Source organism: Protopterus annectens, chromosome 5.part0, assembly GCF_019279795.1.
Source record: "Protopterus annectens isolate FY-2018-M chromosome 5.part0, PAN1.0, whole genome shotgun sequence".
NCBI lineage: Eukaryota > Metazoa > Chordata > Ceratodontiformes > Protopteridae > Protopterus > Protopterus annectens.
Genome location: NC_056735.1, coordinates 943,269,062 through 943,413,240, shown reverse-complemented (window position 1 = coordinate 943,413,240; position 144,179 = coordinate 943,269,062).

Here is a 144,179-nt window from a genome sequence, read left to right as displayed (position 1 = left end):
TGGAGAGACATTTATACTCTCCAGTGTCTTCAGGAAGGCTGTGTGGGTTTCCTGAGTTTGAGAAGGTGGTCTGTAGCATGTTACAAACTGTAGGGCAGTTTTACCCATGGTTAATTGCACCTGGATGGTCTCCGATGCTTAGATGCGTTGCCACTAACCTGGAAGTGTGGGTATCCTTTATGAATATGGATACTCCCCTCCTTTTGTAGTTCGGTCCGGATTTTGGGGCGGACGCATGATATGAGGTATAACCTGATAGTGCTGGGGTGCTCTCAGGAGCCTTGAACCAGGTTTCAGTCACAGCACAAACATCGATGTTCTCCATACTGAGGAGGGCTTCAGGGCATGCATCTTGAGGTTTAGACTTCTGGCATTGAGCAGTATTACCCTTAGTTTTCTCCATTTTTGTTTTCTAGGGTAGGTTTATCATTTGAACCTTGCCTAAAAAGGCACTATGGGGTGGCAAGAGCCTTTGCCAATATCCGGAAGCCCAGGGTGACAGGTGCAAGCCGTCCCTTGCGAAGCAGCGTGGCTTGTCAAGCATGTCATCCCAGGCAGACAGACATTGGATCCCTTAGAATGACACCAGTAATTAAGCCAATTATTAAAGCTGATCATTTTGTCTCTGTATTGTGGCATAATTCTTGGTGAGGGTAGGATACTGCTCAGGGTCAGGGTCATACCGGCCTGGGCTACATAATCTGAGAGCTCCTCTATGTCTCTTTTCATGTAGTCCAGGGAGGTACGTCTCAGGTCGTTCACACCGGCATGGACAATGACTGAGTCATACTTGTACTTGCTGTGGAGTGACCTGAGTGCTTGTGTTATGTGGCGGATTCTAGCGCCTGACAGGCAGCTAACTGTGATCTTTTCCTTGTTCAGTGTGGTGAGTGGGACGTCAGTGTGTCTGACTATGGAGTCACCTATAACAAGTGTGTCTGGCATTGTGTTTGGCCTTAAGGGCTGTGACTGTTTAGCACACTGACTTTGAGAACTATGTGTTGCATGTCTTATGTGTTGAGGTGGCAGTTGCTTGGGTATCTGCTTTGGAGGCCTCTGTAGTTTTGGTAGATTTTTGATCAGTGCCTCCGAGTATGTCTTTGTGTGTTTATGTGTTTGTTTTGCAGTTGTGATAGTTCTATGTGAAACTGGGTTTGTGGTGTGCGTGGTTTCCTTCTCCTCCTGTCTGTTCTTGCCAGTCCTGAGTTGAGAGAGCTCAGCCTCCAGTTTGGCTATATAGTTGCATCTCTCACATGTATTTGTGTTTTGTGGGAGAAGGAGTGGGTTGTCTGTGTACATGAGGCAATTGTAACATTGCCTCAAGATGCCCAGATTCACCAGCTGAACAGGAGAGGACGCTAGCAACTGACCCTTCGACATGCTAGAAAAAGTGAAAAAGTTTGCTGTGTAACTGAGTCAGAAGGGACCTATAGGGAAATGGGTACTCAAGGGGATTCTAGGCTAATGTAGTACTTTGTTTAGTATACAAGTACTTTACCTATATAAAAATGCTTTAGGAGCAAGTGCTGAGCTATTGAGATGACTACTGATCCTTCCTGTTTTCTAGCATGCAGTTCAGTTTGTTACAACAATATTGATGAGATTTTCCAACCAGGAAATGTAAAAGAAACCTGTATTAAGCAAACTGTTGTGAGAAGTAAATGAAAAACTGAATGCAGAAGTTGTCAATGACAATGGTTTTCATCTTTCTCTTGGTTAATCTATTGCCAGTCCAAAGGATATGTATATTGTTATTACTGCCGTGGTGGAGTGACAAGAAAACTCCTTACATCTTCTCATTGTGGGGAGTCTACAATCTGTTTGAGTGGATTCAGTAACTGGAAGAAAACAATCAAAATATTTAACAAACATCAACTGACCTCATTCCATCATGAAGCTGTTGAAAAGTACAGTGCTTTCAAAAACAGTAGAATGAACATTGCTGCTCAAGTTAACCGCTAACATTCCCAGGCAGAACTGAAGAACCATACACTCTTCCAAAAGCAGGTGACATCAGTAAAATTTTTAGTAAGACAAGGACTAGCTATTCATGAAAAAGAAGGACAGGAAAGCAATTTGAGACATTTTATGCTGACAAGAGTAGAAGATGTACCAGAGCAGATGAAGTGGGTGCAGGAGGGACAATATCAGAGTTCTGATGTTGTGAATGAAATACTGGAGATCATGGCTCATCAGCTTCTTTGGAATTTATTGCATGGAATAAAGTGCAAATCTAAGTTTTATTCCATAATAGCAGATGAATCTTGGGACATAAGTCAGCATGAACAGATGACTGTATGTGTTCGATGGGTGACACTTCCAGAGTTCACTATACAGGAAGATTTTACTGGAATGTATAAAATGGAAAAGACAGATGCAGAATCCATAACAAATTCCACTGAAAAATGTTTTATTAAGATGTAATTTGCCACAGCAAAACTTAAGAGGACAATCATATGATGGCGCAGCCAACATGAGTGGATGCATTTCTGGAACTGCTATCAGAATTAGAAAAGAGAATCTTCTTCTTCTTCTTTCGGCTTTTTCCCAGTTAGGGGTCACCACAGCGGATCACCTGTCCGCTCATGATAGGCAGTGGAGTTTCACAGTGTCGAGTTGCCAGCCCAGCACCCAACCTTCCAGAGAAGGCACACACATGCATGCACTCACACTACTTGCTCAAAATGTCCACTGTGCCAATCATTGCTTAGACTTGGTGTTGCAAAACTGTGCAAAAACTAGCATTGCTATTCAGGATGCCCTCTATTTTGTTCAAGATTCATGCATCGCCTCGGAGAATAGCTCATTTTGAAAGCATAGTATCAGGAGATGTTGATCCACATAGTATGATAGGACTGCATTTACTTTGTCAAACAAGATGGACATCTAGAGCAAAGAGCATTAAGGGTATTTCAGCCAACTATAAGACTGTATGACACTTTACAAGACATTCAGCATAACAGGAATTATGATGTACGAAGCAAAGACAGAGGGTTGTTAACGATAATACCAAGTATATAACAGACTTTGGACTTATTGTTTCCTATAACATATTTAGTGTACTGGAACAAGTAGAAAGTATGTTACATGCAAAAACACTGACAGCTCAAACTACAATTCTTTCTTCTTTCGGCTGCTCCTGTTAGGGGTCGCCACAGCGGATCATCTGTTTCCATTTCTTCCTGTCCTCTGCATCTTGCTCTGTCACACCAACCACCTGCATGTCCTCTCTCACCGCATCCATAAACTTTATCTTAGGTCTTCCTCTTTTCCTGTTACCTGGCAGCTTCATCCTTAACATCTTTTTCCCAATATACTCTGCATCACTCCCCAGCACATGTCCAAACCAACGTAATTTTGCCTCTCTGGCTTTGTCTACAAACCTTCCAACCTGGGCTAACCCTCTAATATACTTATTCCTAATCCTATCCACCCTCATCACACACAGTGCAAATCTTAACATCTTTAACTCTGCCATGTCCAGCTCTGACTCCTGCCTTTTTGTCAATGCCATTGTCTCCAACCCATATAACATATCTGGTCTCAATACCCTCTTGTAGACCTTCCATTTCACTCTTACTGGTACTCATCTGTCACAAATCAATCCTGACACTCTTCTCCACCCACTCCATCCTGCCTGTACTCTCTACTTCACCTCTCCTCCACACTCACCATTACTCTGAACTGTTGATCCCAAGTATTTAAACTCATCCACCTTCGCCACCTCTACTCCCTGCATCCTCACCATTCCTCTAGCCTCCCTCCCATTCACATACATATATTCTGTCTTAGTCCTCCTGACTTTCATTCCTCTTCTGTCTAGAGCATATCTCCACCTCTCCAGGGTCTCCTCCACCTGTTCCCTACTCTCACTACAGATCACAATGTTATCTGAAAACATCATAGTCCACAGGGACTCCTGTCTGATCTCATCTGTCAACCTGTCCATCACCATTGCAAATAAGAAAAGGCTCAGAGCTTATCCTTGATGTAATCCCACCTCCACTTTAAATGCATCTGTCACTCCCACTGCAGACCTTACCGCTGTCACACTACCCTCGTACATATCCTGTACCACTCTTACATACTTCTCTGACACTCCCGACTTCCTTATACAATACCACAGCTCCTATCTAGGCACCCTGTTAGTATAAATAACCTCAAGTTAAACTTGCAAAAACAACGTAATAACTTTGATCAAGTGTTTGACACCATCAAGGACAGAGCTCAACAAATACAGATTGTTAAAGAGCCAAAGCTTCCTAGAAAGCACACAGTCCCAGCAAGGTTACAGGATGGCACTGCAGCTCATCACCACCATGATTCTGGTAAAGACTGGTACTGTCAAATGTACTGTGAGTTCCTCGATAGATACCTTTCTGAAGTCAACCATCATTTTGGTCAGGAAACATACACCTTACTGTCTTTCATGCAGGATATGCTACTTCAAGCGGCCAATAGCACTTAGTTTGCTATTCCACCTCAAGTTGAGAGAATGTGTAGAGGTGAAGACATAAACATTAATAGTTTGACTGCACAGCTGCAGCTGTTCCCAGGTTTTATACAGTAGGTGTTCCCAGAGCTGACAACTGTGCACTCTATTGACACTACAATTGATGCTTTGGTGGACAAGGACTGCCAACAGCAAATGCTGTACACTGAAGTAATAAAGCTACTGCAAATTTATCTCCTTGTACCAATGAGTACAACAACTAATGAAAGGACATTTTCTACCCAATGCAGAATAAAATCATATTTAAGATCTACTATGACAGAGAAAAGATACAATCATCTAATGCTTCTGCACATCCACAAAGAAAGGACTGACAAGCCAAACTTTACGGAAATTCTGAAGGAGTTTTTGCAGAGAAATGAAAGGAGACTTCACTTTTTTTGGGAAACTGTAAAGTAACCTGTTTTAGTTCAATGCTAACACATTTCATCTTCCTGGAACAATTGAATGAGCACATTGTGCAACACGTTATACAAATTAACATATAGTGCTATTTTCACTGATTTCCTGATTACTGTAGACACATGATGGTCAAAGCCTACATTACTGTGTATGATTGTCTCTAAGTTCCTGAGTACTGGCTCAACTCTAAGGGGTGTGTCAATATGATAGTTAGCAGGGGTGGATGATTTCCCAAAGGATACTGTTATGCATTTTTTGACATTTAGTGTTCATCCATGCCTCTGACACTAGTTGTTTGTCTGTGTCAGCCTTTCCTGGAGTACATTTATGTTGGTGTGGGATTCAATAAAAGCTCCTAATTTGCAAACATCTGCAAATTGAGTCATCCAGAGACCATTGACATTGGCCTTGACTTCAGGGAAAGTTGAGCGGGAGAGGAGGGTAAAGCAGCAGTTTCATTTGTTGGCCAGCAGGCTTGCTATATCTTCTGTCTCAGTATAGGTAGCTCCATTTACAATGAGCTCTTCGCACAACTGTGTGCTACCTTTGAGGGTAACTTTAGCTTTAGATGTCTCAGTGGAGAGCCACTAATTTTAAAAGAGCAAGATACAGTACTGTTTGACTTGCTGCAAATTGTATTTAAATAATTTCACTTGGGTGTAATGTTTTAAACAGTTTCACATGGGTACAATGCTTGACTCACTGTAAATTGTAAATAGCCTGTATACAACCGTTGCTGTCTTTCAATATGCCAAATCATCCTTGATACATTAATTTAATTTACACCATACTACAGTCCCTGTTTTGTAGCCTACATTGTCATACAGTTTTGTAGTGTTTAGTCTTTTATGCCTTTTATTCTCTTAGTTTGTTATGATATTTCATTGTCGACCATTCTATTACACTGTGTGACCTCAGCTCATGGTTAAAATTAGTTGTTTAAACCACTCCCCTTACCTACTTAAGAAAGAATAAATAAGTATACCCTAAAGTGTTTTCTGTGTAGCTTGTTACTGCCATGGTTTAATTGTGCTGTAGTAAAATTTGGTCAGGATGTACGGCATGGAAAATGTGGGTGCAGTTTCAGAAACACATTCTTGAAAAGTATTTCAATAAGATGTCACTTTGCATTGAAAATGCTGCTACATTTACTATATAGAATTTGACTGCCCTGAATGTCTATTATGCTAATCACTGCTTTCATTTAGTGCTGTGAAATCTGTGTGAAAGCATCAGTGTTGAACTTCTGAGGTGATACAATACTATGTTGTGAAGTCCATTACTGCCAGCTGTATCATCCAACCTGATGTAATAAGTGGAGTACTTGTTTTGCAGTTCTTCCGGTAAGTGATATGCAGATGTAATCCTCCTATTTGCATTTCTAGTTTGTATGACATAATATTATCCTACTAACAGTTTTGCAGTTCTGCTGAGACACTTTACCTCAATATATGATGGCTGCCTTGTATACAAGCTTGCGCTGTGTTTTATTATATTATTGCTTCTTAGACTCCAAACTCAGAAACACAGTATTTTCCCCCACTTTTGTTACTGCATGTCAAGTAGATTCAGAGTTGCCAGATTTCCAGACCCCAGGTAGGGACAAAAAAAAAAAAAACAGAAGGTCTCTCACGGCAAGTAAAAAAAAAAAAAAAAGGTCTTTAATGCGGAACACAGTTCCACATTAAAGAACAGTAGCTCTGCACTACTAAACACGGAGCTTCTCGTGTTTAAAGCATTGCAGTTCCGCATTCAACACAAGTAGCTCCATGTTTAGCGATTTTTGATTGGCCCGTATACCAGCCTATGGGCCAATCAAAATCATTTCTGAAACTTCTGTTTAATGCGGAACACAAGAAGCTCCATGTTTAGCAATTTTTGATTGGCCCATATTCCAGGTTTACGGGCCAATCAAAAAAAAAAAAAAACAAACAAAGCGGAGGCTGGCCGGGATTTAAACCGGCAGGGCAGGACTTGGGATCAGGCTGCTGATCTCGGGACAGTCCCGCCCAAATAGGGACGTCTGGCAACCCTGAGTAGATTACAAGATGGGACTTTGTGTTTGTCTGTTTCTGACCCCAGTCCTGGCAGCCCACTGTAAACTTTATTACGAAGTAGGAAACACACAAGCTTTAGCAGTACTACAGCTTACATATTTACAACTGCACAATATACAGTGTAAGGTATGTTGTCAGTACTATGGTCAGAAATAGATTTGTTGCATCCCTGCTTACAAAGCTATTGCAGTTCTCTCTCTGCAGCTTATTAAGTATATTTTTCTGGCACTTCAGAGTTGTGTACTGGTAATTGTTGTTTGACTAATTTTATATCATTGCTGGCTGACTTCAGGGTTGTGCACTGTTATTTTTGCTTCACTGTATAGTTTTTCAGATCTCTGTTGAAAGTGTTGGTTTTCCCATACCCACCCTCTCTATTCTTGTGCTGTTTAAATTTGGAGGTTTTTGCAGTTACTGTAGATTTGATCTGGGACACTCCCCCCAGTCCCATCTCTTTACCTCATTCTACCTAATAGACTCCTTCTGCATTGTTTTTAGTCATTTTTAATTTAATTGCATTTTTTAAACTGTTTGGTCTAACATTGCTACATACTCAAGTGTGCTAGCTTGCACTGCATTTGAATTGTTTTGACTGCTGTTTCAAAACAATTCAAATGCAGTGCAAGCTAGCACACTTCAGTATGTAGCCATTTTAGACCAAACAGTTTATCTACTTTTCTGTATATAAAAAAAAAAAATACCTTTCCTGTAACTAGTGTAGTCCAGATTCAGATTTGCTGTATCAAGGACTGTATGTAAGCTTCTGAGCCCCCCCCCCTCCCCCCAAGCTTTCTGTGTTGGAGGGAAGCCTTTTAGCTTATCAGTGGGAGTGGTAAGCACTAAGTAACATATCTACCACATAAGGAGTGGTTCTGGCCCAGAAATTGTAGTTATTGGCTGTTTGGGCAGTTTTTCTATCTCTTTCAACTTTCTGATTTAAAAGCCCACATTTGCACTGTTTCCCCCCTTTCCTGTAACTAGTTTAGTCCAGATACAGATTCTTACTTTTAGCACTTGAATTTGCTTATTCGTGATCAGCACTTGTTCAGAACTTGTAAGCACTAAATAACCTACGAATTACTACAGCACTCAACCTTCCTCATTACCTAGAGGAAAACAGTTTTGGTACTTACTTTCCTCACTTGCTTAGAGAAAAACAGCTCTTGTACTCACTTTCCTCACTTATCTAGAGGAAAATAGTTTTTTATTCAGGCATGTCCAAGGGTCAGCTCCCAGTGTTCTCTCCTGTCTATCTGATGAATCTGGGCATCTTGGGGCAATGTAAAAATTGCCTCATGTACACAGACAAGCCTCTCCTCCTACCACCCAACACTACAACCTGTGAGAGATGCACTTATCTAGCCAAACTGGAGGTAAAGCTCTCTCCAATCAAGACTGAACTTGACAGTCAAGAAGAGAAGGTAAACACTTGCACCACACCACACTCATCACATAGTCTCACTAAATCCACACCACCAAAATCCACACACAGAAACACAAAAACATGCGCAGAGGCTCTCAATAATAATCTGCTCAAGCAACAGAGGCTTCCAAAGCAAAAATGCAAGCAACCTCCACCCGCCAACACAACCCAAATGACACATAGCCTGCAAACTCAGTGTGCCACTCAACCACAGGCAATAAGGCAAAACAACGTACCCAACACACTAGTCATAGGCGACTCTATAGTCAGGCACACTGATGTTCCACTCACCAGGCTAAACAAGGAGAAGGTTACTGTCAGCTGCCTGTCGGGTGCCAGGATCCACCACATAACCCACGCACTCAGGTCACTCCACAACAAGTATAAATATGACTCTGTCATTGTCCATGTTGGTGTGAACGACCTGACATACCTCCCTAAACTGCATGAAAAGAGACATGGAAGAGCTCTCCAATCTTGTAGCCCAGGCAGGTATGACCCTAGCCCTGAGTAGCATTCTGCCATCACCCAGAATGATGCTGCAGTACAAGGACAAAATGATTGACTTCAACAATTGGCTAAGCTTCTGGTGCCATTCTAAAGGGATCCAGTATCTGTCTGCCTGGGATGACATGGTCGACAAACCATGATGCTTTGCCAGAGATGGCCTGCACCTGTCACCCTTGGGATTCTGGATACTGGCTAAGGTTCTTGCCGCCCCTATAGTGCCTTTTTTAGGCAAGGTTCAAATGACAAATTCACGACCGTAACAGGAACAAGCAAGCAAAAACTGAGGGTGTTGCTACTCAATGCTAGAAGTCTAAATCTCAAAATGCACTCACTCAAGGCACTCCTTAAAATGGAAAACATTGATACCTGTGCAGTGACTGAGACCTGGTTCAAGGCTCCAGAGAGCACCCCTGCACTACCAGGATATAACTCATACCACACTTTTCGGCCATGTAACCTGGACCGGAACACCAACGGTGGAGGTGTGTCCATATTCATTAAGGATATCCACACCTCCAGGCTAGTTGCTCAGCATAATGCAGCCGAGGTTATCCAAGTGCAACTAACTCTGGGCAAAACTGAAATCCAAATTGTAGCTTGCTACAGATCACCCACCATGCCCCAGAATTCCCACTCCTCTTTTCTTGATGTACTGGAAAATATTAGGGTTCAACCAAACACCATAATAATGGGTGATTTCAACTATCCCACCATTAACTGGGAAAACTACTCATGTACCAACTCCTTCGCTCAACGCTTTCTGGAATTCATAAACTCCAATGCCCTGGATCAACTTATCCACACCCCCACCAGGGGCAACAATATCCTAGATCTAGTCATTACCAATATGAGTGGCCGGAGTTCCACACCTGAAGTCAACGCCTCATTGGTCCAATCCGACCATAAGCTAATTACCCTAGATATCCACATCCTGCCTCCACACCCCATTAAGGAAACCATGGTAAAAAATTTCTCCAAAGCCAACTTCATGCTTCTTAAGACAGAAGTGGTGAACTTCATGACACCCACGCAGATGGACAATACAGTTACAACTACTGAATCCAACACAATTGCACTTTATAAGCACTTACATTAGTGCATGGATCGTGCTATCCCAAATAGAACCAAGACGCTATCCTCCAAAACAAGGAAGCCAATCTGGTGGTCCCCTGCAATAAACAAACTGTACAACAGAAGGAAGAAACTCTTGCAAAACAGAGTAAAATCCCACGAGTGGAGGAGCTCTGTGGTCAGCCTCAGTAAGAAGCTGCGAATCCTGATAAAATCCTCCAAAGCTACTTACAAAAACAAAATCGCCACTGATTCTAAAGACAACCACAAAGAATTCTATAGCTATGTCAAGAATCTCAATGGCAACACTCAGATCTGCTCTGAGTTACAGCACAATGGCACTAAATATTCAGACCCAACTGATATTGCCAACATCCTGGCAGATAGGTTCAGTGCTAACTTTACCCCCCTCTCACCCCCTAAAGAGTCCATCTCTATACCGGAAGAATGCAAAGTTCCTGTAATCACGGCTGCACAGGTAAAAAACACACTCTCCAAAGCCAAGAACACAGCATCCATAGGACCAGGCTGCGTTCTACATGAACTACAGAATGAACTGGCACCCCACCTAAGTACCATGTTCTATCATAGCCTGACCTGAGGCTTTGTGCCTGCTGAATGACGCACAGCAATGGTTATCCCACTCTACAAGGGGGGAGCCACCATGGAACGAGGGAACTACTGCCCCATTAGCCTGACGAGCCTGGTCTGCAAGGCCATGCAATGTATCATCATGGAACTTATAAACAAAGACATTGGTAATCTCCAAACTCTGGATCCCACCCAGTTCGGGTTTGTAAAAGGCAGATCATGTCTCCTAAACCTGATAGACTTCTTTGAAGCAGTCACCAAAGCTGTAGACAAGGGTAAGGTGGTTCACACAGCCTATCTAGACCTTGCCAAGGCTTTCAACACCATCCCCCACTCTGGAATTATAGATAAACTCACTAAACTAGGTATAAATCCCTATGTCACAAGATGGGTTGCAAACTGGCTCACTGACAGAACCCACACTGTGAAAGTAGCAGACTCCAAATCCGACTTCAGACCAGTGACAAGTGGAGTACCACAGGGATCAGTCCTGGTTCCTCTCCTGTTTGGTATCTACTTCTCTGAAGTACAGGCTAACACAGAAGGTCTTTGGCTAATGAAGCTCGCAGATGACTGCAAACGAGGAGCCATAATCGAAACTCCTAACGATGTGAACATCCTACAAAAGGGCCTCACTGAGACAGATGCCTGGTGTCAAAGCCATGGCCTCAAGCTCAATGCCAAAAAGTGCATTGTCATCCCCTTTGGTAAAAACTCTGTACCCATGAACTATAACATAGGTGGTAGAGTACTTAACACGGAAAGTGTGATAAGAGACCTTGGGACACAGGTGGACAGTAGTCTCTACTTTGATAATCACATCGCCACAGTAGTCAGGAAATCCTTCTACATGGCACACCTCATCACAAAAGGTTTCTCATCCAGAAAAAAAGAGGTCATTGTTCCCCTCTACTCATCACTCATTAGACCCATTATAGAGTATAACGCCCCTTTTGGTATGTACCTCACAAGACATCTACAACAACTGGAAAGGCCACAGAAATACCTCACAAAGAGGATTACCGGCCTCAAACAGATGCCCTACGCAGACCGTCTCAAAAAACTCCAGCTTTACTCCGTCGCATATCGCCTACTCAGAGGTGATCTCTGCCTAACATACAAAGATATGTCAAACCCAGAGCTGTTGGACATGCTCCACTTAAAGAAATCCCAATCCCTCCAAGCTACATGCTCTAGGGACCTAAACCTTGTCACCACAATAAACAGAACATGCCAGAGGGATAGATTCCTGTCCCAGAGACTTCCCATTCTCTGGAATAAACTACCTATCTACATCAAACAAAGCTCCTCATTAGCACTCTTCAAGAAAAATCTTGATGATTGGATGGGAAATAGGAAATTCACTCCGGGGATTACCTCTGTGCCTCTGCTCGACAGTGGCACAGGAAAATAATTTTCTTGGGTGGCAAAAGCCAGGGTACCTTTTTGGTTGAGCTTGTATAGGCCCCAGGGCCGATAGCCTAGTACCTACCTATGAACCTATAAGGCTAACCTACTCCATAAAACACATACTAGAACTTCCTCACTGTTTAAAAGACTATTAAAAGACTGATATGGGACTGATTAATGCTGATATTACATGCTAATATTGTTAAAAACAAATACCAAACATTGTACGTACTTTACAATGAAAATAACTGACACTGGTGCTGATTTCTGATACTCTTAAGAGCACTTTTACTCATTCAAACTAAATGCTTTCTTAGTTAGATGTCACACTTGAACAGATCCCCAGGGCCTTACTGCTTAACATTTTTCACTGTATTTCCACCTTAGTAATTATAACTATGGTTTTCAACCTACTTAGGTGTTCACTTGTAGATTTATACATGTGCTCATTAATATTGTGATGAAGTATTTATTTGGTAGGAAAGCGACCTTTGTTAAAAGTGTTTGTTTATATGTATTAGTATTTAATATTTATTCTGATAGATGGTACATCTTTTTGATAGTTAATTAGTCATTTATTTTGTTAGTGAGTTAGTTTCTTAAAGGAAAATTCCACCTTAGACCTAAAAAAACATTATTTCATTGTATCTCTGTTTTTGAACTATTTTAATGCTTCAAAATCACTCCAAGTGCTTCTTTTACAATTTTAACGAGTTTCTCCCAAAATGGCGTATGATGCTGCCTGCCTTGGTAACGTGATCTTATTTTCATGCTTTCCTTCTTTCTTCCCAGAATACATTTCAAGTCCTCTTTATATGACTCATGTCAGATATAAGGAAGCAGTGCTGTTTTCTCATGCCATTAAAATATAATGGCAAGACTGTGAAGCACTGTCATCTAAACACACCTTCTGTAAAAGAGCTGCTTCTCTGTTTACCTGACTTGAGCCTCATTTATCTGTCTGCCAGAGCTTGTTCTATGCTATAAATAGCTGTCAGCTACTTGCAGCAGAAGAAAGCAGATAAAAACAGTTTTTTGTAAGAGGAGTCTTTTGTAGTCCTAACAAACTTGATAAATCCTCACCCATACTCTCATGCTGAGGTGTGAAAACTCTCACTGCAGTAAATAATCCTTGCTGTACATTTACAAGGGACAAGTAGTAGGACTCTAAACTGTGATTACACCTGCTGCTGCTTACACCTACAGGCTCGTGTTTTATTATTACCTTCTGCCCCTTTGGGTGCCTGTTGTGGTTTTACTGGTTCTTGGTTCTGTGGCACCCTTTCCTTGGAGTTTTTGGAGTACTCTAAACTAGTTTGTCTGCTACTTCCCAATGCCTTCAGTGGGAAGATTGTTCTCTCTCATTAATGATGCAGACTTAAAATGTGCTTTACTAGTTCCTCAATTATTTCTGTCATGTCCCCCCTCCTTTTTTCTATTTCATATTTATTTATACTTTGGTAACCAGGAAATTGAAATGGTCCCAGGACCCTTTTCAGCCACAACATAAGCTACACTGGCAAAGATAAAAACAATTATTAAATGCACTTATCAATACAAAGAAAAAAATACTGACAGAAAGACATTTACCAAGATTGCATGTGGAACACATAGCCAATGTGTGACAGTGACCAAGTAAATAATTGAGCAACATTTTGTATGCATTAATAATGCTTAACAATACTATGTTGTTTATTATAAAGCACTTAATTGTATGCATAGATATTGCACGTGCACACACACACACACACACACACACACACACACACACACACACACACACACACACACACACATATAGTGTGTGTGTGTGCGCATTTAAACACAGTTAAGTACTTCTGATTTCCTTTTCTTAGTCAAAGCCGTGGTGGTGCAGCGGTAGCGTTGTCGCCTCACAGCAAGAGGTTCTCCCATTCGATTCTCGGCTGGAGCGCCTTCTGTGTGGAGTCTGCATGTCCTCCCCACGGTCGAGTGGTGTTCGAAAGACATGCGTGAATGGGCGTGCCTTCATTGAAGGTTGGGTGTCGGGCTGGCACCTTGGCACCATAAAAATCTACTGCCAATCATTAGCAGACCAGAGTTCTGCTGTGGTGACCCCTAACTGGGAAAAGCCGAAAGAAGAACAAACAAAGTGTTCTTAATGCAAGGTCATATAGTAAATGTATGCTAAAGTAAATCCAGATGTATATTATGGTTGCTCTCTGACAATGCAAGGACTGACAAAGTCAGTGGGGAATCTCTTACACTGGATCTGCATGCAACAGATATGCACCCCCCTCTGGGATGATGTCACACAAAGCATAAAAGATATTTTTATGAACAGTATCTCAGTGCACCTAGTTGATAGGGTTGCCACCTGACTCTCTTTCTGCAGTTCTGGCCGGTGGGGGGGCTTGAAAATGGTAAATGCATTTATACTTTACAAGAAAAAATATTTACTGACTTTTCTCTAAATGTCACAGAAATGTTTGCTACTACTCAAGTTATCTTAACACAAACTATTATAAATAACATTTAAAGCTTAGAATTGCAATACTGTGTTGCTGCTTATGTAAATCTGACTGATCTAATTGCTTTGTTTTGCTATGAAAGGGGAGTGTTAAGTTCTTCTCCCCTCTGTAATAAAAACAGTGGAAACAATTCCACAGCTTTCTGTCTTTTTTTATATCAGCTGCTGTGTTCCTGACATTAGCAGGATTAATTACCCATCTAAGATTGACAGCAGTACCTGACAAGGTAAACTACAGATTTAACCGTGTCTATGATATGTCATTTGTGGAGACAAATTTCTTTGCAAAGTATGGCAGAAGTTGAGTTTTAAAAAAAAAGTAGGTGGGCTTTCCCTTCCTTTGACTCCAATGCAAGGAAATAAAAGTTTTAAAAACTACAAGCAGGTTTCTGGTACATACACAATGCTGGAACCATATTGTAAGGAGAAAAGAAACTTGCCAATTGAGTTAAACTGTATGAAAGGGTGGAATTCTCCTTTAATTAATAAAGTTTGGATTAGTAGGTTATCCTTAATAAGCTGTTCTTGTATTATGCATTTTAATTTGTTCCTAGCTTTTTAGCTTCAGTTCTAAGGTAACACAGTCTCAGTTTACACTATGGTGTTAAGGGGGACTCGGTCCTTTTATTGCTCTTAACAGAACCATCCTCTGTAACCACTCCCTGGCTCCAAATAACCTGATTATATATATAAATAAGGAATGTTTTTGATGCTTTTCATTTTACTCAACTAGGATCACTTGTTTGTGTGTTTCAATTAAGGAGATTCCATTTTTAACTCAACTGTGGACTACCTACTATTTCCTATTTTATTATTTTGTAGTACATATTTTAATGGTTTGATTTTTATTAGTGAACTAGATGCATAACATAATTCAAGGAGTGAACTTCACACCCTCCACACTGCAAAGTTTCTTCTTGGTTTAAACATATTCATATTAGACTAGAAACACACATAGTATCTGCATAGTAGTGAGACTGGTGACAAAACAACTCATATGGTGTAGTGGTATGTTATTCTGACCCAAGTGCACAGGGTCCTGGGTTCGAGGCTTGCTGATAAACAGTAGTAAGTACAGCTGATTATCAAATTCCCCTTATAAATAGTAAGCATGCATAGCTTTGAAGATGAGCTAAAAGAGGTAAGAATATATGAGTGAGTGGGAGGGAAGGAGTATGGGACAGTTTGGCAGGATGGAAGGGTTGTACAAGGTAGGGAGAGAGAAAGAGTTAATTTTTATGTGGAGTTGAGGGAGTTGTTAGCTTTGTGTAAGGTGGAGACTAGCGTGATACATAAGATATATTTTTGTTCCTCTCTTTACAACACTTTAGAACACAAAATATAACAAAAGAAAACTATAGTATGGTCCCATGTTGCATAAGGCTAAAACCCTGACCAGGATCCCCATGATCAGAATTTGATTACCAGATAAGGTGATGGGGTAACCAGGTAGTAGAGGGTTAGAGTGAGTAGCTGACACCTGCTCACCTACCCTAGGAGGGGGCTGTCAGACTCACTGCAGTGCAAACACCTGTCATAGGAAAATTACTTTCATGCTAGCTTTCACATGGTATGTATAAGAATGTACACGCCCTCAGAGGACGACACTCCATAATCATGCATCTCTGAGTGCACATTTAGCTGTCCAGAGGAGAAGATAAGCACATATATGCAGAAAAATCCTACTGGCTACCCGGATGACAAAATGCTACGACAAGCAAATGTCACATAAGGGAAGCTGATCCTGACTGATTTCAGTAAGAGGAATGGTTGGCAGACAGAGAGAGAAAAAAATAAAAAATATGGAAAAATAAAACAGTAATTGATTGCAGCAGACATCTTTTAGCCTGCGTATTCTGTGAGACTACTATTCCTTGGATTAAGAGTAGGAATGGAACTATACTTTGCTTTTGGATCTTCTTGAGAAAGCACATGATCAGTTAGTATAAATATAGTAAATATATATATATATATATATATATGTATATATATATATATATATATATATATATATATGTGTCTGTGTGTATATATTTATATATATATATATATATATATATATATATATATATATATATGTATATATATATATATATATATATATATATATATCTATATATATATATATATATATATATATATTGTGACATAGTCCATGATGGCTGGGCTATAGGTGGAATGTACTTTTCTAAGTCTTGGCTTGATTTTGCATAGCCCCAAATTCCTGAATAACTGCTAGAATGGAAAGTGATATTTTCCACAAGAAACTATGTCAGGGTGGATCTACTATTAAAGGAAATTCAGGCAGAATTGGGATGTAGTAAGAGTGACTTTGGGGAATCAATCATTTCCTTTAGTAGAAAAGAAAAAAGTATTAATGTGTTTTCAATAGAATTAGGGAGTACTAGATGTTACTGTAGAATTGAAGAGTGCTAGTTTCTGGGAAAATTTCTAAAAGTAACACTGGCAAGAATATGCCTCTTGGGGAATTAGTAATGGCAATATTCTGCTACTTATAGGCCTGATAAGGAAAAGGGCATTTTCTAATTTCAGAAAACCTACCTATTGTCTTGACAGTTTATGTCTAAACCTGCTTCATAATGGGGTAAATTATGATCACTTTTGCCATCTGGAGAATCTCTAGGGAACATGTCACCACTGTCCTCTCAAAGGCAAAAAACACAGCCTCCATGGGACCTGATAACATCCCAGGCTGCATCCTACATGAACTCAGGCATGACCTTGTAGCACCATTAGGCATTCTAGTCAACCAAAGCCTGAGTACTGGCTTTGTCCCAGCTGAGTGGAGAACAGCCACTATCATCCCTTTACACAAAGTTGGAGTGTCCACCGATCTGGGACATTATAGACTCATCAGCCTAACTAGCCTCATCTGCAAAGCCATGGAATGGACTATCAGGGGCCTCATTAACAGGGACTTTGACAACCTCCAAACACTCAATCCCACACAGTCTGGCTTTGTCAAGGGGAGGTCATGTCTGTTAAATCTAGCCAAATTCTTTGAGACAGTCACCAAAGCCATGGACAAGGGGCAGATGGTGCACACCACCTACCTTGACCTGGCTAAAGCCTTCGACACTATTCCCCACTCAGGCATAAAAGATAAACTCTCTCAACTAGGCATCAATCCATATGTTACCAGATGGGTAGCAAACTGGCTGACTGATAGAACCCACCTAATCAAAATAGGGGAAGCCACCTCAAACAGTAAACCTGTAACGTGCAGTGAACCAAAGTGATCAGCCTTGGGGTCTCTGTTATTCAGGATATACTTCTCTGAGGTACAGATCAAAAAACAGTGGACTATTGTTGACCAAATTTGCCGATGACTGCAAGCTGAGTGCAGTCATCAATTCCCCAAGTGATGTGGATGTCCTCCAAGAGGGTCTCACCCACACAAATGACTGGTGCCAGAAACATAGTCTCAAGTTGAATGCCAAAAAATGCATCATCATCCCCTTTGGGGAGAGTGACATTCACACATACTATCACACTAATAAAAATGTCCCAAGCACGCAATCAGTCATGAGGGATTTGGGGGTTGATAGCAACCTGACCTTTGACCACCATGTTGCTTCCGTTGTACAGAAAGCTTTCTAAATGGCCCACCTCAAAAGTAAGGATATCTCATCCAGGGACAAGGAGGTCAAAACATCCCTGTATTCTTCCCTTATAAGGCCAGTTATTGAGTACAACACTTCCTTCAGCATGTACTTCACAAAGCACATGCAGCAGCTGAAGAGACCACAGAGGTTCCTCATCAGGAGAATCCAGGGCCTCAAACATCTACCCTACACAGATAGGCTAAAATCCGTGTCCCTCTACACAATTTCATACATACTCCTCAGAGATGACCTCTGTCTGGCATCGAAAGCAATCTCAGACCTCGCCTTGATGGGACTGCTGCATATCTGCAAGTCAAGCTCCACTCGAGTAACCTGCATGCACAACCTCACTCTGGTCTGTGACATGAATAGGACTTGTTGACTTCCTCTCCACATCAAGCATGGTACCTCATTACCTTTTTTTAAGTGCAACCTGGATAATTGGATTGGAAGCAGAAAATACACCCCTAGAATTCCAACTGTGTCCCTGCTGGACAGGGGCTTTGGGTGCTGACTTGTCTAAACATGGGATAAACTCTTGGTTAGGCTTATAAGGGTCTCAGGGACAATCGCCTAGAAACTTCCTGTGACAACCATGCCCTGGCTCAGCAATCAAGGAGCCTCAATCCTCACCACTAACACCAGGAAGGGTGTCTCATATAAGAGGAAAGGATAACAAATACACAGAGTAAAGTACAGTTTCCCTTAAGTGCACACAGAGATCACAGTCAGTCTGGGGATGGTTGCTCCCTTGCTCACCAGGTCCCCAATAAGACTCCCCACTGGCACAGCTATATGATCCAGATCTCAGCCTAGCTGGCAAGCTAACCTCCAGTACCCTCTCTGTCCCACCAGTGCTTTGTGTCCTTGCTCAGGTAGCTGACACAGCACATACACTTTGAGATAAGTATTTATACAACTTCACAGATACTCCTGGGAAAGGCTGACACAGATTCTCCAGCTGTGCCCCTTTCCCCAGACTATACAGTAGTAATTTCTGCCACCACCAGCTAATACTTATCAGCTACACCAAGGCCCTTAAAAGGGTGTCCAATTATTACTGTGCAATAATATTATCCAATTGGTAATGTGACTATTCAGTCTAAGGCTTATTAGAGTGGCTTATTACAATAAACTCTATAAATATATAATGTACTTTAGAGCTTACTTATCTCTATGCAAACCAGCCTCAGGTAAAAGGTTTTAAAATATATTTAATAATAAATAATTAAAAACACAGGATAATACTACTACACCACAGTGATATCTAAGAGTTCAGAGATCACACAGAAAGTTAAAACAATACAATAGGAAAGTTCTGATATAACAGAAAAAAACTTGTCTAACTTTCTTCTAAGTTCCTAGCTATTACTACAAGAAAACATACTTCTAAGACACTCCTTACATAAGACAACAGGCAGAGTGTTGATAAGTGGGATATCAAGATCAAAATGCTTACAGTCTCTCTCAACAATAGTTTTTAAACTCACTAACAAACATCTTTACTAATCCCTCCCACATTACATCATTATGACACTTAGGTTTTCCCAGTATACACATTACATCATTTTGACACTTAGTCTGGAGTTCCCAGACCAACAAACTGCATTATTTAGCAATCTAACACCTTCTCAGGAAACTACAACAATAAGACATTTCATATGTACACTCTAGCAATTATTCCTTAAGTTAAGACAATAGAAAGAATGTGTTCAGCCAGCCGCTTCGGCACCACTATTTAGATAATTTTAACTTCAAAGAACATTTGAAATGCTTGGCTTAGTTTTCCTTACAGCAGATGGCAATGTTGCAACAATCTTGAAGTTCACATTTTACAGTGTTGTTTTTCATTTAAGAACACAAGCCTGTATTTTACATTTATTTTTTTACAAATGATAGAATTACATATCAAATTCTATTTGACTAGGCTGGCAGCCTTTGACCATCTTCTCCCAATCTTCACATCTCTTCCCCCCAGAGAACTCAAGCTAGTTTTTCAAGTGACTCTTGATAAACGCCGCTTGAGAGGGTTAGGTCTATCTGAGGGTACATCACCCCATTCCCTGTCTTGAGAGCCCATCTGCATTGGCATTGCTACTCCCACTTTGGTGCTGCACTGACATATCATATGCTTGCAACCGCAGGCTCCATCTTAGCAACTTGGCATTTTGCTGACTGGCTCTGTTTAACCATGTTAGAGAGTTGTGATCTGTCATTACAGTGAATTTTCTTCCATAAAGATAAGGCTGAAGTTTTTGCAGTGCCCACACTATGGCAAGACATTCCTTTTCTACAGCTGTATAGCATTCCTCCCTGGGTTGGAGCCTACGACTGAGATAAACCACTGGCTAAGTACAGCCCCCACCCCATGGTTTGAAGCATCCACCTGCACAACAAATCCTTTGCTGTAATCTGGACTGGCTTACTCAGGGGGTCCTCCCAAAGCTTCTTTAAGCTTCTGAAATGCCTGCTCACATGCTGGGGTCCACACTATCTTATCTGGCCTGTTCTTCTATGTCAGGTCCGTGAGGGGAGCAGCTATGGTACTATAACTGAGGACGAACTTTCTGTAGTACCCTGCTGTCCCTAAGAATGCCATCACCTGCTTTTTGGTAACAGGTGCATGCCATGCCTGAATAGCTTTCACTTTGGCAAGTTCTGGCCTTATCTTACCACTCCCCATCTATATCCTAGGTAGGAGACCTCTACCATATCCACCTGACATTTGCTCGGCTTAATGGTCAACCCTGCTCTCTGTAGTCTGCCCAGCACCTCCCTGACATACTGAAGGTGCTCTGGCCAAGAATGGCTGTAGATGTCCATATCAACTAGGTAAGCAAGGGCAAACCCTCCTGCGAGGATATTATCCACCAGCCTCTGGAAAGTTGCTGGGGCATTCTTATTCCCAAAGGGCATCTTTGTGAACTTGTTCAAGCCAAAAGGAGTCACAAAAGTTGACTTCTCTCTAGCACTGGGAGTCAAGGGCACCTGCCAGTAATCCTTGGTAAGATCAATGGTTGTAAGATACTTAGCCCCACCCAGCTGCTCTAGGGCCTCAACTGTCCTAAGCAAGGGGTAAGCATCCAACTCTGTGTGACTATTTAATTTCCTGTAATCCACACAGAACCTGGTGCTACCATCCTTCTTTGGCACCAGCACCACTGGGGAGGCCCAGGGACTGTCAGACTCTTGAATCACACCTAGCTCTAACATCTCCTGTACCTCTTCCCTCAGAGTCTGTCTAACTCTCTCAGGCACCCTATAAGGGGCCCGTCTAATAGGCCTTTGGGGTCCTGTATCCACCTGATGCTGCCCCAGGTGGTTGCACCCTGGTTTCCCAGTGAACATGTCCCCAAATTCCTGCAACACTGCTTGGATTTCTCGAACCTTGGTAGGAGATAGCTGCTGGGAAATTGCTACCCCTTCCACTGAGGTGTCAGCCTGAGCCTCAATGAGGAGATCAGTCCCCAGATCTCCCTCAGACTCCTCCTGCAATCTACTGCAAATACTCAGCACAAGGGCCTCCCTATCATGGTAAGGTTTCATCATGTTAACATGGTACAATTTGTGCCCCTGCCATCTGCTTAGCACTTCCACCATGTAGTTAACATCACTTACCTTTCTTGCCACATTGTAGGGTCCCTCCCAAGCTGCATGCAGCTTATTGTTTCTGACTGGAATGAGAACCATTACCTGCTGTCCCACAGCATACTCTCTAGCTCGAGCATTCCTGTCATACCATACCTTTTTCTGTTGTTGGGCTTCTGCCAGGTTCTCCTGGGCCAAGCCCATGAGTTCCCTGAGCCTTGTCCTGAGGTTTAGGACATATGCCACAACAGACTCCTTGTGAGACTCACGCTCACCTTCCCATTCATCTTGAATTAAATCTAGAGGGCCCCTCACCCTATGCCCATACAGCAACTCAAAGGGTGTAAAACCTATGGATTCCTGGGGAACCTCTCTGTAAGCAAACAACAGATGGGGCAAATATTTGTCCCACTCCCTCTTAAACAGATCTGCAAATGCTCATAGTGTGGACTTCATTGTAGAGTTTAACCTCTCAACAAGACCATTAGTCTGGGGATGGTAGAGGGTGGTCTTCATGTGCTTCACCCCACAGGACTTCAACTGACAAGCCAGCAGGTCTGACATGAAATTGGCACCTCGGTCAGTCAGTATTTCTTTTGGGAAACCTACCCTGCTGAAAATCTCTAACAAAGCATTTGCCACATTCTCTGCCTCAATGGAGGACAAAGCCACTGCCTCAGGGTATTGTGTAGCATAATCCACTACCACTAGGATATACTTTTTCCTTGTGGAACTTGGAGTACACAGACGACCCACAATATCCATAGCTATCCTCTGAAATGTCTCCTCAATCACAGGCAAAGGCATCAAAGGAGCTCTCATCTTGTCTCCTGCCTTGCCTACCTTTTGGCACTGCTCACAGGTCCTGCAATACCCTGTTACATCTCTGGAAATTCCAGGCCAATAGAAGTTTTGCATAATACTCCTCTTTGTACGTTTTATGCCCATATGACATGCAAAGGGAATATCATGGGCTACAGCTAGAAGTGCTAGATGGTAGGGTCTAAGCACTACCAACTGCTGTACTCTCTCACCTTCTAGCCCTCCCTCAGAGGTCCACTCTCTGTATAATAACCCTTTGTCCCAGTATACAGATTCCCCCTTCCCTTGAGAATCAGGTGCCTCAGGCCTTGCAATGTCGGGTCTGAGAGTTGAGCCTGTCTCAACTCTCTCCTTGTAACCCTTCCCAGCTCCCCTTCCACAGGATATCTGGCATCCTCTGACAGTGGTGCCTCACTGTCAGCCTGGGCACTACTACTCCCCAGTTACCCTGTCCAAGGGAACATCATTACCCACAAGCAGCTGTGGCTCACCTTCAATCTCACTGCTACAGAGTAGCTCACTCCCTGAAGTAACCACCTCACCAGTCCTGGCTGCAAGTATGCAGTCTGTCTGGGTCTCCCCCTGGCTACCAGTCCCACATGCTTGTCTCCTAGCCTGACCTTGTATAACTGCATAAGTACATGGAACTGCCTCATCCAAATCCTTCCCTCTTAGGGCATCTGCAGGATGGTAGTTCCATACCACTGTTGTCTCAAGACAACCTACTATTGGCATTTTGTCTTTCACACTTACTGGCTCCCTCACCTTTGGTTCCCCACCTTGCTTCGGTGGACACCTGTATGCCACATGGCCCCACTGGTTGCATTCAAAACATTTAACCCTAGCTCCTGGATGTGTACCTGGACTAGTGGCTTCCCCTGCTACTGGTGGATTTTGTTAGGGCAGTCTGTCCTGCCCACCATGGGTTCCTTTAGAACCATGAGCAGAACTGGGGGTCCCCTTCCTGTGTAGGGCTGCCCTGCTGGCCAGGTATAGGTCTCCCTTCTTCCCCAACTCATCTAAAGTCGCACATTGTCTATTAGCTAACCAGACCCTAATGTCCTCAGGCAAAGTGCTAAGGGCTTGTTCCCTCACCAAAAGCTCTGCCAGCCCTTCAAAAGTGATGACCTGACATCCACTCACCCAGCTATGAAAATACGTGCTCAGTTCAGCAACATATTCACCTACATTTTCATCTGCCTTGCGTCTATGCTCACAAAACATTTTCCTATACATTTCAGGTGTTAGCTTAAAACATTCTAACAGACATTTTTTACAGCAGTATAATCAAAACAGACAGAGTCAGGCATTTGAGATATAAAAGTTACAGCTTTCCTGTGGAGTAAGGGGGTCAGGAACCGTACCCAGAGCCTTTGGTCAACACTATACTGTTTGCATACCCTTTCAAACATGTGAATGAAACTATCAAAATTATCCCCCTCTTTAAATTGCAGAAGAAATTTACTGACCTGTTTTGCTTTTGAGGTCCAGTTACTCCCTTCCGCATTACCTCCATGACTCTGGTGAAGAGTCAGCATTTTCCTCTCATTCTTCCTCTGTCGCTCCTTTTCTTCAGCTTCTAACTCCAAATGCCTGATCTCCAACTCAAGTCTATTTAGCTCCAGCTGGATTTTTAAGTCCACTGCAGAAAGATTGAGCTGTCCATTCTCTGAGGATATGTATCTCCACTGCCAGTCTCATAGTCCTCCTGGATGCTGTTTTCTGATGCAGCTGTAACCAAGGCTGCAATCAGGTCTGCCTTAGTCAGGTTTCCATGCAACATTCCCCTAGCCTGGCACATCTAAACCCAAATTTACCCCATCATCCCTAACTAAAGCATGCTTTTCTGCCCAGTGAATGAACGAATGCCCCAAGATGATAATGTGCTTCCCTAAAAGAAAAGAAGAAAAATTAATAATTGGCCCACAACTTATCTAATATAAGACAAAAATGCATTTGAAGAAAACCTCCCCACTCTTTTAATCAATTCAATAGAACTACCCTCTCTAGCTAAATCTGAAGCCCTACCTATCCAGAACGAATGAGCTGCAAACCTCTCCACCAGAAATCCCATACAACGTAAAACCTTCCTCACCAAAAGTATGAATCTACTACTCAACACCACCTTCCCATCCACTGTACAAAAAATTAACTGATCCACACTCCCCTTTTGCCTCCTCAAAAATTCTTTTGCCCACATTACTGGACAAATGCAATGGTTCCTGTCAGTTTTAAGCACCACCACACATCCCCTACCCAACTGATCTGTCTTACTCTTCCTTAATGCAATAGTAACCTCACCCTCCCCTATAATGACATCCTTCCAATATAATGAGCCTAACAACCTCGAAATATGAAAAGCGCCAAAATATAACCATGTACATAACGTACCCCACATAAAATAATCCATAGACCCCTTTTGCAACAAACCTAACCCTTTCAACAAAACTTTCAATATAACCCTCTTAAATGGCCATCTAATATCCTTACGTTCCACGACCATTCTACCACAACCCCTTAACATATGCCCTAATGTCCAAGACTTAGTGAAATCCTGCAACCTCGCTACCTTAGTGAAAATGCTAATCGCAGCCAAATCCACCTTTACCGTCTGCAAAGCCCTGCCTAACCCCCAAGCATGAGCTACATATCACAGTAGTAATTCCTCTGACCATACCCCTTCCTCCTCTGGCAGCTGCAAAATAAACTGATTAAAATCAGAAAGAGCCCTACCATATGCCTTCCTTGAAGAAGGGGCCCAGGAATGCCATACCAACCACCTGGCTACATCGACCCAAGATTCCACACCTCCTCTGGTAGGATTTCTGGCACCTCCTCCTCCGCCCATGGAACCAACCCTCAAAACCTGCGAAACTGAAATCGGGACAAGCTATCAGCAATCTCATTCCTTACACCAGGCACATGCACTCCTGTAAAAGAAAAATTTATTAGAAGGCTCTGCAAAATCAATTTACGTAATACCAACAATAACAAGCCTGACTTAGCTGTCTTCTTTTGCAATACCCTCACTACAGCCATATTGTCTGAGTGAAAAACTAGTCATTTGCCCCTCAATTGCTCCTTCCACACCACCAAATCTGCCCATATAGGCATCAATTCCAGAAAGACTATGTCCTGCTTCCATACCTACTCCCAATCCTGAGGCCATTCAGCCACAAACCACCGACCCCTAAAATAGGCCCCCATGGCAGCACCCCCAGGTGCGTCCATAAACAACTGAAGTTCCTCCTGCCCCACCCAGTCTGACTGCCAAATAAATATGCCATTAAATTGTTGCAAAAACCTGTTCCACAACCCCAAGTCCTCCTGCACCAGTTGGGTTGCCCTAACCCAGTGGTGTTTGCTCTTACCCCCTTTCAGCATGTACGCCAGTGACCTACAAAAAGCTCACCCTGGGTGTACCGCTCGACAGGCAAATTCAAAAGCCCCAGCAACTCCATAACTGAACGAATCTGAATCTTATCCTTACCCAACACCGAACTTATCACCGACCTAAGCCTCTCTATTTTATTCTCTGGTAAACAAAACAATCCCTGCTCTGCATCAACTGTTAATCCAAGAAATTCTAATGTCCTTGCCGGACCCTCCATCTTATGCTGAGCCAATGGTACCCCTAACTCCTCAGACATAATCGTAAACTCCCGAAAACCCTCCTGTGCTCCTTCCCTTCCTTCACCCACCAACAGAAAATCATCTAAATGATGCACTGCCTTTTGAGTCCCCACTTTCCGCTGCCAAATCCAATGCAATACTGTACTGAACTTCACAAGAGTTGCTCATGCCACTGAACAACCCATGGGCATAGCTTTATCAAAATAGTACTTATCTCCTACCCACATCCCCAATAGTGTTCAATCCTCCCTCCTAATAGGCAACAATCGAAAAGCCGACTCAATGTCAACCTTGACCAACCATGGCTCCCTAAATTCCCTAATCACTTTTACTGCATCATCTAAGGAAGCGTAATGCACCCTAACCTCCTCTTCTGCAATAAAATCATTTACCGAATTCCCTTCCGGATAAGACAAGTGATGTATCACTCTGAATTGCCCTTCTGGCTTCTTCGGCACCAACCTCAAAGGCAACACCCTGTAAGTACTAAAAGGCGGACTATCAAAAGGACCCAATAACTACCCCGCCCTACTCTCTTTCTATAATAAAGCCTCCAAGATGTCCTCTTTACCTTGAACAGATCATAAATTCTTGCAACCCCCCCCCCCACCCTTTCCCACTGTGGACTTAATAGGAAACTCCTTTTAAAAATCCTGTATTATCTCCTCTTTGACGGTCAAGCCAGGAAACAGATGAAGCTTATTCCAGAGAGCCTCCACCTTAATAGGGAATGGCACCCCTCCCTCTATTGCCTCTAAAGAACCCGAGTCCAAATCCCCAGGACCCATGAAAAATACCCCTCCCCTGAGCCAGCTGAAAGCCTTGCCCACCAAAACCACCTTCACGACTCATCACATTGGAGTTCAGGGACAAATCCTGCCGACCACAGTTAGTGGCCGAATAACCCCCTCCACATCTTGAACAAACATGGGCAAATTTGCACCCCACCCATGAACAGGAGCCACTATTAAATGACCAACACACACCCACTGTTTCCGGTCCACTCAGCCTTCTGTTAAAGCCCCCATAACTGTCCATCATCGCATCCAACCATAGATCTGGGTGACACACCTCCCAATGAAGTGACTGGTCCACAGCCTTTCGTTTGCAGAAACGCTGATCATACCAGAGCCACGCATTACCCGGCCTTAACTGCTGTGCCTCACAAATGGTAAGGAAATAGCCTAGCAGCGGCAGAGCCAAGGACCCATCCTTCTCCAGCTGCACTGCCATAAAATAAATAAAGCCAACCACCCAATTATCTCATGTCCTAGGGCGAAGCTTACCTACCCTCTGCCTTCCCAATGCTGCTAAGGCCGCTAACAAGTCCTTACTGTTAGAGGACTCTGCTTCCACTAACCATTGGACCCTTTCCAAATCGATCAGCTGAAACAAATCCACATACTCCCCTTTCCATATTTTTTCCTTAACCGGACCCGAAATGTGCGGAGTCAGAATAACTATTCCTGTCCCCTGCCCCAAAGACTGGGTAGCCAATCAACCCCAGGCCGCAGCCCAAAACTAGAGCCTACATCAGAGCCCAAGCCCAAACTGTCCCCGGAACCCGCCACCCCCCCGTCGCATCTCTAACTGGGTACCTGGCACCCTGTGCTAGCTGCCTCTGCGCTTCCTCTATCTGTTGCACACCACCACCGAGATCCCCAACTGCCAAGTTGTCATCCCTCCCCACCCCACAATCCTCAACCCCTAGCTCCCCCAACAATGCTGCTGTAATAAAACCATTACCTGCACCTTCATCTTGCAATGTGCTGGGAACCGGTGTTTCCACTGCTATCACCTGCTGCGATGCCTGCTGCTTTTTCCCCCCAGCTGGGGTTCTCACCGCTGTGCATCGCCTCTTCCGACCTGGGGTCTGCTCAGGTTCCTGTACCACCTCTGATGTTGCCGCCTCCTGGAACAGCTCCTCTGCCTGGGCCACAATTGCTTGCCACCTCTGCCTCAGCTCTGGTAATTTGACCATCTGTAAAAGAGAAACAAAATATTAGCACTATTCTATAAGCCCGACTGCCCTACTCCCCCCAACCCCTGGTATTGCCTTGCCCCGCACCTTAACTTATCCCTGCCTGCCCACTGTCACCTTTCACCCATCCTGTCAGCCACATCTCCTACCATTAGTACCCCTTCCTACCCTAGCATATCCCCTATCAATATCCCTCCCCCTATGTATCTATGAGGGGAAAAAAAAAACAAAATTAATTAATTACTTAATTAAGTCCCTCTAACAATCTCCCTATCAATCAGCTACCCAGTCTCCTCACCATTCACACAAACAAGGCTAAACACACTTGCCTTCCCTCCCAGCATGATCCTCTAGCTAGGTAACAGTTATTCCACGCAGTGCACACGTGCGAACCGGCGCTAGGACCTAACAGCCGAAAGACCGGCAACAGCAACCCACTACACCACCAGGGAGGACGGAGAAGCCATATCACCACCACCACCACCGAAACCTGGGACAGAGGGAAACCTGACTGGCCATGATGCCATCCTAAAGGACAAGAAGACTGACCAACACCCATGAACCCACCAGGGAGCACAGACTGCCACTAAAACACAGACAAAGTAGATGACGGACCCCTGAACTCAAGCCGCAAACACCGGGGAAGCAACACAGACACATCGGCCCATGAACCCACTGGGATAAGATAATCTGACACCGAGGGACACCAGGATGACCACGACGCCATCCTGAAGGGGAACCGGAGAGGCAAATGGGCACCCATGAACCCCCCAGTGAGTGCAAACTGCAAACATTGCCACTACCACCAACGAAATGGAGCCAGGAGCACGCTGGACCGCCGAGGAGCTGATCCGCCACTATACCCCAATGCTACCTCCAACCATGACCACCAGGAGAACATCTACCCCAGGAATGAACACAACCAGCCCATGAACCCACCAGGGAGCACAAAGGGATGATCTACTACTACCCCCAACCTAAATGGGACCGATTATACCAATAGACCCCCCTTTGCCTACCTGACCACTGGGAGAATGTCTTCCTTTTTTTTTTTTTTTTTAAATTGTACCCCGACCACATGGCACCGACAGCCTGCTACCCAATGGAGTTAAGGACAGGGCCAGCCTCCCCCCATGGATGTCACTCAACCGCATGGCCCCACCGAAACAAAGCCCAACAAATCCCCAGGAGACCGGCGGATGACAGGGAGCAAGGAAAACTTCAACCACCCAGGTAAGCCTAGCACTATTCCCATCCACTTTATTATCTATATCTACATTATTCTATTTTTTTTTGTCCACCCCCCCAACCATTCACCCACACCCACACACACACACACACACACACACACACACACACACACACACACACACACACGCAGTACTCTATCACCCTTTCCTATCAGTAAGTTAAAACTATATTCCCAGACTCCGGCCCCCCCTTAGCCTAATACCTAGAAAACACCAAAGGGGGGACTGACCCAGACCACCTAACCCCTTCTCTCCCCACCATCCAAGGCCTACCTTCATCCACAATGCCTACAGGTCGTCTAGACGTAAGCTTGTTATCAATCCACCATCTCACGCCAAATGTGCCTACTTCCTCTAATCCCAAACCCTTAGTACTGTCAGAAGTCCCACCTACTCCTACCTCACTTCCTTTTACATCTCCCTCTCTCCTTAATCCTTTCACTACCACAAACCCACTATCCTAAAAAAACTGCAATCCTTACCTTCCTTTCTACCACTTTACCCTCCCCACACCCCTTTACTACCTTACTCGAGGGACCGGGACAACTTAGTCTGTCCCAAACTGCATTTATTCCTTAAGTTAAGACAATAGAAGGAATATGTTCAGCCAGCTGCTTTGGCACCACTATTTAGATAATTTTAACTTTAAAGAATATTTGAAATGCTCGACTTAGTTTTCCTTACAGCAGATGGCAATGTTGCAAAAATCTTGAAGTTCACATTTTACAGTGTTGTCTTTCATTTAAGAACACAAGCCTGTATCTTACATTTATTTTTTACAAATGATAGAATTATGTATCAAATTATATTTGACTAGGCTGGCAGCCTTCGCCCATCTTCCCCCAATCTTCACACTTCCTATGATCCTAATAACCATGCTTATTATCAGGCTCAGATACAGGAAATTATTTATTTTCTGTTATGAATAAATTATGTTGTATCAGAAATGAACCGCAGACTGTGCAGGAGTTAAAAGAACATTGAAGAATTTGCATTCTGGCTATAGTCTTATTTAAACAATTCAATGTTATCATGCTTATTTCACTTGCAATTGGTGGGAAGAAATTCTATTGTGGTTATCTGCCATCAGTAAAAGTTAATGTTTCATTTAAAAACTTCAAAAGACTATTTACCTTATTCACATAACCCTGACCACGAGAACTCAAGATCATATATATAGGACTTCTGAGATAGCTGGACTCCAGTTAACAGCAGTTCTGTTAGTTCTCCGGGTGAATGATAACATGAACAGATAAAACCAGAGTGGGAGAGATGTAATCTAAGAGAGTTGTTGTGTCTTTCGGCTTTTCCCGGTTAGGGGTCGCCACAGCGGAACTCCGGTCCGCTAATGATTGGCAGTTGATTTTTACGTGCTGAGTTGCCAGCCCTAATGCACAACCTTCAAAGAAGGTGCACCCATTCACGCATGTATCCACGCAGAAGACGCTCTAGCTGAGAGTCGAACCGGTCAGCGTCTTACTGTGAGGCGACAACGCCACTGCAGCACCACAAGAACAAAATGAATGTCCAGAAAAAAGGACATAAAAAAGCAGATTGAGATGGAGAGAACAGTAGAAAGGGAGAGGACATGGTGGCATGGGAATAAGAACCAGAAATGTCCATAATGCCAGTAAAAATCTGACAGGTGATTAAGGAAATGAAGTAAACCCTGACATAAAATTTGAGAACACAGGAAAAGAAGATTGAAGAGGTACAACAGGATTTGATTGAGCAGTCAACAGTGACTCAGGTTTAATAACAAGAAATGAGAAACTGATGGCCAACATGGATGCAGCAAAGGAGGGCATTAACATTACATTAATATTAGGGCGGCCAAGGTAGTGCAGTGGTTAGCATTGTCACCACAGCAAGAGGTTTTCTTATTTGATTCTTGGCTGGAGTGCCTTCTGTGTGGAGTCTGCATGCCTTACCTGTGGTTACATGGGTTTCCTCCAGGTGCTCTGCTTTCCTCCCACATTCCAAAGATATGCAGTAGGTCGATTGGACACTCAAAGTTGGCCATAGGTGTGTATGTGTGTTTGTGTGTGTGTGTGTGTGTGTGTGTGTGTGTGTGTGTGTGTGTGTGTGTGTGTGTGTGTGTGTGTGTGAGTGAGTGGTATGGATCAGCTACCAGTGGTGTAAACCTTGGCTTGAGGTGATTGTCACTGTTGAAGTGACACCCTGACCCCATGTACAAAAATGGGAAAAAGAGGTTGAGGATGGATGGAGCAAAGGCTTGCTTGTACTGCATGGAATGAAAGTATGTAGACTGGAAGGGCAAATCTGAAAGGAAAAATAGAAAATTAACAGATGACCCTGAAAGCTTTGAGGGTCAGACTGTAAAAAGGTAATTGCAGGGCTTTTAGCACAATGGACTAGCCTTTTGGAGACAGAAATTAAGAATGAAGGAGCACACAGAATGGCTTGGCAGTTGGAGCTGGAAGGAAACAAAAGAGTGAGACCAGTAATTATAAGTTTCAGACATTTGAACTGAGAGAGAAAGAGTTATTTTACCTATGAGAACCAAGAAAGAAATTGAGTGCAAGTGGCGAGAGTGTATGTACATGTATTTATGTATGTATATATGTGCATGCAGATAATGAGTTTTCTTTCAAAACAAGTAGGATTTACACAAATGATAAAGATATGCAAGGACAGAGTAATTTGATGGCAAAAGATTTATCCATCTACACTATGAATCTTTAAGCAGGGAGATGTCAGATTATCTATAGTCAGAAGAAGGCAATCAACGATTTACAAAGACCAGTGAACCTAAGAACAGAACAGGCAGAATAGCAGACCTTGGCAGGGCAACATGAGAGCACCACAATAGAAGATAGAGAGAGAGATGTGAGAGGGGTTGTTCAGAACAAGAACTTTTTCTCATTGTTTCATAAACAGCAAAGGCTGTGGGAGAAGGTGGAATTAATAAAATAAGCAAAATGCAGTCAAGAGATCTGTGAGAAAGGCCAATAAAAAGACTAAAGCAGCTAGTAATAGCAAACATTTGCTGTTGAAGGCGTTTTTTTTATATAATCTAAAGCTACGAGCTGTGTTCTTTTTTTTATAAATGTTTCTATGCTGATGTGCATTTTAATGTAATGATCATTGTAACAGCGACAGTCTTAAGCCCTGATGTTAATTAAATTATCCCCATCAGTGATACATACAGCAATAATGCAGTGAGACAGGTAGCCTAGGTGCCAATTAAGCTGACAGGGAGATGAAAGACATAATGATGTGTCTTGTTCCCATCACAAGGGAGAGGCAGAGGTGTATGACCAATGAAAGAGAATGTAAACTTTTATTAGATGGTTAAAAAAGGAAAAATGTGTTAAGGTACCTTCTGCAAACTTCTGAAGGGTCAGGCTGCAGAATGCTGAAAAGAGAAAAACAAAAGGATCGACTGAAAAGTCAAGTAGAAATTCAACTATTTAAGCACAGTAATTTCTCTATTTGCTACTCTCTGTTTGCTAAATAAGTGCAGGAATAAAGGGAGTAAGCAAGAGGAAGAAAGGAGTTGCTGTACTAGAAATGAAAATGAAGACAAACGATTAAAAAAACTATAATGTTTGCAGAGGATAGAGGAGGAAAGGAAGAGAGGATGAGACAGCCATAATGGAAACTTGTTCACAGTGATAATATGAATAGTTGTATAAAGAATGAGATAAGCAAACCTCTGGTAGCAAAGACAGTACTGAGAACGGGAAAGCAAAAGGCTGGTGCAGCAGGCAGGAACCGTAATGGGATTTAGTACACTGTGACACTTGTGACAGATTAGGGGGTGGGGAGTCGAAGGGAAGACCATGCAAAGCACAGAAGATGAAACTCTGAAGATGAAGGCAAAAGTTATATATTTGTACATGGTTTCCAAGGAGAAATAAATGGGAGGGGAGTGGGGCATGCAAAATTATAGGAGTTGCTGGAAAGCAAGAAAGTGAACGTAGGGGAAACAAAAAGTAAAAAGAAAAAAGAAGGGAGTTGCGAAACAGAACAACAGGTTTAGAAGGAAAATGAAAGTTATGAAGCACAGTGATTAGATGGGAAAAGTAAAAGTAGATATTAGACCTCAGAATGTGAATGGACTAGTTAATAAAGCCAAAAGGGAGTGATAAGATACGCAACGAAAACAAAGACAATGATCCTAGTCCTGCAAGAGACACCTTTCCGCACAGAGGTAAATGAAAAGCTCAGTGGGACAGGATATAATTTGGCAGCTAGTGCCTCCTGGGAAGGTAGAAAGCAAAGGGACATGTCTATATTAGTGAAAAAGTGTTATGGTCACTTGAAGTGGAAGATAAGTTAGAGGACTGGAAAAAAAGGTTTGCAGGAATTAAAGACACCCTGGAAGGGGTTAAATGTTTGATAACAGTGATCTACATTACCCCTAGAACCACAGTAAAAGGCCTAACATGGAACAATTAAGGGAGAAGAAATTCCTGAAAAATAATTAAAAATAATAGGCTGGACAGATATTTGGGTGATAAGAAGTAAGCAAAGTGGTGGAGAAGTTCATGCACTACTCAGGAAGACATACATTTTGGTCAAAGATTGACAGTGCTATATATCATTCTGGATCACCAAAAAATGGTATCATAAGTCAGTGCAGAACTTGCTAACATCATGATAGGAATAGTGATAAGGGAGGAAACAAGAAGGAAACGTAGGAAAACCACTGGAGGCTTTCAACCTATCTGTTGAAAATGTAGAAGAAAAGTGATGGGTGACTGAGTTGTTGGAGAAAGAGCAAGAAGAGGGGATGTAAATAAGAGGGGGCCAGTGGGATGAAAAAAAGAAAAAGTGATTAAGACAGGCAATACAGGGATGTGTAAAGATAAAGAAGAAATTTAGAAAGAACAATTATGGAATGTTGAAAATGGAATTAGGCTGAATGCTGAGTAAAAAAGGCAAGGGGATTAGAGTAGGAAGTCTAGGTAAAGGGAGATAAACAGTTGCTCCAAGGGTGGGAAGATGAAAGGATATGAAATAAAAAAGCGATGGTAGAAAGTTTATACTTTCATGCAAACCTAAAAGCAACAAAAGACTTTGCGGTAAGATTAAGGCAGCAAAGGAGAAAAGAGGAAACTATTGGATCAAATGGATAATGGATGTAAAGGAGGGCAGACATTACAAGAGATATTGGAAGAATTTAAGAACTTTTACCAGGGCCTCTTTTCAGAAGAGAATGTCTAGGAAACAGGAATGGGGAAACCAGCAAAAGGCAAGCAGCAAGCAGATGTAATACACATGGAGAAATCAGATAAAAAGGCCCTAGCAAGACTCGAAACCAGAAAGTGTTAGTATCCTGGGGGAAGAAGGTGAAGAGAAAATCTCCAGGAAGTAGTTGATTCCCTTTTAAGATATGACATTTATGGCAAAAGGGAATAACAGGGAGAAGGATCTGGATGTTCAATAACATAGGAACAAAAGATCATGGGAGATTACTAGACTAACGACCCTAGGGCCCTAGTAAACTAGCCAAGTTTAACCTTATTTCCACAATCAGCACCTATCACCCTTGTCCAAGAGGTGACATCACTGGGGGGCCATTACAACCATGGACAGAGGTTGTAATTTCAATGATAAACAAAGGGGAAGGACCCACTGCATCTGATGTCTTATAGGCCGATCTCATTTTTAAATCATTATTAGTGCTTGTGTTTTATGTTAATTCAAGTGAATAGGGTGGGAAAGATCTAGCTAAAGTGATTCATAAGAACCAGGCAGGTGTAGCATGATGAAGGACAGACGAAAATTTAATTAGGATGTTACTACTAATACAAGGTGCTTATGTTACTGGGAAGAAGTTACCATTGGTGTTATTAGATGACAAGAAAGCATTTGATAGGGTGGGATGGAAGTATCTTTTAGAGACAGAGGAGAACTAGGCTTCCAGGGGAATGGATTGAAGTAGTACAGAGCTTATGTAAGGGACAATAGCAAAAGTGAAAATAAGGGCTAGATTATGAGGTAGAATCACAAGTGAAAGAGGGATACAGCAGGGTAGCTCATTGTCTCCACTGTTTATCATCATATATTAAAAGTCATTAACAGAGGCAGTCAGGAATTTGGATATTTGTGGATATAGATGAGGAGTGCAAGAAAAAATCACCCTATCTGCAGGTGGTATCCTGCTAACCCTTACTCATTATGAAGGCAATAGAGAAAAATTTGGGCCAAGGTCAGGATATAGGATAAATCAGAAGAGAATACAAGCAGTGGGCATAAACAATAGAAAGGATGAATAGATAAATGAGGAAGAGAAGAAATTTGGACGAATGAAATTAAAAATCTGGGTATTTGGCAATTAGATATGATGGAGAAATTGGTGAAAAGTTAGATGTAGATCAAAGAGTAGAGGGATTACAGATCTTTGTATTATCTCAGTTTAGAGATATGGGTCAAACCTTCTGGGGTGGCCAAGGTTAGACATACTGAAAAAGGTAAAGCAGCTGAGGAAAGACTTTATTTTGCACAGTCTTAATAGCAAAAGAAGGCCCAGGAGTGGCAACTTTAAGGTGATACTTCAAGCACATGTGATTACAAATGGTTGGTAGATATAGACTATTTGGTGCCCAGGAAAGAGATGACCAAAGAACAGTAGAGGAAGTGGGGAAGGGTCAGAGAATTAGTGGAGATGTTACAGTAAACTTTGTAGTAAACTCTGCAAGGGGACATTTGCCAACTCTGGACTAAAGAAGCCCAGAAGCTATTTAAGATACAATGGCAAAATACCAGGCTAAAAAGAACAGAAGGAGAAGATATTACCAGTAGGAGGATTAATTCATGAGCAGGAAAGAATTTCAGCAGCATGGTGATGCAGGAGAAAAATAAGGATGAGTGAAATACTGACCTCAATTACAACTGCAAGAAAGAATAAAGACATGGGAGGAAATAAAAGCAGAATTTGAGAGAAATTAGCTTGGAATGGGAATATCGAGGAGTCAGGTCACATGGAGGAAAATAGTTAACAGATGGGATACCAGAAGGAGTATCCTGGAGTTAGTAAGAGAAGTAGAACTTAGGCAAATAAATGGTAAACCACTTAAAGTGCTCTAGAGGATAGGAAAAGTAGTTAATAAAGGGGAGAATAAAGGGAAATAAGGAAAGGAGAAGAAAATGGGAAAGGGCAGCAAGAAGCAACAAAGGAAGAAGAATGGGATAGTATAATAAACATTCCAGTATATGTGACTTGAGACAAGAAGGTTTAGAAGATGTGCCTAGAAGTGAACCCCAAGCACTTGTATACACCAGGTATACTGGTGAAGATATATCGGAGGGTTGGGGGGTAAAAGATCATTGTTAGGGATGCCAGGAAGGCAGACTTACTTAGACATACATCTTCTTGTCCTGTGGGAAGCTGAGAGATGCTAAATAGCAGCTAGAACAGATGATGAAGTTAATGTTCCCAGTCTGGAGAAATAGCAAGAACACTATTCTTGCTAGGATATGATGATAGGGTAACAACAGAAAACAAGGAACTGATTAGTTTAATACTGACAATAGGAAAGATAGCAATTACCAGAACATGAAAAAAGGGAAAATGCCCAACACTGAGGAAGTGAAAGGAATATTAGAACAAATGGAACTGGAACAGGAAAAAGTAAGGAGAAAATAGGAGTAAAGAAAAATAGTCGAGGTGGGAGCAAATTATAGCTAGCAGTAACAAAGGAAAAACTGAGGAAATGGGAAAGGATGGACACCCACACTACACCTCAAGCAACACATAGCCCTTCTAAACCCACACCACCAACACCCACATATAGCAACACTAAATCCACATATGCAGAGGCCCTTAACTGTAACCTGCCCAAGCAACAAAGACCTCTGAAGCTGAAACGCAAACAAACACCAATCACAACCAATGTGTCACATAGTTCACAACACCAGTGTGCCACCCAGCAACAGCCCCTAAGGCAAGACAATGTACCTAACACTTTAGTCATAGGTGACTCTATAGTCCGGCACACTGATGTCCCTCTCACCAGGTTGAATAAGGAGAAAATTACAGTCAGCTGCCTGTCGGGTGCCAGGATCCGCCACATAACGCATGCACTCAAGTCACTCCACAACAAGTACAAATATGACTCTGTCATTGTCCATGTTGGAGTGAATGACTTGAGACGCACCTCCCTGGACTACATGAAAAGAGACATGGAAGAGCTCTCGGATCATGTGGCCCAGGCAGGTATAACCCTAGCCCTGAGTAGCATCCTGCCTTCGCCCAGAATGATACCACAATATAAGGATAAAATGATTGACTTCAACAATTGGCTGCTTATGGTGTCATTCAAAGGGGATCCAGTATCTGTCTGCCTGGGATGACATGATTGACAGACCACGATGCTTTGCCAGAGATGGTCTGCACCTGTCGCCCCTGGGATTCAGGTTACTGGCTAAGGCTCTTGCCACCCCTATAGTGCCTTTTTTAGGCAAACTTCAAAGGACAAAACCACCACCGTAACAGGTACAAGCATGCAAAATCTGAAGGTAATGCTACTCAATGCTAGAAGTCTAAACCTCAAAATGCACTCTTCGAGGCACTCCTAAAATGGAGAATATCGATATCTGTGCAGTAACTGAGACCTGGTTCAAGGCTCCAGAGAGCACACCTGCAATACCAGGCTACAACTCTTACCACACTTTTCGCCACCAAACCAGGACGAAACACTAAAGGTGGAGGAGTGTCAATATTCACCAAGGATATTCACACCACCAGGCTAGTTGGCCAACACAATGTGTCTGAAATTCTCCAAGTGCAACTAACACTAGGTAAGACTGCAATCCAAATTGTAGCTTGCTACAGATCCCCACCATACCCCAAGATTCTCACTACACCTTTCTAAACATACTGGAAAATATTAAGATAGAACCAAACACCCTAATACTGGGTGATTTTAACTACCCTGCCATTAACTGGGAAAACTACTCATGTCCCAACACCTTTGCAACGGTTCTTGGAATACATAAATTCCAACGCCCTGGATCAACTAATCCATAGTCCTACCAGGGGCTCCAATATCCTAGACCTGGTCATTACCAACATGGAAATCAATGCTCCATACCTATGGTCACCCCCTCGTTAGTCAGGTCTGACCATAAGCTAATCACCCTTAACATCCACATCCCACCCCACCCCCAGTAAAGAAACCACCATAAAAAACTTCTCCAAAGCCAACTTCATGCTACTCAAGTCAGAAGTGACAAACTTCATGACACCCATGCAGACGGGAACTGAAACTGCTGAATCCTACACTAAGGCACTGTACGAGCACATCCACTCATGCATGAATCGTGCCATCCCAAATAGAACCAAAATGCTCTTATCCAAAACAAGGAAGCCAATCTGGTGGTCCCCTGCCATAAACAAACTTTACAACAAAAGGAAGAAACTTTTGCAGAAAAGAGGAAAATCCCAGAATGCAAAAAACTCCCTTACTAGCCTCAGTAAGAAACTGAGATGCCTCATAAAATCCTCCAAAGCTAGTTATGAAAATAAAATTGCCAAAGATTCCAAAGACAACCACAAAGCATTCTATAACTATGTCAAAAATCTAAATGGCAATGCTCAGATCTGCTCTGAGCTAAAACAGAATGGCATTAAATATACTGATCCAAAGGATATTGCCAATATCCTGGCAGATCGATTCAGTGCCAACTTCACCCCCTCTCACCCCTAAATGGCCCATCTCAGTACCGAAGATTGCCAAATTCCAGTAATAACGGCCACACAGGTACAAAACGCACTCTCTAAAGCCAAGAATACAGCATCCATGGGACCAGATGACATCCCGGGCTGTGTAATACATGAACTACAATATGAACTGGCACCTCACCTAAGTGTCATGTTTAATCATAGCCTCACCTCAGGTTTCGTGCCCACTGAGTGGCGTAGAGCTACAGTTATCCCAATCCACAAGGGGGTATCCACCTTGGATCCCGGAAACTACCGTCCCATCAGTCTGACAAGCCTTATCTGCAAGGCCATGGAGCGTATTATCATGGAACTTATAAACAAAGACATTGGCAACCTTCAAACACTGGACCCCACCCAGTTTGGGTTTGTGAAGGGCCGATCTTGTCTCCTGAACCTGATTAACTTCTTTGAATCAGTCTCCAGAGCCATGGACAAGGTTAAGGTGGTCCACACAGCCTATCTAGACCTTGCCAAGGCCTTTGACACCATCCCCACTCTGGAATCATAGATAAACTTACTAAGTTGGGCATTAATCCCTATGTCACCCAATGGGTTGCTAAATGGCTTACTGATAGAACCCACACTATAAAAGTAGCTGACTCCAAATCCAGCTCCAGACAAGTGACAAGTGGAGTACCTCAGGGTTCAGTCCTGGGGCCGCTCTTGTTTGGCATCTACTTCTCTGAAGTACAGGTCAACACTAAGGGACTCTGGCTAACAAAGTTTGCAGATGACTGCAAACTGGGAGCCATTATTGAATCCCCAAATGATGTGGATACTCTACAAAAGGGCCTTACAGAAACAGATGCTTGGTGCCAGAGCCATGGGCTCAAGCTCAATGCCAAGAAATGTATTGTTATCCCTTTGGGAAAAAACATGTATCCATGAATTACATATAGGTGGCAGTACACTAAACACAGAAAGTGTGATAAGAGACTTAGGGACACAGGTGGACAGTGGTCTCACCTTCGATAACCACATCGCCACAACAGTCAGGAAATCCTTCTATGTGGCACACCTCATCACGAAGGGCTTTTCATCCAGAAAAAGGAGGTCATTGTCCCACTGTACTCATCCCTCATTAGACCCATTATAGAATACAACGCCCCATTTGGTATGTACCTCTCAAGACATCTGCAACAACTAGAAAGGCCTCAGAAATACCTCACTAAAAGAATCACAGGCCTAAAGCAGATGCCCTACGCTGACCGCCTTAAAAAACTCCAGCTATACTCTGTCGCATATCGTCTACTCAGAGGCGATCTCTGCTTAACATACAAGGCCATGTCAAACCCAGAGCTGTTGGACATGCTACACTTAAAGAAATCCCAATCCGTCAGAGCTACACGCCCAGGGATCTAAACCTTGTCATCACAATAAACAAAACATGCTGGAGGGATAGGTTCCTGACCCAGAGACTCCCCAGACTCTGGAATAGATTGCCCATACATATCAAGCAGAGTGCCTCTTTGGACCTCTTCAAAAGGAACCTTGACGACTGGATGGGAGAAAGGAAATTCACCCCAGGGATCACGTCAGTCGCCCTGCTAGACAGGGGTCCAGGAAAGTAAATAATGTGGGAAGAAATAGCCAGGGAATTGTTATGGCTAGGCTTGTATAGGCCCTAGGGCTGATAGCCTAGTACCAACCTATGAACCTATGAACCTATGAACCTATAAATGAGTGCATGGAAAATACAATAAAAGAAACAAAAATAAGAAATAAGCAAGTGAATTCCAAGAGCTCATTACTAGTTAGAATTAGAAGGGGAAAAATGAAGGATATACTCGTTTAAGGGAGAAGGAAAAATTATGGGGAAGTGTTATGGCCTTGCTTATGTTCTAATGTTCTTTCATTTATGTGTATATGTATAGATGATTTTTGTTCTGTTTTATGTGATTTTTCTAATTTATAAGAAGTTGTAGTTGTTCATAAATTGTTAAGGGATCCCACCTTTCAAAAGGATGATGCTCAAATATGTCAACTGTTTAATGACAGTGTATCATATTATGTGAGTTTGTGGCAAACTTATGAGTGTTTTTAACTGTTTTGACAATAGTGCATGTTCTAATACATGAATTTTCAAGATATCAGTTATTGGTACGTATTAATGTAATACTGCAATACTGCTGATGTTAAGATGTATATAAATAAATGTATAGAAATAAATTTTGTTTAAAAAAGGTCATATATGGTAAAAAAATACAGTGGGCAAAATTTAATTCTAAACCCAAACACAGGCCAAAAATTACACCTGCCACACCCTTAACTGAATACCTGATGTGAGCTGTCAGCTGGGTGTGGAGACTGGGAATAGTGATAGAAATAATGAGTTTTAGCTTTTCAAAAATATTTATGGATGGGGGCAGGGGCAGTGAGTCACCATAAAAGATGGCTGTCTAGCTCAGCACACCTGTGTCCAGTAGATATTAAAAGTTTTTGTTTTCATCAGTTTGGTTGTTTCAATAACTGACAACTAGATAAATTTGTGCTTAAAGTGGTTTAGAAGGCAAGACTACCTTTGTGGAGCTTCTAAATCACCAGAATGGAAGGAAGACACTACAAGATCCTGCAGTATTTTGAGTAAATGACTAAAGAGCTTGTGGCTCTGCAATTGGGGGTAGGGGAAGTTAGGGAAACAATAATGGCTCTAAATACATCCCAAAAAAACAGTAGCGATAAGGAGCTACCCTGCTGTGTTTTTGTGTATCACTGAAATCACAGCATCTCTCTCTCTCTCTCTCTCCCCAGGATTCCAGTGCCACTCCCTTTCCATGATTTTATTGATCTTCCAGAGCCATCTATCTATTATTCTCTTTTGCAAATGTTTCACTGTATCAGGCAAAAGGCAGACTGTGTGGAAAATGCAGGAAAATTGTATGAAAATGTGGCACTTTACTGGAGAAGTATCAGGATTTAGAATGCAGAGCACGCAGAAAAACTCAAGAGCCAACAGGCTGAGGGGAACAAAGTAATATGATGTGCTTAACTGTGGATATATCAAGAAACTGAAATAATTGACTGTTTATAGGATCATAGAGTCATAGAAGAATACTAGACTGATCACCCTTTGGGGACTTTTTAAGCCTAGTAATGCTTCTCAAAAATATTAGAAAGGTATTTATCCCATAAGTTATGTGGGGTGTATATAAACTTGGACATGAATGGTCTAGCATTTAGACGCTTCCCCTCTCTCTATCTCTCTCTCTAATATAGAGAGATGTGCTGACTAAGGGTAAATTTGTGATTCCTCACTCACTGATCCAAGTTTCATTTGAATAGGTATAAGGAAGAACTTTGCTTCACATGGATGGGAAGCCTGCTCCAGAGAAGTGGAAGCCTTTGAGACAAGTAGCTGTCCCTCCAGCATGTTATATTTATGTTGCAGGCTAGCTTTATGTCCCTGGATGGCATGTTTCTGCTGCTATTTTTAATAGACGTGTAACAGGTCCATTAAGGCTAGATCAGAGGATGCTTTGTAGGCCAGTCATAAGTTTCCTCTTAGCAGCCTGTAGGAGACTGAGTATAAGGACATTACTTTGAGGCAGTCCACATAAGACTTGTTTTGCATACCATGTATTGTGAGGAACTTCTGTGGTCACCCAGATAGCTTGTTTTCTGAGTTTGACATTAATATATTTTGGGTTGGTACAGCAGCATCTATACAGCTGTATACATGATTAGAAAGGGCTCTTGTGAATGACTCAGTGTAGGCAGTGCTGTTTCCTGGGTTTGGGGGTGGGGGCTTTAAGTGTTGTCATGCTTTCACATGGAAGAAAGAAGTTTCCCTTGGAATAATTTACCTGGTGGCTCAAATTTTATTTTTATTTTTATATCAAATGAGACAACTTTACAGTCTGACCTGACTAATGAGGACAATACACTTGGGAGGGTGCTCCCCCACATTGGTGAGGATTAAGTCTAGGATGCTATTGCCCCTAGTGAGTGTACAGATTATATGGTCAGATGATTTTATTTTTATGAAGTTCAGGATCTCTGCACCTGCATGATAGGGGTCATGTATGATTCCCAGTTTATAGTGAGTTAGTTAAAATATCCGGGTCTATATTAGATCATCGAAACAGCAGAATGTCGAATGATCTAATATCGAATTCAATATTGCGAATGTTGAAGCTGCACAAAACCGAATTCTTTCCTAGGGAAAGAATTCGGTTGGCCGTTGTTGTGGCTTCATTATTTTCAGCGATGCGGTGGAAAGTTACGGGTTGGGTTAAGAAAAGTGTGTGATTGTGCAGACGTTCAGATTAGGGTGTGGGTTGGGTGAGTTAGGGTTAGGTTACGGGTCAGGTAAGTGTGTGATTGTGACAGAATTTGGGGTTAGGGGCGGGTTAAGTGAGTTAGGGTTATGGTGTGGGTGAGGTGAGTGTGCGATAGTGAGAATTTGGGGTTAGGGGTGGGTTAAGTGGGTTAGGGTGTGGGTGAGGTAAGTGTTCGATAGTGACAGACCTTAGGGTTAGGGTCTGGGTTAAGGTAAGTAGATAGATAGTAGTGTATGTGCAGTGTAGTGTAGGGTTAGATGTAAAGAAACAAAACAGAAAAAGGGCATTCACTGGACTAGAACTAATTCAATTTATTGTGAGCGCTTTCGAATGTAAAAATCCACAAACTTCCTCAGACAAACATAGTTGTTAACTGACTTAGTTTAAATAACCCTCCACATCAATGACATCATATCCTGTAAAACATTTAAAAATATTTTGTCCATTAAATCACAATGTAATCACAAGAACATATTTCATGCTACATAAAATTCATTTCACCTTTAACAAAACTTAATTAATTACATTAACTTATAAAAGCATATAAATATATACAAGTATATTAAAACATATAACAATATTAAAACTAGTACACAATTGGTCTTTTAACATCTATTTAAGGCCTTAAGCTTCAAAATACATTTAATGGAACTGTATTAATTTAAACCGGGATAGATGTAAGCGTTAGTTAATACTTGCCACCATAATTCTCTAAGTTCTAACTCCACAGATACTGGCCCATCTCTAATATTAGCGTGTATTTGTTCAATAACAAGAAACAAAAATGAATGCTCAGGACATTCAATAATATGTTTCGCTAAAGCGTTGTTTACATCTTTCCTATTAATGCTATATAAATGTCCATATATTCTCTTTCTAAAGTGCCTATCACCATTCTTGGTAGAATTGAAGTCATTAACGGTGTTAATACTAATGACTGTGGTTTTGGGGGTCCGAATTTGAATTCCTCTAATATGAATACTATATCTAATGAAGATAACACATCTAATGTCTCATTGTATTTTATTACATCTTTTTGTATTGAGGCTGAAATTGTGCGGGGTATTCTATACAAGAATTGGGTGGTGTTGAAAGAGGACACCTTTATCAGAAATAATATAGCAGATATGCCTCCACTTGTTTATAAAAGGCGATGGAACCTTAAAAATTTGGTTGAGACTGTATTGTCCCCTTTACAAAAGGATGGAGGCATGTACAAATGTGGTTCTTGTAGAATGTGTAAACATATTAAAGTGACTAATAGTTTTTCCATAGGTAGAAATAAATATAGAATTAAGGGTAAATATAATTATAATGCCACTGGTCTGGTATATTTAGCCCAGTGTCAAAATTGCCCCCAGTTCTGTATTGGTAAAACTGACAGACACTTTAGAAAGAGAATATATGAACATTTATTAAGCATTAATAGGAAAGATGTAAACAACGCTTTAGCGAAACATATTATTCAATGTCCTGAGCATTCATTTTTGTTTCTTGTTATTGAACAAATACACGCTAATATTAGAGGTGGGCCAGTATCTTTGGAGTTAGAACTTAGAGAATTAAGGTGGCAAGTATTAACTAACGCTTACACCTATCCCGGTTTAAATGAATACAGTTCCATTAAATGTATTTTAAAGCTTAAGGCCTTAAATAGACGTTAAATGACCAATTGTGTACTAGTTTTAATATTATTATATGTTTTAATATACTTGTATATATTTATATGCTTTTATATGTTAATTAATGTAACTATAAATAACATCCCACAGAGATTTTATTATGTTTATGCAGGGGGGCAAGCCCCACTGCACTCCCCATGTGGGGGGCTCTGCCCCCACACCCCCCATAAATTAAATATACCAACTCCAAGGTCGCATTATAGTGGGGGGAAAAGTTAATTTCCTAACCCCACTGTAGTGCGACCTTGGAGTTGGTATATTTAATTTACGGGGGGGTGGGGGTGGAGCCCCCCCACTTGGGGGGGTGGCCCCCCTGCATAAACGTTGCAAACAGTGTGTGGGATGTTATTTATAGTTGCTTTGTAGTTTTCAATGTTTTGAGATTCGATGTTATGAGTTTTAGATGTTTTGAAGTTTAGATGTTATGGTCTTGATGTTTTGAGTTTAGATGTTATAAAGAGTAGATGTTTTGATAGGTAACCGTTTCTTTTTAGACTCCAGGTACTGAACAGTAACACTTTTAGAATTTTTTTTTATGTTAAAAGATTTATCACGTTGGTTATGCCTGAAAAAGGCAATACAAGTGTGGATAAGGTTTAGTCAATATTCGAAAGCCTAGAGGTGACAGATGAAGACAATCCCTGGCAAAACAGCATTGACTCAAGGCACTCCTTAAAATGGAGAAGATCAACATCTGTGCAGTGACAGAGACCTGGTTCAAGGCTCCAGAGAGCACCCCTGCATTACCAGGCTATAATTCATGCCACACCTTTCGGCCCCTTAACCTGGACCGAAACACTAAAGGCGGAGGCGTGTCCATATTCATTAAGGATATCCACACCTCCAGGCTAGTTGCTCAGCATAATCCATCCAAGATTATCCAAGTGCAACTAACTCTGGGCAAGACTGCAATCCAAATTTTAGCTTCCTACAGATCCCCCACCATGCCCCAGGATTCCAACTCCTCATTTCTTGATACACTGGAAAATATTAGGGTACAACCCAACAACCTAATAATGGGCAATTTCAACTATACCACCATTAACTGTGGAAAGTACTCATGTACCAACTCTTCTGCTCATCACTTTCTGGAATTCATAAATTCCAATGCCTTGGATCAACTTATCCACACCCCCACCAGGGCAGCAATATCCTAGACCTGGTCATTACCAACATGGGTGACCGGTGTTCCACAACAGAGGTCAATTCCTCGTTGGTCAGATCCGACCACAAGCTAATCACCCTAGACATCCACATCCTGCCCCCACCCCCACCCCCCCATTAGGGAAACCACCGTAAAAAAATTTCTTCAAATCCAACTTTACGCTTCTTAAGACAGAAGTGGCAAACTTCACGACACCCATGCAGACGGACAATAGAGGTACAACTGTTGAATCCTACAAAAAAGCACTTTATAAACACTTACACGAGTGCATGGATCATGCTATCCTAACAAAACAAAGATGCTATCCTCCAAAAAAGGAAGCCAATCTGGTGGTCCCCTGCCATAAACAAACTCTACAACAGAAGGAAGAAAGAAACTGTTGCAAAAACGAGTAAAATCCCATGATTGGAGGAACTCCTGGTCAGCCTCAGTAAGAAGCTGAGATCCCTCATAAAATCCTCCAAAGCTAGTTATGAAAACAGAATCGCCACTGATTCTAAAGACAACCACAATGCATTCTATAGCTATGTCAATAATCTCAATGGCAACACTCAGATCTGCTCTGAATTACAGCACAATGGTACCAAATACACAGAACCAACTGATATTGCTAACATCCTGGCAGATAGGTTCAGTGCTAATTTTACCCCCCTTTCACCCCTAAAGGTCCCATCTCTATACTGGAAGAATGCAAAATTCCTGTAATCATGGCTGCACAGGTAAAAACCGCACTCTCCAAAGCCAAGGGGCCCTGACAGCATCCCAGGCTGTGTTCTACATGAACTACAGAACGAACTGGCACCCCACCTAAGTACCAAGTTCAGTCATAGTCTCACCTCAGGCTTTATGCCCACTGAAGGCGCACAGAGATGGTTATCCCACTTTACAAAGAGGGAGCCCAGGAACTACTGCCCCATTAGCCTGATGAGCCTGGTGTACAAGGCCACGGAATGTACCATCATGGAACTTATAAACAAAGACATTGGTAATCTGCAAACTCTGGACCCTACCCAGTTCGGGCTTGTAAAATACAGATCATGTCTCCTAAACCTGATAGACTTCTTTGAAGCAGTCACCAAAGTCGTAGACGAGGGTAAGGTGGTTCACACAACCTATCTAGATCTCGCCAAGGCTTTCAACACCATCCCCCACTCTGGAATTATAGAAAACTCACTAAACTAGGTATAAATCCCTATATCGCAAGATTGGTTGCCAACTCGCTCACTGACAGAACCCACACTGTGAAAGTAGCAGACTCCAAATCCGACTTCAGACCAGTGACAAGTGGAGTACCACAAGGTTCAGTCCTGGGTCCTCTCCTGTTTGGTATCTACTTCTCTGAAGTACAGGCTCACACAGGAGGTCTTTGGCTAATGAAGTTCGCAGATGACTGCAAACTAGGAGCCATAATTGAAACTCCTAACAATGTGGACAACCTGCAAAAGGGCCTCACTGAGACAGATGCCTGCTGTCAAAGCCATGGCCTCAAGCTCAATGCCAAAAAGTGCATTGTCATCCCCTTTGGTAAAAACTCTGCACCCATGAACTACAACATAGGTGGTAGTATACTTAACACAGAAAGTGTGATAAGAGACCTTTGGGCACAGGTGGACAGAAGTCTCTCCTTTGATAACCACATTGCCACAGTAGTCAGGAAATCCTTCTATGTGGCACACCTCATCACAAAAGGTCACTCATCCAGAAAAAAAGAGGTCAGTGTTCCCCTCTACTCATCACTCATTAGACCCATTATAGAGTATAACTCCCCTTTTGGTATGTACCTCACAAGATATCTACAACAACTGCAAAGGCCGCAGAAATACCTCACAAAGAGGATTACCAGCCTCAAACAGACGCCCTATGCAGACAGTCTCAAAAAACTCCAGCTTTACTCCATCGCATATCACCTACTCAGAGGTGGTCTCTGCCTAACATATAAAGCTATGTCAAACCCAGAGCTGTTGTACATGCTCCACTTAAAGAAATCCCAATCCCTCCGAGCTACATGCTCTAGGGACCTAAACCTTGTCACCACAATAAACAGAACATGCCAGAGAGATAGATTTCTGTCCCATAGACTTCCCATACTCTGGAATAAACTACCTATCTATATCAAACAAAGCTCCTCATTAGCACTCTTCAAGAAAAATCTTGATGATTGGATGGGAAGTAGGAAATTCACCCCGGGAATCACCTCTGTGGCTCTGGTCGACAGTGGCACAGGAAAATAATTTTCTTGAGTAGCAAAAGCCAGGGTACCTTTTTGGCTGGGCTTGTATAGGCCCCAGGGCTGATAGCCTAGTACCTACCTATGAACCTATGAATATTCGGATCTGGATGATCTGGATTCACCATAACAATCACATACAGTAGTAAAAACAATAATCCTTAAATTCAGTTTTAAAATACAAACACTTTGTAAAAATGTACAAATATAACAGCAGCTGTAGTGTTAATCAAGATAAAGTGCAAACCAGCACTTTAATGTATTTATCTAGCAGCAGATTGATCAGGATTTAGTAAAAAATATCTACAACCAATGGCATGGTTGCCAATTACATAAACAAATGCATAGAGTACACAGGATGGATAGATTTTCTGGAAATGTTGAGAGATTGGCACTTCATTGTAAAATGGCATAGTTCATTCATGAAAGAGTCAGTGATAGGTGGTTGGAGAATTAAAATAATAGATGCTTTGCACTACAGATTTATTTGAAATATAAAAAGTCTGCAAACAGCAGCCTGGCATTTAAGACAAGCGGGAAATGCAGAATTTCTAATACATTCTGCAATGTTCAAAGTTATTTGGAAAGGAAGCATATTGTGGACTAAGACTGAAGCAGAAGCATTGCACATATACAAGGATGCAGCAGCAGGGAAAATCTCTGCAAGTCGGAGGGAAGAGAGGCTTCCTTTGCAAAGGCTACAAATGCCTTAAATGTATCAACTGAAGCAGCAGAAGAAATGCCTGTTGATCATATGGACCCTGAGCAAACAGAAAGGAGGGAACCAGTCATAATCTCACAAGAAGAAAGAATAAGAAGGACAGCAAATGGTAACAGTTGTTAACAAGAGAAAGCATAGACATTTGCCTGACATGTAGGAGTTCAGTGGTAGATGAGTTTATTATGGAGAGATCTCCTTTGAAGGACAGACACCAGCAGATGGAAGCCTGAGGAGAGTCTGGTAATCTGTGGATTCTGAGACAGGAGGAGAAGGATGGCAGACTGGAGACCAGATGGAAATATTATGAAGAGATACAGCAATGGGAGGGAGAAGATTACCATTTTTATAGATGGTCCCAGGGCAGGGGTCTCATGGATGTGTGAGTGAAGAGAACATTAACTTGGGTTGGTAGAAATGATGGCAGTAAGGGATGACATATAAATGGCTAAGAAAGCATTTGTAATGGATTGCATGTCAATAATGTGTAAAGAAATGCTGCATTTAAATGTCTCTTTTTCTTTTTTTCCTTTGTGCTCTCCAAAATGATGAGTACCCATATGCTACAGGATGCTCATGCTGCAATCTTCAAGGGTGAGATACACAAATGTGTACAGAACAACAGTGAGATGGTGATTTCCAGTTCATCTGCAAGTAAAGCGAGTTGCATATCAGACATTATCGGTAGCTGCAAACTTTTAGTGTGCAATGTCAGTAATCAGAATATATTCAACTCAGAAGAGGCAAATGTGTGTAGGACTATGCTTGAGAATAATGATTTTTCCAGCTCTACATGTGAGACAATATTCTTGTCTATTCTGATGCTTTCTATTTGCTAGTCTATTAATAAGTATGTTTGTGTCACCTGCAAAAATAATGAAGCTGTGAAAGTAACCCAACATGGGTCCTGGCAGTTTAATGCTTGTTTGCTTAAAATGGTGCAAGAAAATCTGGAATGTAAATGTTGATTGTTGTACTGACTTTATCAGTATTTGACAATGTTCATGTTACATGATGTTGAAATATAATGGTAAATGCACTTTTATGTAAACTGTTTTGTTAAAACTACACAGTATTTGCTTCACCACTATCAGATGTAGGAATTTGCTGGATTGTACCGTAAGTGGGCACATACAGTGCTGAGTCATTTCACACAGACTAATTTCTGGAGACTGGGGAGGAGATCACTGAGGCATTTGTCAGCTAGTAAGAGGATATAAACATAAAGGTGTTGGCATGTTTTTGGTTAAGCTCAAGAAGAAAGCTCCTGAATCACCAGGTGGAGCAGTTTTTATGGTCATTAACCATGTTGATAGCAATGGCCAGTGATTTAACCAGCTGGGTTGGAGCCTTGGTCAGAACTTTGCTGTTCCAAAGGCCCTTGGGGTCCAGTTCTACTGGAGGGGCAAGAAAGAAGCATGCTTTAGGGAGAGTGGGAGTAAAGATGGTAAAAAATGGGAAATGTGGGTAGCAACATGAATATTTCAAGGATTAACAATCCAAAAAGATAGAGAGATTGATAATGAAGGTGAAGAGGGGTGCTAGGTTTAATCTTTCTACAAGAGATTAAGATAAAACCTTGACATTTTTAAAAGTTAAAAAAAGAAAGTTGGGCTTCAAGTTGGGCAAAAGGAGACAGCATAAGTAGATTTAAGGAGTTCTGCTGACCAGTGGAAATGAAGGTAGCCAAAGATGAGGAAAGCAGATGGGTGGCAGTCAGGCAAATGGCTGGAGGGAACATATGACTGATCTTGAGTTCTTTTTATGGGTCCAGTGCATACATACCCAAAGTTCTTTAAAAGTGAATGAAGAATTTCCCAGCACTACAGAATGAGGAGACAGAGTAGTCACAAGAGGAAACTTCAATGTGAAGCAGTTGAATTTCACAGATATAATCTAAAAGCCCTAGCTGAAGGAATGAGAAAGGAAGTTTGAAACAGAAGTTGGATGTATGGCAAGAAATAAGACCAGGAGCGGCAGGGTTTACATTTTCAATGTGTAAAGAAAACAAGCTAGTATGTTGAGGTATTGGTGAAAGGGAAAACATTTGAGGAACTCACTGTATTATGCTGTGGGGAACTTATTATATCATGCTATTATTAAGAAGAGTTGGGAATTAAGAAACCAGATAGTAGGTAGATGGAGATGGAATCCAGGGCATGGATGAGCACAGATAATATTAACTGGAAACAGGATATGGTTAGGGAGACAGTACTCCACACTAAAACTCCAGGGGCACACTAGCAATCTGTGTGTGGGATAGGTGAAAGCTGCCTGAAGGGGTAACATTAGGTCTAGAAGAAGGAGGAGGAGAAGGAGAAGAAAAGACGGGGAGCAGAAGGTGAAAGCTCCTGACAATAGGCTTAGGAAGTTGTAAAATGAAGAAGGAGAGGGAGATGCTTAAGATTTTAATGGGGCAGAACAAGCAGCCATAAGGGACACATTGAAATAATACAAGTAGTCAAAGATAAATGCCAAGTTATTGAGAAGGGTGCAGAAAGGTGGGTGAGGGGTGGGTGAGGGGAGACACTGATATCAAAATGAAAACTTGGATCTGTTTAGTTGGACCTGTTTAGTTGAAGATGAAAGCTGCTTGAGCAAATGAGGATGTGAGGGTGTGATTTTTATGTTATTATACTGAGATTTATAAGGAATGTGGGCTTCCTCCAAATTGCATTATTTTGTAAATGGAAAGGATATGTTTTGCCTGAGGAGGAGCAACAAGTAATATATTTGCAAGTAAGAAAGAGGGGGGTTACTGGGGCCATGAGGCATCTGAAACAGGATAAAGCAAGTCATTTATATCAGCACCTCACTGATTTCTATAAATGATCGAGCTTTCAGGTGAGCAGCACAATGGCAGAACTGGTCAATGATATTAGAGAAAAACAGAGATTAATCATGTCTATGGAACAGACAACATAAATAGTATTGTACAAACAAAAAAGGAAGGCACAGATGTCAAAAAGTATTTTTCTATATCTCTGTAATATGGCAGCATCCAAGGTGATGAGTAATCTCCCACTGGGTCTCAGCTGGCAGTGACAGCGACTGCAAACTTCCAGTTCTATCCCCCAATCTGGTGTTTCCATCCCTTTTGTGTCCATGCCCACCTGCCTTGGTTTTACACTCCGCCCATCACCATTGTTTTCCCTCTGTTTGCTGATGTTTCCTGCACCATGTGTTCCTCCTCTAAATCACTTTTCTTTTGTGTGGTTGCACTGGGCAAGATGGCTTATGAAGAGCACTATCAATGCCCATGTATAACCAATGAGAGATGGCACTGCATGTTGCATAGAAACAATGAAATCCAGTAAATAGCATGTCTTACATAAACTTGCCCTGGCTGCCATCAGTCATGCTAATGAGATGAGTGCCATTGCACAGCAGAGTATGTATATGAAAGAGGGTAAAGCATATGCTGTTGGCCTGACTGTTTTCCTGCCTCAGTCTATTAATGATGTGAGTTGTAGAGTGTTAAGAGTACAGAATAGAAGTTTCAGATCCTCTCAGCCTTGTTTGGATTTTTTGACTTTTCTGCTTCCATTTTGTAAAAGTGTAACATTCAGCTATGTGCTTCTTTAACACCTTTAGTGCTACTGGTTCTCTGTTAACGAAGAGCTTGCTAGAATACCACTGATTAGAGTAATGGGTTCAAATCCCTTGCAATGAGCTTTTTTTCTGCTTCCAGTCTACAAAAGTGTCTCATTCCCTGTCTATCATTCCAAATGAATAACATCTTCCAAAGGCAAAACATATGAAAAGAGGCAGATCAAGAACAGAACCTTGTGGTACCCCACAATCAACTGGATAGGAGGAAGATGAAGTTACCCATAATACCACCCAGGAAGGTAGGTGACAAGCCATTCAAGGATAATACTGGGAGTGCTGTAGTATTTCTCCAAACAGTAGATAAGATAGAATGATTCACCTTATCAAATGGTAATAAGAGATCAAGGTGGACCAGGACAAGATAACAACATCAATCCTCTGCAACAAAGAAATCCTTAAAGAATTTACTGAGAACTGTCTCCATATCCATCTTACTCTAAAGCCATTGTAAAAGAGGTTAATTCATGTTATTATCTCTCATATACATTTCCTGTTGAATATACGTTGCTTTCCTAAGAATCCTACCAGCAAGGGAAGATTAAAATTTGGATAGTTATCCAAAGTATTTGAGACTGAGTCAGCTTTTTTGAAAATTGTGATATATATTGACACTGACAGAACCCACACTGTAAAAGTTGACTTGAAATCTGACTTCAAACCAGTGACAAGTGTAGTACCACAGGGTTCAGTCCTGAGACCTCTCCTGTTTGCTATCTACTTCTCTGAAGTACAGGCTAGCACAAAAGGCCTCTGGCTAAAGAAGTTCACAGATGACTGTAAACTAGGAGCTATACTAGAGTCCCCAAATGATGTGGACATCCTACAGAAGGGCCTCTATGAGACAGATGCCTGGTGTCAGAGCCATGGCCTTAAGCTCAATGCCAAAAAATGCATTGTTATCCCCTTTGGTAAAAACTCTGTACCCATGAACTACCACATAGGCGGCAGTCTTCTTAATGCCGAATATGTGATAAGAGACCTTAGGACCCAGGTGGACAGTAGTCTCTCCTTTGATAATTACATTGCCACAGTAGTCAGGAAATCTTTCTATATGACACGCCTCATCACAAAAGGGTTCTCATCCAGGAAAAAAGAGGTCACTGTTCACTTCTATTCGACACTCTTTAGATCCATTAGAGAGTACAACGCCCCTTTTGGAATGTACCTAACAAGACATCTGCAGCAGCTGGAAAGGCCACAGAAGTACCTCACAAAGAGGATTACTGGCCTCAAACAGATGCCCTACACTGATCGTCTCAAAAAACTCCAGCTTTACTCTGTAGCATATCGCCTACTCCGAGCTGATCTCTGCCTAACATATAAAGCTATGTTAAACCCAAAGCTGTTGGTCATGCTACACCTAAAGAAATCCCAATCCCTCTGAGTTACACACTCTAGGGATCTAAACCTTGTCACCACAATAAACAGGACATGCTGGAGGGATAGATTCCTGTCCCAGAGACTTCCCATACTCTGGAACAGGCTACCCATCTATGTCAAGCAAAGCTCCTCATTAACACTCTTCAAGAAAAATATTGATGAGTGGATGGGAAATAGGAAATACATCCCGGGGATCACTTCTGTGGCTCTGCTCGACAGGGGCACAAGAAATTAACTTTCTTGAGTTGGCGTAAGCCAGGGAACTTTGTTGGCTAGTCTTACTTTGGCCCTTGGGCTGATAGCTTAGTACCTACCTATGAACCTATGAATCTATGAAACAGATAGAATATCTATACTGTGTGCATATTACAGTGTTTTCATACATGACCAATATATGACACTGCCGCCAGTGCTATAACATGTACATGTTAGTCAGGCATTGTAATGCCTTAGTAGTGCTGATCTGTATCAGATATAGGAAGGGTGTTTCATATCATATAATCATAATTTGTGGTGAACATTGGTAGTATTGTCACCACAACTAGCATAGTTCATATCCTAAGCATGCAATCAGCAGGTCTGGATTACAAGTTACACTAACTTTTGTTTGCATATTACCCACAATCCTTATCCACACTTATGTACCTTAATCTCTGCATATGTATGTATATATCTATATATATATATATATATATATATATATATATATCTATATATATATATATATATATATATATATATATATATATATATATATATATATATATATATATACATCTAGCTATATAGCTATATCTATTTATATGTATATATGTATGTATATATATATATATATATATATATATATATATATACACACATATATTTTATATAAAAGCACATACATTTTATATTTGTAAATATTAGGTCATTTCATCCGCGGACTCATGAACATTGTCCCATACATGTTTACATGTTATTTGATGTGAAATACCATGCTTGTTATCACATATGCAATAACTGTTGTTCTTCCATGCTGTACTAAATGTCTATCGCTTTTAGCATTTGCTATGTTTGTTGTGTCTCTTTCTCCCACTCTGAAGTTATTATCTTGGGTTTTATTATGCTCTTGTTGTGACCGTTTTACAAATACACAGTGTAAGCATAAAGATAATCTACTGGTTTAGTGATTTAATGATTAGAGATAGTCTATTTTTGTGGTCATCTGATACTATGATGTTATCAATGCTGTGAGAGTATTCTTTATTGTAGGAGTCGGTGAGGCATTGTACTGTGTATGCATCGATTATTTGTGGACTGCAACCCTTGCTATGCAATGACCACTGATTATACTGTTGTCATCCTAATAACTTTTATAGGTTGTGTGTTAAACAGTACTGTTTATGTTACAGGTCATAATGCTGACCGACACAGATCTGCAAAGTATGTAGGTATAAACTGTTACTGACGTATTAACCATGACCCTTAAGAACACATATGGCAGTTTCATAACTTATGTTATTTGGCCACATAACTGCCACATGGCTTGGCATCCTGTATTGCCCTACTGTGTTGTGTATATGCTGTACCACACACATCCTATAGTATGCACTTACATGGGTTTCCACATACAAAAGGGATGTTGTGACAAAGGATTCATCCATTTCCCTTTGGAGGCTGCTAGTAGGTAGATGTGTTTTTATGGTCATAGTGTGTTTTCGGGTTGCCTCTAATTTTTTTGTTGCTGGGATTTGCTGATTTTTTTATTTTATTATTTGTGTCAACTATCTGCCTGTTGTGGTCAGTGTGTTGTTGAATTATAATGCACAGTAGTGCATTAAAATGGTCCACTTTTCAGACTTTGTGTTTTTTGAGCTAAGTGCCCCTACTGTAAATTTGATTTTGGACAGTCCTCACAAATCTCCTGTCATCTGCCCATTCAGTGAAGGATCAAATGGAAAGGCCATCTCCTTAGACTACTAAAGCATGGGTTAACTTATGCTTCGTATTCTCCCACTCATTTAGCACACCCTGCAATACTAACAGTATTAAGCTCTAGATCTTTAAATAAGAAAAATAAAGTTAAGTTTCTGTTTCACTGTTTACAGGTCACAGATACTAATAATAGACATGAAGACTGTGGCACAAATTATTAAATCAATATTCATCCGTACATTCGCAACCCCTTTTTCCATTTTTACACATGGTGTTAGGTTGTGACTTCAACAGTAAAAATCATCTAGAGCCAAAGTTCACACCACTGGGTAGAATTATTTAAACACCATTCAATCAGGTAAGATGACAGATCAGAAACTACTTAAAGAAACTACAAATAAATTAATACCAAGATGGATTGCTTAGCCTTTCTTATTTTATAAACATGAGAATACATGGAAAATCCCGATATATAGGCTAAAACTATTTACGTTGCTAAAAACTATTTTTGTAAATACTCAAAATAGTATTATTTTTGTATTTGTGTACCCTTTTGGTAACTTGGTAAGGGCACTGGAAGAAGGGTTTTTTAATCAATGGCTAGGGAGCGAGCAAAGTAATTGCACATAGCACAAGAACCATGTCAACAGAAATAGTAATGCAGTAACATGACTAGTATTTTTCAACAAACATTAAGGATACTCCTGCAGTATTTTATAGCCTTAATTCCATACATATAACAGATTAAAATTTAAATTAGTCCAGGCTACTCCAATAGCAAACATATAACAGATTAAAATTTAAATTAGTCCAGGCTACTCCAATAGCAAAAGAATAAACAGAATATACTCATACTTTTCAAACTCTTAGTGCAAAAAATCTGAACAAAGCCTAAAGTAATGGGGGGAAAATGGCCCAAAAATAGGGACATATTTTGAATATTGCTCTTATAAACTTGGAAAGTTGCCAGAATAAGGTGTTTTGTATTAGCAAGTATTTTCTGAACAATATAAAGTCTGAAACTCAAATATGTGTCATTACTTATTAACTTCAGTCCTCAATAATTTGCCAGAAAACATACATTTTATGTGGAACTGACCAAAAATATGAAGCAAAAATCTAGTCATTCTGCAAAAATCTGGAGAGTAGAGAGGTGTGAATATACTACATGGGTCATGATGCAGGTATAAAATTATACTGAGCATATGACTGAGCAGAATTGCCAAATAGTGCATTTGCTATCTTTGGCTGTATAAGTGATTTCACAGTCACATTTATAGGAATGTGTGCCCATTTCCTGCTTATATACTGAAATCAGTTACTTCCTTCCAAACACATGCACACACATATGTATATGTATAAATATATATATTTTATATATATATATATATATATATATATATATATATATATATATATATATATATATATATCTATAGCTATAGATATGTGTAAGTAAAAATGTAAATATGCCACTGTGCTATCTAGTTACTGTGCAGGACTAACTATAAACAATCACTTGTATTATTTCTTTATACTCTTCATCAGGTGGAGGGAACATTTAATGCTAACGCAGTAAAAATAGCATTCAAACAGTTTAAAATCTGTGTTATCTCTCTCCTTTATATCTCATATTTAAAGTGTCATAATAGCCAATCTGAGTGGGTGTTACTGTACAATTACGGACCTTCCTTGTGCCCTCTGACATTGGGCCTTATCATGACCATTACCTGTCAGATATTTATCACTGCTGCCCACCCTGCCAAGTATTATTGCTTCTGTGCATCTATTGCACACAATGTTAGAAGTGTTAGGAGGGAATGTTTTGTACACAATAAACAATAGACTATTGGGTGATATCAGAATTGTGCCCTCATATAATGACATTGGAACTTCATTGTTGTTTGTCATTTAATGCACAGCAATTAGTGCAAAATATCCATATACAGATATATATACAAATCAGCATATTACTGCACAGAGGTACAACAATCATATATTTTTCTATGGATGTAACCAGACACTATGGATACTATAAATTAATTTGTGATTGGTTCTTTTCTTTTCTGACCAGCAAAAGGCTTGCAAGTGTTCCACATTTTCATATATAAATTAAACATAAAACCATAAAATATGCCAACAAGAAAATACTTACACCATTATGGATACTTGTTACAACACTTCCTACACAAATTCACTGACTTTATATAATTATTTTAAAAATGTACTATATTTTTAATTATATAATGAGGCATATACCGCTGGCCAAATAATGGTTGTGTTATACAAGGGAATTGGTATTTTAGGGGTTTGAGGCGCAGATATGAAAAATATGTTAACAACTCATATACATTACTCGTTCTATTATATTAAGTAGTCCTTTTAATGATTTGTTGCAGAAGACCCTCAGTTTGTCACCCCTAACTTCCAGTGAAATCATTCCACCAATGTTGCATTACTTTTTAGACCATGGAATTCTCAATATCTAGAGAAATGGATCGCAGATCTCTTCCTGAGCTTCCTTGTCAGAGCAAAACAGCTTTTTATGGCCAAGTAATTGCACTGACTGTTGCTTACACAGAGCAATGAACCAATGGGTTTCAATAAATATGTATTTTAATGAATACAAGGTGTTATTTTATTCTATCGTAAATGTTTTGGCACTCAAAGGATATGCATGCTCCAGGTAGTTCAGCTAATGTAATTTGTTAATTGCACATTTAGTTTAATTTATTAGGTTGAATATCATTGTATTTTAATGCATATACAATGCTGTCTATGCTATATTGTGCATTTAAAATGCATCAGACCTCTTTATACTATAGGACTGCAGCTTTAATAAACTTTGGTTATTCATACTTAATATCACATCTCTTTTTTCGTATCATTACTAAAAGCACATCTCCACCAAAGTATTATACCTTTTTTCTCAAAATAAGTGCTTTTATTCCCTTCAAAAGTAGCCCTAAAATAGTTTAATACTAAGAGACTCAATTTAGGTATCATTTCCTTGAATCTAGATTTTGTACATATATTTTGAAATATGATAAATGTCATAGCATTTCTTAATGTTTCGTCCGTCTCGTTTCATTTTATTTTATGGTTTTGCCTTTTGGCATTATTACCATCTGCTAATCTGCTAGTTCCTAATTTCCTATGAGTGGGAAGAAGTAAGGTAACAGAAATATAAGCTATGCATTGCCATAAAATAAGTCCTACGTTATCTGTTTCCAAATGCAGTAAGGGTCAAGACAGTCTGTCTTGCAGCCTGGGAATTAGAGGGTTTTACATCTGGATTGTGTAAATCGTAAGATTAATAAAAGGAATAAAGACTGATAGAACAATTGACATCTCAGCATGAAACAAGAATTTTACAAAGCCAAAAGTCATATAGCAGATCAGTCTGGGAGAACTTTAACAACTAATGTAACCATCTGCTTAGTAGTTTACTGCTAATAATACCGTGTGGAAATCATGGAAAACAAATAAAGTGACACACTTTCCATAGCTTTCAAAGAAATCAAACATTTTTGGGGGCATTTAATCTAAGCTACAGTCCTATGTGGGTACAGCAAAAAAAAAAAAAGACATGATTAGCTGTCACAGATTTGTTTTTGTTAAATGTCAGTATATTTCATTATAGTTTTGTAAATCATGAGATGATCACTGCCACATTTACTGTGCTGTTGTTAGACTACATCATCTTCTGGTAGGTGACATGTTTTAGAATGCTTTCTCAACTTAAAGCATTTTGCACACTGCAACACTTAGCACAGTGTCCTTTTGTTTATTGTAGTAGTTTTTGGAATCTACTCTAAGGACTGCATACCACAGTTTCAGTGTCAGATAGGAATTATTTTTAACATAGCAATGGGCCAGACAGAACACAACCTCTGCTATCCTGTTCTGTCTACTCCAAATGGTAAAATCCAGCCTAGGGATGGGTTCTCCCCATTTCAATACCTTGCAATGACAAGGTATTGAATTGAATAGGAGGGTCTGCTTCACCGAGACAAGTTAATATGATACACTAGCATTCACTGTCAATAAATTTCACTGCCTACTCTGTGTGTAGTGCTCACACTGCCTGAGAACTCTGTGCAGGGGCCAAGAATGACTAACGTCTTTGGTAACAGGCCATCCAGTGCAATGGCTTCATCTGTTGGGCAGACTGTTGGAATGCAAGCATGATGGCCAGCACAACCCTTATGTCTGCTTTAACCTGGTTCAAGATAAAGGACATGGATGTGTGGCCACTAGCTTATCATGGTTTACAATCTACTTTTGACATTACACTAAAACAAGAAGTCTCAAGCCTCACAAACTCCAAATGCCTTTGGTACAGCTCAACCTGTATGTGAAACTATGAGCTGCAGGCAGTCTCTCTGACATCAAAGAGGTACATAACAAGTTTTGTTATGCACAGCTTGTGCTGCTATGGTATAGACTCACACAAGAAAACACACAGTATCTAGCACAGTACAGGGGCAAAATGTTGTACAACACTTCTCTCCACTTTTCTACTGAGTGTTTAACACATTTTTGGACAGAGAAGTGGTGCAGCGTAGCGTTGTCACCTCACAGCAAGAGGTGCTCTGGTTTGATTCTCGGCTGGAATGCCTTCTGTGCAGTCTGCATGCCCTCCCTGCATTTGTGTGGGTTTCCTCCAGGTTCTCTAGTTTCCTCCCACATCTCAAAGACATGCATCTGAAGAGTTACTCCCCGGGCCTCTGCTGAAAATTGGCTTTGGTCCAAGTTGGACTTTCCCAGTAAACAAATGTAAAATAAATTTTAAAGTTGTGAGTTCATCACAAGGCCTCTTAATATCTGGGTGCTGCCTGCATTACAGTACTAAGTGTTTACAGCTTTCAGAGTTGTAAAACACTTTATGATCGAAAACTTTTTTTGCACCTAGTACTAGATGGGAACAGCAGAAGTTTTGGGTATTGCAAATAACTACAAGTGGATCTCTCTTATCATAATGATGCACTTAATTAGTTCTCAACATGGACATCATAATTCATCTCTTGGCTCTTAAGTCTGAACCATGCAGGGGGTGGGTCTGGCATAACAGTTATGGTCTTCACCTCACAGACACAAAGTAGTGTTTGATTCTGACATCTGGTTATTGGCTTGACTTAAAATGACCCTTCAGGGCAGTTAGCCTAATATTCACAGATGAATCTATAATGTATAGGCTACTGAATTTCCAAGCTAGAAAGACAAGCTGTCAACTAAGTTTGGCAGTGGAACAACTTACATCGAAGATTAGCACATGGTGATATAGTGAAGTCACAATGTAAATAAAAAAATGCTTTTCTGAAGAGCAATTGTTTTTGCTTACCCATAATGCTTTATAGTCTTATGTTAATCATTGTCCAGTATTTACCATTACATCAGTCCTGGATGTGGTGCTCTACTAAAGAAGTAAGTTATTGTGATCGTGATGAATGCTTTGCAGTTGCATATTAATCATTTTACAATACTTACCATGACATGTTGTTAGCAGCGTTTTTGAAAACAATGAGTAACAGTGAAACTAAAAAAGAAAATCAAGCCACACAACATTCATTTTTTGTAAAACTGTTTGCAAATTTTCCATGAGGAATATACCCAGAACTGAAATTAACTGTAAAACAATTATGCTTCAAAACAAGACCAAAACACTTTAAGCATTCAGACTTCATGCACTTATATGAACTATGTAATGGAACAACAACTATAGTTATCTGGCTTCTGTTACAACTTTGGCCTATTATTGCAACAATCCAATAAAAACATATTTGTTTAAGATTGTGTTTGAGGCCTGTAGCCGATACAGTGGTAGTACTAGCCAAATTACTAGTTGTTAGTAGGAAACAATGTACTCAACATAATCACATGGATGGTGCTAACTGATAATGAAGTTCTCAAGCTGAATGAGTTCATTTTCTTTTTCTTAAAATGTTCTTTACAGTTCCAGTGTCACAGAGAAAGAAGTAGTCCAGTCCCATTGCATGTACAGGCATGCAGTAAGCATGAAACTGCTTTTTCAGCTAGTAGGGCAATTGATTTTGTGTTTAGCATGTACAAAGGCTGCTCAGTTACAGACAGATGAATGAGAGAATGAGATTGTAGGTTTAGCTTCTAATACATGACCACACTAATCCAGCTTCTGTCTAGGCTTCTTTGTAACACACACACACACACACACACACACACACACACACACACACACACACACACACACACACCTAATCCAGCTTCTGTCTAGGCTCCTTTGTAACACACACACACACACACACACACACACACACACACACACACACACACACACACACACACACACACACACACACTCCACAAAAATCCAGTAAAATCTTATTTTCCAACTGGTAGCATTTAAGCCACATCTCTGAGTTAGACAGGTTATCAAGCAATATTTGGAGGACTGTTTCTGTAACTTTTAGTACGACATTTTAGGCTGTGTATAATTGGGGAGGGGTTTAAATCCATGTTCTTTACATATAATACCATTGGGGCAGAATAAAGCATGTTGCTACTTGGATATAGTAATGCACAGAAGGACTGGTCTTACACAGCTTCAAAAAAATGCAACAAAAGATGAGTGAGATCAGGAGGAAAGCAATATCTGCAAAGAGGATCAACTTTCAGAAATAATTAAACTGCATTGTTCACTTTCAGATGCAACTGTAGGCAGCAAATCCTTGGAGATGAATCTCCGTACCATATATAGTATCAAGTTATATAGTTTGTAATCCAAAAAGTGTGCTATTTTTCCATTTTATATTATTGATAAGGTTGGAACACTGAAATTTCCTTGCATCTGAAACTCTCTGCAATTACATCATGAAAGATTAACCTCAGAATTATCCACTACCTTAACTAATGTACATACTATGGTATTTCCAACCAAAATACAGCAGGCATGCATTGCTTCCTAAGGAGAGACTTCGTTAACTAAATCTTGCAAGTGGAACACTTTACATTGAAAACTAAAATGTGACCATAAAGTAGTTAAACCACAATGTAAGTAAGAAGCAGCGTTTCTAAAAATGCAATTGGTTTTGCTTACCAGTAATGCTTTGCAGTCATATGTTAATCATTGGCCATTATCTACCATTACATAATTTCTGTAATCAGTGAAACTTAAAAAATGCATTGCAATCTTCACTTTTTGCAATATCATTTACAACTTTAACACAAGAGATATAACTGGAAGTTAAATTTATTGCAAAACAAAGGTGCTTCAAAAACTGATCAATACAAAATCAATAAACTTTGCATGCCAGCTCCAATATGAGTTTTCTGCACTACAAAGCAAAATATTGTATGCTGTTTATGCAAATTATTTTATACGAGAAATGGAATATAATACATTGGTTTGTATTAAGTAAGCAACATTTTATGGCTAGTTGTATCTTATTTAATGTAAAAATGCAAATATTGCAACAAACATACTAAAGGAATAATCTAAGCAAAAATGATTTTCCAGGGTGGATAGATCTTCCACTAAATAGTTCTAGTACTTATACTCAAAACATTTGGATATTTCCAGTAATAAGATTAACTGCAAACATGTCAGAAATGCAGCACTACCACCATCTCAATTCTCAGGGGCAGCCGTGTATCCAATATTAGTGAATTCATGATCTCTAGTAATCCAATCAACACTAAGTACTTGAGGGGTGCATAGAAACCACAAAGTAATTTGTGGAAGTCAGCTTTAAGAAGACCAAACATCATGATAAGGATTACATGTAACAAAGCAGATTGATGCTCATTATACATCTCCTGCGGGGCTGGTGTTAGCATTTTGGGAGCCCCCAGCAAATGTCAAGTTGGGGGCCCCCTACGCACTTCCAGTATAAGTATCATTCTGTCAGTGCCACCCCTGCTAAGAAACCTTTTAGTTTGTGCTGCAAACTTTTAGGAGTAGTACGTACAGACAGACCTGTAGCTACAAGCTCTTACATTACAACAGGCCTATTATACCACACTATGTTGGCCCATCTCACAAAGGGACATTTACAGTTACTGGCATTTAGTTGCAACAATGATACATTGCAATAACTCTATGTCCAGGTCTGGAATTAAATGAACTGATGACTAGGCTTACCGTTTCAACACCCTCCGCACACCCCCAGTCCTCACCTCTGTCACCCCCCCCCCTTTTGGGCTCCCCATACCATGCACATTACTTTTTTCTTCCTTTTCTCACATTTTGCCTTACTCTTAGCTTTTTCAAAAAGCCATAATTTTCTATATGCTCTGAAGTGCATTTAAAGGTTTTTTTTTTTCTTTTTACTCAACCTTTTCATCCAATAATGGCTTGAACAGAAATTATGATTAAGGAAAGAAATTCACTGTTGCTGTTCAACATTAGTTTTTCTTGCATCCTTCCAACACTCCTTTCCTGAACAAGACAGCACAGTAATAATCATTTAGGAAATAACTCAAATAAGAAAGGGCCCAAGAAGCTGTAGGGTTACAGATGGTCTGGGATGCATTTTAGAGCATATTCTCAGCATTTTACTCCAATGGTGGCCTAAAGAAAAATCACAAAAAAGAAAAGAATTTCAGTCTTATTCTTTTCTTTAAATTGCTTTTGTCATATATTTCAATTGACTGCTGATATACATGTATATAGCATGCTTCCTCACCCCTAACCCTCAAAGTCAGCCCCATGTATATGTGCCTGATGTGTGACTGTGAGAATGATTTCAGTAATATATTCTAATTTGTTGGTCCTAGGCAGTACACCACCCCTACACAAGCTATAGTAACCTTCATTTTACACTTCTCAGGTCTGAGAGAAAAGTAAATAAAGACCACACTGTCCTCAGCTCAAACACAAGCTGTAATGACTTCATGTGCATACCTCTAGGGTTTAACTGTGATGAAAATTAAAGTTGTAATAACCACACAATCCCCAGCCCCCCATTGTCTACAGCAGCTTTCTGTACACACACATTTTGACCAGGGCTGGATTTAGAATGGGTGTGGTTGGTCCTGATGGTTTGACGGTAGAATTTTATAAAGTTTTTGATGATATTTTTGGTAAAACACTCTCGCGTGTATTTAACTATATAATTAAGAATAAAATCAATGATCCTCATTTTAATGCCTCAAAAACTATTCTTATACCTAAAGTTAATTCTGACCCCCAAAAACCTGACAATTATAGACCAATATCATTAATAAATGTAGATATGAAAATTTTGACCTCTAGTCTAGCCAGTAGATTAAAAAAAAAAATAAATGAATAATAATAGCCAGTAAGGAACAAACTTTTTAACTACTACTACTACACTTTGATACACTGATAGCTCACACTAATACAAAAAAATAAAAATATAAAATATTTATATTTATGCATGGCTTTTGCACAGAGCTTTTTTTAAGTTTTTTGTTTTTTTTTTTTACCATTCTATACTATACTTAAGAATATATCCCAAGAATTTGGTCGAAATAAAATCCTTATTATACTTTATACATTAATAAAATAAAAAGAATAATAAAAAAATAAAAGAATACAAAAGAAAACAAATGGGTTGTCCGTTGTTTGTATATATTTTCCCCTTATATATATATATATATAATTCTATTATATATTAAATATATAGTATACCATAATGCCCCAATAAATTAAAAAAAAAATGGTGGCGGATGATCTCAATATATATTTATATACTCCAATTTCAGACATTAAAAATTATTAAAAAAATAAAAGCAGTGGAGCACTTTGCAGAGAAATATCTAATTATAAAAAAAAAAAAAATTTAAAAAGAATATTAAGAACTCCCAAACCTTTCTCGCTTTTGCCTGGTGGGGACAGGTAATGTCAAAGATAACATTAAATACTTGGGTATATTTTTTTCTTAATTTATTACTAGTATTGGCGTATTCTCAATTGTTAAAATGAATATATTAATAATTATATTATTATTATATATTTTAGATCTGCTCAAGTAGCACTTCGAGAAATTTTTAAACAAATTCATAAAGAATTGGCTAAATTTATTTGGGAGCCAAGGAAAACAAGGATATCGTATGATAAATTAATGACATCAAAAAATAGAGGGGGATTGGATTTACCAAATTTTGAAATTTACTATTTAATAATAAACTCTAATAGACTCCTAAGAATTGCTAATTATGATGTCTGTAGCACTAAGTGGGCACCGACATGGGTAATCTTGAATTATAAACATACATTAAATTTGAGTATTAATCCTAAAGCATTACCCTTTATAGGAAAAGATAAGTTGAAATTATATGGGATAATGGACCACATTAAAGTATATATAACATCTATACAAAATTTATTTCAATCATTAGATCTTGCTCAACATATGATGGTCTTTCAACCCTTTCATAGGAACCCTAACTTGAGATTAAATAATCAATTAATAGATCTTAAAAATTTCCCATTAATAGTTAATTTAACTTTAATTGACATTTACATATATCTCAAATTTTCAGCTAATCAAATAAGACAAGAATTAAACTTACCTAAAAATTATCTAGCCATATTGAGACAAATTAGGGAACTCTCTATAAGCTACTTTAAGAATTTTAAACCCAGAGATGAGGATTTAACCAAATGCTCAAATTTGTGGCAAGCTCTTCAACAAGATGTTAAATTTATAACCGTATCAAATAAATTAATAAAATAGTTTAAATTCCAGGATAAGGTTCTTTTATCGAAATATTGGAAAGAAAAAATCCCATTGATAGTAGAAAGTCAAATAATAAAAGCAACAGACTTGACAACAAAATCTATCTCTCTTCAAAAGTTGATGTATACTCAGCTTATGATATGGAATAATGCGTATTATACATGCCTTAGCCTGCATACATTAAATTCTAAAAACTCCCCAACCTGCTGATCTTCTTCATATGTTCTGGACCTGCAAATGCATTTATAAACTTTGGAACTCTTTAAAAATACAACTTCAAAAGATGGGTTATCAAAGTACAACACTTTCATGGAAATTTATGATTTTGCATATCCCTCCAAAATAACTTTCTAGATCACAAAGTATCATAATTATTAATATCTACTTATTAATGAAACTATATATAGCTACTAATTGGTTTAAACCCATCCCAAACTTCATGGGATAACTTTAAAATTCTAGCTATGAGACATATATTAGCCCACAAATTACTTCTACATCAACACAATAAAAATATCAATAACCCGAAAATATGGGAACAAGTGTTTAATATCATATTAGCGTAATATTTTAAACCTAAATCTATTATGAGTTATTTATACACTGTAAGAGAACTTTGTAACAACAAATTGTGTAATACTTGAACTAATCTCAATTATTTTTATATCTTTTTGTATAAACTTGTGTTGTAGGTGGAAGCATTCATGTAAATATTGTATATATGTTATGGTGTTATTGTTAGATACATTGGTTGGTTTTTATTTTTAATCTTGTATTTGTTTGAAATTTGTATTGAAAATGATAAAACAATAAAGGTTTATTATTGAAAAAAAAAAAGAATGGGTGTGGTTGAAACCAAAGGCTATTATCAGCTTTATCCTAAAATGGTCATATCTCAGCACTCAAGTTAAACAGCTCAATCAGAAAATTGATACATTTTTTCTCATGATTTTTCTTCAACCAACAACAGCTTTTGTGGTGGTCCCTACAGAGTCAAAGATGATTAAGGGAGCCCGCAGTATCCATTTATACAGCTGGTGAGTGGGGCGCCACCAGACTCCAAGAGGATCTAAGTGTCTGAATGTTCTGTGATATATTTTATGTCTTACTTTTGAAATATAATTACTTGTTATGTACATTTTTTACTGATACCCAGAAGAATAATGTCTGTGTCTTAGCATTATTGGGTACTTGCACATATAAAAATCAGTGATATTTTTTACATACACACAAGCATAAGCCATAGAAGTACTAGTTTTGTAGTTATTTTGTAGTTATTTCAGGAAATAGCAATACATTGTGCAACACTGATTCTGCCACACCAGATCAGTGACTGCTGTTTAGCAGTCGTCAAACAGCAGGAGGGGTAAGTTACTTATTTCCCTCATTGAGGAGTAATGCATAACTGTCACTGTCCCTGATTTCACAGACCTTCCCTGATATTCATACTTTTGTTTTCTCTTTTGTAAAAAGTTTGATTTGCTGGTAAATCATTCAGGATTACAAACAGTCAATCAATCCAGACATCTGAGTTTTATACTTATTGTCCAAAAATACATGTTGATGCAAAAGGTGTTATTCTATGAACATTTTAAGCAAATTAGAGTAATATTTAAAATGTAGTCCTGATTCTGAGCCTTTATTCTATTATTTTTGGGATTGCACTGAATTCTTAAGCACAGAAATTGAGAGTTATAGTATATGGTGTTCTACTTGTATTTATAAAACTCCCTGAAAGAGAAAATCATTCTTGATGATCGGACGTATCAGCTGTTCTTAAAATCCAAAATTTGCAATGAGATAAGTCACTCTGGGCTGCTGATCTCCCTAGAGCTTACCCTGCTCATGTTCATTATCATCTTCATCCTAACAGGGTCATATCACAGCCATGTTCAGGAAGAAGAGCCTAAGTAGTAAATAAAACAATTTCCTCATTTTTCCCCAACCAGCAGCAGCTTTTGTGGGGCCCCCACACAGCCAAGGATGATTAAGGGGGTGCCCTGCAGCCATGAGTATAGCAGGGACCTAAAGCTGGCTATATAGTTAGTTTTAGTGGATGAAATGTCCAATAGCAGGGGTTAACTAAGCCAGGGGCATTATGTCAGTGGTAAAATATTTAATGCAATTCTGATGCCTGTTATTTGACAAAACACTGTTAATGCAACCAGAAATATCTTTGAATTTTAAAGAGGATATAAATAAGAAGTATTACCCATGTGGCTTATTACGTATACAAGAATCCTGTACTAGCTTTTGTTGGTTTGACAGACATGTTACAAAACATCAAGATAAGAAAACTTGCTGTGGTTGGGGGCCCCCAGGAAACAGGGGGTCCCCAGCGACTGCAGGGTTCGCTGGTGCCTAAAGTCGCCTATGATTTCCTGAATACATACTTAACTTTTATATTTCTGGCAAGTAGTAAGACAGTGGAGGATAGAAGATAATACATATAAGAAAGAAAAACTTTCAACAGCATCTACTGAAGATTTTCTATGACATCTCAAGCAGATGATGACAGCAGTAAATTGCATATAAAGGCACACATGGATGATACCAATGTTATTAATAAGATTTTCAGTAAAATCATTCTAACATATTGATTTAGCTGCAACATTGACTTCCCAGGTTTCTGATAAAATAATTGTTGTCATTTACTTTCTCAGAGAATAAAACCACTGGATAAACTTCATATCTATTATTCAAAAGTCTTTTTAAAAATCTAAGAACATGTGCCGAGATTAAAATAATGCACTCATTAGGTGTATTCCATAATTCAGAGTATGATACAATCAGTGGAAGGTATTTATCAAATATAAATGAAAATGACTTCCAGTCTGGACAATTGCTTTTGTATATATTATGTTACAGGACTTGAAGATCAGAAAACATAATATAAACCTTATTACCACACTGTTCTACATCCCAGCTACCTTGATGATCTAAGTTGTACAAGTACACTCAGAGAATGATTGGTTAGGATTAATTTTCTAGCAGTAAGGAGAGGGGGAAAGGCTTTAGTATGGCATTGTTTTATAACAAAAACTTCCAAGAAAAGTATATACTACTAATATATTTAATTATAGTTCTACTTAGCCATGTTGGAAAAAATAATTCAGGTATGCTGCCATTAAGTACCACAGCTTCAGATCGTTGAAAAGGATCAGTTGTACTTTTAAGAAATCAGAGCAACACACACACACACACACACACACACACACACACACACACACACACACACACACACACACACACACTGCCAAGTGAGTAGTAAGGGAGTACTCTGGAATAACTCTACTATTATCCATTAAAGGAAATGCGTTTCCCCATTGTATTTTTGAGTCCAAATAGTACCAATCTGAAACTTAGAAGAATTAAATGCAATCAACGTAAAATATGTACTAACTCTAAAATTGCTTTATCTTGTAAAATTTCCCTTTCAGTAAGGTTCAACAATGTCAGAGTTGACCTATTAAGTCGTACGGGTGTGGAGGGTGCATTACCCATACTAGGGAGTGTGAAGGGGGGCTTTATTCTCTCTAAAAAAAAATATTTTAATATATAACAGTAAATTCTGTTTTCCCTGTTTTTTCCTACAGGTTTATGCTTAACCTTTTGAAGTTTCAGAATAAATATTCTAAAGTCATCCATAAGTAAAGCATTCTTTAAAGACTCTGTTGCTTAGTCAAAACTGCTTATACTCGAATACTAAAACTGTTGACAGGGCAAGACTCTACAAACAAATCAGCACTGTAGACTGCAAAAAACAAAATGATCTACTTTTAGCAAAGGGAGAAGCTTAAGGATATGTACTTACAGGTACTTCATTAAAATGCCCAAGCATTTGATTTATTCCTCCAGAGTTGAGTGGTAGGTAAAAACTGGTTAAAGAGGGTTTCTGTTTTTATTGAATTAAAACTGAAAGCTTAAACAATCTGCTACCACAAGGTAGAAACTGAGTCCCGTGGTAAAAAAAAATGTAAAAGATGATCTTATAAAGATGGATCTTACATTCCTTCCAGTCCGGAGGGATATAAGTGAAAAGATCAGCCTGATTTGTTGACCAGTTATCTCAATGGAAGGTTCATAGAAACATGAGGATAACTGAAATCGTTACTGGTACCATGCTACACAGATATACAATGAGAAGGTGCCCAGTCCTCACAAGTATAGGATGCAGATTCACAATATAAAGGCCAAATGATGCACTGGAAAGTATAAGAAATTTCAAATGCCTAACGCATCTCTGAGAGAAACTACCAAAAATAACATCAAATCCATATATAACTTAGAAAAGATGCCCAATGAGTATCGATATGTGTACATGCGTTGATGTGTGTGATATAGGTGAGGATAGAGAAAGAGCAGAAACATTCTCTGCATTGTTCTTGACTTAAATCTTCCTTTATAACAAAACTAGATTAAGAAGAATGCATCAAGTGCATATAATGTTCTTGAGACAAGAATGAAAACTTATTATGAATAATTTGCTATCTACATTTGGTTATAACTACAGAATAGCAGGAATCATTCATTTTATGGTTTGTCTCAAGATCTAAAATGACACTGAAAAGAGAATATGCTTCAAGGAGTATGGTCAGAGAAAAACTCACAATTTCAACTTTTACTAATCAGGAAAATACAATCCATAAAAGAGTTATTAAAGTTTAAAAGAACATTTTAACAGTTTCATTTCATAGAGGAAGAAATAAAGATGTGTTTTCATTTCTTGATCTGTTGTGTGCATCAGTCTCTTTCAGGACTAGTCTTTGCACTGGGGCAGTTCAAGGCCTGTTGGCTCGGGGATAGGCATATGGGAATTCCAAAGCTGCTGTCTGCTCTGGTCATTTATATTGCTGTTGCATTGTAATAGCCTCATTATATAGATAAAGCCAGACAAGTGTTTTCATTCTTTGCACTGTTTTTAAATTAAATTTGGCAGTCTGTATCTGCTTTAGCTCAGGTCTTTAAGACTATGTTAGTAATTCCAGTTCATAATTGCATTGTATTTTGCATTTAAGTGGTCTAACCAATGATACTAAATCCTATTTTCATTATTATGAAATGAGTGTGTGCTGGGCTAGTTCAAGACTGGTCTTTTCATTGGGGCAGTTCCAGGTTGGTCACATATCAGGGCAGACTGACAGAACAGAATAGGAAGTCTGTCTAAGTCCACATGGGTGAGGCAACAGGAATAAAGAAGAGGCCATTATAGACTTCTTTCTGGCAAATGGCTTGATAGGAGTCAACACATGGTTCAGAAAGGGACACAGTTTCAAGATCACATACAAGAGTGGCCAACATGCAATCAGGTAGACTTCCTCCTAGTAGAATCAGCAATTGCAAAGTCAGCTGCAGTGAAACAGTCAGCCCACAGCATAAACCATTGGTTTCCACAATCAGTTGCAAGCAGTGGTCAGAGAAGGCTGTAAGGTCAATAGAGACCAGACTGAAGACCTGGAAGTTGACTGGATAGAAACCACAACAGTTTAAGCAATTACTCAGTGCTCTAGTACCTCAGGAAAAAGAGGAAGTAGGTGAAGATGAAGAAGAATGGCAGCACCTCAAAACAGCATGTGTGAGGACTACAGAACAGATATGTGGCCAAGCCTGATATGGAAATAAGGTACATAAGGAAAGCTGGTTAGGGAATGTAGAAGTCCAGGAAGTCATTGAAAGAAAGGAGTACAGGAAAAGTGGGAGATAGAAAAGACGGATGAGGCTAGGAAGAAATACTGGTTTGCTAACAAAGAGGCTAAGAAAGGATTTGCAATAGCAAAGAAAAAGGCATCAGAGGCACTTTGCCATCTTCAGGAAAGTGACTCAGTAGATGGCACAAAGAAACTATATGCAGTTGCAAGGCAAAGACCGAAAGATAAAGAAAATAGTCAGACACCTTTCATAATGGATGCCAGCAACAACCTGCTCACAAGTCCACAGGACATCATAGGCAGACAGAAGGAGCACTTTCAACAGCTTCTAAATGAAGAAAACTCACAGAAGCTTTACTACGCCAGATGCAGCTTACAATGAGAGAAAAGGAGGATCCCACCATAGAAGAAGTAAGAAAAGCACTAAGGAAAATAAAGTCAAAGAAAGCAGTAGGCTCAGATGAGATCACAGCAGATATAAAGATGCTGGGTGAAATAGGGGAGAAATGGCTGTTAAGGGTACTCATAGCAGTGAGGAGAAAAAGGCATATTGCAGATGACTGGATAATAAGCATACCAGTGCCAGTATTCAAGAACAAAGGGGACATCCACAACTGTGGGCAGTATAGAGGTATCAAACTCCTCTCACATGGCTTGAAATTTCTGGAGATGGTAATTGTTAAATGAATACACAGAGCAGTAGAAAGCAAGATGGAAGATGAGAACATCAGATCAAGATGCAGCACAACTGACCCAATATTTGCATTGAGGTGGATAGGTGATCAGAAGTTAGAGATGAAGGAAGAGTCCAACTGGGTATTCCTAGACGTAAAGAAAACATATGACAAGGTCCCATGAAAGCTGATTTAGGCAATCCTGCAGTGGTTCACAGTCCCCAAAACATTGGTGTAATTAATCTAATCTATGTACAAGGACCCAGTGACTCAAGTACAGACAATGTTTGGTCTCACAGAGGGGTTCCCACTGGAAGTCAGTGTGGAACAGTGTTCAGCTCTGAGCCTACTGGTGTTCATACTAGTGATGGACTACATTAGCAAGCTGATCAGAGGGGACAGATCAACAAAGTCACTGTATGGAGACGATGTGGTATAACAAGCAGACATCTGACTTCAGCAAAGGATAGGGGATTGAAATGCAAATCTGAAGGCACATGGGATGAAACTGTGTACATATAAGGCAATTGTAATGGCAGCAAATGGGGGAAATCAGAAGAAGCTGAAAACTGAGATAGAAGGGAAAACAGTGGAATGGGTTAACAGCTTCAAGTATCTGGGAGTATTGGCTGAGGAGAAGGGAAGTCTGAATGACAGAGTCAAAGCCAGGGGCTGCAACCAACTGGCACAGAGTGTCAGGTATAGTATATGACAGAAGAATACCAAACAAACTGAAAAGTAAGATGTACAAAAAGGTGGTGTGCCCAGTACTACTGTATGATACAGAAACTTGGTAGTAAAGACAAAGCAATTGAGGAAACTAGAGGTGATGGAGATGAAATGCCTGAGACATGTAGTAGGATGCACACTGATGGACAAATGAAGAAATTATGACATCAAAGCAGAAGCTAAAGTACCTCCAATTGCGTAAAAAGGCCAGAAAAAAAAACAGATTAGGGTGTCTTGGGCACTTTGTAGAAAAGCAAAGTGCAATCTGGTGAAGAAGATTTGGGACAGAAAGGAAGAAGGCAAGAGGAAACAAGGGCATCCAGCAAAGAGGTGGATGCATTGTGTGTGAGAGAAGACCTGTAAAAGTCAGGCATGAGTGTTGAAGAAGGCAGGAGTGTGATACTGAATATATGGAGATGGCTACAGTTGACATAGCACCCCAACCCCATGTAGAAAATGGGAAAAAGGGGGGTGATGATGATGAGTTTCAAGCTGGTCAGCTCAGAGCTGGGGTCCTGGTAACTCCAAAGCTTCTCATTACTGTGATCTTTTAAATTGCCATTGAACTGTAATAGTTCCATTACACAGAGAAAGAAAGATAAGTGTTTTAATTTCTGTTTAGCAGTCTGTATCTGCTTTAGCTTAATCTATATTAGTAAATCCAGTGCATAGTTGCATTGTACCCTCGTTTCATTTTTATGTACTGAGTGTATGCATACCTCTCAACCTTTTACTGCAAGAAATCTGAACAAAGGCCAACAAAATGGGTGGATAAAGGACCAAAAATAGGGACATATTTTAAATATTGCTCTTATAAACTTAGAAAGTTGATAGATTAACGGGGTTTGTTTTGACATATATTTTCTGAAGGATTTGTAGTCTGAAACTCAAATGTATGTCGTTATTTACTAACTTCAGTCTTCAGATTATCCCAGTGATTTGCCAGAAAACCACAAATTTTATGAGGAACAGACCAGAAATATGAGCCAAAAATCTGGACATTCTGCAAAAAGCTGGACAGTTGAGCGGTATGAGTGTATGTCAGGATAGTTCAGAACTAGTCTTTACTTTAAGACAGTTACAGGCCAGTCAGCTCAAATCAAACGGTCTAAGTGTTTTTCCCTCCTACACACCCACCCTGTTGTAGTTGTGTTCTTAAACCCAGAGTATCCATTACTGCCTGCCCGTTATGATAATTTGACAGCATAAGTCCCTCTCTCTCCCCACATTTATTGGCTGTTGACAATAAGCATGTAGGTATCGTTTTGCAAATTATTTTTCCCTTAAAGTACTCACCAAGCTAAAACACCTTTGATAGAATTGCTTAATAGTGAGTGTACTAATATTACTTGCACTAATTTTCATATTAAATTAGTGAGTTTCTTATTATAATTAGTTTGCTGCTTTTCGCTGGTGCCAAAATAAGGTTTACAAGTTTACTTCTTTTATACTGAACTTTAAATACACTTCGCAACAAGTCTGCCCAAACATTATTCTAAACAAACCAAACTCCAAACAGTTTTAGCTACCCCTGCCCCCATAGTTATTCTTATCTGTATCATAGACCAGCACTTCCTCATAACTTCTCTAGCCAGCCTGATAGAGATGGGTATCTTTTGATAATGTAATAATTGTCTTATGCTGTCTGATGATCATCTGTTACTCAAACAGTTTAATGCAGTGTGTTGGAGATGTACATATATAATATCATTGGAGGCAAAAATCGCACACACAAACTCAGACACCAAAATAGTCAGCAGTACATCACACCTTTCCAAGGACATCACAATACACATAATCCACCATGCTGAAGTCCTAGATATTAACTTGCCTAAAGGCCAAAGGCCTTCAAAACACAACACAGGGACAATACACAGTGAAACCGTTAAGCCTATCTCCTCACATTGCACAAGGTGTCCCAAAGTCACGGATGCTGAGCCCATAAGGCAGACATCGACCAGACCAAACATTCCTATTATAGGTGACTCCACTGAAGACATACAGATGTGCCTCTTACCAAGCTGAGCAAGTAAACAGTGATGGTTAGCTGCTTGTCTCGTGCCAGGATCCACCAGATCATGAATGCACTCATGTTTTGAAAAACAAGTACCAGTATGATGCTGTCATAATTCATGCAGGTGTCAATGACTTGAGGTGTACTTCCCTGGAGTATATGAAGAGAGACATGATAATGCCATGATATGAGAAAAAATAATTGACTTCTGTATATTAGATATTGTTATCTGTGCTTGCATGACTGGCTGACGTTTGTAAATAATTGTATATAATTGTAAATTATCCAATGTTACATATTCAAGCATGACTAGTTATAATTTTGAAAATAATTTAAACCTTTTGATTATCACTCTGATTTATGCAAGGTGTTTGAATGCCAAACAGTGTTCTGGCTGACCAAATATACATGTTCTTTGTAAGGAGAATTCTGAATGCATGTTATGCCAGAGTCAGTGGACCTAGATGTGATGCCATTGTGTGTCAGGGCTGGGAGATTAGAATCTTCACTGCAGCTGTTTGTTTACTTTTCAATGTCTGATATGAGAGTAGAATTCTCACGGCAACTTCCTGTTACTTTTGAAAAAGATCTGCTATAAAAAGTAGGTTCTGAGTCAGTTGTTCAGTTTTTTATTCAGGTTCTGAGTCAGTTGTTCAGTTTTTCATTCAGTTGTTTCCAAAGCTGTTCAGCAGTAGTTTATCATTCAATTGTTTCCAGGAAAGTAGTTGTTCCAGTAGCTGAGGACAAACGACAGCCTGGAGTGTGGACATAATTTCGCATCTTACCTAGCAAAAGTCAGAGTATAATCTTGCCTTGCTAAGTTATTTAGATTATATAGGGACAGTTAATCTTCAGATAGTCAGGGAAAAACAGCTAGATAGTTAGACATTTTCTAAAATCAATGTGGGATCTATACTACGTATTATTTTCATATTTCCTATGTGTGAAACTCTGATGTTTATTGGAATTAGTTATTCAGTATTTACATGCTTTAAATCCTTTTATTTGTTATTAAATGTTTTAGTACCTCTCATTGTGGCTGGTAATTTAGTTAATATTTTAATAACTTCAGAGTGTTTATGCTTACTGTAACAACACCAGGGTCGCTCCAAAAAGCCCTACTGCTTGGGATACATACTAACATTTCTTTCAATATCTATTTTACCCAATATAATTGAGCACCCCTTTTGAAGGGTATTGTGGTATTTGATTGGTGGCAGCCATTACCTTGTAATTTTGGCAAAGAAACACAACAGTTAAATCTGTGTCAGTCTTTCCCAAGAATGTGTGTTTCTGTGAATACCAGACATTTAACAGTGATTGTGTCAGATACCTAGAAATGAGACATAGTGTTCTGCAGTGGTTAGTGTGGAGACTCATTTGGGGACCTGGAGTGAAGCATATAGTCCAGTGCCAAGTTTTGGAGCCTGTTCCTGGTGTACTCTTAGGGGAATTGTGTAGTTCTATCCCTGCTTTTAGTGACACTGCTTACCAGAGACAGTGGTGAGGATTGAGACTCCTTAGTTACCGCCCTGAGGTAAAGAGGGCTTATCACAAATTCAATAATTTGTTTAGTTTTTGGTGTCATTCAAAGAGGGTCCAATATTTGTTAGCCTGGGAGGATACGATGAAAAGACCACATTGCTTGACTGGGGATGGCCTATTTTGATTATTGGCAGAGACATTGTCCACCCAATATTGCCTTTTTAGTCACTCTTAACCTGATAAACCTAACAACACAATGAACAAAGCAAAGGAAAATGTGAGGTACTATTGATCAATGCTAGGAGCATAAGCAAGAAACTCAACTCTCTATATGTGGCCTCCACAGGTTGGGTTCCTCTTCGATTCTGCTGGGGTGCCTTCTCTGTGTGGAGTTGTGTTCTCCTGTGGCGTTATTTTTCCTTTCCTACTCAGGTTTCGGTTTCCTCCCAAAGACATGCATGCATGGAGCATTTCTCCTCGGCCTCCGCTGAAAACAGGCTCTGTGGAACCTAGTCGGACATTCCCGGTCAACAAATGTTAAATAAATAAATAAAATAAATAAATAAAATAAAATAATCTCTTCTCAGTCTGGAGGATTTTGACACTTGTGTAGTGACTGAGACATGGTTTAAAATAGTAGAGAGCATTCTAACTGTGCAGGGCTATAAATCTATTCACACATTTAGACCAGCTACTGTACAGGAGGAGAAAAAGGTGGAGGTGTCTCAATCTTCATCCAAAAGAAACTCACATCAAGGTTGGTAAAGCATTATCATGCACTAGAGCTTTGTAATGTCCAAATAACCATCACAAAGGTCCCATACCATATATTAGCTAGCTATAGAACCACTTCTATGACATAAAAAAGCCACAGTACCTATCTACAGGAACTAGAATCACTCAGTATTAAACCAATACTATTTCCCTAGGTGATCTAAACTGTCCAACCATAGACTGGATAACCTACATAACCACTAGTGCACAAGCACAGAGATTCCTAGACATTATCAATATAAATGTCCTGGAACAATTAGTCAAGAGTACCCACTGGGGGAATAACATCTTGGATCTTCTCCTTACTAATAGGGGAACATCTTTAACAGTCCCTTGTATATCTTCATCACTTGTTAAGTCTGACCATAAAGCAGTCCCCTTAGAGTTAAGATTGAAACAAGAGATCCCTTCCAACCAAGGTACTTTCAGAAATTTCTTTAAGACAAACTATTTACTCCTAAGTGATACATTAGCAAGCCTTAAATCTCCACCAAACCCAATTAACTGTACTGAATATGTAGAAACATACACCACCATACTATATCAGCATGTAAACAGCTGTGTTGATGCAGTTGTCCCCCATAGGAACAAGGGCAGGACAAATCCCAGAAAAAACCCAAAATGGTGAAACTATAATATCAAAAAGCTTTACAATAAAAGAAAAATAATTTTAATCAAAAGTAAGAAGAGTAATTCCCAGAATGTTAGAGCCTAGTATAATCTACCAAAGCCATTTTTGCGGCTAAAATAGCTACCAAGCCAAAGACAATCACAAAGCCTTTCATAGTTATGTTCATAATCTCAGAAGTACAATACAGCAATATGTTGAGCTGATTGTGAACAATGTTACCTGTACTAAGGCTGAAGATGAAGCAAACCTACTGCCCAATAAAGTTAGCTCTAACATTACCCCTCTGTTCCCTCTATCTGTCATGCAAGATATACCTGAAACTGGCCCGCCTCCAGCTTTCTCACAAGACCAAGTCTAAAAGTGCAATCAAAAGCTGAAAATACTGCACTGATGGATCTCAACAATATCCCTGGATGCATCGTAAATAGCATAAAACATGAATGAACCACAACCCTAACAACACTGTTCAGCCTCAGCCTCCATACAGTTTTTGTTACAAGTGAATGGGGAACAGCTAGAACCATTCCCATTCATAAGGGAGGACCTTCCACGGATCCAGGCACTTATAGTCCCATAAGTCTGACCATCCTCATATACAAAGCCATGGAAAGACTTATCATGAAGATAATCAATAAGAGCATTGGGAATCTTCAAACACAGGAGCCATCTCAGTTTGGATTTGTCAAGAGTAGGTCATGCTTACTCAACCTGGTGGACTTTTTTTGAAAAAGAACACTAAAGCAATGGATGAAGACAAAACAGTACATACTGCATACCCCAACCTGGTCAAAGCTTTTGACACAATTCCCCATTCAGGCATAGAAGAGAAGCTAAATAAAGTGGGAATAAATCTCTGTGTCAACCAATGGATTGCCAAGTGGGTCACGTATAGGATGCACAAAATCAAAACAGGGGAATTTACCTCGACAAAGAGACCAGTCACCAGTGGAGACCTCCAGGGTTCTATGCTGACACCTGTCCTGTTTGTCATCTACTTTTTTAAAGTTAAAGCAAATACCAAAGGGCTCTGGCTGACTAAGTTTGCAAATGACTATAAGCTAGCAGCTGCAATTAAATCCCTTATTGACTTAGCTGTACTATTGTAAGGTTTGTTCCAAATAAATAACTGGTGCCAAAATCACTGAATGAAAATAAATACCAAAAAAAAAAAAAAAAAAAACATTACTGTATTTTTTGTTATTGCATCCTTTGGAAAGCCATCTTCCCCAGGGAACCATCATATTGACAGTATATGCCCCTAAGAGTTGACCTAGTTGTTCATGATTAGGGATTTTATCTGTACAGTGAAACACTTTTTGGCCAACATGTGTCCATTGATGTAAGAAAGTCCTTCTATATAGCACAACGTATAAGCAAATAGATTCTGTCTAGATCTAAGGATGTCATTGGCCCCTTTTACTCAACCTCATTAGGCCAGTCATTGAATATAATGTCCCCTTTGGCATATATCTGACTAGACACATGCAATAACTGGAATGCCCACACAGATCCCTTACTAAAAAGATGCAAGGCCTAAACATCATCTTCTACATGGAATAACTCAAAGCCCTGTCACAACACTTAGTATCCTACTGATTTTAAGAGCTGACCTTTGTCTGGCATAAAAGGCATCCTCCAGCCCAATTCTTATGGATGTAATACACATCAGCAAGTCAAATGTCATTAGAAATACTTGTTCTAGAGATCTAAACCTCTTCTGAAACATCAACAGAACAGTTTGGAAAGACAGGTATATCTCGCAGAGGATACTACTGCTCTGGAACAGATTCCCCATTTATATAAAACCAAGTTCATCCCTGTCCATTATCAAGCAAAACATGGATCTATAGATGGGAATCAAAAAATTTACCACAGGACTGTCACCTGTGCTACTAATGGAGGCCACTCGTAATGGCTTTATCCCATTCATGGGTCCCCTTAGATTGTCTAGGGTATAATCCTAGTCATTCTTATTAGGGGTAATTATCAACCATGGGATGGGTAAGGCCAATCTCTAACAAATAGGTTAATTTAAGCAGAAAAAGGAAAATTGGATAGCCATAAAGGGCCTAATACTTACCTATGAACCCCTGAACCTGTAACATTCTAGACTGTTTGTAACATTTTAATGATACTGTTGCTAACCATAATGTATTAACAACATAGGCAATATTAGCATTGTTAATGTGAGGTAGTGTTAACATGGACAAAAAGGCATGCAATTAATAGTCCCACATTTCATTTGACAACTTGTAATGACAGTAAGAACAGAAAATAGCAAAGTGCTGTTTCAGTATAGGTCTGTTACATTACTTAACTGATGAATGTTATGCATTCAAAGATCCCTGATGTGCATACATGATGTTCACCCAAATACATGGTGTAAAAAATATATGTTTAGTTTCCAGAGCAGCAGCCTCCAGTGTGGTATACTAAGCAGATTGAATAACCACATGGAATAAGTTGCCTGGCCAAAATAGATAGAATAGGCAGGTTTGCCAGAGGTAGAATAACTACTTAATTAATTATGAGTAGAAGTCAGAAAGAGCTGGGATAAGAAAAGTATATTTAACAATTCATTATTCAGTTAATGCAATATTACTCACTTCTATGAAAAAGAGTCGGAACAAATACAATGATAGCTATGACAATGAACTGCCTAGAATAGATTACGAAATCAATAGGTTATCATTCATGAAACAATGGTGTAATAATAGGGTCAGTAACCCAGGTAGAAAAATGTCTGCTTCATAAGAGCAGATAAATGAAAGTTTAGATGGATCACAGAAATGTGCACGCCAGATGGCTTGTGAAGTGGGCAAAATATCTGTGCTGATCAAGATAAGGGGTAAAGAAGAGGGTTAAACTTATAAATAAATAAATAACGCCATGTAGATTCCTACAGAGAAAAATAGTCACTGCACAGACAATCAAAAGCCGTATTTTATACAAAGCGGTACAGTTAACTGAATAACACATTAATGATGGGCACAAATCAAAGAAAAATAAGCTGGTGTGTTTTAATTATTATTACATTACATGCATTTGTTGGTATGGACAAAAACAGTTAATTTCAGTGATTCTTCATTTTTAGAGTTATTGGAGCTTTTGTAAAAATTCAGATAAAGACAGTCGGTGTATCCCGTTTATTGAGTACTTATTGGCTAACTCAATATGTTAGCTGAACCATGATGGATCCATTTCAGGCAGAATCAGGGTGGAACTATTTCACCAAAAATTTATACTATAATGACAAGGGTAAACATAATATGAATGGAAAGTTTATTATATCCAATAAACCAATATGCCTTGGAGAAGAAACCGTAGTGACAAAACCATTGTAGACATACAAATGATATACAGACTCCAAAAACATAATCACCATGGATAAGACTGAACACTCAATAAAGGAGATCTGAAGCAAATTCATATAAATTAAGTGAAAGTGGCACTTTATAGCCAAAGAACCTCTTTAAACCTAAATCGCCATTGTTTATATATTGTCATCTGATACTGTCTTTAACCTATGAATATTAATGAGTTATAACACCATGTTAGCCAAAACTACATTGTTCTTCAGATGCGAATTTAAACCGAGGTGCCATCTGCTTGAGTTTGCAGTAGCCCAGGTGGATGTAAATGGTCCCATGGTATCTATCAAACAGAAAAGGGGATGTTCCCTAATCCCCTGGCCAAATTTCCCCTAGTAGTATAAATACAATCTCGTGTCTCCTCTGAAAAGAGGCCACTAGCCTACTAGGACTAACCCAGTCAAAAAAAGGATAAATAGATAAATAAATTAATTAATAAATAAATAGTCACCAAAATCAGTAACAGAGCAATCCACAAACCATGGAATTCATGTAACAAATCTACCATGAAAAATATAAAATCCTTTTATTTCACAATAGGTAAGCGCTTTCACATAGGACACTATGATTGATGTTAAATGCTTTAGCAGAAATGTCATGTTGAGATTGGAATTTGGTAATTCTACACTTAATTGTGTTAATAATTTTAGGAAGCCTAGTTTATACATGCCGAACCCACACCCACTTGTAGAGGCTATTAATAAAATGGTAGAAGATGATCTATATAGGTTTTATAATAAACGATCATTAAATGTGAATAGAAATGTGAATAGAAATGTGAGGTATAATTTGAGTTACAATGAGAGACTGGCCCTAAAATGTTTACAGGAGGATGAATCTATTATGATAAGGCCTGCAGACAAAGGGGGTCCAGTAGTTGTAATGGATATGAATGATTATGTTGAAGCTATGAATACCATGTTAAATGATGCCCGCTTCTGTCTACGGGTAGACTTGGCTAGGGTACATTTGCTACAGCATCGTATTAAGTCTATACTAGAAGATTTGTTAAAGAGTGAATTGATTAACATGGAAATGAATAAATTCCTAAAAGCTGACTACCCTCTTTTACCATCTATACAACGTCTCCCTAAAATCCATAAGGATGGGCGTAAACCTCCAATGAAACCGATTGTTGCGGGGAGAGGTTGGGTTACAGAACCCTGCTCCCTATATGTGAAGAGATGGTTGAGACCAGTTTTGAATAGCAATGTATTTTTCTTGAAAGATACCAAGCAATTTCTAGTGGATTTATATGAACATGGGAACTCTTTGGCTTCAGTATCTGAGTTCTATTTTGTGACATCGGACATCCAGTCCCTTTTTACTATTATACCCAATGCAATAGGGGTACAGTCAGTCCATGATTATTTGCATAGATACAGCACTTATGAGAATGGACATATTTAATATGCTTGTTATTGGAAACTATTCTGGAGAATAATGCCTTCCCTTTTGGAGACAGTATTTACTTGCAACGTGATGGCGGAGCTATGGGCACTTCGTGTGCCAATAGCTACTCCAACATGTTTATGGCAAGTTGGGAAGAGGAAATTCTGTTCAGAATGAGATCATATCTGGAGCATGTGAAATTCTATCAATGTTTCATCGATGACCTCTTTCTTTTATGGGAGGGTACTTGAACAGAGTTAGTTATTCCTGGTTGTGCTGAATGGTACATATGAGTTCTTGAAATTTACTATGAACTACTCTCTAAGATAGAATTTCTTGATGTATATGTTGAAAGGTTGAACAATGACTCTTTCCATACTGGTGTGTATAGGAAACAGTGCCATAGGAATACCTACTTATATAGAAGCAACTTGCACCCCCAGTATGTTTTCAAGAATATTATCAGAGGACAAGGAATGAGGGCCTCCAGGCTGAATGCCTCAAAGGAGGGCTTTAGTCATGAACTGACTACCCTGAGAGATAGGTTAGTAGATATGGGATACAGTCCTTTTGAAGTGGACAGGAACCTTGAAGGGATTGATGAGTTGAGGTATGGTTCTGCCAAACCCTTTGATCCACATAGAAAAGCCTCTATCTCCAATGTAACAAAATTCCAATGTTTTTTTACCACTGATGTGAATCCTATTATGGATATCATAAGGAAGAACTGGTGGGTATTGACCACGGATCCTATGGTAAAGGAAGTAGTAGGGGAAAACCCCTCCTTTATGTTTAAGAACAAATGCAACTTTACAAGAATACTACAAACAACCAAACCAAAAACCACATCCAGAAGAAGCCTTAACAGGCAAAAATAGTAAAATGAAAAAAAGACTTCCACCACAACGAAAAGTTCACTAAGAAATTCTGTTAAAATGTAGGCTTTAATAAAACAAAGAAATAAAAAGCACAAATTATGCTGTTCAAGTTGCAGGTCAAACAGGATAAGTGCTTTCAGTTAAAAGAAGATCCTAAGAAGGATCTGAAGAAGGTTTTTTAACTGAAAGCACTTATCCTGTTTGACCTGCAACTTGAACAGCACAATTTGTGCTTTTTATTTCTTTGTTTTATTAAAGCCTACATTTTAACAGAATTTCTCAGTGAACTTTTCGTTGTGGTGGAAGCCTTTTTTTCATTTTATTATTAAAAGAATACTATGTTATCCCAGAGATAGAGATAGACAATCTGATAGTATGAAAGGTACCAACCCTTGTGGGGGTTTGTAATTTCTGCAGTTATTTAGATACGACAGGGAGTTTTGTTCACCCTGATACTGGTCAACAGTTTTATTTTGATGTAGAAGCCAATTGTAAGACCCTACATGCAGTTTATTTGGCCAAGTGTGTGACCTTTGGGTCGTTTTACGTCTGTAAAATGGACAGGCCACTCAAGGATAGAATTAGGGAGCATGTTTACAATATTAGAATTAAAACCACTACCAGTGCCCTATCTAAACATGTTATGGCCCAAGGTGATGACCACACTTTCAGATTTTTGGTGGTAGATCTGGTTAAGCCTACAGTCAGAGAAGGGGACATACGTAACTTGACAGAGAGTAAAGAAGTCAAGTGGATTTTGAGGATTAGAGCAGACCGTGGAATGGGTTTAAATGTAAGGGCTTCCATTAAGCCCATGTTAAAATCAAGGAAGTTAACTATGAAGTACCCCTGAAATGATATTAATGTATTTCATAGCCTCTATGTGTATGATTTCGTTGTTTTCACACACACACACACACACACACACACACACACACACACACACACACACACACACACACACACATATATAAATATATATATATATATATTTTTTTTTTACATATCTACAGTTTTATATTCAGTTTTTATGTTATTTATGTGTGTTGTAATGTTAACTGTTGCACTGTCACTTTAAATTAGTGGATTGCTACTGTTGAATATGAACTGATTGGTTCATTAAGACTGTTTAAATGGTTGCAGACCAGTATCTGCTTGATGGTCTGAAGAAGCTCCTATGTAAAAGTGCTTACCTATTGTGAAATAAAAGGATTTTATATTTTTCATGGTGGATTTGTTACATGAATTCCATGGTTTGTGGATTGCTCTGCTACTGATTTTGGTGACTGTTTTTTATACTTGAGCAATACCACATTTGCTCTTCATGGTGTGTTACTGTGGTTATTTTATAATTAATAAATAAGTAAAATAAATAAATGTGGTTGCCAGCTTCAGGTTACCCCTATTTCTACCAATCTGCAATATGTTTATTATTTTATTATACAATAAAAGGTCATTAGTATTCTGAAACACACATGCTGTTTGGACAGCACAGTCAAACAGCCCATTGTAAACTGAGCATATACTACTAGAAGGAAGTCCTGTCTCTGAAGTATTATTGAGTATGCAGTCTTTTTATCGGAATACGATCAGTAATGCCGTCCCTGATGTTTTGCAGAAAGTCCCTGATTTTCCTCATATTTTTACTGTTACTCATTTTTTGATATTCTGGTAAATCATTGAGGATTTCTGTCAGTCAATAATGTTAGACATTAACGTTTCATACTTCTGATTGTTCAGGAAATGAACGTTGATGCCAAAACCAGATGTTCTATTAGCAGTTTAAGTAATTCACAGTAAAGTTTAAAAATTATTGCTGATGTTTCCCCTTTCTCTCTCTCTCTCTTTGTTATTTTTGTCTTTGTCCAGAACTATTGAGGAAAGCATCAAAGATATAGGATGGCAAATGAGAGAAGACAAGGTATAAGTCAGCAAGGCTAAAAAACAAAAGTTAGAGAGGGAGGAAGGGGAAGAAAGAGAGGCACACACAGGAAGAAAGAATGAGGAAGAGAAGCAAAGTGCTACCAAGATGTTTTTGCACTGCACATACTGTGAAATCATGTGGAAGCAGGTACCATATGCATGTGCAAAACATCAGAATGGAGCAGAAGAAGTAGAAAAGCACTGAAGTGCTTTCACACAATGAAATTATCAAAGAAAGGCAAGTCATTTCTTTCTTAAAGTGTACTGGTCACTTTCAGAAGTTTTGCTATAAACTTAATTTCCCGTTATACCCTTCATCTTAAAGCTGCAGGTGATTTTGCAAAAACAGTAAGGTTATAATGTGCTGTTCTTTTTTTCACTCTGTACTCACGTTTGCTGTATAATTATACCAACAATATATTGTAACAGCAGGTACTAGGTAGTGACTTGCATATGACTGCAAAGCATTATGTGTATGCAACAACTTACTACTTACATTGTAATTTCACTGCTGCATAATCACATCTGTTCATTTTCAATGGGAGGTGTTCCACCTGCAAGAACTAGTTGACAGATTGCATTTCTGGGACATAAGACACTATTGTTGGTGTACTTAGCAAGAAAATGCAGTAGCCTATTCATTAATTTAGGTAATGGGTTATTGTGGATTTGATCTTTCATGATGTCATGGCAGCTCCAAGAAAAATATCCTGGAGGGACATCCTTTTCAACAAATTAAACTGCAAAAACAATCACTTTTTCATCACAAACTGTATTATTTGTTATTATATATGACAAAGAGATCATATCCAGCTCTAAAGGTTTGCTTTTTATACTCAATTCATGACAGGACTAACATACTTTAAACGATGGCATGGTACAATAGCAATAATGTACAACTGGGTGTGGATACAAAAGATTTACCAATTTGAATACCACAGGACTTGCTCATGGTTGGCTTTGTTTATTCACTTTCTATTGTTATAATCAAGCCTCATGAGCTGTGGCTAAATTCTGTGATAGCAGACACCCATTTTAGAATGGGTTTATATTATATAACCGAATGCAATGAATTGTGAACGCTATATAAGTGACCCACAATCCCCGAAAACCCAAAATGTCGAACACACGGCCCAACGATTTTTTTTCCCCAGGGAAAAAAATTGCTGATCTGTAAAAAAATAAATAAATAAATAACACAGAAAATAAAGTGGGGGCTTTGCCCCCCCACACCCCCCCTACTTAAATATACCAACTCCGAGATGGCGCACCAGGGGAGGAAATGACAAAGTCTCAAAAATGGTCCAGTGATTTTTTTCCCTAGGAAAAGAAATCTCTGTTCTGTGCTTTCGGTATTCTGCCATTTTGCGTAATGACATTCGACTAAACAGCGTTTGCTAAAATAATAGGGACCCTTTTAGAATTACTGCTAAAATATGCTTTTTGACACTGTTGTAGTATGTGCTTGATATTTAGTTTTTTATAATTCCCACATGAGTAGCTGGCAATCTCGTCATTAGTTATGTTATTAATACAATAAAAGGAACAAAAATACTACCTTACTGCTCGAAATGAATTCAGTGTCTATGGGACAGGCAAGAAAGACTAAGCAATAACTAAGACTTATTACTGTAAATGAATTCAGCATTTAAAGTTTTTAAATAAAACTAAGATAATCATTAAAGCAGATATAAAAAATGATGGCCGTGTTAAATCACATTGTCTCTGTATCTTGTCTTTTCTCTTAGTCATTAAGAAGCTAGAATGACTGGCCAGCAAACTAATAATTTTTTGTGTTTTATTATACCCATTTTTTTGAGATAGTGGTCAGTTCTGCATGTGTGTGTGTGTGTGTGTGTGTGTGTGTAATCAATGTATGAAAAGAATTACTATACTTTATGAAGTATGCCATAGAAAGACAAAATAGTATCACAAACTTCAAAGTATTCATCAGTCTAGACAAAGGAATTCTTATGAAAGAGGCCTTGTTTCAGCTCTGAATCTATTATAACATGCAACAGGAAACAGGAGGTTACTTTAAAGACCCTTTCCACTTTCTTTTGTCTGCAGTAGGAAATGTGTACTCAGCAAGTTAGGTTCTTTGTCTTATTACAGATCATTTTAACAGGGATTAAGATAGCAGATGTTTCAAGATACACATGTAAATGATGGCATTTCATTAACTTTGACATTCAGATCACAGGACACATTCCATTAAAGGAAACATTTTACTCTTTCCCTGTGTGGAATCTAGTATACATAGGATCTTTGAGTTAATGTAGGATTGTGGAAGCCCAGCACTAGAATCTGAAGATTTTCTTTTTGTTTGTTTACTTATTTATTGTCTCAATTCAAGTCTGAGCAAAGAATATGACGATTTTCCATTTGATAAGCAAAATGCAACATAGTTCAGTCCTTAGCACACTATTATGTCACTGTGTCACAAGCCCGTCCACAGGTGCATTGCAGTGTAGGGGAGAAGGCAGGTTAAAGTCTATATTCATTAATTCTATGATGACTCATTTGAGGCTGAAAATAATAGTGACATCTGAGAGAAACACAGAGAGAAGGTCAACGTGTCTCGTGTACAACCGTCCATTGGAAGTGAGTTATACCAGAGAAGAGTTTCACTTTTTAATAACTATTAATATAACAACATTTGCTAGCAATACCAACCAGCCCTGGATGTAATCCATAAGGTAAAGAAGAAACAATCCACACAATGTAATAAATGTCCATCAAGACAGCTATTTCAATGTTAAGCTTAACAGCAAAATCCTTACAAGTAACATTGTTATGCGTCTGGAGAACTTGATGTCTGCATTTGTTAAAATCTGATCGAAGCCAAGAGGGATCTTTTCCAGATATTTTTTCAGCAGTAGTCACAGACTGGAAATAAAACAGAGAGAAAGGCACCAGCTTTTCACATTACGCTATAATGCATTGTTATTCTGGAATCCTAGTGTTTCTCTGAATGTCTACTCTAGGTGAATAATTTGCAGAGGAGCCCCACAGAAAGAGTTAATCAGTCTGAACAGCTGGCTTATTATGTGAGCCTTGCTTTCAGTTTTTAAAGTAACCAATTAATTGTGTTACTTGTAAAGGCATACACATTGCCTGAGTGTAAATGAAATAATGAAGGTAACTGTGTAGAAAATTCTTCTTTTATTGAATTACACAGAAAGATCTATTTATAGGTTGTCTGGAATGAATGTATTGCCAGCACGGGGTACGTCTGACACTGAATTGTAAGCACCATGCTGTGCTATCCATGTAGCATTCATCACTGAGAACTGCTGTAATTTTGAAACTGTGAAAACCTATATTGTTAAAAGAACAAAGGTTTGACTTAAACTAGTAAATGCTTACTTCAGAAAATCCTTAATCAATTAACAAGAGTTTTGTTTTGTGAAACCCAAAGGCAACAAAACAGGACAAAGTCCTGCAATTTAGGACATAATGGAGAAATTTGTGCTGATCTGTTGTGTTTATATCATTATTTTTTACAGCCTGTCATGCAGTTTCCATAGGCCTCATATCAACTGTCATGTCATTTATTAGGTGTCATCTTTCACTTGTTACATACTGTATAATTCCTGTCAACTTTATTTATGATGTATACATTAAGTATTAATCATGTAAGATTGTTCTTTTATACTATTTTTTATATTTATCTATATATTTTTTTATATTTATATAATTATCCATAGGATGCAAGATGGCTCATTTCTAAGTTCCTTATCTTTATCCTGTAAATGCGAATAAGATCAACAACTTAGCTACATGTCAGTTCCTGTTATTACATGCACTACTTCCCTAAAGACTCAGGTTACTAACACAAAGGGACAGATATTTTTGACTTAAATATCAGCATACCATCATGTAAATGGGTCATGAAGTGTAAGAAGTACATCACTTGTCCCAAAAAACAACAAAATAAAGGAATGGATTCCAAAATGCTTTGTTGTGGAATGCCATGCCTGAATCCAAACATAGATCAGTGCCATTCCCCATTCAGCTTATGCTAATGAAGACTGGCAGAACCCTGCACTCCATTTCAAAAAACAAATTGGGTTCAACGAGCTGAAATAATTCATTGTGTTGTATATTAGCAGGGCTTGCCATTGCACAAGACCAAATAATTGTGAAATCTCTTTAAATGAATGGGTTTTCAGTGAGGTTGAATCTCCACCTGTATGTGAAACTAGATACTGTAGTCAGTACCTAGTAGGAAGCTGAACTGCCTGCAATACCTAGATCCATTTACAGGTGGAGCTGTACTGCAGCTATTTGGAGTCAGAGGGTCCTGCATGCTTATGTTATAATGAGTAGCATGTCCAACAGCTCTTGGTTTGACATAGCTTTGCATGTTAGGCAGATATCACCTCTGAGTAGGTGATATGCGACGGAGTAAAGCTGGAGTTTTTTGAGATTTTCTGCGTAGGGCATCTGTTTGAGGCCCGTAAATCTCTTTGTGAGGTATTTTTGCTGCCTTTCCAGTTGTTGCAGATGTCTTGTGAGGTACATACCAAAAGGGACATTGTACTCTATAATGGGTCTAATGAGTGACAAGTAGAGGGGAATAATGACCTCTTTTTTTCCTGGATGAGAAACCCTTTGTGATGAGGTGTGCCATGTAGAAGGAATTCCTGAGTACTGTGGTGATGTGATTATCAAAGGAGAGACTAGTGTACACCTGTATCCCAAGGTGTCTTATCACACTTTCGGTGTTAAGTAGACTACAATCTATTTGGTAGCTCATGGTTACAGATTTTTTACCAAAGGGAATGACAATGCAATTGTTGGCATTGAGTTTGAGGCCATGGCTTTGATACCAGGCATCTGTCTCAGTTAGGCCCTTTTGTAGGATGTCCACATCATTAGGAGTTTCAATTATGGTTCCTAGTTTGCAGTCATGTGCAAAATTCGTTAGCCAAAGACCTTCTGTGTTAGTCTGTACTTCAGAAAAGTAGATACCAAACAGGAGAAGACCTAGGACTGAACCCTGTGGTACTCCACTTCTCAGTGGACTGAAAAATGATATGGAGTCTGCTACTTTCACAGTGTGGGTTCTGTCAGTGAGCCAGTTGGCAACTCATCTTGTGACATAGGTATTTATATGTAGTTTAGTGAGTTTATCTATAATTCTAGAGTGAGGGATGATGTCAAAAGCCTTGGCAAGATCTAGATAGGCTGTGCGACCACCTTATCCTCGTCTATGGCTTTGGTGACAGCTTCAAAGAAGTCAATCAGGTTTGGGAGACATGATCTGCCTTTTACAAACCCGAACTGGGTGGGGTCCAGAGTTTGGAGATTACCAATGTCTTTGTTTATAAGTTCCATGATGATACGTTCCATGGCCTTGCAGACCAGGCTCGTTAGGCTAATGGGGTGGTAGTTCCCAGGGTTCGTGGTGGCTTCCCCTTTGTGGAGTGGGATAACTGTCACTGAGTGCCATTCAGTTGGCACAAAGCCTGAAGTGAGGCTATGACTGAACATGGTGCTTAGGTGGGGTGCCAGTTCATTCTGTAGTTCATGAAGAACACAGCCTGGGATGTTGTCAGGTCCCATGGATGCTGTGTTCTTGGCTTTGGAGAGTGTGGTTTTTACCTGTGCAGCCATGATTACAGGAACTTCACATTTTTCTGGTATAGAGATGGACCCTTTAGGGGGTGAGGGGGTTAAATTTAGCACTGAACCTATCTGCCAGGATGTTGGCAATATCAGTTGGTTCTGTGTATTTAGTGCCATTGTGCTGTAACTCAGAGCAGATCTGAGTGTTGCCATTGAGATTCTTGACATAGCTATGTTGTCTTTAGAATCAGTGGTGATTTTGTTTTCATAACTAGCTTTGGTGGCTTTTATGGGGGATCTCAGCTTCTTACTGAGGCTGATCAGGGAGTTCTTCCAGTCATGGGATTTTACTCTTTTTTGCAACAGTTTCTTTCTTCTGTTGTAGAGTTTGTTTATGGCAGGGGACCACCAGACTGGCTTCCTTTTTTTGGAGGATTGCATCTTGGTTCTGTTAGGGATAGCACGATTCATGCACTCGTGTAAGTGCTTATAAAGTGCATTTGTGTAGGATTCAGCATTTGTACCTCTATTGTCTGTCTGCATGTGTGTTGTGAAGTTTTTCGCTTCTGTATTAAGAAGCATGAAGTTGGCTTTGGAGAAATGTTTTACTGTGGTTTCCCTAATGGGGGGTGGGAGCAGGATGTGGGTGTCTAGGCTGATTAGCTTGTGGTCGGATCTGACCAGCAAGGAACTGACCTCTGCTTTGGAACACTGGTCACCCATTTTGGTAATGACCAGTCCTAGGATATTTCTGCCCCTGGTGGGGGTGTGGATAAGTTGATCCAAGGTGTTGGAATTTATGAATTCCAGAAAACATTGAGCAAAAGAGTTGGTACAGGAGTAGGTTTCCCAGTTAATGGTGGGGTAGTTGAAATTGCCCATTATTAGGGTGATGGGTTGTACCCTAATATTTTCATGTGTATCAAGAAATGAGGAGTGGGAATCCTGGGGCATGGTGGGGGATCTGTAGCAAGTTACAATTTGGATTGCAGTCTTGCCAGAGTTAGTTGCACTTGGATAATCTCGGATGCATTATGCTGAGCACCTAGCCTGGAGGTGTGGATATCCTTAATGAATATGGACACACCTACACCTTTAGTTTTTTGGTCCAGTTTATGTGCCCGAAATTGTGGCATGAATTATAGCCTGGTAATGCAGCGGTGCTCTCTGGAGCCTTGAACCAGGTCTTTGTCACTGCACAGATGTCTATGTTCTCCATTTTAAGGAGTGCCTCGAGTGAATGCATTTTGGGTTTTAGACTTCTAGCATTGAGTAGCATTACCCTCAGATTTTGCTTGCTTGCATCTATTATGGTGGTGAATTTGTCCTTTGAACCTTGCCTAAAAAAGGCACTATAGGGGTGGCAAGAGCCTTAGCCAGTATCCAGAATCCCAAGGGTGACAGGTACAGGCCATCACTGGCAAAGCATCGTGGTCTGTCGAACATGTTATCCTAGGCAGACAGATAATGGATCCCCTTAGAATGACACCAGAAGCTTAGCCAATTGTTGAAGTCAATAATTTCGTTCTTGTACTGTGGTATCATTCTGGGTGATGGCAGGATGCTACTCAGGGCTAGGGTCATACCTGCCTGGGCTACAAGATTGGAGAGCTCCTCCATGTCTCTTTTCATGTAGTCCAGAGAGGTATGTCTCAGGTCATTCACATCAACATGGACAATGACACAGTCATATTTGTACTTCTTGTGGAGTGACCTGAGTGCATGCATTATGTGGCAGATCCTGGCACCCGACAGGCAGCTGATAGTAACTTTCTCCTTGTTTAGTCTGGTGAGTAGAACATCAGTGTGCCTGACTATAGAGTCACCTATGACTAGAGTGTTGCATAGGTTGTTATGCCTTATATGCTGTGTTTGAGTGGCACCCTCAGTTTGTGGGCTCTGTGTCATTTGGGTTGTGTTGGTGGGTGGAGGTTGCATGTGTTTCTGCTTTGGAGGTCTCTGTTGTTTGAGCAGATGTTTATTGAGAGCCTCCATGAATGTAGGTGTGTGTTTTGGTGGTGTAGGTTTTGAGGGGCTATACAATGAGTGTGGTGTGGTGCAAGTGTTTACCTTCTCCTCTTGACTGTCTAGTCCAGTCTTGGGTGAAGAGGGCTTTGCTTCCAGTTTGGCTATATAAGTGCATCTCTCTCAGGTTGTAGTGTTGGGTGGTAGGAGGAGAGGGTTGTCTGTGTACATGAGGCAATTGCTGCATTGCCCCAAGATGCCCAGATTCATCAGGTAGACAGGAGAAAACACCAGGAGCTGACCCTTAGACATGCCTGGATAGGTGCTTATTTATTAAGTACTAAAAACTGTTTTCCTCTAGACAAGTGAGGAAAGTTGAGTGCTGTAGTAATTTGTAGTTTATTTAGTGCTTACAACGAGTTCTGAACAAGTGCGGAGCTCAAAGAAACAGATTTGAGTGCTAAAACTAAACAACTGACTAGTTCTAAGAGAAAATTTGAAGAGCAGACTTTATGGCGCCAGGAATAGTTTAACCCTGGCTAAGCGGCAATGCATAAAGTGTATTTTTTTAAATATAACAGTAGAAAAATGAGCAAACTGATTTAAAGAAATTAACTAATAAAAAGCTAAAAACTGAGCCCCTTTCCAGCAGTCTTCGATCAGACGTTCTAACTGCACATTCCTGCCATTAGGATGCAGGGGAACCTTCTCCAAAAAATGGTCTGGATTAGTGCTCAAGTTATACAAACAAAACTAAATTCAGCAGGTCTAAATTTAGTCTATGTTACTGCAAACAAGGTGTTCCGATTTCAGAAAGAACAGTTTAAATAAGCAGCCACAATAAGCCTTTAACCAGAAATTCCCAGCTCAGAAGAGTAGCATTTACCTTCTCCTCCCACAAGAGTCCAGACCACACCTTCTTAATCTAACATAACTAACCCAAAGCCCAAGTGCTTAAACCAGAACTAATACACTCTTAGAATAACAGACACTAAGCCTTCAATCAGCAACTCCAAACTTAGAAGGATGTAAACTATCTGTCCTGCCACTACATTCCCCTCTTGATGTAAAACAACTGGTCTGAAGCCCAAGTGCTTCAACCAAAGACAGAATAACGGTTACAATTTAATCAGGCTACTAACAAGCAGTAATACATGCAGCAAAATAAATGCAACAAAGTAGGAAGAAACACAAATACAGTAAAAGCAGATGAATAAAGTGCATTTTTATAACAATAGAAAATGAGCAAACTGATTTAAACAAATTACAAAATTAACCAGTAAAAAAGCTCAAAACTGAGCCCTGGTCCAGCAGTCTTCAATCAGACAAGTTCGAACTGCACACTCCTGCCACTAGGCTGCAGGGGAACCTTCGCCAAAAAAGATGGCCTGGATTAGTGCTCAAGTTATACAAACAAAGCTAGATTCAGCATGCTTGAGTCTAGTCTATGCTACAGCAAACAAGGTGCACCAATTTCAGAAAGAAACAGTTCAAATAAGCAGGCACAATAATCCTTTAACCAGAAATTCCCAGTTCAGAATGGTAGAATCTAACCTCTCCTCCCACAAGAGTGCAGACTACAAACCTTTTTAATGTAAAATAACTGGCCTGAAGCCCAAGTGCTTAAACCAGAACTAATACACTTTTAGAATAACAGACACTGAGCCTTCAATTAGCAATTCCCAATTTAGAGGGATGTAAGCTACCTGTCCTGCCACAACAGTGTAGATCACAAACCTTCTCAATGCAAAACAACTGGTCTGAAGCCCAAGTGCTTAAACCGAAAGGCTTAGAATAACAGTTACAATTTAATCAGGCTACTACCAAGCAGTAATAATTGCAGCAGAATAAATATAATTGAGTGCTTTTAAGAAGAGGCAAAAGCAAAATAAAGTGCATTTTTTTTTTAGTAAAGTGCAAGGAGAGAGGAAGGAGGAGCACAGGTTAAGAACCTAAAAGGGTTGGCCTTCACAAATGCTCTCTCTGTACTAAGTAGAGTGAACACCAGACTGGAACGGGTGCCCCAGATCATATTTACAGTAGGGGCGGCCAACTGCAAAGCCACCAACTATAACAACACCACAAGAATAGGGTGGGGGAGGGAAAACAGTTTCAGGACAGATGAGAAACAGAAAACAATGCCAGAAAATATATAAAACAATTCAGTCAGGCAAAATTAAGACAATGCAGAACTCTGAAAGGTTAAAATGCGAAGAAATATACTTAGTACACAGTTCACCTTATAGACTGAGCTGTAGAGCTTAATTGCAAGCATGCACCCGACCTGCAATGTCAGATCCTTCATACAAATAGAGCTGCACTGCCAAATAATCTTTGGATAGACTTAGTTGTCCCAGTGAATCTCTAGAAAGCATTGGTACTATGCTCAGACTAGGTAATGCAGTTCATTAACATTGAATGTTACTGAACCACATGGACCCCCATTCAATTCAACCCTTCATTGTTGTGATGAGTGCAATTGTGCAGAGCTTGTCCACCAAGGGGGCAGGTTGGATTTTCCCTTTAGAGTAGTGTGGTGGAGTCCACACACTTAGATCCATAGGTGAATACTAGGCTAACTACCCTGAAGGGCCATTTTAAGCCTAGCCAATAACCCAAGGCCAAAATCATACCCTGCACATTATGTATATAAGGTGAAGACCTTAACCAAGACCTTAACCATTATGTCAACCCCCTCCCCATATACTTCCACTACTCCAGTGTTTTGGAAAACAGTTGTAAGACTAAGGGCAAATTCGATTGTCACCTGTTGTAACTAATACAGTTAACGCATTGATGTGATTATCTCTATAGTGCGAAATACAGTAATGTAGATTTTAAAGTGCATTGGTCATTTTCCTTAAGTGTAATTAACAAATCTTTGGAGTTGGTCATAAACTCCTCAATAAATACAATTCCAAATTATACAGCTTTTGATGCAAAAAGTGTGCTGTTTTTGAATTTTATTTTATTGTTATGGAAGGCCCCATGAATATTTTCATAGAACTAAAACTCCTTGGCATGTTAACCTGAAAGAGTGAAACCATAATGTTTCATCACATCAATTAATAATCATGTGCAAAGGTTTTCCTACCATTTATTTTTGCAATAATCATGCTTTTAGCATATAATGTGAGATTTCTGGTTCTAAATATGTATTTTTTAATTTTTTTATTTTTATTTTATTTAACATTTGTTGACCAGGAAAGTCCGACTAGGTTCCACAGATCCTGTTTTCAGCAGAGGCCCGGGGAGAAACACTCCAGAAGCATGTCTTTAGAAATGTGGGAGGAAACCGGAGTACCCGGAGGAAACCCACGCGAATGCATGGAGAACATGCAAACTCCACACAGAAGGCACCCCAGCCGAGAATCGAACCGGAGAACCTCTTGCTGTGAGGCGACAGCATTAACCGCTGCACCACTGCGCCGCCCAGTGTAATTAACAAATTTACTTTTTATTTTTTTTTTATTTTATACAAAATTTACTTTTATTACTTCAGTTGAGCGATATTTATTAACTTAAAAAGCATGTGTGTTTGTATGTCCTGAATGTAGAACAACTGTGCAAGTATTTCCTGATTCTGTGCTATCTGACAGCATCTTCTGATGATGACATATGGGGCAAACAGTGTGTTGTTCCCTGATGAGGTATTGGTATTTCTATGTGAGGAAGAGTTACTGATATTCTATAATGCTGTATGCTATTGAATTATGTTTACTATTGTAAGTATTCTTATATTCTACATAAGAGTTGCTGACATGTTTGTGCATTCTTAAGAGTTTGTGTTTGTTAAAGTGCACTTTAGTTCTGTTGCTTTTACCACAACAATTGATTGGTGTACTCAATCCAGATAATTCCAGAGCTGAATATTTGCTCTAAATTAGTTATTGCACTTTTTCATGTAATATACTTGCGCTGCTTTTAAAACTATATATTACTTGCTGAGTTCTTGCACTCATTGATCTATGTATAATTGATTTTGATTTTTTTTGCTTGTGAGTTTCTACACTATCTGTCTGATACACCCTTCATAATGTGATTTTGATGAGGTTAGATACTTAACAGATCACTGATGGTCCAGAACTGCTAATAAGGCAGACACAGAAGGCATTAACTTGCCAAATTTTTTTCTCTATTCTTGTGCTGCTCAGGTGTGCGCACATCATCCTGCAGAAGCCAACAATTTTACCTCCATTGCTTATTGCACAAATTGAGTTACTCAGAAAATGTAATGAGGTGAGAGCTAATTAGTAGATTTGACATGCCCAAAGGGGTTTATCTACCCTTTATAAGAGTTATGTGGCTATGGAGATTCCATTGTACTGTGGAAGACTGTTTTCATCCCGAAGTGCTGCAGAACCATACTTGTTTCAACAGTTTTGGTAATGAACAAGGGAGGATATTTTCACAAAATATTGCAAGGACAAAATAACGCAATAAGACAGGTGCAAAACCATAGACCAAGAACCAAATAAGAAATTACATGGCCTCCAGCAGTATGCACACAGAACATTCCAAAAAGAATAATGTTTATTAAGAATAAAAAACAGTTAAGCGCATTTGTCCATCAGCTTGGACGTCGTCAGAACTTAATTCAACTAAACTAATTACTCATTATAAATCATTTGTTATGCTAATTAACAAGCCAATTACCAGAATCCAACTCCATTTAAAGAAACATTTTTTAAAACATTTTTTTTAAAAACATTTACCTTGTAAAATGTACAATTAATTAAAATAAGCAGATGATTAAAAATAAACATTTGGTTTAAAATAAACATTGAGCACCAAGTCTAAAAATCTTCACATTTAAACCGTCCAAAACATTGTACTTCCACATTTATAATTCAGCTGCTCTCATTCTAAGCACTCAGTTAATAGAAACATAGTCATTGAGACCTGATCTAACTGTAGCGTCCAGCCTTAATTGCCACAAAAGCATGTCTTTAGAAATGTGGGATACCTGAAGGAAATCGGAGAACATGCAAACTCCACACAGCGGAGAACCTCTTGCTGTGAGGCGACAGCATTAACCGCTGCACCACTGCACCGCCCAGTGTAATTAACAAATTTACTTTTTATTTTTTTTTTATTTTATACAAAATTTACTTTTATTACTTCAGGAGCGATATTTATTAACTTAAAAAGCATGTGTGTTTGTATGTCCTGAATGTTGAACAACTGTGCAAGTATTTCCTGATTCTGTGCTATCTGACAGCATCTTCTGATGATGACATATGGGGCAAACAGTGGTTGTTCTCTGATGAGGTATTGGTATTTCTATGTGAGGAAGAGTTACTGATATTCTATAATGCTGTATGCTATTGAATTATGTTTACTATTGTAAGTATTCTTATATTCTACATAAGAGTTGCTGACATGTTTGTGCATTCTTAAGAGTTTGTGCTTGTTAAAGTGCACTTTAGTTCTGTTGCTTTTACCACAACAATTGATTGGTGTACTCAATCCAGATAATTCCAGAGCTGAATATTTGTTCTAAATTAGTTATTGCACTTTTTCATGTAATATACTTGCGCTGCTTTTAAAACTATATATTACTTGCTGAGTTATTGCACTCATTGATCTATGTATAATTGATTTTGATTTTTTTTGCTTGTGAGTTTCTACACTATCTGTCTGATACACCCTTCATAATGTGATTTTGATGAGGTTAGATACTTAACAGATCACTGACGGTCCAGAACTGCTGATAAGGCAGACACAGAAGGCATTAACTTGCCAAATTTTTTTCTCTATTCTTGTGCTGCTCAGGTGTGCACACATCATCCTGCAGAAGCCAACAATTTTACCTCCGTTGCTTATTGCACAAATTGAGTTACTCAGAAAATGTAATGAGGTGAGAGCTAATTAGTAGATTTGACATGCTCAAAGGGGTTTATCTACCCTTTATAAGAGTTATGTGGCTATGGAGATTCCATTGTACTGGGGAAGACTGTTTTCATCCCGAAGTGCTGCAGAACCATACTTGTTTCAACAGTTTTGGTAATGAACAAGGGAGGATATTTTCACAAAATATTGCAAGGACAAAATAACACAATAAGACAGGTGCAATCCATGCAAAACCATGGACCAAGAACCAAATAAGAAATTACATGGCCTCCAGCAGTATGCACACAGAACATTCCAAAAAGAATAATGTTTATTAAGAATAAAAAACAGTTAAGCGCATTTGTCCACCAGCTTGGACGTCGACAGAACTTAATTCAACTAAACTAATTGCTCATTATAAATCATTTGTTATGCTAATTAACAAGCCAATTACCAGAATCCAACTCCATTTAAAGAAATATTTTTTAAAACATTTTTTTTAAAAACATTTACCTTGTAAAATGTACAATTAATTAAAATAAGCAGATGATTTAAAATAAACATTTGGTTTAAAATAAACATTGAGCACCAAGTCTAAAAATCTGCACATTTAAACCATCCAAAACATTGTACTTCCACATTTATAATTCAGCTGCTCTCATTCTAAGCACTCAGTTAATAGAAACATAGTCATTGAGACCTGATCTAACTGTAGCGTCCAGCCTTAATTGCCACAAAAGCTCCTTATATTCTAACCTATTATCCCAAGCTCCCCCCAGCATCCTGGGGAACAACTTCCAATATACCAAAAACAAACTTTCTAAAATTGTCACATACACATGAATGCTTATATAATGCATTGTTGTTGTTAGCCTTCCTTAAATCATATAAATCTTCGTATATCCTCTTGGAGAATCTTCTCTCAGTTTTTCCTACATAAAACGAAAAATAATAGTCACAGAGGGCCAGATAAACTATCCCTACTGAATTGCAATCTCCTTTTTTAAATACTATAATTGTCTCTGATACATTTTTTAATGTCGCTACCTCCCTGTCAATAATACATCTACAAAAATTTTTTGGTCCTTTTTTTTTTGGCACCGACCTCTCACGTTCCAATACCTCCTTAATATTCCTATGTTCCTATGTACCTTATATGTGAGCATTCGTTTGCCACCCAGATGTTGAAACAAATCCATATCTGTCTTTAAAATAGCCCAATTTTGGTAAATAATATTTTTTACCCTTTGACTTAACCCATCATATTTTATCGCCATTGATTGCTGGAAATTCTCTGTTTTACCTTCCATGTTTTTCTCTATTACTTTTAACAAATCAGGTCTGCCCAAACCACAGACAGATTTCAAAACCCTAAAAAACACACCCTCTCATATATATACTCTAATTAATTAAGCAATTACATAAATTAATCAATCAAAGTACAAAACTATAAATAAAGAGAGAACATCTAATATTCAAAAAAACTAATAATAATAAAAAAAATATAATAAACTTTTCCAGTTTACTTCTAAGTTTAAACCATTTGGTGACATAGTATTATATTTCAAAATATAAATAGTTTCTTTAAACAACAAAACATTTTTTATTAACCTATCATCACCTTTCTTAATAAAAGTTTGAACTGGAATATGTGTATACTAATAAATTTTACAGAAATCATGTCTTATTATACTACATTCATGAATTTTTTCAGATTTAAATAATAATAGATATAATTTACATTTGAATAAAGTTCATTATTTGGATATTTCATTATTTGGAGAGGTAGGTAATCAGATTCACACTACTGTTTATCGTTAATTTACTGATGGTAATCAGTTCCTGTTTGGAACCAGTTGTCATCCTCCACATACCTTGTCTGCTTTACCTTATGGAGAAATTATTAGATTATCTAGATTGTGTAATGAAAATAATATTTATGATTGTATTATTATGTTCTTAAAAGAGGATATAGTATGGAAATATTAAATACATGTATTAATAATTTATTGGATAAAAATAATTACAGTAATGCTAATAAATTAATGAGTAATAATAATAAACATTTAAAAGTTTCCAATCAAGAAATATAAGATATTTATTTTGTTACTATTTATAATGTATGTAGTAATAAAATTTGGGATATTATTAAATATTTTTGGAAATTCTTGATTTCAGATAAAAATCTTTATAAACTCTTTCCAAATATTCCTAAAATATCCTTTAAAAGAGGTCAAAATTTATCTGATAAACTGATAAAAACTTATTATATTTCTCCTGCTGACAGGGTTTACTATAATATAGATACATATGGTACCACTATTTGTGGCCATTGTAGTATATGCAAATATGTAAAATTATATTTTGATAATATTAATGGAGTAATGTTTAAACCTAATAGTATTTTTTCTTGCAATTCTATAGGTGTAATCTATTGTATTAGATGTCCATGTAAATTGTATTATATAGGGGAGACAAAAAGAAAATTTAAAACTAGAATGCAAGAGCATATCAGAGATATAAAAAGAGGAATATTAACTAGTCCAATTGCTTCTCATTTTATGGAGTGTCATAATAGTAATGTTGACATATTTGAATGCTGTATTTTAGAGAAAGTTTTTATTAAGAAAGGTGATGATAGGTTAATAAAAAATGTTTTGTTGTTTAAAGAAACTATTTATATTCTGAAATATAATACTATGTCACCAAATGGTTTAAACTTAGAAGTAAACTGGAAAAGTTTATTATAATTTTTATTTATAGTTTTGTACTTTGATTGATTAATTTATGTAATTGCTTAATTAATTAGAGTATATATACGATAGGGTGTAAACTGGATTAAATTTTTCTGTGGAACTGGCGTTGTTTTAGATTTCAAAACCCTGTTCTCTAGCTCTTCCTTTTCTAATGATTTTATCAATTCCAAGGGGTAACCCCTATCAAGAAACAGCGAAGTCATGATGTTTATTCCCTTCACTAATGATTCCTCATCAGCGGTCATCCTGGAAGCTCTGATGAACTGACCCTTGACCAAATGTTTTCTTACAATAAATAGGATGGCTACTGTTGAAATGGAGATAACTGTTCAAAAATGTTTCTTTCCTATATATATATATATATATATATATATATATATATATATATATATATATATATATATATATATATATATATATATATATATATATATATCAACTTAGGATTCCTTCTTCCAACTCAAGTTAAACATTTAAATAATGAATTACTCTCATGTGGTAATTATGAGTAAATTTCAAAAACTCATTTGTGTTAGCCAAATAATCCTAAAATTCATCTATTTCAGAAGGGTTCCCTTTCCAAACAAAAAACATATCGTCCAAAACTCTGCCATAAAAAGGCCATAGTAGACCATACTTTGAAGTCATCACAGACTTTTTCTCCCGATATAACATATTTAAATTGGCAAAGATTGGGGTACAAGCTGCCCCATCAGTACTCCACTAACTTGCCTATAGTATTCTCCTTTGAAATAGAGAAAATTGTTTTTTAATACTAGTTCCATCAAGTCAACCAGGAACCGAATCTCGTTCCCATCAAACTGTTGATCTTCTACAAGCAGATCTTCCAAAAACTCTAAGCCTACCTCATGTGGGATACTTGAAAAAAGGTTAACCACATCTACTGTCAGAAAGCCTGTCTGGTCCCTTGAAATCTCATTGTTAATTTTAGGTATAAAAAAATCCCAAGAATCTTACAAAATATGTGAGTATTGGTTTAACGACAACTTCAATTTCTATCAATGTACACTGCTAGGGGTAAGTTTTGGATCTCTGGGCTGCAACAATAAACCTATACAGTGGATCTAATACATTTTTGTGAACCTTGGGAATACTAAATGCTGCAGGAACTAAAGGGCTCTTACTCATTAAAAATTCATAAATATCTAAGGGAATTACATTTTATAAAAGAGCATCTTCTTAAAAGAAGTCATTTTTTTGTAGGCTTTGTTAATCTCATTCTTAGTCACTACTACATAACGGGTACTATCCATTAGCATATCAAAGATTTTGTTCGCATATTCCATTTGCATAGGTATAATCACTCCCCCACCTCCCCAGGTGTCATAACTCTGATGTGCTTATCTCCTGACAATTCTCATAAAAACGAACTCTCTTTAGTTGTTAAATTATATAAACTGAAATTCTTTACTCTTTGTAATGAGTACAGATCTCTTTCACATGCTCTCTCATAAATTTGTAACACTTTGTGAAGCAGGGGATTAAATGTGCTTTTTCTCTTAAAAATGTGGCCAGATAGCCCATTAACATTAAAATAAAAGAGACCACTGTGGTCAATTCCTCTACTTTATTTAAACACACAAACCAAACGAACTAAGTGCTTTCGCTGGGTACCAAGCCCAACTTCATCAGAGTCATTTAGCCAGACAAAAATTCTTTCTTAAATAAATAATTCAACATTTAAACAGACCGATCCCTGGTGCTCTATTAGTGACCTCACAACAAATGTCATTACATATTTAAAAAGACAGTATATAAAAATTCATTCCTTACAGTTTCCAATATATATATATATATATATATATATATATATATATATATATAAAAGTCAACATTTTATTTTTATTTATTTTTTATTTATTTTACATTTGTTGACTGGGCTAGTCAAGTCAACATGCTGTCACCTAAAATCTATCAACTACTAAACATTATATAAATAATAATGTTGTTGTGTCTTTCGGCTTTTCCCGGTTAGGGGTCACCACAGTGGAACTCTGGTCCGCTAATGATTGGCAGTAGATTTTTACGTGCTGAGTTGCCAGCTCTAACGCACAACCTTCAACGAAGGTATGCCCATTCACGCATGTCTCCACGCAGAAGATGCTCTAGCTGAGAATCGAACCGGGCAACGTCTTACTTTGAGGCGACAACACTACCGCAGCACCACCACAGTCAATAATAATAAATACATAAAAAAACTACATTAGAATTTGTAAAAATTAATATATAAATGTGTATATATGTACTTCATTTACACCATATAAGTAGTAGGCTTAAACAATGCCTATCCTAAATCTTGTTAGGCCTATGTTTTAAAATGGGCATCAAGGTAATACCATCACTGAGTCCAGGTAAAAATCTGTTATAAAGCACAATATTGTGCTGATATTTAGATGAAAAATCATGCAGATTTTCCCAAGCCAGTAACACCAAATTGGAAAATACTGGCACACACCTTGCACCCATTGCCACACCAGTTTTTTGCTGATATATTACTCCTTCAAAACAAAAAATTATTTTTTAATACCAATTCCATAAGTTCAACTGTTAAATTTAATTTAGATCTATCAAACCTTTTACTACTAAGTAAACTCTCATAGAACATATTTAAACCTTCATCTTGGGGAATCACTGTAAATAAATTAATAACATTAACAGTCAAAAACACATAATTAATTTCATTTTTACCCAATTTTAATCTTTCCAAACAGTACCAAGTGTCTTTTAAAATGTGTGCAGCTTCCGCAACTGACACTTTAGACCATGTGTCTACATAGGATGCTAAAGGTTCCATTTTGGAACCACCTGCACCCACAATAGGTCTAAAAGGTGGATTATAAATTCCCTTCTGCACCTTAGATATACCAAAGATAACTGGTAGAACTGAATTTTAACTGTTAAATAATTGAGTTCTACTTCATTAATCATCCCCTGAAAAAGTGCATCATACCTCGAGTATCCAATTGACATTTAACAACATGGTCCAGCAAAACATCACTATGAATAATAGTGGATACATCAAGAACATCAGAACACAAGGTATAAAACAAGTTCAATGATAACCCCTCCTGTTCCCTCTCCCCCCCGACCGTTCCTGTTGTTACAGTTCTGTGGAGCATTCCTGCCTCCTCTGTGCCCCTGATTTAAAGTCTTTCCATCCTCCTTAATTCCATCGGTTGAGCCAAAAAACGGTTGTTGTTATCAAACACTTCTCCATATTCTGTTTCAGCAACATTTTTAATCTCACCACCATTAATGTCAGTATTACTGTCCATAAACATAGCACCATGCTGCTTTTGTTTTAACCCCAAGGGGTAAGCACAATTCTCCCTATAAACGTTGGTGTCCCTCAACAGTTTCATTTGCTTAATACTGACATTTTTGTTGACAAAAGCCTCAACATTGTTAAGTACTTTACAAAAATTGTCCTTTTGTTGGCAAAACAATAAATCTCTAGTTATACTTTTGTGGAGAGCAGATATATCTTCTTCTAATTTAGTCAATGTACTGTCATTATTACGGATAATGATATTCATCATTTCCATACCTGTTTTGTCAAATAGTGCTACCAGTTCACGATGTGCTGTTGTCCCTATTCCCATGCCCATGGGTTGCTTCCATATCCTCAGACCTTTCGGTCCTTGCACCCAAAACCACAACTACTAATGGTTAAAACTTTCTCATTGTCATTTAACAATTTTCATAAATTCCACTTTTGTGGCTTTTATTGTCTTATTTTATGATTTTTATAGCACACCCCATTTGCGCGGCGCTGCACTACGCTTAAACATCGGAAATCGCCGAAAAAAAAAAGTATTTTTATTTTAATTTTGCATCTGGGAAACTTTCCAATGGCCGTATATTTGGCTATTGGCATGCTTCCTCAACCATATGCAACCTTTATTTAGAGCTGACAAGGCTCCATTGTGCTATTTGCAGAACGGTACTCAGTTGTCAACTGAGTACATTTCTGCAGCTAACACGTCTCCTACTAGGACAGGTTTGTGCTTCCTGGATCGCAAATTTACCTCATTTGCATGCCTTTCGGCTGCAAGTGAGGTAATTTGCATATCCCAGCTCTGTCCGTGTAGGAGACGTTTTAGGAGCTCTCTTACACGCCCCTACAGCCTGTTCCTGGATCGCTCGTCGGACATGATGGCTGCATGGAGTCTTACTCTACTCGTAGACTCTGTGCAAGCCATCGTGAATCCAGCCCAACATTTGTAGCAGGAAAACTGAACCACCAAGAAAGTGTCAATTTGGGAAAGGAATGTAATGTTCAATTTGCAATAATTCTCTTTCCTTGCAAAATGTATGTGTTATATAAACAGAAAAGAAGCCCATCTTTGTCCACACTTTCAAATGATTTTTAAAGTTATATTCACACTTGGAAAGCCATTAACAACAGATTTTAATAAAATAGTATATAGGGTACAGTCCTCCAGTACATGCACCTATCATATACCATTTAGCATTTTAAACAAATACCCCTTTAAAAGTCACAGTAAGACGCTGTTCAGTTCGATTCTCAGCTAGAGCATCTTCTGCGTGGAGGCATGCGTGAATGGGCTTACCTTCGTTGAAGGTTGTGTGTCAGGGCTGGTGACTCGGCACGTAAAAATCAACTACCAATCATTAGCGGACCGGAGTTCCGCTGTGGCGACCCTTAACCGGGAAAAGCCAAAAGACACAACAACAACAACAACCCCTTTAAAAGGTGAGCATAAAATATCTCTTTTAAGTTAACCCAGATTAAGACTTAAATATGACCATGCTGCTAAACATGTGACCGTATGCAGATAGAATTATAAATTTCACACAGCAGATTTTTGAAAAGGTAATGATCTTTGATAACTGCTTATATAAACTGATTTTGATTCACATGACATTACAACTTATGTTGAGTATTTATGAACAGTATTTTAATCACATACTGATGTTGGAAAGATTCTTGTGGAAATTTTTGTAATATATCATGGTAAAAATATTTCAAGTATTTTCCAGTTTAGCAGAAGAAAATGCTTATTTAAGACACTATTCTTCCAACCAAATAAGACAATATTCTTCTATTTGAAAAGAACACTTAAAATGTCTTGATGTTACCTCATTTAAAATGCCTGTGACTACATAATCATGTAATGCTTGTTTCACATCTGGGGAGGCATATCTCTTGTAGATATGATTTATATCATATCATTTTAAAACATACATGTTGTGCTCTGTATTTAACATGTGTTATGACTGATGTGACAAATGAAATACTGAAAAGATGCAGTTGGCTTACAGACTTGTCATAACCAGAATGGTAATATGAGAAGACTTGAGCTGAATTCCTTTGTGTATTATTCTAAAAAAGTATTTCAATCATTTTCATTATTTTAACAAAAAAGAAAGGATAAATATGATGTTTAGATTTTATCCAAACCTGTTATCACTATCAGAGACAATGGACAGCTGCAGATACCAGATGATATGTCAAAGAAATGTTGCTGGCTGTCAAGCGAGGCTTAGTGTAGCTTATTCAAAGTCCATTATCATGACTCCTGAATGCTGGGTTATTTTTGGTGCATAGAAATCCAGGGAGAAAAAAAATGAGTGTAGTAAAGAGACTGTTTAAATGATTTGGTGTAAAATCAGCAGTTGATAGTTACACTTTAAAAACAAAGTGCAGCTAAAATGTAACACTGTACTATTTCCCAATCATGTAGGGATTTGATTTATTTTTTCTTTAAATTTTACTTGTATTTCTAGTTCTTTTTATTCCACAAAACATTATTATGTATGCTGTGGAAAAACACTGCAATGAAATGTGATTAAACTTGACCTAAACAAAACAAGAACAAAATACTAAAAGCTTGACATTAAAATGAATTGCAATGCTTACTTTACCAAAAATCTAAAGTTATATTCTTAGAGCCCTGTGTCAAGAAAACAATACATACATGTATTGCTATTGTGACTAAAGCTTTATTAAAATGCATAAGCAGTTAACTTAATTGTAAATACCACGCTTGTTAGTCATATTCAAATACCATCACTAGACAGCACCAGGCCATGTAGCATCCATTATTTCTCCCCCAGCATGCCTATACATACTGGTACATATAGGCACCGAGACTCTAAGTGCTGAGCAACATACTGTACTACTTGATTCTCACTAAACAGCCACTCACTGGTCCAGGAAATAAGGGGGGAAATTAAAAGGGCAGGCAATCCCACAAACACCCTTAAGACAGGGTGGGAGAGTGGGCCAATGTTACTTCATAAAACTGGCATATAAAATAGACAACATCCCCTAAATATATCCTTTGCCTAGCCACACCCTTAAGGACCTCCCCTACCTTGGCACATTCAGACAAATGCTTCTGCCAGTAAACCCTGTGTCAAGAAAAAAACACATATAGTTATTGCCATTGCAACTAAAGTTTTAAAAATGCAACTAGGTTTTAAGCTTAATAACTGCTTTCTAGGTGACAGCTTAGAATCTGTGCTTAAATTCTGATCCTGGTGAGAGTAGGAGCAGAGTGCATTGATTCCTGACTCTTTCTGGTTGGAGTAGCAACTGCCTCATGTACACAGATAACCCTCTCCTCTTAATTCCCAACACTCTTGTGAAAGATGCACTTATATATCCAAATTGGAAGCCATGCAGTCTCAAGCCAAGACCGGAACAGCTGGTCAAGAAGAGAAGGTCAACACCTGCACCACTCTGCATGCAACACATAGCCCTCCAGAACATTCACCATCACAGCTCTCACATAAAAACACAAAACACACCCACCTTTGCAGAGGCTCTCAATAGAATTCTACCCAAACAGCAGAAACCTCCAAGGCAGAAATGCACTAGACCACCACAACACAGCACAGACCACAAGAAATTAGAACACAAATCCACCGTGCTAGTATCCTCCTAAGTTGCACAACAACACTTTAAATCCACTTGGATAATGAAGTCAAGTGATAGAAATCTTCACAACGGCAACGTAAAAAACACTGCTTTATTAAAATGTTTAAAGCGCTTTTCGTTTGCTTCAATTAGCTAAACTTCTTCAGAAACATTGTGACCATATGTTTAAAGATATCCTTTTATAGTCGCAGCTGATCATTAATTTACCAATTACACAAAATGAAGGCACAGGAACAATAAACCTGACAACAACTTGAAAGACTTACTAAAATTGCTGCAGCAGCTTTATACATACACTGGTATAGACCAGAAAAATGCTGAATAGCAAATATATATAGAAAATATATATAAAAAATATATATATATAAAAACAGTGATTAATATAAGACATTAAAGAATATCGAAAAAGTTATATAATATAACTTATAAGCCCAATTATGCATCAGAGCTAAGTTGAAAAATAGACCAAATGTTTCTACTAATACTTCTTTTATAAACTGTTAGTAGAAACTCTCTAAGCTGGTTTTACCAATAAGTATGAAGCAACCTTTACCCTAACTATCATAACTTCATTTCTTTAAGGTTTTTAGTCTTAGGATACTACTAATAGAACAAGTATCATTCAGTCCAGGTGGATAGCAAGCATTATGTCTAACCTGCCAGTTTAATTCAAGTTCCTCTAATTTTAGAGGTCTAGACCCTCCTCTACTGTCAACCTTTACTTGATCTATAATGATAAATTTAAAAGTATGTTCTTGGTTAGTGCAAGAATGTTTGCAACTTCTGTTTCTTGATTGCATATTGGTGTTCGTATATCCTATCTCGGAGCCTCCGCTCCGTTTTACCCACATAAAAAGCAGGGCACAATTTGCACTTAGCAAGGTAAACAACAAAGTTGGAATTGCAATTGAATCTGTCCTTGATTTTATATTGTAGGCCATTAACATTGAAACTATTGGTCACATCAACAAATCTACAATAGTTTCAACATTCACATTTTCTCATGCCTTTACATCGAGTGGTAGGGGTGTTAGTCTGTTCCAAAATAGATTTTAAATTTCGCCCTCTTCTGAAAGTGACTCTAGGGAACTCACCTAGTTTAGTATAGATATTGGTGTTAGTTCTAAATAGTTCCCAATTCTTCTTCAGTATGTTAATACACAAGTGACTATGTACCGAGTAAGTAGTGATGAAACATACATTATTTTCCTTACCTCGACTATTCTGTAGACCAACACTCGATGGCAAATCAACAGTAGAATCACTATTGACAGACCTAATGGGGACACTTTGATATTCAGAAATGGCAAATAAACTTTATCTGTTCTTTTTGTTTTAACCTCATTAATTGATTCATCTAGTAGGGATTCTGGGTAGCCATGATGGATGAACATACTCTTGAGAAGAGAGCATTCGTCAAGAAAATCATCTTCTAAAGTTATCATTCTTGAAGCTCTCACTAACTGGCCCTTGATGACTGACCTCTTCTGATGTAAAGGATGATTACTTGAAAAGTGGAGAAACGTGTTAGAGTACGTAGTTTTTCTATAGATCTTAGCTACATAGCTCTCAAATTCATAAATTTTAACTAAGCAAATGTCTAGATACGCTATCATATTAGTATTGAATGTATGTGTGAACTGTAAAAATTGTGTAGTACTGTTGAAATAGTCTACTAAATCAGCACGTATACTTTCCTCTCCATTGATCAAGATAAATATATCATCTAGATAATGTGTGTACAAAACCAATGACTCACTGAGGGCATTATTGTTGTTATTGAATACAAACTCAGACTCCCAATGTGCCATGACAAAGTTAGCAATACTAGCCCCGCAAGGGGACCCCATGGCTACCTCCACTTTTTGGAGGTAGAATTGGTCCTGAAACATAAAGAAGTTGGTGGACAGTACCACGTCGATAAGTTCCATTACCAACCTGATTTCCACTGCTGGAGCTTTGTGTTTACTAAGCATTAAATCAAGCCATTCAACAACTATCATGTGTGGGATACATGTTTATAAGTCCTTCATATTGATAGTTAGGAAGTTGAAATTGGCATTGAATTTGATGGCTTCAATCTTTTTCAAAAATGACCATGAGTCTTTACAAATTTGTGTCTCATGGACTAAGTATTTTTGAAGTATTGCATCCACTACTTTGGCACAAGAATATGTGGGCGAAGCTCGACCATCAACTAATGGTCTCAATGGAGGGTCAACCAAATTCTTGTGTAACTTAGGAATGCCAAAAATAAATGGGTATCTGGGGTAAGATGTTATCAGGTAGTTATAAGTATGTTGTCCTATTCTACCCTCAATGTGTAGCTCTTCAATACAGTTTTTGATCAAGCTGTAAGCTTTGTTCACTTTAGAACATGAACATAAATCATAAGAATTAGTATTCAATAATCTGTTCATACAGTCTTTGTAGTCTCGATTATCAAAAACTACCAGTCCCCCTCCCTTGTCTGGTTTGCAAAAACGTAAACCTTGAGTTTTTATATATACTAGGAATTCACGTTCTTCCTTACTCATATTATAAGAAGTCCTATACCTATACAAATTGTTAACCAAATGTCGAATATCAAAGGGGGATTATAAATGCTGGGGATGTAAAACTTGTCATGGTCCACAGTATTCAACAAATTATCAAGTAATAGGCTAAAGTTCAACTTCCTAGTAAACATTTTGATATCAGTGATAGTATTTACTGTATTAATTGATTGAGCTGGGACAAAAGTAAGGCCCTTAGAAAGAAATACAACAATATCTACACTAATCTCAATAGATGAAAAGTTATATACTTTAAAGTCACATGGTTTATTCATAATGACTACTGCGTATTGCTGTACTGTTTGTCCATCTAAAGGAAAATAATTATCAAAGTCCAGTCGTTGGTTATGTTGCATACCAAACAAGGGAACTGTAGCATTATCATCAGTCATACAGACTGCATCAAAATGTTGACTGCAGACCATTAAGTTTTGATCTTGTTGGATTTTTGTTGTTTGTTCCTTTGCTGGTATGGTTGGAAATTGTTCTGTTTGGGCCTGGTATTTGCATTTGGACCCTGCCGAAAATTCTGCTGTTGATATAGGTAGTCATTAGATTTTTGGCCTTGGTGGGCGCGACGTAGTCTGTCACTCCATCGAGTATCACCTTGGTCGGAAGAAAGTCTATTAGTGTTAGGTGAACTATTATTAACTGGAGGTTGCTTGTGACGTCTATCATCAAATGAGTGTGGCCGCACATCAGGGTCACCACTACTGTTATTGCTTGTGGGACTAATATTTGGAGGCATACTTTGTTGATTAACATTAGTGTGATTTTTCCTCCAAACCTGTGCAGGGGGGTCAGGGTAAGCAGTCCCAGAAGCGTATTCTTTACTGTCTCTATCCAACTTTTTGGTTTTATTCATTCTTAATTTAGTCATGTAGTGGTCTATGCTTGTGAACACACGGCCATACTCGTATTTGTATCTACTAAATTCTAAATCCAACTGGATACTTTTATCAAGGTCTGTAACACACTGTGATAATTCGTTGACCCACAAGCTGTAGTGCTTAATCATTAAGTCAAGGAGTTCAAAACCTTGACGGTCGAACAATTTATTTAACTCATTATGGAATGGAGAGTTAGGTATTAATCCCGTAGGCTAAGAGTGCCGTTGTAATCCTTTCGGCACCACCCTACAGGAGATACATTCACGAAAATATGCAATTTCTAATTGTAATTTCCTTAACTTAATTAAATGTGAGTCAAAAGTTTTTAACTTTGAAACTTTGAAGTTTTTAACTTTGAAACAGACCACAAGACACACAGCTCAACTACACAGTGTGCCCCTCAACCTAAGCCCCTAAGGCAAAATAGCTTGCCCAATACACTAATCATAGGTGTCTCGATAGTGAGGCACACTGATGTCCCACTCACTAGGTTGAATAAGGAGAAGGTAATAGTCAGATGTCTATCAGGTGCCAGAATCTGACACATAACACATTACACTCAGTCACAACAAGTACAAATATGACTCCTTCACTGTCCATGTGGGCGTGAATGACCTGAGATGCACCTCCCTGGACTACATGAAAAGAGACATGGAGGAGCACTCGGATTATGTGGCCCAGCCCTGAGCAGCATCCTACCGTTGCTCAGAATGATACCGCAGTACAAGCAGAAAATGATTGACTTCAACAATTGTTTAAGTTTCTGGTGACATTCTAAGGGGATCCACTATCTGTCTGCTTGGGATGACATGACTGACAGACATCCATACTTTGCCAGAGATGGCCTACATCTATCACTCCTGGGTTTCTGGATACTGGGTAAGGCTCTTGCCTCCTCTATACTGCCTTTTTTAGGCGATATTCTAAAGACCAAATTACCACTATAAAAGCTATAAATAAATGCAATCTGAGGGTCATGCTGCTCAGTGCTAGAAGTCTAAATCTCAAGATGCACTTGCTCGAAGCATTCCTCAAAATGGAGAGCATTGACAGTTGTGCCATAATGGAGGCCTGGTTTAAAGCAGCAGACACTACTCCTGCACTACCAGGCTATAACTCATTCCACACCTTTCGGCCCCAGAACATGGACCAAAGCTCCAAAGGCGGTGGTGTCTCCATATTCATAAAGGATATGTAGACATACAGACTAGTAGCCCAGCATAATGCATCTGAGATACTTCAGGTAAACTAACATTGGGTAAAGTGGCGATTCAGGTCAGCCTGCTATAGGTCCCTGACCATGTCCCAAGACTCCCACTCCATGTTCTTAAGCACTCTGGAAACTATTAGGGTCCAACCCAACACTCTCATACTAGGTGACTTCAACTACCCCTTCATCAACTGGGAAAACTACTCATGCACCAATACACTGGCCCAATGCTTCCTGGAAGTCATCAATTCCAATGCCCTGGACTAGTTCATTCTTACCCCCACTAGAAGAAGCAACATCCTTGACCTGGTTATTACTAACATGGGCAACTGTTGCTCTACACCAGTAGTCAATTCCTCCCTGGTTAGATCTGACCACAAACTAATTACCATGAAATATCCACATCTCACCCAGACCCCCAACAATGGTAATCACCATGGTGTAATGGTTAAGGTGTTTACCTCACAGTCACAAGGCACAGGTTTGATTCTTATCTTTGAAGGGGAAATTGATGAGGCTTAAAATAACCTGCAGTGCGAGTTAGCCTAGTACCTAAGTCCAAACTAATCTTTGCAGACAGAAGAATGCAATCTGTAAAAATATAGGATCTAAAGTTTTGGCATAATGGTTAAGGTGTTTACTTCACAGATACAAGGTATGTGGTTTGATTCCCACTGTTGAAAGGAAAATTGGCTGGATTTAAAATGGCACAAAAAGGCAGTTAGCCTTGTACTTACCTAAGTAGTGAAGCTATAGTTTCTATGGTTTGATTTGGTCATTGTGGTTTCTAGTAGTGGGATTATCTTCTTAGGTTGCAGTCATTTTTTTTTACAGGTAATGTTGCTGCTAAATGAGAAGTGATGATTTACTGAAACGGTTTAAATAGTAAGGAACCTAAAGAAGTGAAGCTCTTTGTTTGACCAATAACCATTTTTTTCAATAGATAAGCAGTGATTTTAATACCCTGAAAGGAGTGGGTTGAATATGATTGTTTTGCTGGAAAGGATTTGAATAGATTTGGTATTAGTTTTGGATGACTTGGCATTAAGGGTAGACAGTATTCCAGCTGTATGAGTAAGACTGCTTATGCTATATCTGCTCTTGCTGCATATGATAGCTAATGTGAGATTTTCCTGGCCCATATTAAATGGCAGTTAATTTTTTAGCTTTTTTTTCTCTTGAGGAAGCATAAGTTGAAGACGGGATAATGGCAGAGTCTAAGATATTTAAAATGAGGTACATTTTTAATAAGCTGGTTGTTAATGTCTTTGATTTGAAGGGGTTTGGAGATTTTAGATAGTTTTGGATTGTGTCGGAGCATAGCTTTTCTTTCTAAATTAACTAAGGAGTAGCTTTTTATATTGAAATTCAGTTTGTTAATGAAAGCAAGTTCTGATGGAGATTGTGTTACAGGGTGGGAAGGGAATGACTACTGTGGAAAATAACCATATCATTAGCATAAAGCAGCATAGGTAGATATGGCAGAGCTTAAGGAAGTTTGTTACTTTAAATGAAAAATTGTAAAGGGGCTAATACTGAACCTTAAGGTACCCCTATGGACTATAGTACTTCTGAAGTGGGTGTACAACCTATTTTTACACATAATTTATAATAAAATTGATAATTCTAGAACCATGGTATAACTTCAGGGCAAATTCCAGTACTAAGCATGTGATTAATCGGAGTGGGAAGGTAGACAAGTTCAAATGTTTTTGTGAGATCAATAAAGATAGGCCAAGGCAACATATCCTTGGCCAAGTTTTGCAGTACTTCACCTGACATGGTCCAAAGAACAGTCATAATGCTGCATCTTGCCCCAAAGCTTTATTATTTGGAAGACAGGAGGTTGTACAGGGCAATGTATTGTGACAGTCAGAGGCAATTTTATGGAGAAGTTTTTCAAGCATGGGAATTGTGTGTGTGTGTGTGTGTGTGTATATATATATATATATATATATATATATATATATATATATATATATATATATATATATATATATATATATATATATATATATATATATATATATATATATATATATATATATATATATATATATATATATATATATATATATATATATATATATATATATATATATATATATAGAGAGAGAGAGAGAGGGGGGGTCAGAAGTGGAATAGTTTTGAATAACTGGGTTATTTGGACAGGGGCTTAATGATAGCAGAATTCCAGATTATAGGCATGACGTTATACATACTAACAGATGACTCACATGATGTGGTACATAATGCAAAACATGCAAATATGCTGTGGGAAATATTTAGGAATTCCCACCTGGGACATATGCACCAGCATAAAAGATTGTCTAAGATGCTTTGGCTGATTAATGTGATTTGGCCAAGGAGAAGTTTTATGTCTTTGGCATTTATTGTCTTGAACTGAAAGTGTAGGGTGTATGGAGGCTATGTGGTGGATAGGATGGGGTCACTGGTGTTGGAACTATTTCCTCCTTTAATATCCTACATTTTTCATCTATCTTTTCTTCCCTTCCTCATCAGTCAGTTATTATAGTTTAATGTTTATGTATATATTATTAATTTTATAGTGCTTCCATATTTTTACTGAACTCTCACATCACACCACAGACTGCGTATTACTATGAAAAAAACAGCCTACTGCCGCCATAATCCAAAATTCTTATCTAGAGTATTTCAATAAACCGTCTCATCCATTTGTCATTTGGCCATTTAATGGTGCTGATTACTTATCCTGCAAAATATTTTTTTTCTTTGTTCTTCTCTGACTACCATGGATTTCCCTTTCACCATGTTTTCATTCTTAAATTTAACACAGATTCGTTTAGTTTCCTTCTCCCTCTGTTTATCTCACAGATTTGCCAGTTCTGCCTCTACATTTCTACCATTCCCATTGCTCTTTCGGTTGTCTAGATTCCAGCCTTTTGTTTCCTGCATATGAATCAGTACTGGGATTTAAATTATTTCCACATCTCTGTCTCTCTTTCTCCCTTCTTTGTCTACTTTTGCTCCTCTTCGTTTGTTTGCTTGTTACCCATTTTTTTTTGTTTTGTTTTTGAGTGTGTGCTTCCCTTTTTCACTTTAGACTGGAAATACAGCTACTTTGGCCCAATTTCCTTGATTCTTTGTGACAACTCCTGCTGTCTCTGTAATCATTTGCAACTACAGATCTTTCGATTATTTTTCTTAGACTGTAATTTCTTCTTCTGGTCCATACACTGTCTTTGGTTGCTTTTGATTGGCTCCTGTCATCTGCAGGTCTCATGACTTCTGGACCCTCTTCACTGCAGGTGACTTAATGAAACAACGTTAGTAGCTGAGCTTTGTTTCTGTGTTAGCTAATTTATCAAATCAATGTTCATAAGTGCATAGGCGGATTCTAGGCTAATGACCAAAAGGGCCTTTTTAAGTCTAGTCATGCATCCTAAGTCTCTGACAAGTTCTGGTACCCTTGATAAGTTTAAGCACAGGCTTGGGAGATGAAAGATTTAGAAGCAGATTGCCTGTGTCCAATAGCGACATAGGTGCCAAACTAGAGATGAGTTTCCTGTTCCTCATCCTCTTGTCCAAGTTACACTTGAATTGGGCTAGGTAGGAACTCTGCTTCACATAGGTGGAAATCATGTTCCAAAGAAGGGGTAGTCTCTCTCTCTCTCCAGCAGGTTTTATTGATATCACAGGCAAGGTTTAAGTCTTTAGAATGAGTAATTCTAGTGCTATTTGTTTTGTGGATATGCAGGAGGACCATCAGGGTGGGGTATGGCAATGACTTGTATGCTAGGCATAGCTCTCCCCTCAACAGCCTGTAGGAGACAGAATTTAGGTATATGGCCTTGAGGTGATTTGCATAGGACATTTTACTTATTCCCTGTACTCTTTTAGTAAGGAACCTCTGTGGACATTCCAATTTGTGGATATGCCTGGTTGGGAGCGCTACAGAATCCTGAAAGCCCAAAATCCTGGAGACCAAAATTCTAAAAGTTCAAAATACTGAAACCTCATAATACTGAAAACTCAAAATAGTGAAAACACACAGGATACCAACACTTACTATATTTCAGCAGACGTACATACAGAAACATATTACCCTTCAACTATATGCAGGGGGGCAAGCCCCCCTGCACCCCCCTGCTACTTAAATATATCAACTCTGAGATTGCACTTCACTACACTAAGTGCAATCTCAGAGTTGATATATTTAAGTAGCAGGGGGGTGTGGGGGTGCAGCCCCCCACATATGGGTTGCAAGGGGGTTTGCCCCCCCTGCTTATACTTGGTGAAGAGTAATATGGTTTGTCTTTTATTTGTTTCTGTATGTACTTGTGTTGTAATATAGTAAGTTTTTGTATCCTGTGTGTTTTCAGTATTTTGAGTTTTCAGTATTTTGAACTTCCAAGATTTTGGTGTCAGGATTTCGGTCTTTAGGATTTTGGGCTTTCAGGATTCTGTAGTACTCCTGCCTGGTTAGGTACATATCAAACTGGACATTGTACTGAATTATATGTCTGATGAATGCCGAATACAGTGGAAGAATGGCTTCTTTGGATCTAGATGCCATATGTTTTGTTTATGAGTTGCACAACATAGAATTATTTCCTCACCACTTTAGACACATTATAGTCAAAGGCTAGCTTACTATCTATGTGCATCCTCAAGTTGCTGACTACTAGGTTAATTCTTAATGGTGTATTGTCAATATTATGCATTTATTTGCATTTAGTCTTTTGTCAATAGCTCTAACACTAGTTCTTTGTCAGTGTCATCCCTTCCTGGATAACATTTGTGTTAGTGGGGGATTTTATGACTACTCCTAGTTTGCAATTATCTGCAAATTTAGTCAGCCAGAAATTATTGACATTGGCCTTGACTTCTGAGAAGTAAATGCCAAAAAGGAGTGATCCCAGGACCCATGCCTGAGGGATTTCACTTGTGACTGGCCTCTTTCTAGAGGTGGGCTCCCCATTTTTAACTTCCTGGGTCCTGTCTGTAAGCCAGCTGGCTCTCCACTGGGTGACATAAAGATTTATACCTAACCTCTTGAGTTTGACAACAATGCCTGAGTGTGGTATTCTGTCAAATGCCTTGGCCAGGTCAAGGTAGGCAGTGTGAACCATTTTGCCCTCAACTATTGCTTTGGTGGCCTTCTCAAAGAAATCCACCAAACTGAGTAGGCATGACAAGCTCTTGCCAAAAACAAATTGAGTTGGCTCCAGTGACTGAAGGTTTCCTATGTCATTTCCATGATAATTCTTTCCATGGCTTTGCATATGAGACTAGTGAGACTTATGGGTCTGTGGTTTCTAGGGTGTGCAGATGGCCTGCCTTTGTGTAGGGGATGACTGCTGCTGTTCTCCATTCGTGAGGCATGAAGCCTGTTTGGAGGCAACAGTTAAACAGCAATTCCAATTGACCTGATAGGTCATGTTTCATGCTACTTAGAAGGCTTCCTGGGATATTCTCTGAGCCTACCGATGCAGTGTTCTTGGCCTTAAAGAGGCTTTAAGGACCTATTCCCTAGTGATAGCAGGGGAGTGATATTTGATGGTATTTCCTGAGGGAAGGCTGGGGGGGCCTGGTAAAGTTGGAGCCAGAGAATGGTAAAGTTGGAGCCGGATTTGTCAGTCAGTAGGTTTGCTATATCTTCTTGCTCTGTATAGGTGGATCTATTAACAATGATCTCTGCCCACAGTTGTGTATTGCCTTTATGGCTGCAGACATAGCTAACAAATATTTTGAGGTTGTTATTCCCTGGGATGCCAAATTTACCTCAAATTTGTCTTTGGTAGACTTTATTTGTCCTCTGAGTCTTTTTGCCATTTGATGAGAGTAGTTTCATCTTACTGGGTGCTGCACCTCTTTAATTTTGCCATGATTTTCTTCCTTCAGTTATACAGCCTACTGATGTTGTGATTCCACCAGGGTGGCTTGTTTTTTGAGCTAGTGCTGTATTTCTTCCTAGTGAGTAAAGCTGCCTCTATGCAGCTATTAGCATGCTTGTATAGTGTTTCTGTGAACAGTTCCATGTAGGCAGCAGTATTCACAGGGTTTATGGGGGGAGGGCTTGAAATTTTCCAGGTTATCTCTTAATAGCAGGAAGTTAGCCTTAGAGTAGTTCCTGGATAATCCAGGGTTAGATGGGGTTCCAGGTTTTATTGTTACTTTAAAAGAGACCATTTTGTGGTCTGAACTTACCAGAGAAGACATTACACTAGGGGGTGTGCAGCACTCTGCCATATTAGTGAGGACCAGATCCATTATGTTTGCATCCCTGGTTGGTGTATTGACAATCTATCTAGGGATTTTTATTTACAAAACCCAGGACTCCCTGTGCCTATACATTTGGTGTTATATATGAGTCCCAATTAATAGTGGGGTAATTAAAGTCGCCCATGAGTATGATATTGGGTTAGAGTGTGATGACCTAGTATTGGATTGAAGACTTCTGTTAATGCCATACTGCAGGCAAACTGTTAGTTGCACAGCCTTAAATGATCCCCAGTGTGTCTCAGCTCCTTCCGTAGCTTAATGAATACCTATGTACATTTGAATTCCACCAAAAATAATGAGGTACAATTATTTGCACTCCAATAATTTATACTTCTTTCGTCCATTTTATTTTTGAAGAATTAGCAGAATATGAGTTATGCAGTACAACACATTCGGATGTCCCTGCTGCTCTACTAGAATAACCTATTCCTTGCATTCAAACTGCTTATAAACTCAGATCACTAAGGGTACTCAGTGTGCTTGCTTCATTTCTAAATAAAAATAGTACCATAAATTGTGAGGCTTGTTCTCCATCAACATTCATCTGACTACTCACTTCTGTCTCTTTATACCATAAACTCTTTTCCAGATTTGGTCACCTTCCACTTCATCTCATGTTTTATCTGTGTTTGCTCTTCCACAACATGCCTTTTCAGAGCTCCTGTAACTTGTAGGGCAGCCATTTGTGAACAATCGATGGGACACTTACCTCATCTTCCTCAATGATTAACTCCTTTTCACTGGGCTTCCTTGCAACTTTCTCATTTCTGCTATCATTTCACGGGGAAAGGAATTTAAGTAGTTTCCCTCTGTATTTGGTTTCAGGATGCAACACCTCCTACATGTTCATCTATAAGTGATTTTACACGCACTGCACCCTGACATCCATTATCTATGTTATCAGCTTCAGCAATCATATGTTCACTGCATCCTCATTTCTACAACCTAAGTTATCATCTTCACTTCTTCTACGCAAACTGTACCCTTCCTTCTTTGTGTATAACATCATCTTCATGCACTGTTCATCTGTCTGTCCACAGACACACACATATACAGACACACACCATGCGTATTACATGTGCTATTACTCAGTATGCTCTTTAAAAAATAAAGCTTTCCTTCTCAACAGAAATAGCAGGAATTATTTCTAGTTACCTCTTGTGCAGTTGCCATCTTCCATACAACTAAATCTATTTTTGATTCTGATTTTCTCAGTAGAAGATGATTTTTGAAGGTCAGTATGGGACAGCATGTTATTGACCCAGACTCTCTAATGAAAAAAAAAAAAAAAAAAAAAAAGGTAGGTTGCCCTACTTCATATTTGTATAACAAAATTCTGTTATCACATGCTAGCATGCATACATCTTATTGCATTTGCATATTTATTTTAAAATGAAAAAATATATAGTATTTTCAGACAGAATAATAAATATGATCTATGAATTACACAAAGAGAATTATTTAACCGCAACAAGACATTCTGATCTGCTGTTAATAATATATTAAAGAACTTTATTAATTTAAACATTTTCTATGACAAAAACAGTACTGTAATCATATCAATGTGTAAGAAACGATGTTTTTCTTTAGGTTAAACCAAGGATAAAGCAGAGGACTCCCGTATTATGACCCTCAATAGTCAGAAACTTTCTGACAAAATGTGTAATATAGCAAGACAAATATGTTTCTAACATGAAACACACAAGCATTTTCTCTTAAAGGACAAGAAACTGGAAAAAGAGTCGATCATATTCTGACTTGTTACATAGCAAACACGAAAGCAGTAACTATACTGATGTGCTTATTTTTAAAGAAGCCATGTCTTTTTTCTGCAATACACATTGTGTTCTACTAGTATTTTGTTTTTAAATAGACTCTAATCATTAACTTGTATCCTCATCTTCACTGTTTTTAGTCAGGGTTTTCTTAGATTAGGATTTGAAAGAATTGTTACTGCTTTTACTTTTCAAAGAAATTTGTCCTTTGAGTTCTGTAAGATGGAAGTCCACGGGCCTAGTTTGAAGATTTCATATATTACCGTGCAAAGCAAATAACTAATGTACAGTGCAAATAAAAATGAGCTGTATCTAATAAATGATATGAATGTAACAATTAAGAGGGAGCCCTATTGTACTCCGGGACTGTCTCTGAACCTATAGTGCACTACAGTTATAACAGGTGCACTAAGAGAACGCAGTACATTTTGTTTCTATGGAAACACAGTCTGTCAGTCTAGAACTGCCAGTCTATTAAATGCTCTTATGCGTATAGGAAACATAAATTAACTCAGGTTTCTAGTATGCCACACAAAGAATAGCTGACCTCCATGCAGTGATGTGCGGTATTGTCTTTAGTACAGCTCAGTAATAACCAATGGAATGGTGTGACTGAGCTTTCTTTTTTTTTCTTCAAGTATTTAATTAAGATTTAACAATTAGATAAAATATATTGAAATGAGTTACTTAAACAAGTAAACAAACGATAAAAGAATATCAAAACGCAACAAAAACAATTATTTACAGAGGTGTCTATTATATATCAAAACTCTAAATATTCATGAAGTAGACTTTGTTACTGACATATTGGTGACTGGCTCTGACACCAGTTGTTTGTCTGTGTCAGCCCCTCCTGGAGGACATTTGTGTCAGTGTGGGACTCAATGACAACTCCTAATTTGCAATCAACTGCAAATTTAGTCAGCTAGAGACCATTGACATTGACCTTGACTTCAGAGAAGTAAATGCCAAAAAAGACAAGTCCAAGGACTGATCCCTGAGGGACTCCACTTGTGACTGACCTCTTTGTAGAGATGGACTCCCCAATTCTTACTTCCTGGATCCTGTCTGTGAGCCAGTTGGATATCCACCAGGTGACATGTGAGTTTGTACCTAACCTCTTGAGTTTGTCAACAATGCCCGAGTGGGTATTGTGTCAAATGTCTTGGCCAGGTCAAGGTAGGCAATGTGAACCATTTTTCTCTCATCCATTGCTTTGGTTACCTTCTCAAAGAAGTCTATCAGGTTGAATAGGCATGATCTGCTCTTCATTAAACCAACCTGGCTTGGTTCCTGTGTCTGGAGGTTTACTATATTATTGATCAACTCCATGATAATTATTTCCATGGCTTTGCATATAAGACTAGTGAGACTTATGGGTTTGTAGCTTCCATGGTCTGTAGATGACCCACCTTTGTGCAGAGGTATGACTCTTGCTATTCTCCATTCATGAGGCATGAAGTCTGTTTGGGGTTACAATTATAGTAATTCCAGAGGCCCTGATAGGTCACGTTTCATGCTGTTTATAAGGCAGCCTGGGATATTGTCTGGGCCCATGCTGCAGTATCCAAGAACAAACACTAAAGATAACCGCACCCCCACAACCACTATCAGACATCATAAATGATCAAGGAGAGCATTTAACCACAGGTACCCATGACACAAGTATCATGCAAAGAAACGAGAGACATAAATATAAACAAAAAAAATCATTATACGAGTCCACATCTTTTGAGAAAAAGGTCCTTAGACTGGTAATAAATATGTAACAAAATAACTAAGTAGCAACACAAATTAATGGAAAAATGAATTAAAATAAGAACTTCAGAAGAATATAAATATAGGAAACCTGTATGCAGAGCCAACACCAATATGAAACAAATATTAAAGATATTATAATATTATTAGAATTATTAATTATTTCCCAATCCATTTTGATTATATATATACTAGATTTATATACGAGATATGTTAATTATACATTTTAAATATCAAACTAGAAGAAGAAGAAAAACAGAATGGAAAATAATTACCTTGGTGAAGAATGTATCAAAGTTTACTTTTTGATTATAAGTGTATTAAAGGAAAAACATATGAAGTTAAACCTTACCTTCAGCTGCACACATATCACATGATAACATAATCTCTCTTTACACCTGATATTACATTCAAACACACAAATACCTCTTTTATTATTTTTAAACCCACTATCACAGTTGACATGCTCCTCCTAACCTGCCTAGCCTTTTTGCTATTAATTCTCAACCTTGCTACAGCTATATCCTCACATACCTCCACATACCAATACACATCAACAACCTCGTCCAACCATGTCCCCAATAAACAACACTGCTTCTCACTTATCTCTTCCCAGTTTTTTCCCTATACCTTCCCATATTATTCAAGCTACAAGTTGGTCTCCTCATCTCCTGTGAAACCACACTTGACACTAGTACCATCATCTAGGAATAAAAAAAAAACTTCCCATGGTACTCATTCCTCATTACCTATCTACTCAATTGTGGAGACATATATCCTAACCCTGGCCGACCCTCTAATCCTAACCAAAAGAGTAACCCCAAAGATTTAAACATGCTTACACTGAAAATTAGAAGTATATATAATAAAACAGCCCCACTGCATGCCTGGATTGATCAAAATAAACCTGACATACTAGCCCTTATCGAAACATGGCTACATCCCAAAGTAAAAGACTCAGAAATAATACCTCCAAATTTTGCAATAACCAGAAGAGGTATGTCTAAAAAAAAAGGGGGGGGAGGGATGGCACTTCTATATCCCACTACTCTCTACATAAAACCCTACACCCGTAATATACACATCTTTTCCAATGCTGATGTACTAATCTCTGTTTTGAACCTCAACATATCAAAAATAATTTGCATAATAGTAATATATATCCCACCAGGTAACAATATACCAGTGTTGGAAAATATTTTATCCTGGACATGCCAAACAATAAACCCTGAAACAATAATCTTAGGAGACGTAAATATAGACTGGAAAACCATAGTTTCCAACTCCCCCACAAATAGCATAAATCTGTATGTTTTTTCTCCGCTTATCAATACTCCAAGATGCAGCAAAGATCTTACCTGCCAATCCACCCTACACTGCATCGTAATATCTCACCCTGCCAGTTACCCCTCTTCCAGTATACTATCTAGCTCCCTTAGCGATCATCTACCAGATGATTCCCTTAGAACAAACTCCCAACACCTATGAGTACACACTATAAATTCAGTTAGGAACACAGCTAACTTTTGTCAGCATAAATTCAACAATCTCCTACAGGAAATAGACTGGACACCCTTTAAACAACTACCCCTAATGATGCTGTACTATACTTTAATAACACCTTTCTTCACATACTTAATACACCAGTTCCCATTCATATGAAAAGAATCAAAAAGAACTCAGCACCATGGCTCTCTAAGGAATGTAAACACCTGATGAAGCAAAGGGAGCTAGCCTGGTCAACCTGGAAACAAAACAAAAATGAATAAAATCATGTTAATTTTAAAACACTATATAACAATGTGACAAAACTAATCAACAGAGATAAGAAATCATATTATTCCCAGCTTCAACTCCGGCATAAAATCAGCCCTAGTAAGTTTTAGCCTTCCATATCATTTCCACTTAACCCTGGAAGAAATAGAGAGCACACCCTATCACCTGATACCCCTCCATCACAAAGAGCCAAAAGCTTTAATGAGCACTTTATAAAATCAATTTTGGACCTACTAACACTCCTAATGCTGGACCCCCCCCCCCCCCCACTCTTCAACCTGTTCAAACTCCAACCCCAGACCATCAACTACTTCTGACCCTGTCATTATTAACCCCCTACTCAACAAAACATCATATAAACTCCATTCTCATGTCAGCCCATACCCACTGACACCATTAAGAAAGTGCTACAAAAACTAAAACCCTGCTCTACCTCAGCTGACAATCTTCCACCATACTACCTCAAACTGGCTGCTAATTCAGTCACCTACCCAATCAGTATTCTTATAAATAAGTCTTTGTCTGAATCAGAAGTACCTACCATATGGAAACAATCTCACATCACCCCCATCCACAAAGGAGACAACTCATTTTGGTTCTATATCCATCTTGTCACCCATATCTAAAATTCTCGAGAGAAGTATCCATCAGCAGGTAATACAATATCTATTGCAAAACAACCTTTTAACCAAAACTCAACATGGCTTCCGACCTAGCCACAGCACAGCTACAGCCCCGTTATTTTTTACAGACACTGTGAACAAGGCCAGCGATGCAGGATGCTATACAGCCGCAGTATACCTTGATCTCTCCAAGGCCTTTGATACAGTGTCTCACCCCTTACTTTTGAACACACTGTCTAACTTAGAGTTCTCACATAACACAGTAAAATGGTTTCAGAGCTATCTCAAGGATCATAAACAAGTAGTGAGTGAAATGGTCCAATGAACTCTCACCCTTACTCCACAACCCTACTGGACTCCCTCAAGGCTCCATCCTAGGACCCCTACTCTTTAACATTTTCACAAACAACCTTCACACTGCCTCGCACCCTGGGACTCTCATTCAGTATGCTGATGATTCCACCATAATCTATACTGCTCAATCACTAGCAGAACTACTTTCAAAAACTCAACAGTCCTTTAATGCAGTCGAATCTTGGCTAAGAAATGCCCAACACTTTTTTAATCCTAAGAAGACAAAACTAATACTTTCATCCAAAAACCACCTTCACTGTCACTGACCATTTCAACATCCTTGCATCTGATAACACAGTCATAGAGATATTGCAGTAAGCCAAACTTCTAGGCATTATCATTGATAATAAATCTGACCCCCAAATACAGCAAAATATAATACAGCAAAATAAAAAGAAAACTCATAAAAACTGGGGCTCTTATATAGAAACAAACATTTTTTTTACTGCAGCAATGAAAACTACCCTTGCAAAAACATTTTTACTTCCCTCCCTTCTTTATGGTGCAACTATCCTAACTTACAAACTTCTACCCTAAGCAAGATGGAACAGTGCTACAAAAAAGTTGCAAAGTTTGCCACAAACTCTAAATATCACACACACCACTGTAAAACACTCCTAGAATTAAACTGGCTTGAACTTCCTAACCAACTTGCCTTTATTCAGCTATCCACCTTGCACAACCTTATTTTCAAGCCTACTGCCTGCCCTGCACTAGCCAATTTAGTCACGCCTCACACACCAAATTGATCCCTACAATCAGAAGACAAAAATCTCTTAGCTATCTCAAAACCCACAATAAAAAAACAGGTTACTCTCTGTATTCATACTCTACCTCTATACTTAGACCTGGTAGCTAGAGGTAGTGAATTTATATGCCTGCCCTAACCCATATTAAAGCCTCTTTAAAAAATCATCTCAAAAATACATGGCTCTGCTCCTGCATAAAGCCTGCCTAATGTTTAGGTCTTCCTCTTCTTCCACACTAGCCTCATCGTCCTCTTCTGTCACATTTCCATCCCTCACAGACTGCAAGATCCTAAGGCTCTTCTAAATCCTTCTCTGTTTCTATACCATATTTATTTATTTATTATTTTATTTTACATTTGTTAACCGGGAGAGTCAGACTGGATGCAAGTCCATTTTCAGCTGATGCCCAGGGAGAAAAGCTCCAAATGATACGTTTCTAATGTTAGACAGTACATATAAAATATACTTTAAAGGCAGACTTTACAATATGAGTTTAGGACATCATACAGTACGCAGTCAGAGTACTTACTGAGCAGATGGAAGACAGACTAAGATACTGCTCAGGCTGTATTGATTCTGTTCTTCTTAACTCTCACGCACTATCTGTCTGCATCACTAACTTTCTGACTGCTATATTCCTAACTGAAACTAACATTCTATTATTCATGTACTATAACAGTCAATGTCATACATTGCATTAACTACATACTATTTTTTGGGCACTATCTACATCATGTATGGTGAAAGTGACTATTATTGTCTATAATGTTTTAACTCTATAGAATTGTCTAGCTGTGTAGTAATATATTGCAACATCTTGCAACATAGTTTGTTCTTTCAACTTATTTTTGTATAGTATTTCTAATGTAATTTGTATTGTATTATATTATACTGTACTTGTATTGTACTGTATATGGAGCTTTTGTCCCCAGGCCTCTGCTGAAAATGGACCACCCTGGTAAACAAATGTCAAATAAATAAATAAATAAAGTAATATTGGTGTTTAAATAGTCACTTTTCTTTTAGCTTCTTTTTTCTTTCATTAATTTTCCAGCTACGTCTTTCAGCTTGTCTTTTCAAAGTTATTTTTGCTCCAATCCATATCTTCTATTTGATCTTCATTTTTTTATGGGTTTCAAGAATGTCATAGAATTGTCTGTCTCCTCAAAGGTTTTGGTTTGATCAAGAAGAAATATTTTAAGTTTGGCTGGAAAAAGCTAATGGACTTTGATCTGTCTTAAATTCTTAATTTGTTTTATTAAAGGCAAAACGCACTTCCTCTTGGAGATCACAGCAGAACAATAGTCATTGTCAGATCTTATTAGTTTATCCTCTAGCTTGATAGGAGATTTTGTCCAGACTGTTTTTAGCATTAATTCTTTGTCCTGTGATGAAAAAGATCTCACATTAGTAGATCTCGGTGGTGGGTTGTTTTTAGAGGAGGAAACAACCAAGGACCTGTATGCTCTCTCAATGTCATATGACAGTTTCAGGTAAATCAAGAATTTTAGGGAGCCAGGATGTTAAAAAATTTGTCATACTTCCCCTTTCAATCCTTTTAGGCAAACCAAAGATACAAATGTTGTTTCTCCGAGACCTATTTTCTAGATCATCGATTTTGTTCAGGAGTACAGTATTTTGTTTCAGTAAGAATTCAGTGTTGTTTTCATCTTTAGATAATCTCCCTTCCATGTCATTTATGGCATCCTCTATCCCCGATATTTGTATTTTCTGCTGATTTAAAGACTCTTGTATTTGATTTGAACATTTTTCTTTAAAATTGCTTAATTTGTTGTCTTAATTTGTCCATTTTCAAGGAAAGTTCTTGTATGTTGGTAAGAACAGACTGAAGTTCCTTTTTTCATAGATGAATCCTGAGAACTTATTTTTGTGTGGCTAATTCTGGATTATAAATGAGGAAATTACCTAGGTAAAAGTTTGACAGGAAAATGTAGGTATATGAAAATATTTTTTGATGATATAATTCAGGACAACTAAGTGTAACAGTATTTGGTTAAAAAAATGAATAGGATGACTTAGAAGTATAATTTCCTATCTGAAATAAAAATAGAATAACAGAGTAGAAGAAATCTGCTACCAACCTGTCAGCATCCTGGCCACGCTCCCATTACTGAGCTTTTTGAGATAACAACCACACAGTAAAAAGCTCAGCTGAGGTGCAAATAAGCAGTACAAACCATAAATGTGTAATGAGAACATCAATGATTAATAACTTTCTAAACTGCTCTGTTCATTCATTCATTCACTATACCAAGCCTAGCAACATTGTCCACATCACATATGACCATCCTATATGGGACAGTCTATGTCTACTCAAACAAATTTAAGGCTTATTGTGAATGATGTTTTAGCTCCTAAAGTAAGCTTTAAGTATCTGAAGAACAAAGAATGCAAAAACTTCCCATTGAAAATTGTTTCAAATGTCTTCTCAGCATATGTGCAGATTAGTACAACACAGTTGCAACCAGGACCGGCCTTAGCTATTGTGAGGCCCAATTTGGGCCATTTTGATGGGCCCCCACAGCTGACCACACCAGCTACCACCCCACACCCACCCCAAAATCTTTCTACCCTATGGCCACCTGGGCTTATGAATATTTCAAATCAGATATCAAGACTGCATGCTATTACTGTATATTAAAAACAAAATATGTTCATTTATTGTCTTATTTTGGTAAAAAATGCAGTACTAAGCAGACTATGCTACATGCTATTCTGAAGTAAGTTCAATTGAAACATGAAACCTGGTAAAAGCATTTGGGTCATCGCAGTCTTACCTGTTATCTCCATGCTCAAAATGCTAGGATGCCAGGACTTCCCTACAAATGAGTGAGTGGGAATGAGCTTGATGGTTATGAGGAGTTGGGGGTATTTGTTCATTTTTGTGCTTATTAGTGTTTGCTTTCATACTGCTTGAGGCTGACTATTCCACCATTACTTTTTAGAATCATATTCATTAAAAGACAATTGTATACCCCACATCAGCAAGGGAAACAAAAGAAAATGCAGCACCATTTTCTGTCTTCATATTGAAAACTGCCTTGCTACCTTCACTACACTGGAGTGATACACAAAACCTTATGGTTAATCTGACTTCAGTTTTGAAGTGAAGCCTCCTGTTGAGCACTCAGCAACAGCAACTAAAAATGGCAAATGGGCAACTAACACTGCAAGTCATACAACTGACACAAAACCCACATAATTAATAATGCTAGAGCAATAAATGTCTGGAAATGTAGTTCATACCAGTGACTGGATTTGCAGCTACTGCAGAAACAAGACTACAGGTAGGAAAATGTCTTGTACTTTACTGTAATATCTTAGGCAAGTCTTGTGGGCCACATATGACAATGACTTTGTTGTGGCCTAGTACAGGGGCCCTTGTAGGAGTGGACCCTATTGGGCCAAATAAGTTCAATGGGGCTAAGGCCGGCCCTGGTTGCAACCTAATACTTACAACAGGCATGGCTCTTTCCTCCTGGAAACAAGCAACCATTGTTCAAATTCTAAAAGGCAAAAATCCTTTATGAGCATCAGAGTATAGGCCACTTGCCAAACTATGCCCATTAAGTAAAAATAGAAAATTTGCTGCACAACCAATTAATAAAACATACCTGAAAACATGACATACACTGAAACAGACAACATGGATTTCAGAACAAATATTACACATCAATATCCCAATTTACAGATAGTGGAAACAGAAAAGTTAACAGAAGCACTTCTCATTGACCAAAAGCATGCTTTGGAATTGGTACACCATTCTCTACTACTGAAAATACTTAATAATTTTGGTAATGGTGAAAGCGCCCTAAAGTGATTTAATGTTTATCCCATGTAAGAGAACATTCACAGTGAGTTCAAGATGGCCGCTGTTCTGTAAGCACTGCTAGCACCTAGCTCTCTGAAATACCCAGGATTTAAACAAACATAGAAAATAAATCTAAGTCAAAAACGCAAAAATATCAGTGAATATATATCTCAGATAACAGTCAGCAACTAACAGAGGAAGAAAAAGTGACAGAACTCTTTCTGAAACAACAGGATTAACTATGGTATCTGAAAAACAGCTTAAGCCATGTGGTGCTAAGGATCAACATCTGAGCACAAAAACTGGAAATAACTTCAAACAGCAAAGATGTTGAAAGAGGAAAATATTATGGAAACCAGCACAACTAAGACTAAATTCTCAGTACTAGCTTCACCTAAAAAGGATACAACTACCAAAAGACAGAAGACAACTAAATAATCAGACAACTCTAAAACTGCAAATAAAAGACTGATCAGCCAGCAAATTTGGAAGACATAAAAATTGCATTGCTACCTATCCAGCAAGCAATAAAGGACTTAGCCTTACAATTCCAAACCTTTGGGGACTCATTTAGCCAAATAATAGCCAGAATGGAAAAATCAGAATCCAAAATAACTGAAAATGAGATAAAAATAGAATTTTTAACTCAAAGAACTGACTTTCATGACAAAGAAATACAAAGCCTACAAGAAAAACTAACAGATCTTGAAGCAAGATCTCGAAGGAATAATATTATCATCAGAGGAATATCTGAATCTGTGACTCACAATAACCTAATACCAACAATCAGACAAATAATAAGTTCCTTGCTGGATCAATCTGAAGAAATACATCAAATGACAATAGAAAGAGCCCATAGAGCTCTGAGGGTAATGCAATCAACACTGAATACGAGACCTACGTATATTAAAATACTAAACTTTCAAGATGTAAATAAAATCATCCTGGAAGCCAAGAAAAAAGGCACACTTTCCTGGAATAATAGCAACATCTCCTTTGCACAAGATCTTCCCATACAGATAAGATAAGCAAGGCAACTCCTTTCTCCATACTGCTGATTTCTAATAGAGAAAAAATCAAATTCCAGATGAAATACCAAAATCTAAAATTTTCTGTGTTAAAGAAGTCAAATACATGGTCACTAACCCAAAAGAGGCAAAAGAGACATTTCTGGCCATTTTCAAGCAGATTCCATCTTCATAAAAGAAATAAAAGTCCAGAACATGATAAACGACTCTCAGATGAAGAAACAAGCTGATTCGCGAGCATTGTAGATGGGAATCCATTCCAGAGAACTTCCCCTGGCTGCCAAGGTCCTTAACTTTGCAAGTAAGCCTCAAGAAGCACAGGAAAAGGAAGTATAGCCTGTGTAGGAACCAAAAATCAACTGCCGTTTCCAATGCGCACATTTTAGAAAGGAACCACCTCCAGGGACTTTGGCTTGTAAAATTGTTCCCTCTATGAACTCAAGGGCTCCATTATGACGACCAACCATACTAAAAGGACTGTTAAAAGATTCTGAAAATATCTTTGTGAAAAAATCGACCTGTGCCTCTCAAAGAAGTAAACAAGCACCAAATATGTACAACATCCTGCAAGCAAGACCTTGAAGAATGAAGATACTGTTACACTGAAACACTCACTAAGACTGTACACCCATCACTATATGACTGAATGAGGAACTCAGCCTTTAATAATAAATAAGTAATAATCTACTAGAAACCAGTCTAATCTGCAGACATATACTAGGAAAGGACTAATGACTTGCATAAATGCTGAAAAGTGTTAAAACCAGAAACCTGCAAAGGTAACTTAATAATACTTAAAAACTGAAATGTAACTGCTAAGCAAACTGTAGATGCGGATCTGCTTGACCAAACTGAGAAATATATATGCATGTGTATATATATATATATATATATATATATATATATATATATATGTATATATATATATATATATATATATATATATATATATATATATATATATATATATTTATCTCCCATCCAGGAGTATAGATGCCAGCAACACATTATATAACCCACATAATATGTGTGGAAGGCTATATAGATATCAATGTTGATTTAATACTGAGTTTATAAAGGGAGGAAAAGTAGCAGAACGAATGGAAAATGTAAATATGACAAGCTTGACATATGATTAATAATACTGTGTTACACTACCTGACATAAGTTACTGAGAAATTGTTTAACATGCTGTTTTAAAAATATATTATTAGAAAGATGATAAGTGCCAAGTACATATATTATAATCCCTACAGATAGATGCGAAAGACTAAATAGGCACCATAGAGGTACAAAAATCTGAATAAATAAAGGGAAGGTTAAGTAAAAAGTGGAAGGGAGATGTAAATATGTCAAGGTTGACAACTAAACACTAATACTATGCTATGCAACTGGATATAAACTACTGAGGAAATGTTTATGAATATGATGTTTAAAGTTACATTATTAAGCAGGTTATAGGTGCCAGGATTTTATTTCACAACCCACATAGATATATGTGAAAGACCATACTGACACCAAAGGAGTTTGACAAACTTGACATTAAAATAACAACACAATGTTACACAACCTGATATATACTACTGAGAAAATACTTTTAATGGACTGTTGTAAAAACACTATCAGAAAGAACAAATCACAAGATAAAAACAACACATGCTGCACTCTAACTGCAACACTGCAAATGTATAATAGTTTAGTTGAAAGGGACTGGGGACTTTATTAGCAGTGTTTTCTGGGGAACTAGTTTGTCCAGCTTAGTTCGTATTGTATATAGTCACAAAGGTGGGTTAATATGCGACAAATCCATATGTAAAAAGAAAACACAACCAAAGATTAGATGGCAGAATAATCTACATATTGAACCTTCACCCCCCCCCCCGATTATTCCTGGTGCAGGGGTATAGTGGATAGGCACAGAGAAGGAACGGAGATAGATAGATGCTTTATACAACCATTACACACCAACACATATGAAGACTATGAATCCAAACTAACATATAAGTCATAACTAATAAATATATTTAATAAATTAATGTAGGAACTAGAGTCATGGAATATTAAAGGACTCCAAAATGCGAAAAAAAAAAAATATTCCTACACCTTGCATTGAAAACCAAAGCCAATCTCATACTATTACACAAAACACATTTAACCACAGAGCAATGGACAGAAATTAGCAGGAAGAAATGGATAAGGCAAATCATAGCTTCAGAGGGAAAAACAAACAGCACTGGGGTGGCCATAATAATCAAAAATCAATTTCTGGAAATAATCCTTAAAACCAAAGCTGACAAGGAGGGAAGATGGTGCTACATAGCATTGTAACATGTTTACCAAAACCTATAATGGTGCTTAATATATATGCACCCTGTAGTAACCAACAACACTTCATTATGTAATTATACTCAACCTTAAACCAATTTAAAGACCACTATTTAGTGATTGGAGGTGACTGGAACACATACCAAAACCCAGAGAAGGACAAATCTAACTTGACTAAAATATATAATAAATAAGCCTCTTTAGCTTTAAATGAATTCAAACAAGACTTCAAACTATATGACCCATTTAAATATGGAGATAATGATAAAACCAGGAAATTCACATTTTACTCGCAATGCCATAAAATGTGGTCAAGAATAGATTTCTTTTTAATTTCAGATATATTCATTAACATGGACCCACCAACAATTATCCACACCAGGTTTTTTTCGGACCATTCTAAAAATCACACTGAATAGCTACTGGGACAAAAACATATATATAGAGAATAGAGGGCATAACTGGTCATTAAACTCCAATTTGCTCACCCAAATAGAAGTTATAAATGAAGTAGAAGAAATACTAAAAACCTCTTGCTAATACTCTCAACTCTCAAGTATCAATGGACATAGAATGGGCCGCAACCAAAGCACAAATTACAGGAGTATTTATTTAAAAAGCAGCATATTATAAAAAAACAACTGAAAGAGGAACAGACACTGAAAGAGAAAATAGAGCATCTTTACAAAGAAATATTAAGTATCCCTAAGAAACATTCAGAGGAAGAACTCTTAAAAATGCAAAGAGACCTTTATATGCTAGTATCCAGAAACCCATCATTTTACGAAGCTAGGATGCTAGCCACCTATGCAGAAGAAGCACAAATCCCATCTAGAGCTCTAGCCAGAATTATCTCCCAACATAAAACCACCTCTAATATATCAGAAATAAACCACAAGGACAAAAACTACACAAAAAAATGAGGACATTGTCAAAATATTTGAACATATATACTCTCAAATATATAGAGAGCAAACATTACAAACATTAAAGGAAGATAGAACTCTTTTCCTTCAAAAACTGAAATTCCCCAAACTAGAATTAGACCAACAAAAAAAATAACCAAACCTATATCTGTCAATGAGATAATTACAACAATCAAACACTTAAAAGCGCACAAGGCTCCGGGACCAGACGGTCTCACCTCAGAATTCTACAAAGCATTTACTCCCTTGATAGCTAAACTACTACATTAAATTTTGAACTACATAATAAACAATAAAATAAAAGAGATCCACTCCAATGCCTCTAAAACCATCTTTATAGGTGTCCAACCTTTTGGCTTGCTGGGGCCGCATTGAGTGAACAGAAATGGTCTTGGGGCCACATATAAAATATATCATATAGTTAACTCTTTTGTTGCTCCGGAAGACCACAGTCGACCTCCTGGCTGTACTGTAGGTGCATTTGAACAATGAATAAATGTAATAAATGCCTAATATTTGCCTTAAAATTCTAATTCTCATTCTAAATCTAATTCTCTAATCTAACAGTTAACTCTAACATCTTTGTTAATATCTATATCTATATAAATATATATATATATATATATATATATATATATATATATATATTTTTTTTTTTACAAATAAACAGATATTCACTACAGCACTAGCATTTCTCACTGGGAAAACCATTCCAGCACTCCAACTACGTAAAATGTCAACATCAGTAGTCCTACAATACTATAATCCACAAAAATAACCCAACAAATTTGCAATAAAGCTAAGAATTCGCATTACTGACTTAATAAAACAATTCTGAATAAGCTACAAGAGGGTCTCACCCAAACAAATAACTGGTGCCAGAAATATGACCTCAAGCTAAATGCCAAAAAATGAATAATCTTCCCCTTTGAGGAGAGTGATGTCCCCACAAGTTATCACATTAAAAACAATGCTGTAAGCACGCAATAAGTCATATGGTACTTGGGCACCCAGGTTGATAGAAACCTGACTTTTGACCACCATGTTGTCTCTGTTGTAAGGAAAGCTTTTTACATGGCCCACTTCATTAGTAAGGGTATCTCATCCAGGGACAAGGCAGTCATAATATCCCTGTATTCTTCCTTTACAAGAGCCATTATTGATTGCAATGCCCCTTTTGGTATGTGCCTCAGCAAAATACCCTGCCAAAAGAAAGACTACAATCATTTCTGACAAAAAAGGTCAAAGGACTAAGTTCACTTAGTTATCCAAACAGACTAAAAAGCTTCTTGCTTTCCTCTGTCTCTCACTGGCCCCTATAAATTTCATCATTGGCTTGCTTTCCAGGCTAAGAAAGATCCTGCGTTAAGAGACTTCCTCTACCTCAGAAATACTAGTTATACTTAAAACGCTCATTACAAAGACCACAGCTTTCACTGCAACATAAGCAAGCCACTTTTTATGGACAGGTTCTTGACACAAAAACCTTCATCTTCTGTAAAAAGCTCTTCTCATTATCAAACAGTGTAGTTCAGCAACACGATGGCTGGATGGATAACCATAAATGTAGTCCTTGGGTAAGTAGCATAGCCTTCATCAAACCAGATGGAAAATCCACATACTAACCTTTCCCAGCTGGATGGCTAAGATCTAATATTGGTTACTCAAATCTAGTTGCCCAAGAAGAGGGGCATGTTTAACTAAGAATTCCATTTGCAAAATTATATTCAGCTTTGTACAAACAGCTTTCTCCTAAAAACTTAACTCATTGATATTTGCCTTGCTGTAATTATAACTGTAAAAAAAAAGTTTTAAGTTTATTCTGTACCTCAATGATTCTCACTGTTACGAAATGTAATCTCTGCCATATTGTATGAGTACTACATCCATAATTTGCTGTCTCTCTCTCTCTCTCTCTCTCTCTCATGTATTGTATTATATTGTTTTGTGTTATTTTTGGAGCTTTTTTCCCCCGGGCCTCCGCTGAAAATGGACCTGTGCCCAGTCGAACTTTCCCGGTAAACAAATGTAAAATAAAGTAAAATAAATAAAAATAAACTTCCTTTCAATCTAAAGCCATTTGACAGACATTTTAATTTGTGCAGAAGTTACTCACAGACTGACAGTTTATTGAGCTGTAATGCTGACCTTCGCTTTTGAAAAAAAACAAATTCCCAGACTTTGTCAATAGCTCCAAGTGTAGAGAGCATTATTTATTTATTATATATTTATTTATTTTTGAAAAACATCTTTAAAACTGTTAAATTGATTACACACCCAGAAACACAGAAAAGTTATTGTGACTATGTAAACCACAGACTGCTGCAAGAAATCAAAGTCACATTAGCACTCTATGCTTATGTCCGAACAGATGAATCATACCTGTCATATCGAAAAGAAGTAAAGTAGCTTAATAAGAAGGTTATTTGCAAGTTTATATGGCAGTTTATATTAGAAATAAGCAGAGATATTAAAAAGGATCTGTTTTTCATAATTATGCCGAAAAGTCTTCCAAGGTAAATACAACTTCTGATTTAGTATGGAACCATGCCTCTCAACATTAGAGCAAGAAATCTAGACAAAGCAAAAAATAAAAGTGGGACACAGGCCCAAAAATAGTTATGCATCACAGACACCATTGAAACAACTGTAGCTGCAAACATTATACATCACTTATAATCTTTCTATCCCATTACTGTCAGTTATACATTATATGGCTCATTCAGTCCTGCCTTCTTTTGCATCAAAGAAAACCATGCTTTGAAATGACAAATGCATTAAAAATAATAAATAAAACTCATTGCATCAACATCCTGCAACTTTCTACCTGCAAGCAACCACAGAGCTTTCACTGAAACTAGGGCTGTGTGTTTCCCCAGAATGACAGCTCTCCATAATTAAGTCTAATGGTATACAATCTACCAGTATCTGGATTACCTGAAATAAATTAAATTATGGCCTGTAAATTGAAAATACACTTTGTTTAATTAAACTAAACCCACTTACTATATTTTTTTAGTAACATCCCAATATCCATTTCCAGGTCACTTTACAAGACATTGGCAGTGGTAGACTTGGCATCCTTCAGAACCCCACAGGCCCATGCTAATACATTGTCCATTAAATGTAAATATCCATCCACTGTAAATGGCAAGAAGCTATGTCTTAAAAAATCTACTTCTGGCATGCGTACCCAAGTATTAGGTTTTGAAACAAAGAAACATATTCTCCACAGTCCGTAAGTCTCTGTCTTTAATAATCATCTACTGTTGCAGCACTCCCAGCACATAAGCACACACATACACACTAAAATCCCAAACATTTAAAAAATGACATTGTGCCCACTTGATTTGCCGGTATTGATGATCCGCCAAAGCTATGCTTACTCAAATTGGAGGTTGCAGGAGCAAAACAGGTCCAAAAAATGAAGACCTGTTTTGCTCCTGCAACCTCCAATTTGATTTTACTTTTAAGTGCTTTTTAAACTGGGTGACAGGCAGCATTCATCTGGTGTATTCAGTGGTGTGCTGTTTTAAAGCTATGCTTAAAGCTATGCTTACTGTTGTCCAATCTACCACTGCTTAGAACCCACCAATGAAAAAACAGTACTAGGTGCTTTTTTGTTTGTCTGAAAAAACAATCCAACTTTCTATGCAACAGTCCCACATAGTCAGTCCACTACTGACCCATTAACCCTAGGCTGCTGTCTCATTCTTACTCCCTGGAACTACATTACCTTGGATGACTACTTTTATTTCCTAAGCAAAAGACACAAATTGGAAGATGAGGCACAAATCCAGACATTCTTTGAAAATCCATACAGTTAAGAGGTATGAGTTCATGTTCAATACAACACTCTCCCTGTCAGGAAAGCCACAATTTAATGAAAGTGTACTCTTAATGTATGATATATTTGAGAGCTAACTTGTTTGTGTTCAGTAGGTAGACTGATCATTGTTAGCCTCTTTGTGCATGTGTCTCTCTCTGTCATGCACACATATACACAAATACACACACACACACTCTTCTTCTACTTTCACGCACACAATTCTGCTTTCATGTATGCACTCACTCACTCCATACTTACCTATTAACACATGTCATTGCTGTCCCTTTCAAAGGCAACAGCGGCAAATCCATACATGAGTCCCTCTTCAGCGAGAACACACATACTGATTGTTCGGCGCAAAATAATGGAGTAAACACACTGACGCTTTTTTGGTTCAAAAACAAAATTAGAAGGGTGCTTTGGCACATGTGCACACCAACATTAGTGTTACAGATCACTGGAGCAAAAAACACAAAACAAAAAAAGTGTTTTGGAGCATGCGTACATCCATGTTGCAGTTAGAGGTTGAGGGCTGCATGGAAGAGCTCTGAGGGCCGCATGCGGCCTGCGGGCCGCAGGTTGGACACATCTAGATAAGATGATCTAGGGTGTTGGAATTTATGAATTCCAAGAACAGTTGGACAAAGGTGTTGGTACACTAGTAGCTTTCCCAGTTAATGGCAAGGTAGTTGAAGTCACCCAGTATTAGGGTGTTTGGTTGTATATTAATATTTTCCAGTATGTTTAGAAAGGTGTAGTGAGAATCTTGGGACATGGTGGGGGATCTGTAGCAAGCTACAATTTGGATTGCAGTCTTACCTAGTGTTAGTTGCACCTGGAGAATTTCAGATGCATTGTGTTGGGCAACTAGCCCAGTGGTGTGAATATCCTTGGTGAATATGGACACTCCTCCACCTTTAGTGTTTCGATCCTGGTTTGGTGGCCGAAAAGTGTGGTAAGAGTTGTAGCTTGGTATTGCAGAGGTGCTCTCTGGAGCCTTGAACTAGGTCTCAGTTACATGCAAATCACACGTGGTATATCATCCCCGATCTTTCAGTCTATGTCACTATTCAGTGCACTACAGTAATCAATGCGGCATGAAGGCATATACAGAGGAATGGCCACATAGGACACTTGCAGCCATAGAGTTATAGTGTTGCACCCTGCTATATTGCCACATGGCAGGACTGCGTAACCCTGCAACTGCTTACAGTTCATTCAAGCTTTGTGTAACTGCTCAGCTGCTGTGGAGTGTTGGTATCACTGAATCAACTTGTATCATTAAAATGGCATGCAGAAGCACCCTGCCATCAAGCAAGTAGAAAATAGAAGAGCTTCCATTTTGCAATATGGTAGAACCAGAGTCAGAATGCCTACACAAGGTAAGTATCATGCATGGAGTGTTGCAAAATGGAGGAGGACACTGGTCAGATATATTAGACTGACAAATATCACTCAGGACAGAGATCAGTGTTACAGCATAAAGTATGTGTTTTGCCAGTACATTCAGCTTACAAGAGTACGTATCCAACTATTACCTTCATGTTATATCCCTCACATTGCATGGCTCTGCATGCTGTACAATGTTGCTGGGTACTGCTTTATGTTATCTCACCCTACAAGGTAACAAAAAGCAGGATCTGTTTGCTAACTACAGCTGCACACAATTCAGTAATATTTGCATTTTTTACACTCTTTGCTGCTGTGATATGACATGCCACTATGTGTCATAGTGCTTTTCCTGGCTAAATGGTGGTATGAGACTAGGTTGATGAGTGGCTCTTTCATAGCAGTTGGTTACCTGTACTTCTGGGTTGCACCAAAGGCATATTGAAAAAAGTGTCATTGTTTATATGCCTGATGGACCACTGCATCTGGATATTGAATTCATAGTCATAAGTACATACAATACACTTCCAACAACAAATTGTCTTCCTGATATTTCATGTCTGATATGACATGACTTACTGCCTCCCTGATGTTTGTTCATGGTACATTGCATTTGTCTGCTTCAGATGTACTTGTAGTATAACTAGGTATGTTTAGTACAGTCCTTTACATTTTTGGAGGAGTACAGGGATACCAGCACAGACATGTTAGCAGTGATTTTATATGTATACTTAGTAAACATGCATTGCTGTGTACAAAGTCCAAGATGTATGTACAACCTTCCTATCCACTTGTATTTTCCAGAAAATGTCATAAAGTATCACAGAATTGCTATGTATACACACAGCAGCGTAAAGATGTGGTGCAGTAATATATGCAATTATTGCTTTGAATGAAGTGTGTAAGCCAGTGATGTCAGTATTTGTGCAGCACATTTATACTGCAAGTCTGCATTTTTCCACAATACATAAAGGTATTATTTTTCAACTTCAGATAAGATGGTGGAGCAGATATAGACTGGTAAGTCTGCATTAGCTAAAGGTGATACTGGGTCAGCAAAGACTGGTGTATAGCCAACACATATCATGTCAATGGCTGAACCAGATGCATTCCATGCTGGTGATATCACTGATCCAACTGATCTTTATATGGCATAACCGATCCCAGTTATCTTTACATGGAGTGGATCATGCTGTGACCATGCTGGGCAAAATCATCACAAAGATGAACTGACAGAATCAGGATTTTATAACATCCTTTACTGTTAAGTATGTAGTCAAGAACATCCAGCAGCAAAAGGTTATTTATTTGTTCATGGACAAAATGCAAAGGAAGTTACTCTGGCACACTTGCTGACTGGATAACAGCTGTATTCTGCTGTGAAAACGTTTGAGTCAAACAAAGGCAGAAAACATAGCCCAGTCAGAGGGACGCAGGTCTTCCGATTCCCATGCTACTTTTGTGCCAGATGAGTAGCTGCCACACAAGTAATTTTCCATGAGTATGCATGCTTAGCTGTTAGTTCCTAAATTGTGTGTGTGTGTGTGTGTGTGTGGGGGGGGTATACATACACATGTGTATATGCATTTATGTGGGGTGTGTGCATGCATGTTCATTTGTTTGAGTTTGTGTGTGTGTGTGTGTGTGTGTGTGTGTGTGTGTGTGTGTGTGTGTGTGTGTGTGTGTGTGTGTGTTTGTGTATATGTGTGATATATATCTATAGAGAGAGAGAGAGCGAGAGAGAGAGAGAGATACACTTTCTTTAACATTCCTTTTTTGTATATCACTGGATGCATTTCAATAGCTATATACTCTGTATGTGTAGCTTCCCTGTTCCATACTGTCACGAGTTTGCATAACACATTTGGTTTGGGGCTCTATTACTATGCGTTTGTGTCATTCTTCTAGTGCCTGTTTTCCTGTTTGCAAATGCTTATTTCTGTTTCTTTAGTTTAGTGTCAACCCTTCTGCCTGTACTACACAAATCTATTCTTCTTGGATGGTAAGCATTTTGTTAGACCTTTTCTCCCATGCCGTCTTTGCACCTAAAATGCATGTCTGTTTTGTACGTTGGTGGTCTGTAACATCTGGCAGCCTGCTCTGCTATTATTCCTCACCATGTGCACAGCTGTCTCTCACTGTATACCTCAATATGCTTATGCTGTGTGCATTTCTGTACTATATTAGTAATCCTTTGATTCTATGTCCATATTGAGGTTTGCATTAATTTTGCATGCAGTTGCTGTGTATGCTGGGTGCCTGATTTTGTTTGCTTTGTAGTACAAGCTCCATTTGGTGTGTTTTATCATATTATACATTGTGATGTTTGTTTCTGTGTATATTCCTTGCACACACATAACCTGGATGACCGTGGTACTTTCACATTCTCTCATTTCTTTACTTTTAAAAGCTGTTTTTTTTTTCCAGAACAATAAGCTAAGCTAATACCAAGTCTAATAATTTATCTCTTAGGTGCCTGCCCCTTACACATAAAAGCGAGTAGCCGCATAGTGCTAGAAACCGAAAAAGGAAGAATCTAATTGCGGTGCGAACGCACATGCTGGTTCCGGTTCTCAGCCCTATTAAATAACATCCCAAGGAAGAAAGGGTAATAACTATACCCTGGTCGTTGTTTTGTTTGGCTTTATACCTCTGATTGACGCTTCTGGGCAGGCAGCATAACAGTACTTAAATATAGGAAAGAGTACTATCCCACCCAAACTGAATCCTTGCCTTTTTCTTAAAATCAGGCAACAGAATTAGGTAAAAGTGGTCTCTAATGCTCACCTTCAGCATAGGATCTCTAGGACCCTGAAAGCTCTTAGTTGGTGTATCCCCGCTCGCTGCCTCGCTTGGCTCGCTTCGCTCCCCTCCCTGCCCCCTTATCCCACCCGCCCCCACTATCTCTACTTTTATTTGACCATAAACCACTCCCCTCTTAGCTCTAAGCCAATCGTCCTCACTCAATCATCTAACCTATCTCCTCCCTCAACTCCATCCAACAGCCTCCATTACAGTACCACTTCCAGGTCCTACACACCCTGTTAGATTAATCCTACACTATATAATGGGTAAAGTAGTGAATCTTGTTATTCCATTTCTATTGCCTCTTTTAATCACACTTTACTACTTGTCAATGTACGAAGACCTAAAACTCAAGGGATCCCACTACCCAAAGGACCAAACCTGTAATGTCCTACAACATCCCTTGAAAGAGACCTCTTCTGTATACTACATAGATACCCTAAGCAAAAAAAGCCTATATCTTACCCAACCATACACAAAGGCAACAACATCTAAACGTGTACTAAAGGTACTATACAAGCTCCAAAGACTCCTATATCATTTGAAGAAATGTATCACCAAAGATGGTGATATACATCCGAACCCAGGCCCATCCACTCATCCTGACTCAGTCTCTTCAATGTTAGCCCAAAGATCAGCTAGCTCCCTCCTTATCTTCCATCTTAACCTTAGAAGCCTTAACAACAAGGTTCATAATCTTCATGCCTTGTTAGCCATGCATCTCCCCGACATTATGTGTCTAACAGAAACTTGGCTCAAACCAGTCACAAA